A 144,179-nucleotide genomic window follows, 5' to 3' on the forward strand; every position below is an offset into this window, starting at 1 on the left:
CACCTTCCAGCAGGGCAATGACCCGATGCATACTGCTAAAGCAACACTTGAGTGGTTTAAGGGGAAACATTTAAATGTCTTGGAATGGCCTAGTCAAAGCCGAGACCTCAATCCAACTGAGAATCTGTGGTATGACTTAAAGGAGCTGGAGCAGCTTGAAGGAGCTGGAGCAGTTTTGCCTTGAAGAATGGGCAAAAATCGAAGTGGCTAGACGTGCCAAGCTTATAAAGACATATCCCAAGAGCCTTGCAGCTTTAATTGCTGCAAAAGGTGGCTCTACAAAGTATTGACTTTGGGGGGTGGGGGGGATAGTTATGCACGCTCAAGTTCTGTTTTTTTGGTATTATTTCTTGTTTGTTTCATAATTTTAAAAAAGCATCTTCAAAGTGGTAGGTATGTTGTGTAAATCAAATGATACAAAACCCCCAAAAACCTATTTTAATTTCAAGGTTGTAAGGCAGCAAAATAGGAAAAATACCAAGGGGGGTGAATACTTTTGCAAGGCACTGTATATAATAGGCGATGTCTGAGGAAGGCCCAAAAACTGGTTTAAGAATCCAGTTACCCAGGTCATAAGACTGTTTTCTCTGCTACCGCACGGCAAGTGGTACTGGAGTGCCAAGTCTAGGTCCAAAAGGCTCCTTAACAAGTTTTACCCAAGCCATAAGACTGCTGAACAATTAATAAAATATCCACCCGGACTATTTACATCATACCGGCTGTATTTCTTATGTTACAGTGCCTTCAGAAAGTATTTATACCCTTTGACTTGTTCCATATTTTGTTGTGTTACAGTCTGAATTCAAAATGGATTAAATAGATTTTTTTTCTCATCCATCTACAAACTTAATGACAAAGTGAAAACAAGTTTTTAGAAATGTTTGCAATTGTATTGAAAATGAAATACAGAAATATCTAATTTATTCACACCCCTAAGTCAATGTTAGAATCACCTTTGGCAGTGATTACAGCTGTGAGTCTCTTAAATTAACACCTGGATTGTGCAATATTTGCACATTATTCTTTTAAAAATTCTTCAAGCTCTGTCAAGTTGGTTGTTGATCATTGCTGGACAGATATTTTCAAGTCTTACCATAGATCTTCAAGTCGATTTAAGTCAAAACTGTGACTAGGCCACTCAGGAACATTCAATATTGTCTTGGTAAGCAACTCTAGTGTATATTTGGCCTTGTGTTTTTGATTATTGTCCTGCTGAAAGGTGAACTTTTCTTCCAGTGTCTTTTGGAAAGCAGACTGAACTAGGTATTCTGACAGGATTTTGCCTGTGCTCAGCTCTATTCAGTATCTTTTATATCCCCAAAAAACTCCCTAGTTATTACCGATGACAAGCCTACCCATAACATGATGCAGCCACCAACATGCTTGAAAATATGAAGTTGTACTCAGTAATGCGTTGTCCTGGATTTGCTTCAAGCATAATACTTTGTATTCAAGGCATAATGTTCAATTTTTGCAGTTTTACTTTAGTGGCTTATTGCAAACAGGGTGCATGTTTCAGAATATTTTTATTCTGTACAGGCTTCTTTCTTTTTACTCTGTCATTTAAATGTTATACATTTTAGTAATTTAGCAGACATGCTTATCTAGAGATACTTATAGGAGCAATTAGGGTTAAGCGCCTTGCTCAAGGGCACAACAACATATTTTCACCTACCTTGCTTGAGGATTCAAACCAGCAACCTTTGGTGCAATGCTGGTGCAACGCTGGTGCAACGCTTTTAACCACTAGGCTACCTACCACCCTCCATTTGGGTTTGTATTGTGGAGTAACTACAATGTTGTTGATCCATCCTCAGCCATTAAACTCTGCAACTGTTTTAAAGTCACCATTGGCCTCCTTCCTCTCCGGCAACTGAGTTAGGAAGGACGCTTGTATCTTTGTAGTGACTGGGTGTATTGATAAACCATCCAAAGTGTAATTAATAACTTCACCAAAGGGATATATACCAATAGGTGCCCCTTCTTTGCGAGGCATTGGAAAACCTCCCTAGTCTGTGTGGTTGAATCTGTGTTTTAAATTCACTGCTCGACTGAGGAACATTACAGATAATTGTATGTGTGGGGTACAGAGATGCGGAAGTCATTAAAAAATTATGTTAAATGCTATTACTGCACACAGAGTGAGTCCATGCAACTTATTATGTCACTTGTTAAGCAAAATGTTCCTCCTGAAGTTATTTAGGCTTGCCATAACAGAATTTGAATACTTATTGACTCAAGACATTTCAGCTTTTCATTTGTAATTTCAAAATTTTTCTATAAACATAATACCTCTTTGACATTATTGGCTATTTTGTGTAGACCTGTGACAACATCTCAGTTGAATCCATTTGAAATTATTTCTGAAGGCACTGCATAAACCTTAAACTTAAGACTATATCAACAATGGACTAATGAAACAAATACCTAAAGATAGTTTTTGGGTGGAGTTTTCCTTTAAGTCGTATGTACTCTGTGCCTGTAGGCGCCTGAACCCACTAATCTAGTAAGAGCATGGATTAGTTTGTTTTAACTTTCTGGCTTAGTTAGAACAAACCCCTTCGGCAAACCAGTTTTTCTAGCTTGGTAACATTTTTGCTTGAAATAATGTCTGTCCACCTGTGATGTATTAATGATCAGAGGCATTATATACAGTGTCTTGTGAAAGTATTGGGATATGTCTCTATAAGATCTCTATAAGCAGATCTAGCCACTGGGATTCTTTCCCATTCTTCAAGGCAAAACTGCTCCAGCTCCTTCAAGTTGGATGGGTTCTGCTGGTGTACAGCAATCTTTAAGTCATACCACAGATTCTCAATTGGATTTGAGGTCTGGGCTTTGACTAGGCCATTCCAAGACATTTTTTAACCAGTCGAGTGTTGCTTTAGCAGTATGCATCGGGTCATTGTCCTGCTGGATGGTGAACCTCCGTCCCAATCTCAAATCTCTGGAAGAGTGAAACAGATTCCCCTCAAGAATTGTCCTGTATTTAGCGCCATCCATCATTCCTTCAATTCTGATCAGTTTCCCAGTCCCTGCCGATGAAAAACATCCCCACATCATGATTCTGCCACCACCATGCTTCACTGTGGGGATGGTATTCTCGGGGTGATAAGTGTTGGATTTGCGTCAGATATAGTGTTTTCCTTGATGGCCAAAAAGCTACATTTTAGTCTCATCTGACCAGAGTACCTTCTTCCATATGTTTGGGGAGTCTCCCACATGCCTTTTGGCGAACACCAAACATGTTTGCTTATTTTTTTCTTTCAGCAATGTTTTTTTTATGGCCGCTCTTCCGTAAAGCCCAACTCTGTGGAGCTTAAAGTGGTCCTATGGACAGATACTCCAATCTCAGCTGTGGAGCTTTGCAGCTTCTTCAGGGTTATCTTTAGTCTCTTTGTTGCCTCTGATTAATGCCCTCCTTGCCTGGTCCGTGAGTTTTGGTGGGCGGCCATCTCTTGACAGGTTTGTTTAATAATGGATTTAATGGTGCTCCATGGGATGTTCAAAGTTTCTGATATTTTTTTATAACCCAACACCGATCTGTACTTCTCCACAACTTTGTCCCTGACCTGTTTGGAGAGCTCCTTGGTCTTCATGGTGCCGCTTGCTTGGCTGTGCCCCTTGCTTAGTGGTGTTGCAGACTCTGGGGCCGTTCGGATCAGGTGTATATATACTGAGATCATGTGCCACTTAAATAAAGTCCACCTGTGTAAAATCTAACTAATTATGTGACTTCTGGAGGTAATTGGTTGCACCAGCTCATATTTAGGGGCTTCATAGCAAAGGGGGTGAATACATATGCACGCAATACTTTTCAGTTTTTATTTAAAAAAAATTGAAACAAGTTAATTTGTTTATTATACTTAACCAATTTGGCCTGCAACAAAATAGGAAAAACACTAAGGGGGATGAATACTTTTGCAAGGCACTGTAGTTCCAATAGCTGCTAAGAAGCTGAATTACTTGATACACTTTACAAAATAGATTGCTAATGAAAAAGCACCATGCTACACAGAGAATTGACAGACAACACACTCCTGTACATATGTATTTAGGCTGTGATGCTAAAATGTTACATTTTTCTCTATACTCCAACATTGGATTTGAGATCAAATGTTTCATAAGAGGTGACAATACAGAATGTCACCTTTTTATTTGTGTATTTTCATGCATATCTGCTTTCCATTTAGAAATGGAAGCACTTTATAGATCTAGTCCACCCATTTGAAGATGTCATAAGTATGTGGACAAATTTCACTTATAGTGTAGTAGTACAAAGTGTATTTGGTCCCATAATCCTAACACACAATGACAACATCAAGCTTGTGACTCTACAAACTCGTTGGATGCATGTGCAGTTTGTTTGGGGTAATGTTTTTCCCAATAGGAACTGAATGGTGAATGAGTATCAAAGTGAGTATATAAGGTGTTTCTGAACGCTTCTAAATCAAACCTGATAATTCCATGATTATTCATGATTCATTCAGGATTTTTCTTAATGAGGAATGAGAAAGTTAGAGGCTACATCAAAGCATGCTAATATCTCATCACCAATAATGGGGACAGATTTGCATTTTTTTGGGGGGGGGGCGGGGTATGACTTTTTCCTTCTGTAACTTTCTTACTCATCCTTCACGATTATCCACAATCATGATAGCATCCACATTCATGTAGAAGTGTTCACAAACATCTCTTCTTACTTACAATAAAAGTAACTCCAAAATGACAATACGTTATTCACCATTCACAAGTCACAAGCTTGATATAGTCATTGTGTTCTGTGTGCAAGGAATATGTAACCAAATACCAAACTTGACTACTTTAATACACTATGGGTTCTATATTCGGCTGGCATTGAGGCGCAAGTGTCAAACACACGTTAGTTTGCAATTTCGTCATAAAAATTTTAAAAAACAAATAGAATGCGCCCTGGCATTTTCCAGCTCTTAACGCCAAGGTTAAGCAATTTACCTGCCAAACATCAACTCGTTTGCCCTGAGATGGGAAGTGTGGCCATTTTTTAGGTGTGTCCTTGAAGCAGCAATCAGCAGTTGAAACAATAACAAAGCTCACTCCCCACCCATTTCGGTAAAAAGATGAGGAATGGGGCTTGAGAAATGTAACCACTCTCAAATACATAGACAGAGCTACGGATTCATGGTATCAAAGTTATGGTTTTAACCATGCTCTGCTGCTATATGGTGTTTGTTAACATTTACTTTGTTTACAAACAATGGAGTAAAATAAATATATTTTGGGTAGTGATGGAGTATGACAGTTGAACTAAACTCATGAAGCATTTATGAGTTAAATTCTTCCATAATGAATGGGTTCATATGATTAATTTATAAATCCAAAAATGGATGTAGCATCTGCAGATTGAGCTCTTTTTTTTACATTTGCAAAAGTGACAATTTCATGCAGTGCTAATGGGATGTTTCAAGACCCACAAAAAGCAGTAACGCAGTTGATATAATGGCATGGATTCTGATAGCAGAAGCGCAGCCTATTCAGCCATGACATACAGTGCCCATGGGAAGAGAAAAGTGCCTTTTGTGCCAATGAATCCCCCCCCATTTAGTTTAATTTGAATAAAAACCAAGCATAGCCTACCCACCCCTTAATCAATGCTGGTTTAGCAGCATTGGATATGTATCTATTTTTATCCTGGGCATTCAGCCAAGTAGCCTATGAATAAAGGGGGTTTAAATGGTCTACTGAGAGTGCTTTGAAATATTTTGGAGTTGTTTGCCCTCATGCATTTTCATTATTTACAATTCACACACCTGGATATTTCATTTCGCTTGTTCCAAGTCGGCTGTCCATCCCCATTTTCATAGAGCGCTCCTCGTCCGATTACCAAAGACACGCTCCCTTCCAAACTATTCAGTCTTCCTATAATGCCGTATCAACTGCAGATTGTTTTGAGAATCTGCCTCGCACATAGGCAACGACACAATTAACAGGAGCCTAGTATGTTGTATAGACGTGCAAATGTTGCACGTGAAGGCCTACGCGTGCACACAGTGCCACGAGAGGAGTGATTTATAATATTATGCTTCTTATTTAGAAAGATTCACCTCCCATGGGTTTGTAGTGAGGAACGTACATGGCTCGAATGCAATGTAAATCCATCTGCTATTCCTGGAGAAGTGCAAAAATGATATGCAAGACTGTTCCATGATGTTTATAAACCATTACATTTGCGAGCGGTATAGCGGTCAGTGGACATTCCCCCTTTCTCTTTATATTGGATCTTTGTCCAGCTCCTATGAAAAGTTTGGATGTGCGTAAAAGCCCTCCATAGTCTTAATTTGCCTTGTCTGTGTTATGCCCATGGGGAGCAATTATGGTGCCTAACTGTATTTAAAACAAGTTGTTGTTTAGTTCAGTCAAATTTGATTAGAATCATACACTGTCTTGAAGACCTTATCAATAGCCTAAACTTGCTTATTGACTACGTTTGGTATGTCCATATCCAGACTAATTTACAGTAGGACTAGCCCCTATATCAGTGTAAATCCTATATTTAAAAATGTACTTCCATATTTAAGTAATGCAAATAGAACAATGTGGACTGCAAACATGTTCAACATACCGGTATTTAGCAAATATGGGGCAGGTTATTTAAATGAACTAGGCTATAATGGACTAACATTTGAATTGGAGTTGAAGACAATGCAATACATAAAAGACTGTAAATACACAACTTGAAGCAACCACATATTTAGTCAAGGGGAACGTTCTGATTGGCCAGTGAGGTGCCAAGCCTCTACACACCCACAGCTTGTTTATTCATCAAAACCTAGCCCTTTCGTGCCACCACCAGCTACTGCGCCCATAATTCCGGTTGTGAAAATAGCAAAAATATTTCTGACACACCCCTGAACCTATGTTGCTACCGCCAGTGCTTAGATTTACTATTGCGTTAGGTTTGTTCAACTAGAGCCATATGGCTGAAATTTGTCCAAATAGTTATGATGATCTATTCCCTTCAAATGGGGGGACTAGATCTATAAAGTGCTTTAAGATATCTATGAAAATACCCTCGGAATCTATTCAGACCTCTTGACTTTTTCCACATTTTGTTACAGCCTTATTCTAAAATTTATGAAATTGTCCCCCCCTCAATCTACACACAATAATACCCCATAATGACAAAGCAAAAACACTTCTTTTTTTGCTAATTTATTTAAAAAAGGACAAACAAATATAAAATTTACATACGTATTCAGACCCTTTACTCAGTACTTTGTTGGACACCTTTGGCAGTGATTACAGTTTACACCGAACCCAAACCGGCTGCGCGAGTGCGCCATCGTGCATATATTTATTTTGTCCCCCCACACCAAATGCGATCACTACAAGCAAGATAAAATATCAAAACAAACTCTGAACCAATTACATTAATTTGGGGACAGGTCGAAAAGCATTAAACATTTATGGCAATTTAGCTAGCTAGCTTGCACTTGCTAGCTAATTTGTCCTATTTAGCTAGCTTGCTGTTGCTAGCTAATTTGTTCTGGGATATAAACAGTGAGTTGTTATTTTACCTGAAATGCACAAGGTCCTCTACTCTGAAAATTAGTCCACACATAAAACAGTCAACCGAATCGTTTCTAGTCATCTCGCCTCCTGCTAGGCTTTTTCTTCTCTTGACTTTATATTGCAATTGGCATTTTTCAAAAATTAGGTGCATTACCGCCACTGACCTCGTTCGTCATTCAGTCACCTACGCGGGTATAACCAATGAGGAGATGGCACGTGGGTACCTGCTTCTATAAACCAATGAGGAGATGGGAGAGGCAGGACTTGCAGCCACGATCTGCGTCACAAATAGAACTGACTTCTATTTTAGCCCTTGGCAACACAGACGCTCGTTGGTGTGCGCGAGCAGAGTGGGTGCAATACTTGAATAATATAGATTTCAAAATGTATTTTTCAACGCTCGTGCACGCGACCGGTGTAGTCAGCCTATTAGTCTTCTTGGGTATGATGCTACAAGCTTGGCACACCAGTATTTGGGGAGTTTCTACCATGCAGATCCTCTCAAGCTCTGTCAGGTTGGATGGGGTGCGTCATTGCACAGATATTTTCAGGTCTCTCAGAGATGTTTGATCGAGTTTCTCATAGTCTGAGAGTCCTTTAGGTATCTTTTGGCAAACTCCAAGCGGGCTGTCATGTGCCTTTTAGTGAGGACTAGCTTCTGTCTGGCCACTCTACCATAAAAGCCTGATTGATGGAGTGCTGCTGTCACATTGGTATAAAGGGTCGGGAGACAGGTGCAGGAATGTGTAATAGTTTTTCAAATGTCTTTACCCACAGCGTGCCGTGTAGAGGCACGGGGACGAAGACCAAACAAACACGTATACAACACACAGGGTTGAAACCCAAACAAAAGAGTGAGGAGTATCTCTAATAAATAACACAAGCACACAATGATTATCACACGGGACGAGACCTGTAATCATCTACGCAATCCACAATGGCACGAAAGTCAAAACAACATAACACAGGTACTCACATGAACCAACAGACATTGTAACAATAATGGACAGCACCATGGTGAACAAAGGGCACAAATATACAAATACTAATCAGTGGGAATAGGGGACAGGTGTGCGTGATGAAAGTTCCAGAGGGACCCGTGACAGCTGCAGAGATGGTTGTCCTTCCACAGTTGAATTAACCACAGGTGGACTCAAATCAAGTTGTAGAAACATCTCAAGGATGATCAAATGGAAACAGGATGCACCTGAGCTCAATTTCAAGTCTCAGGGCAAAGGATCTGAATATCTGAATACTTATTTTCAATATATTTGTCTAAAAAAAAACATTTTCGCTTTGTGATTTTGGGGTATTGTGTGTAGATTGATGAGGGAAAAAAAATAATGTAATTAATTTCAGAATAAGGCTGTAATGTAACAAAATGTGGAAAAAGGTAAGGGTTCTGAATACTTTCTGAATGCACTGTACATATAAACTCAGGTTGTCTTCGGTTCTGTTCAGAACGGGAATAAATAAACGCAGCAAAAAAAGAAACATCCTCTCACTGTCAACTGCGTTTATTTTCAGCAAACTTAACATGTGTAAATATTTCTACGAACATAACAAGATTGAATAACTGAGACATAAACTGAAGAAGTTCCACAGACATGTGACGAACAGAAATGGAGTAATGTGTCCCTGAACAAAGGGGGGGTCAAAAGAAAAAGTAACAGTCAGTATCTGGTGTGGCCACCAGCTGCATTAAGTACTGCAGTGCATCTCCACCTCATGGACTGCACCAGATTTGCCAGTTCTTGCTGTGAGATGTTACCCCACTCTTCCACCGAGGCACCTGCAAGTTCCCAGACATTTCTGGGGGGAATGGCCCTAGCCCTAGCCCTCACCCTTCGATCCAACAGGTCCCAGATGTGCACAATGGGATTGTGATCCGGGCTCTTCGCTGGCCATGGCAGAACACTGACATTCCTGTCTTGCAGGAAATCACACACAGAACGAGCAGTATGGCTGATGGCATTGTCATGCTGGAGGGTCATGTCAGGATGAACCTGCAAGAAGGGTACCACATGAGGGAGGAGGATGTCTTCCCTGTTATGCACAGCTTTGAGATTGCCTGCAATGACAACAAGCTCAGTCCGATGATGCTGTGACACACCGCCCCAGACCACTCTCCACCTCCAAATCGATCCTGTTCCAGAGTACAGGCCTCGGTGTAACGCTCATTCCTTCGACAATAAACACAAATCCGACCATCAGCCCTGGTGAAACAAAACAGCAACTCGTCAGTGAAGAGCACTTTTTGCCAGTCTTGTCTGGTCCAGCGAAGGTGGGTTTGTGCCCATAGGCAACGTTGTTGCCGGTGATGTCTGGTGAAGACCTGCCTTACAACAGGCCTACAGGCCCTCAGTCCAGCCTCTCTCAGCCTATTGTGGACAGTCTGAGCACTGATGGAGGTCATTGTGCGTTCCTGGTGTAACTCGGGCATTTGTTGTTGCCATCTTGTACCTGTCCCTCAGGTGTGATATTCGGATGTACCGATCATGTGCAGGTGTTGTTACACATGGTCTGCCACTGCAAAGATGATCAGCTGTCCGTCCTGTCTCCCTGTAGTGCTGTCTTAGGCATCTCACAGTACGGACATTGCAATTTATTGCCCTGGCCACATCTGCAGTCATCATGCCTCCTTGCAGCATGCCTAATGCACGGTCACGCAGATGTGCAGGGACCCTGGGCATCTTTCTTTTGGTGTTTTTCAGAGGTAGTAGAAAGGCCTCTTAGGTGTCCTAAGTTTTCATAAATGTGACCTTAATTGCCTACCGTCTGTAAGCTGTTAGTGTCTTAATGACCGTTCCACAGGTGCATGTTCATTAATTGTTTATGGTTCATTGAACAAGCATGGGGAACAGTGTTTAAACCCTTTACAATGAAGATCTGTGAAGTTATTTGGATTTTTAAGAATTGTCTTTGAAAGACAGGGTCTTGAAAAGGGGCTGTTTTTCTTTTTTTGCTGAGTTTACATAACACACACACACTTTCTCTCTCTGATTTCCTCTTATTGTTTCCCCCATAACGTCTCTAACCTCTCCTGTCCCCTGCTGGCCGAACGGTCCAGGTGGCCGTAGAGGAATGTGCGTTCCTGTTCCCAGTGCTGTACTGCAGTATTTCCCAACATCGAGTACCCCCAACAGCACACACTTCTGTTGTAGCCTCGGATAAGCACACCTGATTCAACTTGTCAACTAATCATCAAGCCCTCAATAAGTTGAATGAGGTGTGTTAGTCCAGGGCTACAACAAAAATGTGTACCGTTGGGGGTACTCGAGGTTGGGAAACACTGCAGTACAGGATCAAAGCATAATCTCCTCTCCGCCGGTGTTGTCCGGGTGAGACAGAGGAATGTTCAAATCCCACACAGCTGAGTTAACAGGACACTTCTTTCAAACGACTGGCTAATGACCACAAACAAGTGTCTCAATAACAGATGAACGTGGTACCTTCAGGTGTTTGGAAATTGCATGAACCAGACTTGTGGAGGTTTCTACTGAAGGTACCACGTTCATCTGTACAAACAATAGCATGCAAGTATAAACACCATGGGACCACGCAGCCGCCATACCGCTCAGGAAGGAGACGCGTTCTGTCTCCTAGAGATGAACGTACTTTGGTACGAAAAGTGCAAATCAATCCCAGAACAACAGCAAAGGACCTTGTGAAGATGCTGGAGGAAACAGGTACAAAAGTATCTATATCCACAGTAAAAACGAGTCCTATATCGATATGACCTGAAAGGCCGCTCAGCAAGGAAAAGGCCTCTGCTCCAACACTGCCATAAAAAAAGCCAGACTATGGTTTGCACCTGCATGTGGGGACAAAGATCGTACTTTTTGGAGAACTGTCCTCTGGTCTGATAAAACAAAAATAGAACTGTTTGGCCATAATGACCATCATTATGTTTGGAAGAAAAGGGGGAGGTTTGCAAGCCGAAGAACACTATCCCAACCATGAAGCACAGGGGTGGCAGCATTATGTTCTGGGGGAGCTTTGCTGCAGGAGGGACTGGTGCACTTCACAAAATAGATGGCATCATGAGTAAGAAAATTATGTGGATATATTGAAGCAACATCTAAAGACATCAGTCCTGAAGTTAAAGCTTGGTCGCAAATGGGTCTTCCACATGGACAATGACCCCAAGCATACTTCCAAAGTTGTGGCAAAATGGCTTAAGGACAACAAAGTCAAAGTATTGGAGTGGCCATCACAAAGCCCTGAAATTAATCCTATAGAAAATGTATGGGCAGAACTGAAAAAGCGTGTGCCGAGCAAGGAGGCCTACAAACCTGACTCAGTTACACCAGCTCTGTCAGGAGGAATGGGCCAAAATTCACCCAACTTATTGTTGGAAGCTTGTGGAAGGCTACACGAAACGTTTGACCCAAGTTAAACAATTTAAAGGCAATGCTACCAAATACTAATTGAGTGTATGTACACTTCTGACCCACTGGGAATGTGATGAAAGAAATAAAAGCTGAAATAAATCATTCTCTCTACTATTATTCTGACATTTCACATTCTTAAAATAAAGTGGTGATCCTAACTGACCTAAGACAAGGCATTTTTACTATGATTAAATGTCAGGAATTGTGAAAAACTGAGGTGAAATGTATTTTTCTAAGGTGTATGTAAACTTCCGACTTCAACTGTATGTGAGAATGCTGTTCATTGACTATAGCTCAGCATTCAACACCATAGTGCCCACGAAGCTCATCACTAAGCTAAGAACCCTGGGACTAAACACCTCCCTCTGCAACTGGATCCTGGACTTCCTGACGGGCTGCCCCCAGGTGGTAAGTAAGGCAACAACACTTCTGCCACGCTGATCCTCAACATTGGGGCCTCTCAGGGGTGTGTACTTAGTCACCTCCTGTACTCCCTGTTCACCTACGACTGCATGGCCAATCACGATTCCAACACCATCATTAAGTTTTATGACGACTGATCACCGACAGCGAGACAGCCTTCAGCCTATGAGACAGCCTATAGGGAGGAGGTCAGCGACCTGGCAGTGTGGTGCCAGGACAACAACCTCTCCCTCAATGTGAGCAAGACAAAGGAGCTGATTGTGGACTATAGGAAAAGGCGGTCCGAACAGGCCCCCATTAACATTGACGGAGCTGTAGTGGAGCGTGTCGAGAGTTTCAGGTTCCTTGGTGTCCACATCACCACCAAACGATCATGGTCCAAACACACCAAGACAGTCGTTAACAGGGCACGACAGCACCTTTTTCCCCCTCAGGAGACTGAAAAGATTTGGCATGCGTCTCCAGATCCTCAAAAAGTTCTACAGCTGCACCATCAAGAACATCCTGACCGGTTACATCACCACCTGGTATGGCAACTGTTCAGCATCTGACCGTAAGGCACTACAGAGGGTAGTGCGTATGGCCCAGCACATCCTTGAGGCCAAGCTTCCTGCCATCTAGGACCTCTATACTAGGCAGTGTCATAGGAAAGCCCCAAAAATGGTCAGAGACTCCAGTCACCTACATCATAGACTGTTCTCTCTGCTACAGCACGGCAAGCAGTACCGGAGCGCCAAGTCTAGGATCAAAAGGATCCTTAACAGCTTATACAAGCCATAAGAATGCTGAACAATTCATCAAATGGCCCCCGGACTATTTACCTTGACATCACCCCCCCTCCATTTGTTTTGTACACTGTTGCTACTCGCTGTTTATTATATATGCATAGTCATTTCACCCCTACCTACATTTGCAAATTACCTCGAATAAACCTGTACTCCCGCACATTGACTCGGTACCAGTACATACCGCTTTATTGTTATTTTATTGTGTTACTTTTTATTATTTTTTTACTTTAGTTAATTTGGTAAATATTTTCTTTACTCTTTCTTGAACTGCAGTGTTGTTTAAGGGCTTGTAGGTAAGCATTTCACGATAAGGTCTGTACTTGTTGTATTTGGTGCATATGACAAATAACATTCAATTTTATTTTATTTTATTTAGACCGGTGGAAATCTGTCCTTTGGTCTGATGAGTCCAAATTTGAGATTTTTAGTTCCAACCGCCATGTCTTTGGGAGACGCAGAGTAGGTGAACGAATGATCTCCGCATGTGTGGCTCCCACCGTGAAGCATGGTGGAGGAGGTGTCGGGGTGTTTTGCTGTTGACACTGTCAGTGATTTATTTAGAATTTAAGGCACACTTAACCAGCATGGCTACCACTCCATCCCATCAGGTTTGCGCTTAGTAGGACATTATTTGTTTTTCAACAGGACAATGACCCAACACACCTCCAGGCTGTGTAAGAGCTATTTGATCAAGACAGAGAGTGATGGAGTGCTGCATCAGATAACCTGACCTCCACAATCACCTGACCTCAACCCAATTGAGATAGCTTGGGATGAGTTGCACCACAGAGTGAAGGAAAAGCAGCCAACAAGTGCTCAGCATACAGTATGTGGGAACTCCATCAAGTTGTTGGAAAAGCATTAATCTTTTAAAGCTGTCATCAAGGCAAAGAAAGGGTGACTACTTTGAAGAATCTCAAGTATTGTCACACCCTGATCTGTTTTACCTGTCTTGTGCTTGTCTCCACCCCCCTCCAGGTGTCGCCCATTTTCCCCAATGTCCCCTGTGCATTTATACCTGTGTTTCCTGTTTGTCTGTATCCAGTTCATCTTGTCTCATCAAGCCTACCAGCATGGTTTTCCCGTACTTCTGTTTATCTCTTGTCCCTGTTTTTCTAGTTTTTCCGGTTTTGACCACTTTGCCTGCCCTGACCCTGCCTACCGTTCTGTACCTGTCTGACACTGCCCTGGATTACCGACCTCTGCCTGCCCTTGACCTGTCGTCTGCCTTCCCCCTGTTTTGTTAATGAACATCTGTGATTCGAACTGACTGCATCTGGGTCTTATCCTGAGGTCTGATAAATATAAAATATTTTTTAATTTGTTTAATATTTTTTTGGTTACTACATGATTCCATATGTGTTATTTCATAGTTTTGAATGTCTTCACTATTGTTCTACAACTGTCAGGCGGTGGGTAACTGGTGCAGTGAATCAGGCGCAGGAGAGCAGAAATGAGTGTACAAGGTATTTAATTCCACGACAGCACCAGTATACAGACAATACTCAAGGTGCGGCGAAATACCGGTCACTCGAAAATAACGGGCGTAAATACATAACCCGGCAAACATAACCAGCCGACAAGTACCGACATGAACAATCAATAAACACGCACACTAACATGTGGGAAACAGAGGGTAAATAATGAACTTGTAATTGGGGAATTGAAACCAGGTGTGTAGAAAACAACGACAAAAACAAATGGAAAATGAAAAGTGGATCAGCGATGGCTGGAAGACCGGTGACGTCAACCGCCGAACGCCGCCCGAACAAGGAGAGGGACCGACTTCGGCGGAAGTCGTGACAACAACGTAGAAAAATCAAAACCCTTGATTGAGTAGGTGTGTCCAAACTTCTGACTGGTACTGTACATTTGCAAACATTTCTAAAAACCTTCTCTTTGTCATTATCGGGTATTGTGTATAGAGTGAGTAAAAATATATATTTAATACATTTTAGAATAAGGCTGTATCGTAACAAAATGTGGAAAAAGGGAAGGGGTATGAATACATTCCAAATGCCAATGGCATGCCAATTGATGTTGTACTGAATGCAAATTGATATCGCTCTGACAGTGGGTTCCAAGTATTTGGAGAGCAATACAAATAGTTGCAGTGATGAATGCTGATGTTAACTGATTGTCTATAGGGTCACTCAAACTGCCATTTATATTTGACCAATAATACTTCCTGGAGAAAGCTGCAGATGCTACTCTATATAGTGAGACTTGGCTACTTTCAGGTTATGGCGTTCGAGAGGGACTGGCTGACCTGCCAGTCAGCAGGGGTGGCCAACTGGTTCTGTGCTGTGAGCTGCTGGCCGTCAACCGCTCTCAGGATCTCATCAAAGTTCCATGCCATTGTGGGAAGGTAGAGCAGGGACAGCTTCAACCTTTTGTCTGGGCCAATGGAAAAATCCCTTGACAAGCGAACATGTCACATTTTGGTGGGAAGGAATTAGGCAGGTAGGGGGTGGTTTTACTCTCATGGCAAACAGTTAGAGAGAGAAAGTGTGTTTGACCGAAACTGGGAGTGTAGCAAATATGAGCTTGTGTGCTGTGTTCATTCGTGGTGATATCACCTTCACTGATACATATAAGAAGATTACGTCATCGTATCCAGCAAGGGGCTGAGGTAGTGTTGTTTTTGCCAGACGGGGAGGTGGGGCCTGGGTGGGAGGGGTAGTTAACTCATATTAACCAGTGAAGATGGGCCGCTTGCATCAGCGTGAATAAGTAACGTTTATGGGAAATGGAGCACAAGAAAGAGCAGGATGATCTCATGGTGGGCCAATGAGTCATACCGGAAACTGAGAAACAGTTGGAGAGAGAGAAAGGCTGTCTGAGAGAGAGTGTGTGTGTGTGTGCCTGTAGGTGTGCATTCATGCATGAGCGTGTTTTGACACTCACACAGTGGCAGTAAGGGGACTGCCGTCCTTGTCCTTCTCGTCATGGTCCAGCATGGCCAGGCCCACTGCCAGCTTCCTGTGACTGTCTGCTATGATGGGGAAGAGGAACGCACAGCCAGACTCCTTCCTCATTGTTGTAGGCTAGGATGTCTTACAGTATCACAGCACAGCCCCTCCATTACTAAACACACTGGTCATTTGTATAGGCACTCAAAACTATGGCGGTATCCCAAGCGGCACCCTATTCTATGGGCCCTGGTCAAAAGTAGTGCACTATAAAGGGAATATAGCGGGCCATTTGGGAAGCAGCCGAAACCAGGATACCCCAGCTACAGAGAGAAGGGTGGGGGGTGATGGATAGAGGGACAGAAATAGCGAGAGAGAGAGAGAGTAGGGGCCTAGCAGAGGAATGACAGCCTCTGTCCCCCTGGCTCCTGTGTTTCATTTTTTGACCACTATTGCTTTTAGATCAGGGTAAGAAACAGTTAATTCAATGTTTAATACACTTTAATAAAACGTATGTTAAGGAGCCTAAAGTTCCGTTCAAATGTTTGATTTCATCATGTAGATAAGAACCAGGCGGAAAGTAAAAGTGGCATGCAGCTGGCGTCAAGTATGGCCACACAGAGATCTTGCACCCATTGACATTTCAGAGTCAGCGTTTTCATTGAGTGGGCTCAGACAACAAATAATTTGAACAGTATGTAAAGCAGTTTTTTTCTCTGACGTCTCGACCTCGTTAGCCTGACACAAACCAACTGACCTACACTGAGTATACAAAACATTAAGAACTCTTTCCATGACATAGACGGACCAGGTGAATCCAGGTGAAAGCGATGATCCCTTATTGATGTCACTTGTTAAATCCACTTCAATCAGTGTGGATGAAGGAAGGACATGGGTTAAAGAAGGATTTATAAGCCTGGAGACAATTGAGACATGGATTGTGTATGTGTGCCATTCAGAGGGTGAAGGGGCAAGACAAAAGATTTCAGCGCCTTTGAACGGGGTATGGCAGTAGGTGCCAGATGCACCAGTTTGTGTCAAGAACTGCAACGCTGCTGAGTTTTTCATGCAGCTTCCCGTGTGTATCAAGAATGGTCCACCATCCAAAGGACATCCGGCCAATTTCATACATCCGTGGGAAGCATTGCAATCACTGTAATACTGTTGTATTCGGCACATGTGACAAATACATTTTGATTTGTAATTTGAGTTTATCACAGCGAGCCGTTAAGTGGGCGTCTAAGTGCCCATCCTGCCTTAGTGGCTCCAGTTGTTCCACTAAGGCTTTTATAGGTGACACTGGGGCCCCACAAGGGTGCGTTCTGAGCCCTCTCCTGTACTCCCTGTTCACCCACGACTGCGTGGCCACGCACGCCTCCAACTCAATCATCAAGTTTGCGGACGACACAACAGTGGTAGGCTTGATTACCAACAACGACGAGACGGCCTACAGGGAGGAGGTGAGGGCCCTCGGAGTGTGGTGTCAGGAAAATAACCTCACACTCAACGTCAACAAAACTAAGGAGATGATTGTGGACTTCAGGAAACAGCAGAGGGAACACCCCCCATCCACATCGATGGAACAGTAGTGGAGAGGGTAGCAAGTTTTAAGTTCCTCGGCATACACATCACAGACAAACTGAATTGGTCCACTCACACAGACAGCATCGTGAGGAAGGCGCAGCAGCGCCTCTTCAACCTCAGGAGGCTGAAGAAATTTGTCTTGTCACCAAAAGCACTCACAAACTTCTACAGATGCACAATCGAGAGCATCCTGGCGGGCTGTATCACCGCCTGGTATGGCAACTGCACCGCCCTCAACCGTAAGGCTCTCCAGAGGGTAGTGAGGTCTGCACAACGCATCACCGGGGGCAAACTACCTGCCCTCCAGGACACCTACACCACCCGATGCTACAGGAAGGCCATAAAGATCATCAAGGACATCAACCACCCGAGCCACTGCCTGTTCACCCCGCTGTCATCCAGAAGGCGAGGTCAGTACAGGTGCATCAAAGCTGGGACCGAGAGACTGAAAAACAGCTTCTATCTCAAGGCCATCAGACTGTTAAACAGCCACCACTAACATTGAGTGGCTACTGCCAACACACTGTCAATGACACTGACTCTACTCCAGCCACTTTAATAATGGGAATTGATGGGAAACGATGTAAATATATCACTAGCCACTTTAAACAATGCTACCTTATATAATGTTACTTACCCTACATTATTCATCTCATATGCATACGTAGATACTGTACTCTATATCATCGACTGCATCCTTATGTAATACATGTATCACTAGCCACTTTAACTATGCCACTTGGTTTACATACTCATCTCATATGTATATACTGTACTCGATATCATCTACTGTATCTTGCCTATGCTGCTCTGTACCATCACTCATTCATATATCCTTATGTACATATTCTTTATCCCCTTACACTGTGTATAAGACAGTAGTTTTTTTTTTTTGGAATTGTTAGTTAGATTACTTGTTCGTTATTACTGCATTGTCGGAACTAGAAGCACAAGCATTTCGCTACACTCGCATTAACATCTGCTAACCATGTGTATGTGACAAATAAAATTTGATTTGATTTGATTTGATTTAGGTCTTTGAGCTTCCGATATGATGAATTATTCTATGCATTTTGTTTTGATACTGGCCTAGGCATAATACTCGATTCGACTGAACAGATGGTGTTCAATCCTACATTTACCACTTGTGCTAAATTAGGATATTATACTGAATTGAATCAAATGGACTCGGAGGTAAACTTCAACATGTCTTTACCCCATGACTGTCGGTCAAGAACCCAGCATTCTTTACTGACGTCATATCAGTACACATCATCCCCCCCTTATCATCCCCCTTGTCATCCCCCTTTACTTGGATATAAACTTCAATGTCAACCTGACATACACAACAACACTTGTACAGCAACCTGTGTGTTAACAATAAACAACTTTTCTTTATCAGCTTACTTTTTATCTACCATTTGCAAAAATAAACATTATTCCTTCAAAAAAAAAAATCTGCTACAAAACATTCTGCACCTTATCTTTTTCACAGAATAACTCAAACATTCAGAGTATTTTTTATTAGACCATTGTACTTGCCACATTTCAGATAACGCTTGTTTTCTTTAACTCTAACAGTGGGGGAATTCTTTAACGACAAAGTCTGTTAGCTTCTGAGGCAGTTTGATACCAGGCGGGGTCAAAGGAAGGCCTTAAACATTTTCTAAGACTCCAGCCATCCAAGTCATAGACTGTTTTCTCTGCTACCGCACGGCAGGTGGTACCGGAGCACCACGTCTGGCACCAGAAGGCTCCTGAACAGCTTCTACCCCCAAGCCATAAGACTGCTGAACAGTTCATCAAATGGCTACCCGGACTATCTACCTTGACCCCCTTTTTTTACTGACACTATTGCACTGGCTCTATGCACACTCACTGGACTCTACCCATACGCTCACACACATAGACACACTTTCACACTCTTCAAACATGCTGCTGCTACACTGTTTATTATCTATCCTGATTGCCTAGTCACTTCTACCCCCACCTACAAGTACATATTACCTAAATTACCTCAACTACCTTGTACCCCTGCACATTGACTTGGTACCTGTACTTCCGGTATATAGCCTCGTTATTGTTATTTATTTTTTATTTCACCTTTATTTAACTAGGCAAGTCAGTTAAGAACAAATTCTTATTTATAATGACCTCCTACCCCGGCCAAACCCTAACCCGGACGACGCTGGGCCGATTGTGTGCCACCCTATGGGACTCCCGATCACGGCCAGTTGTGATACAGCCTGGAAACGATCCAGAGTCTGTAGTGACGCCTCTAGTACAGAGATGCAGTGCCTTAGACAGATGCGCCACTCGGGAGCCCCAGTATTTTATTTTGTTACTATTTCACTTTTGATTCTTTTTTATTTATTCTTAAAAAAAATTTTTTTTTTACTCTGCATTTTTAAAGTCTACGCTGGTTGAGCACGTGTGACAAATAACATTGACTTACCGTTGTCCTATTTTAGGATAGCCTGGTTTACTCCACGACTGTCGGTGCATCGAGAACCCAGCATTCTTACTGACGTGGTGATGTCATATTAGTACACGACAGATGGTTCCTCTCGAGTCCTGCATAATGTCCCTCAGGGGTCCATCTGCACACTTTGCACTATGTAAATGAGTAGCCTATGCGCAATTACGTGCAGCATATACATTGTGAGCACGTTGAACTAACCACAACAAAGGTTGTTAAAGCTGCATTAAGTTAATGGACAGTGCTGGGCAGAGCTGTGTTGTTTGCCAAAGTCCCATCAATTCACGAAAGTGTCTGATATTGCATTCGTTTGTGGGAAAAGTGTATTTTTATTGTCTTAGTGAAAGCACAGCTGGCCTAGAGAATGGTTGTATTGTGTTTTAAAATTAGCTAGAATTTAATAGAAAAATGCAATTGTTAACACAATTTGGAAAACATGTCTCTGTATATCTTTTTGAGGGGTATGGAATGCATTTACAGTATTTCATTCTATTCTACCAATTGCCAAGTGGCACACAGTAACAGTTGATGAAAAGGCCAAGCCTAATAGTTGTAATATGCACTGTTGCATTTATGCACTGACTCTACGGATGGGAATATTTATATTTCATTATATTTACTCGTCAAAGCTCCCAGAGCTATTATAGTTTGAATTTTTTTTTTTTGATGGGTGGATCAGAATTTATGATATTGTTTTGTGTGTCACATGTTCTACTGGGAAGGACACTGTTTTGTCATGACAGTCAATAAAGACGTTGCCAACCTATCACCTTCACACTAAAAAATAATAAAAATTAAGGGAAGTATCAAACCGCATAGTTTTCTTTATCTTATCGTTGGACAGGAAGTGTAATCCTGTGGGTGAGCCTGTGAGAATGAAATACAATTGTCTGTCCTTGGTTGGATCGTCAGCACAAGAACTGTTCGTCGGGAGCTTCGTGAAGTGGGTTTCCATGGCCGAGCAGCCACACACAGTTTAAGATCACCATGCGCAATGCCAAGCGTCAGTTGGAGTTGTCTAAAGCTCTCCGCCATTGGACTCTGGAGCAGTGGAAACACGCTCTCTGGAGGGATGAATCACGCTTCACCATCTGGCAATTGAGATGAATCTGGGTTTGGCAGATGCCAGGAGAATGCTACCTGCACGAATGCATAGTGCCAACTGTAAAGTTTGGTGGAGGAGGAATAATGGTCTGGGGCTGTTTTTCATGGTTTGGACTAGGACCCCCTAGGGAAATCTTAACGCTACAGAATACAGTGGCATTCTGGACGATTCTGTGCTTCCAACTTTGTGGCAACAGTTTGAGGAAGGCCCTTTTCTGTTTCAGCATGACAATGCCCCCGTGCACAAAGCGATGTCCGTACATAAATGGTTTGTCGAGATCAGTGTAGAAGAACTTGACTGGCCTGCACAGAGCCCTGACGTCAAACCCATCGAACACCTTTGGGATGAATTGGAACGCCGACTGCGAGCCAGACCTAATCGCCTAACATCAGTGCCCAACCTCACTAATGATCTTGTGGCTGAATGGAAGCAAGACCACACAGCAATGTTCCAACATCTAGTCGAAAGCCTTCCCAGAAGAGTGGAAGCATCAAAGGGTGGACTCCATATTCATATTAATGCCCATGATATTGGAATGAGATGTTTGACGAGCACGTGTCTACATACTTTTGGCCATGTGGTGTAACTGTTAACCTGGAATCCACACGGAATATGTCTCAGTGCAGATTCAAGGTTACATAGCTGTAATGTTGTACAAATCCTTGATCTGATACTAGACACGTCAACTAATGGCCAGCAGATGGCACCACATGACAGGTTCAAAACAAACCTGCAACGTCTATTGTCTGAAATGCTCTGCCCTTCACGTACTGTGGCTTATTCTGTAGTTAAATGTATATCTCAAGGCTTTGAAATGAATGAAATTGTTTCGGCAAACGGAAATACAGGAAATGGAAATACACAAGGGACAACAAAAAAAACATGTCACTTTTTCTTTGGATGTTTACAACATGCAGTTATATCCTCACATGTTTGTATCGTGTGGTCATGAATGATATTCTGAGCAAATTGTCCCACTGTAATTTATAGAACAAAACAAATGCAGACTGGTAATCTTTTTAGGGATCTCTATCGTTTACATTTTATTTTGAGATAAAATGACAAAGTAATGGTGAAGAGAGAAAATACAACTTTACTAGAAAATTTACATGGACAATACAGTCAAAAAAATGTATTAAAATAAGTAAAAGACATAATATATAATACAGGAAGAGCAATATCTTAGATTGTTTACATGGAGTAGCACAAAGAGTTCCAACGTAGTGAGGTATTTCATTGTAAGATTCATGTTATTTACATTAGTACATTCTACTAGACAGAGTAACGCACACAAACAAAGGCCTCACTATGAACTTATTAGAAAGCTGTTAGTAATGATATTGGTTGATCATATTTTAGTAACAGCACTCCACACCAATCCATCATCTTTACCCAGCCTCCTCTTATTGACTGTTTCCGCTAGGTTTCGCCAACCTGACATTGTAGGTGATCATGTGGAAGTTGACCCAGGCATAGAGCTTCCTCTGGGCGTGGTTGAAGTCCACCATGCTGTTGTAGCGGTAGTGGTTCTTGAAGGGCACCGCCAGGCCTCGGCCCTGGCCGGTGGCCGTGTCGAACACGTGGTTGACGGTGGTGTCTGGGGCCGTGTAGCTGGCCACTGTGTAGACCCAACCGCTGATCACGAAGATGTTAGCCACTGTGTTCTTCCTGATGTTGGTCTCCCAACTCCTCTTCACCTCCAGGCTCTCAGGGTCCAGCTGGGACGCCACGATGGCTCCCTTGGCCTTGCTGGGGCTGTAGATGGCCCACGGGCACTGCTCGTTTACCGCCAGGTCGATGTCTGTGTAGACGCCCCAAGAGTAGGGGTGCTGGCCGTGAAAGCCGGCGTAGGGGAGCTCCAGACGTCCTGCCAGGCTCTCGAAAGCCAGGTCGTAGCGGTGCATGTTGCGGCGGTGTCTGCGCTGGTAGTAGAGGGAGTCGCGGTACAGGGTTGCCCCAGTGCTCTCCACGGGCACCGGCAGCACCAGCACCTTCATGGAGAAGCCCTTGGCGAACTGCTCCATGTCCTCGTGTGCAAACAGCTGGCGGACGTCCTTGCCCACCGTGTCGATGCGCCACACTGTCTTATTGCTGTATTGAGGGGGGGGGGGGCTCAGGGTCCTGCAGCCACACCCCATACTTCCCTGTGACGCTATCAACCTTCCGGTGCAGGACAGGCTCTCCCACAGACACCAGCTCACCACAGCCTGGAGAAACAGACAGAGGGTATTTACATTCATTTCAAACTTTGTCTCCACAAGAGAACTATGCCAAATACATTGGAAATTGTGCTTTGTGAAATACACAGTAAATTTCACAAAGCTATCTTTATCTCTGAAAGGAGTTTTGGATTGTGAGAGGTGATATGCATCTATATAGTTTGGTGTGTAGTGACTCTAAGAAGCCACCAGGAGGATATAGATAGATAGAGGGAGTCTGGGAGGTACAGCTGCAGAGTGGTAATAACAGGACATATCTGTGTGGTTCTGCCCAGCTTCTTGAATGAGACGTGATGCTGGGATCTCGGTCACCTCGGCCTTATCTCCTGAAAGGGGGCATAGTCAGGGTCTGACAGAGGGGGAGAGGGAGGGAGATGAAACACAGTTTAATTTAGTGTTTGATCTGGTTGCTGAAGTCATAAACTCAAATCATAAACATACAGTATTGATAAACCCAAAACACATTCAAAGGTGACACGCTGACAACATGAACGCCTCTTATTAGATGCCTCAGTCATTTGACCTGCAGCACGGGCACGGTCCACAAAAAGATCACAGACACTTAAACTGACATGCAACATGCATGAGTGACAGGGCTGTAAAAGGATCTCTTGTGTCGTTAATACCACTCTGCTAATGCAACGAAGCACGCCTAACAGAAACTGGCCTCGTCAGGGTTGTCCACGGTGAAGGTGTACTGGCAGCGCCCGGTGTGGTCGTTTGAGCGTCGCAGAGAGACTCTGTCCCGGCCATGGGTAGACAGCACCAGGCAGGACAGACACAAGGCTACCACATTCTGGGGGAGCCACATTCTGGGGGACAGTCTCTTTATTTCTCACTTTGCTTAGTGATGATCTTTCTTTTGTTGAAAAATGACGTTTACATGACCAAGGCCCTTCTCCCCCAATTGCTCAGTTTGGCCGGGGGGGCAGCTCTAGGAAGAGTCTTGGTGGTTCCAAATTTCTTCCATTTAAGAATGACGAAGGCCACTGTTTTCTTGGGGATCCTTTTCTTTGTACTCTTCCCCAGATCTGTGACTCAACACAATGCTGTCTCTGAGCTCTACGGACAATTCCTTCGACATAATGGCTTGGTTTTTGCTCTGACATGCACTGTCAGCTGTGGGACCTTCTATAGACAGGTGTGTGCCTTTCCAAATCATGTCCAATCAATTGAATTTAACAGAGATGGACTCCAATCAAGTTGTAGAAACATCTAAATCAATCAATTAATCAAATGTATTTATAAACCCCTTCTTACATCAGCTGATGTCACAAAGTGCTATACAGAAACTCAGCCTAAAACCCCAAACAGCAAGCAATGCAGGTGTAGAAGCACGGTGGCTAGGAATAACTCCCTAGAAAGGTCAGAACCTAGGAAGAAACCTAGAGAGGAACCAGACTATGAGGGGTGGCCAGTCCTCTTCTGGCTGTGCCGGGTGGAGATTATAACAGAACATGGCCAAGATGTTCAAATGTTCATAAATGACCAGCAGGGTCAAATAATAATAGTCACAGTGGTTGTCTAGGGTGCAACAGATCAGCACCTCAGGAGTAAATGTCAATTGGATTTTCATAGCTGATCATTCAGAGTTTCTCTAGCACTCCTGCTGTCTCTAGAGAGTTGAAAACAGCAGGTCTGGGACAGGTAGCCTGTCCGGTGAACAGGTCAAGGTTCCATAGCCACAGGCAGAACAGTTGAAACTGGAGCAGCAGCATGGCCAGGTGGACTGGGGACAGCAATGAGTCATCAGGCCAGGTAGTCCTGAGGCATGGTCCTAGGGCTCAGGTTCTCAGAGAGAGAGAATTAGAGAGAGCATACTTAAATTCACACAGGACACCGGATAAGACAGGATAAATACTCCAGATATAACAGACTGACCCTAGCCCCCCGACACAAACTACTGCAGCATAAATCCTGGAGTCTGAGACAGGAGGGCTCAAGGATGATAAATGGAAACAGGATCTACCTGAGCTCAATTTCGTGTCTCTTAATAAAGGGTCTGGACACTTATGTAAATAAGGTATTTCAGATATTTATTTGTAATAAATGTACAAAAAAATATTTTAAACTTGTTTTCACTTCGTCATTATGGGGTATTGTATGTAGAATGATGAGGGCAATGTTTTATTTAAACCATTTTAGAATAAGGTTGTAACGTAATACAATGTGGGAAAAGTCAAGGGGTCTGAATACTTTCCGAATGCACTGTACGAAGTATTTGCAAAATAGCTAAAAAAGTAGCAAGTAGTTGCTAATGAGCTAAAATGCTGAAGTTGTACGTAATGAGATTCAAAACACGCAACCTTCGAGTTCCGACCCAACCACCCTCCTTTAGTTTTTGCCTTAAATAACCTTCTGTTTTATGTAACCGCCAAACATAACATAGGCTATCATACTAATTTGAGTGTTCCATATTTCCGTTTACTATGTTACGACTCTTCTATGAGACCAGGCTAGACACACACACACACACACACACAATCTGCATGGCAGATTTTCTAGGAGAATTATGGACAGCAAGATCAGATGGAGTGAAGGAAATAATAGCAAGGAGGATAACGATAGAAACACAAACTGAAATCTTCTCTTGGACCACTTTTAGACCAGTGCCTTCAGAAGGTATTCACACCCCTTGCCTTTTTCCACATTTTGTAAAGTTACAGCCTGAATTTGAAATTGATTCAATTAAGATGTTTTGTCACTGATCTACACACAATAGCCCATAACGTCGACGTGAAATTATGTTTTAGAAATGTTTACATATGAATAAAAAATGTAAAGCTGAAATGTCTTGAGCCAATAAGTATTCAACCCTTCTGTTATGACAAGTAAGTACAGGAGTAAAAATGTGCTTAACAAGTCATAATACATTGCATGGACTCAACTTGTATGCAATAATAGTGTTTAACATGATTTTTAAATGACTACCCATCTCTGTACCCACACATACAATTATCTGTAAGGTCACTAAGTCGAGCAGTGCATTTCAAACACAGACTCAATGTCACACCCTGACCTTAATGTTCTTTGTTTCCTGTGTCTGTGTTTGTGCCACACGGGACTGTTTCATTGCCAGTTCACGTTGTTATTTTGTATTTGTGTTCATGTTCAGTTTCCCCTATTAAAACATGGACACCTACCACGCTGCATATTGGTCCGATCCTTGATTCAGCTCTTCAGAGGAAGAGGAGGAAATCTGCCGTGACACTCAACCACATAGACCAGGGAGGTTTTCCTATGATTTGCATATAAGGGCACCTACAGGTAGATGGGCAAAAAAAAGAAGCAGACATAGAATCTCCCATCGAGCATGGTGAGGTTATGAATTACACTTTGGCTGGTGTATCAATACACCCAGTCACTACAAAGATACAGGCGCCCTTCCTAATTCAGTTGTCGTAGAGGAAGGAAACCGCTCAAGGAATTTCACCATGAAGCAAATGGTGATTTTAGAATAGTTACAGAGTTTAATGGCTGTGATTGGACATAACAGTATGGATCGACAACATTGTAGTTACTCCACAATACTAACATGAATGACAGAGTGAAAAGAAGGAAGCCTGTACTGAAAAAAAATATTCCAAAACATGCTTCCTGTTTCTAATAAGGCACTAAAATAATATGGCAAAAAAATGTGGCAAAGAAATACACTGGAGTTGCTTACCAAGACCACATTGAATGTTCCTGAGTGACCTAGTTACAGTTTTGACTTAAATCGGCTTGAAAATCTATGACAATACTTAAAAATGGCTGTCTAACAATGATCAACAACCAACTTGACAGAGCTTGACAATTTTGTTGTTGAATAATGGGCAAATAGACTCACAGCAGTAATTTTGTGTCGGTTGTTGACCCCAAAAAAGACAATTAAATCACTGTGAATCATAACACATAATGTTTTGGAAAAAGTCAAGGGGTGTCAAGCCCTGACCTTAGAGAGCCTTTTTATTTCTCTATTTGGTTAAGTTGTTGTGTGATTTGGGTGGACATTCTAGTTTTTCTATTTCTTTGTTGGCCAGGTATGGTTCCCGATCAGAGGCAGCTGTCTATCATTGTCTCTGTTTGGGGATCATACTTAGGCAGCCCTTTTTCCCACCTTAGATTGTGGGATCTTGTTTTTTGTGTAGCTGCCTGTGAGCAGCGCATAACGTCACATTTAGTTTTAGTCTGTTTTGTTTGGTGAGTTTCATATTTGATTAAACATGTGGAATTCTACGCACGCTGCGCCTTGGTCCAATCATTGAAACGATCGTGACAAGGGGTGTGAAAACCTTCTGAAGGTGCTGTACATAATTCCCCCCAAAGAGAGGGAGGAAAAAGACAGCAAACGATCCAGACGATTGATCCAGGAGAAACTTTGAGAAGTATTGGTGAAGTGGGACAATTAAGTTGACGTTTCATCACACAGGACAAACAAAATAAATAAAGAGAGAAATAGTTTAAGTGCTGATCCAGGGCAGTAAAGGGACTGTGGAAATAACTTCTGGTATTTGGAATATCTGAGTGTTGCCATCCTGTCAACAGACAAACAGACAAGATTAGTTACTGCATTAAAAAAAAGTACAGTGACAGCCTAACCACCTCAATTACCCAGATAATCAACTTATCATTGCAAGAAAGTTCATTCCCGAAAGCATGGAAGACTGCCATCGTGACTCCTGTATATAAATCTGGAGACCAGCAGGAAGTGAGCAACTACAGGCCTGTCAGTATACTCCCCGTCATCTCTAAGGTTGCCGAACAAGCTCACAGCACACCTCTGAACACAGGGTCTGTCCCTCTTCACCCCATGTAGTTTGGGTTTAGGGAGAACCACTCAAAAGAGACAGCATGTTGCTATCTCCTAGAGATGATCAAGGCCAAGCTGGATAAAGGAGGTATGGTAGAGAGTGCCTCAGGGGGTCCAGCTTTGGGGCCCCTGTTAATCAGCCTATACTGTACATCAATAACCATGACCTTCCTTCTGTGTTCCAGGGAGTGGAGATCCAGGTGTATGCTGACGACACAGTGGAACGGGTGTTAAGCAAGTGGCTGCCAAGTTAACATCAGTTATGGGTAATGTTTCACAATGGCTCGATGACTCCTGCACCGCCCTAAACGTGGGGAAAACAGTGGCCATGTATTTCTCCATCAGTCAAAAGCAGGTCTTCCCCGACATCATCATACATGGCCAACAGATCAAAACGGTCTCAAAATTCAAATACCTCGACATAATCCTCGATCCAACCCTCGACTTCAAGAAAATGCATTCCAGAGTGTTCTTGCCTCTACTCCAAGCAAAATAGCAAGGAAACAAGACTCTAAACCAGTGGGGACCGTAACATCCCCAGACGGTCCACGTCCTTTGCACAATCGGCCGTCTCATTCAAAGCAGCTAAGAATAGGAATGGCCTCCCCTCTTCTCTGAAAACGTGTACCAGCTTCAAAACCTTCTCGACTGAGACGACAAACATTTAGAAATTCCAATCAGTCATGTGCTCATTGATTTTAACCTTAAAAGGCCCTACTGACTTTTAATGCAACAGAAGACACATTAGTACATACACAGGTGTAATTTCAATACGTGCAACAACTGGGCTATGTACAATATACACGGAGTATACAAAACATAAGGAAAACTTTCCTAATATTGCATTGCACCCCCTTTTTGCCCTCAGAAAAGCCTCAATTTGTCTGGGCATTGACTCTATAAGGTGTCGAAAGCTTTCCACAGTGTCAATTTGGCTGGATGTCCTTCCGTGTGATGAATCATTCTTAATGCACACGGGAAACGGTTGAGTGCGAAAAACCCAGCAGCATGTTCAACTTAATATAAACGTGTTTTCCCATCTCAAGAGGTTAAATAAAAAAATGTCTATAGTAAGTGCCAAATAAAGTAACAGGGTTGACCATAACAGGGTTGACGATTTCTTCGTAAATCAGCAATAAATTCCCTTGTGACGGGCGGAATAGAGGCTTGTTGTGTGCATCAGGGAGTGGCAAATGAATACAAGCTTGACAAAAAAATGAAATTGTTAAAACATGTCTAGCCTGTCTATCTATGGGTAACAGGGTTGTCGAGTTATGCTCGACATGCTCAGTTTTCCACCACAAAACACCAGAAAGTGTCCAAAAAGAGCAGAACCAGCACACCTGCTTTTCCTCAATGATTAGACTATTAGATGTTCAATGTGTCTTTTGAAAATAAATATTTAAAAGAAACAATTTCACCATATTAAAACAAGAGTTCAGTTCACAATCACTAATCACATGAAAAAAATCATGATCTAGATGTTGGGACATGAGTTTTGGCACTTTAGCAAGCCTTTTTTCATATTCAAAATCCGATTGGAATTCTATATGTGGTCTATATTAAAGGGCGCTTCATTTAATATAACACGTTTTAAAAATTCAATACTGGTGCACAATTTCTACTTAAAATGTCAAACGGCACTGCATCGCAGTGCTAGCTGTGCCACCAGAGACTCTGGGTTCGAGCCCAGGCTCTGTCGCAGCCGGCCACGACCGGGAGGTCCATGGGGCGACGTCCGGGTTAGGGAGTGTTTGGCCGGTAGGGATATCCTTGTCTCATCGCGCACTAGAGACTCCTGTGGCAGGCCGGGTGTACAGTGTTTCCTCCGACACATTGGTGCGGCTGGCTTGCGCACTGTGTTAAGAAGCAGTGCGGCTTGGTTGTGTCACGAACCTCGCTGAAGAGGGTGCCTCTTCCTGTTCGTGCGGGGCTCGGCGGTCGTTGTCACCGGCCTATTAGCTGCCATCGATTCCTTTTTCCGTTTGTGTTGGTTATTGGTTAATTGGGTACACCTGTTTTGTATTAGGGTTTGTTTGTAGGGTATTTAAGGGCACTAGGCCCGCTGGGTATTTGTGCGGGCTTGTTAATTGTTACTCTATGTTTGATGGTGTGATTTGTTTTCATATCTTTATTCTCCGGTCTATTTTGTCCTGTTGTTTTGGACTGGCAACTTATATACGCCCTGTGTGTTGGCGTGATCGTTTTGGTTGCACCGGTGAAATAAATTTGATAAACGACAGAACCCTGCTCTCTGCGCCTGATTCCACCCACCACTCATAGTTATTCGTAACATAAGCCCGCACCGAAGAAATGGAGTCAGCAGGAGCAGCGACCACCCCTCTCCCCACTATGGAGGAGCGCGTCCATCACCACACAGCTGTCCTCCATCGGATTGGTACGGCGATGGATCAGATGATGGAGAGGATGGAACGATGGGAGAGGAGTGGTCTACCAACGTCTATCTCAGCTCTCCGACTGTCGACACCACCTACACCACCTACTCCACCTACGTCGTCCTCTGGGTCCGGCGCACTGCGTCTCTCCCCCCCGAGGGAGTACGATGGAGCAGCGGCTGGGTGCCAGGGATTTTTGCTCCAGCTAGAGCTCTACCTGGCTACCGTGCGTCCGGCTCCCTCGGGTGAGGAGAGTGTGAGCCTCCTCGTCTCCTGTTTAACGGGCAAGGCCCTGGACTGGGCTAACGCGGTCTGGAACAGTCCAGACTCGGCTCGGGACAACTACCTGGAGTTCACCCGCCATTTCCGAGCTGTGTTCGATCATCCACCAGAGGGTAAAGCGGCGGGTGAGCGACTGTTCCACCTCAGACAGGAGATGAGGAGCGCGCAGGACTTCGCGTTGGAGTTTAGGACCCTAGCTGCTGGTGCTGGGTGGAATGACGGGACCCTGATGGACCATTACCGGTGTAGTCTCCGGGAGGACGTCCTCCGGGAGCTAGCTTGCAGAGACACAACTCTCTCCCTGGATGAACTAATAGACATGTCTATTCGATTGGACAACCTGCTAGCTGCCCGCGGGCGTTCAGAAGGGGTCCTGTTAATTCCACCTTCCAGCTCTCCCACTCCCACTCCGATGGAGTTGGGAGGAGCTGCATCTAGGGGGATCAGAGGGGGCTCCTCCTGCTCCTATTGTGGACGGAGAGGACACACTTCGGACCGGTGTTGGAGGAGTCCCTCTGGGAGTCGAGATGGTCGGCGGAACACTCCTCGGCCACCCCAGGTGAGTAAGCACCAAACTCACTCAGAGCTCCCTGTTGGTCACATGTTTTTTTTTTTTTTTTTTCCTGTGTGTTTCCCCTCTCTTCAGCATAAGGCGCTAGTCGATTCAGGCGCAGCTGGGAGTTTTATGGATCGTGGACTCGCCCGTAAATTGGGTATTCCGTTAGTGCAGATAGACCCACCTGTCCCAATGCACTCCTTACATAGCCGACCGTTAGGGTCAGGGCTGGTCAGGGAGGCCACGATTCCGCTGGACATGGTAACGCAGGGGAATCATAGGGAGAGGATCAGTTTCTACCTTATTGATTCACCTGAGTTCCCGGTGGTGTTGGGGGTTCCATGGCTGGCTTTTAGTAAGAAGAAAGCGACCAAATTACCACCTCATCGACGGTGGGAATGCGTGATAAACCTCCAGGAGAACGCTGCACTTCCCCGGAGTCATGTGTACCCACTGTCACAGGAGGAGACGTTGGCTATGGAGACATATGTCACGGAAGCTCTGAGACAGGGGTACATTCCGCCCTCCATGTCACCCGTCTCCTCGAGTTTCTTTTTTGTGAGGAAAAAGGAGGGAGGTCTGTGTCCGTGCATTGATTATCGAGGTCTCAATTCGATCACAGTGGGTTTTAGTTATCCGCTACCTCTCATCGCTACGGCGGTGGAATCATTCCACGGAGCGTGTTTCTTCACAAAACTGGACCTCAGGAGCGCGTATAATCTGGTGCGTATTCGGGGAGGAGACGAGTGGAAAACAACGTTTAGTACCACATCAGGCCACTATGAGTACCTCGTCATGCCATATGGGTTGACGAATGCTCCAGCCGTCTTCCAATCCTTTGTAGATGAGATTCTTAGGGACTTGCACGGGCAGGGTGTGGTAGTCTATATTGATGACATCTTGATTTATTCTACCACACGCGCCGTGCATGTTTCCTTGGTGCGCAAGGTTCTTGGGCGACTGCTGGAGCATGACCTATATGTCAAGGCTGAGAAATGTGTGTTCTCCAAACCAGCCGTTTCCTTCCTGGGTTATCGCATTTCCAGCTCGGGGATGATGATGGAGTGTGACCGCGTTACCGCCGTGCGTAATTGGCCGACTCCGACCACGGAAAAGGAGGTGCAGCGGTTTTTAGGGTTTGCCAATTACTACCGGAGGTTTATCCGGGGTTTTGGCCAAGTAGCGGCGCCCATTACCTCACTGCTGAAAGGGGGGCCGGTGCGTTTGCAGTGGTCAGCAGAGGCTGATGGGGCCTTCAACCAGTTGAAGGTACTGTTCACTGGAGCTCCCGTGTTGGCGCATCCGGACCCTTCGTTAGCATTCATAGTGGAGGTGGATGCGTCCGAGGCTGGGTTTGGAGCCGTGCCGTCTCAGCGCTCGGGCACGCCACCGAAGCTCCGTCCCTGCGCTTTCTTTTCTAAGAAGCTGGGTCCGGCGGAGCGGAACTATGATGTGGGGGATCGGGAGTTACTAGCTATGGTAAAGGCCCTGAAGGTGTGGAGACACTGGCTAGAGGGGGCTAAACACCCTTTTCTCATCTGGACTGACCACCGTAATCTGGAGTATATTCGAGAAGCGAGGAGACTGAATCCGCGTCAGGCTAGGTGGGCCATGTTCTTTACACGTTTTAATTTTACGATCTCTTACAGACCAGGTTCCCTCAACACTAAGGCCGACGCGCTGCCCCGTCTCTATGACACCGAGGACCGGTCCATCGAACCCACTCCCATCCTTCCAGCCTCTCGGCTGGTGGCCCCAGTGGAATGGGAGGTGGACGCGGACATCGAGCGGGCGTTGAGGGTTGAACCTGCGCCTATACAGTGTCCGAATGGTCAAAGTTACGTACCGCTTGGTGTCCGTGATAAATTGATTCGGTGGGCTCACACACTACCGTCTGCGGGTCATCCGGGGATTGATAGGACAGTGCGGGGTCTTAGGGGGAAATACTGGTGGCCCACTTTAGCTAGGGATGTGAGGCTCTATGTCTCCTCCTGTTCGGTATGTGCCCAGAGTAAGGCTCCTAGGCACCTTCCTAGAGGGAAGTTACAGCCCCTCCCGGTTCCACAACGGCCATGGTCCTATCTCTTGGTAGATTTCCTTACTGATCTTCCCCCATCTCAGGGGAACACTACCGTTCTGGTCGTTGTGGATCGGTTCTCTAAGTCCTGCCGTGTCCTCCCATTGCCTGGTCTTCCTACGGCCCTACAGACTGCAGAGGCTCTATTTACCCACGTCTTCCGGCACTATGGGGTTCCAGAGGATATAGTCTCCGATCGGGGTCCCCAGTTCACGTCCCGGGTTTGGAAGGCGTTTATGGAGCGTCTGGGGATCTCGGTCAGCCTTACCTCTGGTTATCACCCCGAGAGTAATGGGCAGGTGGAGAGAGTAAACCAGGAAGTGGGTAGGTTTCTGAGGTCGTATTGCCAGGACTGGCCAGGAGAATGGGCGAGGTACGTCCCGTGGGCAGAATTGGCCCAGAACTCTCTTCGGCATTCGTCCACGAATATGTCGCCATTCGAATGCGTACTGGGTTACCAGCCGGTCCTGGCTCCGTGGCATCAGAGTCAGACCGAGGCTCCTGCGGTGGAGGAGTGGGTACAGCGCTCTAGAGAGACCTGGCGGTCAGTCCAGGATTCTCTCAGGCAGGCCAGTGAACGGCAGAAGAGAGACGCTGACCGCCACCGCAGTGAGACCCGGTGTTCGCACCAGGTGACAGGGTCTGGCTCTCGACCCGAAACCTGCCCCTCCGCCTGCCCTGCCGGAAGCTGGGGCCGCAGTATGTGGGGCCATTTAAAGTCCTGAGGAGGATAAACGAGGTTTGTTATAGATTGCAACTTCCCTCTTATTATCGCATTAACCCCTCGTTTCATGTGTCTCTCCTCAGGCCGGTGGTAGCTGGTCCCCTACAAGACAGTGAGGTACCGGAGGTCCCTCCACCCCCTCTGGACATCGAGGGGTCCCCGGTGTACACAGTACGAGCTATTCTGGACTCGAGACGCCGGGTGAGGGGCCTGCAGTACCTCGTGGACTGGGAGGGGTACGGTCCGGAGGAGAGGTGCTGGGTACCGGGGAGGGACATTTTAGATCCTTCAAGGTTGGTACAGTCGTACTGGGGTGGATACCGGGGGTGTTTTGTTGAGTCCTAATTGAGCCTTCAGGTGGTAGGATTCGATGGTGGGATGTTTTTAAAGAGCGTCTGCCTTCTGTCTGTTATGACTGTCTGCCAGGTGTGATGATGGCTGATCACACACTATCGCCCTCCTACTGCTACTCTTACTGGAAGTGTTGTTCAGTCACTGACTGTCACTCAGTGCTGACTGCCAGGTGTTTCTGAACATAAGCCTTTCTCTCTCTTTCTCTCTCTGATCCAATGAAAACAGTCTGATGTTGATTCAGATATGTTATTTTCGTATCTGACATTTGCTACTGTAAAGGACTACACTACCATGCTGTAATATAATATGCATATATATCCCCATTTGTCATCTCTCTCCCTCACGCTCTTTCCCTGTCCATCTGTATGTCTGTCTGTCCGTCTGTCTCCGATCACGTAATGTAAATATATAGGGTCAAATCATGGAATTCCAGCTCATAATTCCAGTAATTCCCTCTTCACAAAGAAGCCTTCAGGCACATTGTTCCAGAAGTATAGGTCCTCGGAATACCAATGACCATAATACTGTATATTTAAAAGTCCCAATAAATGCTTTGACTCTTGTTGTGCAACCAAGCACATTCCACTAGCCACACAACCACTGTGTGTGTGTGTGTGTTTTATGTCCGTGCGTGTGTACAGTGCGCGCATGGGGAAGGCGTTATGTAAGGGACAACTGTTCTCCTCATCGATGACAGCTTAACAACAGTGAACTCTGGTGAAGCTAGTCTAAGAATTAGAGAGTCTGCCATCAAAACAGTGAGGGAAGGAGAGAGGGGAGGGAGGGTAGGAGGGAGGGGAGGGGAGGAGGGAGCGAAGAGATGGGGAGAGGGAAGGGAGGGGAGAGGGTGGGAAGGGAGGGGAGAGGGTGGGAAGGGAGGGGAAGAGGGTGGGAAGGGAGGGGTAGAGGGTGGGAAGGGAGGGGAGAGGGTGGGAAGGGAGGGGAGAGGGTGGGAGGGAAGGGAGGGAAGGGAGGGGAGAGGGGAGAGGGAAGGGAGAGGGTGGGAGGGAAGAGAGGGTGGGAGGGAAGGGAGGGTGGGAGGGAAGGGAGGGTGGGTGGGAGGGAAGGGAGGGGAGAGGGGGAGAGGGAGGGAGGGGAGAGGGTGGAAGGGAGGGGAGAGGGTGGGAGGGAAGGGAGGGGAGAGGGAGGGAAGGGAGGGTGGGAGGGAGGGGAGAGGGTGGGAGGGAAGGGAGGGAGAGGGGAGAGGGAAGGGAGGGGAGAGGGTGGGAGGGAAGGGAGGGAGGGAAGAGAGGGTGGAAGGGAGGGGAGAGGGTGGAAGGGAGGGGAGAGGGTGGGAGGGAAGGGAGGGGAGAGGGTGGGAGGGAAGGGAGGGGAGAGGGTAGGAGGGGAGAGGAGAGGGTAGGAGGGAGGGGAGAGGAGAGGAGAGGAGAGGGTAGGAGGGAGGGAGGGGAGAGGGTAGGAGGGGAGGGGAGAGGAGGGAGGGAGGAGAGAGGGTAGGAGGGGAGAGGAGGGAGGGAGGAGAAGAGGGTAGGGTGGAGGGGAGGGAGGGAGGGGAGAGGTGAGAGGGGAAGGAGGGGAGGGGAGAGGAGGGAGGGAGGAGAGAGGGTAGGAGGAAGGAGAGAGGGTAGGAGGAAGGAGAGAGGGTAGGAGGAAGGAGGGTAGGAGGAAGGAGAGAGGGGAGAGGAGGGAGGGAGGAGAAGAGGGTAGGGTGGAGGGGAGGGAGAGAGGGGAGAGGAGAGAGGGGAAGGAGGGGAGGGGAGAGGAGGGAGGGAGGAGAGAGGGTAGGAGGAAGGAGAGAGGGTAGGAGGAAGGAGGGTAGGAGGAAGGAGAGAGGGGAGGTAGGGGGAGGGAGGGAGGAGAGAGGAAGGGGAGAGGGGGAGGGGGAGGGGGAAGGAGGGGAGGTGAGAGACAGGAGGGAGGGAGGGGAGAGGAGGGAGAGAGGAGGAGAGGAGAGGGGGAGGAGAGAGGGGATGGAAGAGAGAGAGGGAGGAGAGAGGGGAGGGGAGAGGGGATGGAAGAGAGAGGGAGGAGAGGATGAAGAAGGAGGTAAGGGAATTATAACTCTCCTTCCTCTAAGTAGTCTGGAGAGACCTGACCAGATGGAAGGAGACGTAACGAAGACGAAGACAATCCATAACTGTACATAATATTGATCTGTATATTAGTCCCCGCAGATCTAGTAAACTGCAGAGGTAAGCACCATTTTCACCTGATTTGGAGCAAAAAAAGTAGCAGTAGGGTAGGGTTAAATTCTATTTAATTTCAGGGGATCAATTAAAATAAAGTTACTGAATTTAAAACCTCCCATTGTTTTCTTGTGGACACATGAAGTGATTTTTGACACCAACAACACTGAGCACCAGCAGCAGTAGCACCTATACCATTTAGGGCAGGGGTACTCAAATGCTATTTGAGAAGGTCCGGTCAGTCACATTTCCTAGTTGGCAAAGTACCGGATGGTAATTTCACGGCCAAGTAACAAGTCCCCACCTTGCAACCCATGCTATCCCAAACTGTTCACACCTCTTGATGGCAGAGAGAGAAAAGATGTTGTTTTAAAGCAAATTTCCTGAAATTCAACACATTTTCCATGTCTTTTGTGTGTTCATATGATACCAGCAGTCGAATCTCGACCAAATTCCCGCCAAAATAACTAAAACTGGGATCCGCGGTCTCTATTGACCCCATTCTGGATCATGCGGGGTAAATCAGCATTAATATTGCGATAGATTGTGGTTTATATCAATGCAATAGTCTGCATCATTTCCAATCCCCCATATACATATATTTTTTTTGGGGGGGTGGGGGTACTATATATATACAGTATATATAGTACCAGTCAAAAGTTTGGACACACCTACTCATCCAAGGATTTTTCTTTAGTTGTACTATTTTCTACATTGTAGAATAATTGTGAAGACATCAAAACTATGAAATAACACGTATGAAATCATGTAGTAACCCAAAATCTTTTAAACAAATCAAAATAGATTTTAGATTCTTCAAACTAGCCACCCTTGCATGCTGACCACACCGCTCGTGTCACATGCGCGAGTGTTGCAAAATAAATGTACAAATACATGTTATTCAATCATTGCACCCACACTGCTCATGCGCGCCAATGAGCGTCTGCTTTGCCAAGCTCTAAAATAGAAGTCAGTTATATTGGTGACGCTGAACACAGTGCAAGTCCTGCCTCTCCCATCTCCTCATTGATTTATAGAAGCATATTACCCACGATGACCGAACTGAGGTCGGTCGTCGTGGTAATACTATGAAAGTTAGATGCCAATCGCCATATAAAGTCCAAAGAAGAAAAAGCCTGGAAGGAGGAGAGATGACTAGAAACGATTCGGTTGACCATTTTATGTGTGGATTAATTGTCAGAGTAGAGGACCTTGTGTATTTCAGGTAAAATAACAACTCAACATATATATCCCAGGACAAATTAGCTAGCAACAGCAAGCTAGCTAAATAGGACAAACTAGCTAGCAACTGAAAGCTAGCTAGCTAAATTGCCATAAATGTTTAATGCTTTTCGACCTGTCCCCAAATTAATATAATTGGTTTAGAGTTTGTTTTGATATTTCAACCAGCGTGTTGTGATCGCGTTTGGTGTGGGGGGACAAAATCAATTTGCGCACGATGGCGTTTACGGAGGCACGCGCGCCCCCGGTTTGGGTATGGTGTTAGCCTTGATGACAGCTTTGCACACTCTTGCCATTCTCTCAACCAGCTTCACCTGGAATGCTTTTCCAACCTTCTTGAAGGAGTTCCCACACATGCTGAGCACTTGTTTGCTGCTTTTCCTTCACTCTGTCGTCCAACTCATCCATACCATCTCAATTGGGTTGAGGTCAGGTGATTATGGAGGCCAGGTCATCTGATGCAGCACTCCATCACACTCCTTCTTGGTGAAATAGCCCTTACACATTCTGGAGATGTGTTGGGTCATTGTCCTGTTAAAAAAAGAAGAAGATTGTCCCACTAATCGCAAACCAGATGGGATGGCATATCGCTGCAGAATGCTGTGGTAGCCATGCTGATTAAGTGTTTCTTGAATTCTAAATAAGTCACTGACAGTATCACCAGCAAAGCACCCCCACACAATCACATCTCCTCCTCCAGGCTTCCAGGTGGGAACCAATCCTCCATTCACCTACTCTGCATCTCACAAAGACACAGCGGTTGGAACCAAAGATCTCAAATTTGGGCTCATCAGACCAAAAGATTTTCACTGGTCTAATGTCCATTACTCGTGTTTCTTGGCCCAAACAAGTCTCTTCTTCTTATTGGTGTCCTTTAGTAGTGCTTTCTTTGCAGCAATTCGACCATGAAGGCCTGATTCCCACAGTCTCCTCTGAACAGTTGATGGTGAGATGTGTCTGTTACTTGAACTCTGTGATACATTTATTTGGGCTGTAATCTGATGTGAAGGTAACTCTAATGAATTTATCCTCTGCAGCAGAGGTAACTCTGGGTCTTCCTTTCCTGTGGCAGTCCTCATGAGAGCCAGTTTCATCATAGTTCTTGATGGGTTATTTTGACTGCACTTGAATAAATGTTCAAAGTTATTGAAATTTTCCACATTACCTGACCTTCATGTCTTAAATTTAATGATGGACTGTCGTTTCTCTTTGTTTATTTGAGCTGTTCTTGCCATAATATGGACTTGGTCTTTTACCAATTAGGGCTATCTTGTGTATACCACCCATACCTTGTCACAACACAACTGATTGGCTCAAGTGCAATAAGAAGGAAAGAAATTCCAAAAATGTACTTTTAACAAGGCACACCTGTTAATTGAAATGCATTCCAGGTTACTACCTTGACTGGTACTGTATATCTACATAGCTACCTCAATTACCTGGTACCCCTGCACATCGACTCGGTACTGGTCCTCCATGTATATAGCCATGTTATTTTTACTCATTGTTATTCATTGTTCACTGTGTATTTATTCCTTGTGTTACTATATATATATGTATTTTTTATTTATTTATCTTTAACTCTGCATTGTTGGAAAAGGATTCGTAAGTAAGAATTCCACTGTTAGTCTACACCTGTTGTTTACAAAGCATGTGACAACTACAATTTGAAAGACAATTGGTAGGCCTAATGCCAAATCACATTTAGCAACAGATTCTAATGCTGATGTTTAATGAGCATGTCAAATGTAGGGATTAGCTATTGTTATAACGAATGGAAGAAACAAAATGGCTTTTATCTAACACAGATGTTGGCCTGGTGAGGTTAAAATAGGCAGGCTGTGCCTTGTCCTCTCTGCATGACTTCCTTCTCCAGACATCCCTATGGCCTACAGTAGCCTAGCACTAGCCTACAAACTGACTGGTGACCACTATACTGGCCACCTGCTATGGAACAGAATACTTTGCCATCTAACAAAATACATTATCTATGCATACACGATAGAAGAGGCCGTGATGGAAAGGGGGGGCTGAGTTGAACATGAATGTCAGTGTCCTTCAGCCTCAAATATTGGAAATGTAATTTTTTGTCTCACTGCAGGGGATTGATGAAGGGCATCCAACCAATCATGCTCAGTGAGTTGTTTCGCAGCCGTGAGTCACGACGGAAAAACTGGCACGATGTAAACAGGGGGCGGGTTTGTTTTGCCTAAACTGTGTGCGCTCTGCCTATAGGCCTACCGCGCCGCGTTTGTGTGCCGCGACCACAACTCCATTTCTGTCATTGGGCACCTCATTATGTCAATCTTATCACCAGGCGCGGCGAGCATCGCAATTATCGCGGTTGCGTAAAATACATATGATTAATCCGTTATAGAGGCGAATTTGTGTTCGCTCGTAATGAGGCTTTGAAGTCCATCCGTGCATAACAACGCTACCAAAACATAATTATATACCACAGGATATTCACATTAAACCGATGCTCAGTTACAGCAGGTGGCGTTGCTTGTAGGCTATAATTGCGTATGGATACGGTTTTTGGATTGGATCTGCCTGTTCTTCAAACGCCAAGGAATCATTGAGAAAGGGTAAATGACAAATGGCTATAGATAAAGAATAGAATGAATGCTGTGATGTATTTATTGTAAACGTGTTGCCTGTAAGCAAAACGCATCATGTTCGATGCAACGCGAATCATTTGGTGTGGGTAGGTCATTCCAAACCTATGGGATTAGACTGTCTACAATTCCATGCACGGTTTTATATTCTGTGTTTTGAGAGTAGGGTTTTATCAAGGACTTCATTACCCAAATGCCCTTGAAGAAAATGGTGTGTGTGCACGGTGTTGGTGGCGAGCAACTGCGCAATCCTACTCTGACTGCTCTCTTTCCCTCTCTCTCTCTCTCTCGCAGTCGAATCAACCCTTGCTTTGCTTGGGGCAATGTGCGTCTGGATGACAACTACATCAACAAGCACGGTAGCACTGGACTAAAGATATAACTACCCAATTCCTTCTCTCTCAGTTTGAGCCTCTCGCGCCCGCTAGCACCATGGGTAACCGGGGAATGGAGGACTTGATCCCGTTGGTCAACAAGCTTCAGGACGCTTTCAGCGGCATCGGTCAGAGCTGCAATCTTGACCTGCCACAGATCGCGGTAGTCGGCGGACAGAGCGCTGGCAAGAGCTCCGTGTTGGAGAACTTCGTTGGCAGGTAAAGGAGCAGCATCCAAGCACAAATTCATCACTATAGGGCAATAAATAATACTATCTCGTGTTAAGCATGGGGTCGGGGATGTCGGGTCCATCCCCGTCACGTTTCGTTTTTCGAAACGTCTGTGGCGTCCCGGTCTTCTTTGAGGCAGGAGCCCGTCTCCATCTTATTTTTTTTTAACGCGCATTACTATTTAATAGCCGGCTTTATGAAAAAGGGAGCCGGATACCCACTCGAGACTCCAGCCCAATCAGCCAGCCCCATTTAGCCTGTTTCAGTCCCTGAAATCTCAGCGTTTGCTTTGAACTATTTGCTTAAAGTCATTGAAATGTAAAATGTCCCCCAGTAAAATAGGAAAGGAAATGACTTGTAACGGCCTGGATATATACATTAACACCAGGCAACACTCTTATTACATTAATATGATCAAATCCGTTCTGCTGTCAATCACAAAGAAGAGCTTCCATTCGATTTTCTGCGCTGTGGGATTAAGTGGTACATTATGGCAATGTGGTTGGTACATAAAACAGATATCATTAGATATGGACAGGAGGGTATGGGTTCAGAAAGATTGCATATACCTTCAAATATTTTACAGCCATGTGAATGGTGAAGACTGGCAATTGAGGTTCGGTATAGAAGGTTTCCTACTAATCTCCAGGGTCATATTAATTAGTGCACAATGTAGCAAAACATTTTGCAATGGTAAGAAAAAGGAGTTTCTTATTGAACAAGGTTCACAGTCCCTCTCTATTTCAGTCTGTTTTCTTCCGTTTTGTGTCTAGAGAATATGACCCAGGTCTAGATAGAAGCAGGGTTGTTGGCAGCAGCATCAGTCAAGGCCCAGCCAGCCACCCCTGAGACCTGGGATCCAGCTGAGTAATGGTCCTGCTGTCCAGGGTTGGCTCCCCCACCCACACTGCTTGCCGAATGGACAGCCGGTGTCTGACTCATATTTCCTGCTAGCCCATAGATAATATGTCAATATGTGTTCATTCACTTAGACAACTAGATGACAAGGACCTTAAACATGCATGTAGACACACACACACTTTAAATACTTTATTTGAATCCACCAATCAAATGGACAAAAAAAAGGATCCAAACAGTTCAAAGGTCCCTGTATGCATGGCAGTCCAGGGTACAGGAAGCACCTCTTTCTCCAAACAGGTAGGCTGCCGAGGACAGCTGAAACAGAGCAGTACCTAGCCAGTTGCTTTGCCCTCGTTTTTGTCAGGCCAGCAATCTGGAGGCCACACACTGCAAGCCTGTGTGCGTGACTGAGACTGCTGAATATCAGCGCCACCAGCTAGCACCTCCACCCGATGCTGCCCAAGGTCAACACACACACACACACACACACTTGCCAGGCCATCATTGTTAATAAGAGTTTGTTCTTAACTGACCTGCCTGCTAAAATAGACACACACATGCACTCTCTCGCCTGGTATCAGACTGGTATGTACTAAAGTCATCGTTCATTAACGGAGTGCTCTGCTACTTGCCACTGTGCAGCTGTTCATGTTGACTTCTTGTACTTTAGGTCAGAATTGATTACTTTTTTTTTTTAGGACTATTTAATTTGATCAGCAGCATTAAGGGGATCGAGTTGTACTCGGGGCTCTGAGGGTAAACTGGACTAAATGTTGTAAGAGCCTGATGACATTTTCAGATCAACTTTTTTTTTGCATTCCTAATATCTTCTGTTAGTAAGAAGAGATTCCATTTGGTTGTGTGCTGTGATTTAATTCTACATTGTGTGGTTGTGTGTGTTCAGTATGTGTGAGTCGTCGTACACTATAGCAGTCAGTGGCTGCTGTAGGCCTCAGACTCCTACAGTGCAACACCATCACTGTCACCGTCAACATAGTCTCACATAGCCAGACACCATCTTATTGTCTCATTCGCTCCTGGAAGGCAAGGCTAAATTCAACCCCACCTCCTCTCTGTGTATCTGTCCTGATTGGCTATCTGTCTGCAGGGACTTCCTGCCCCGAGGCTCTGGGATCGTCACCCGCAGGCCCCTTGTCCTGCAGCTCATCAGCGCCAATGCAGGTAACACACAAACACACACACACCCGCACACACATTTGGAATCTAATCTTTGCCTTTTTCTTCACAGAATGGGCAGAGTTCTTGCACTGCAAAGGGAAGAAGTTCACAGATTTTGACGAGGTTCGCCAGGAGATTGAGGCAGAGACTGACCGCATTACCGGGGCCAATAAGGGCATCTCTCCCGTCCCCATCAACCTGCGCGTCTACTCCCCACATGGTAGACATGCACAACCCCTTAACTACTCTCTCTCTCATCTCTCATCTCTCATCTCTGTCCCTCTACCTCCCGCACTGCTGAACAATTGTGTATTGTTCATTGTGGGCTGTTGTCTTCACCCTCCTGTGTGTTAGGTAATATTCACCATGACATGTGTCCTCTCTCTCCTCTCCCTCTGCCTGCAGTGCTGAACCTGACCCTGATCGACCTGCCAGGCATCACCAAGGTGCCGGTGGGGGACCAGCCAGTGGACATTGAGCAGCAGATCAGAGACATGATCATGCAGTTCATCTGCAGGGAGAGCTGTCTCATCCTGGCTGTCACCCCGGCCAACTCTGACCTGGCAAACTCCGACGCCCTCAAACTGGCCAAAGACGTCGACCCCCAGGGTAAGACGTTGATCATTATTGCTCTGTCATATGATGGGGTTACCTATCCAGGCGTTGAGATCTCGCAAGGCGTCTGCAATCAAGTCCGCCTGGAACGTAGCCTTTGTGTTGTGACTGGCCTGCCACTGCCTTTTGCCCCTTTGACCTCCAGGCCAGCGGACCATAGGAGTGATCACCAAGCTGGACCTGATGGATGAGGGAACAGATGCCAGGGAGGTCCTGGAGAACAAGCTGCTGCCCCTGAGGAGAGGTGGGACATCTGTCTATTACTCACTCTTTCTACCAAATATCTCTCTCTTTTGTCTTTATCCATCTTTATGTCCAACCAATCTACTTTGGTTGTCTTTGGTACCAGCTTTTCTGTTCTATCCTCCGCGAGTACATTTTATTTTGGTTCCATCCCAGTCATGTTTTTTCCCTCATCCCTCCGACCATTTGTCTGTGTTTTATATTGGAGTGGTTTCACCTTGTCCATCTGTGTGTGTGTTGCCAGGTTACGTTGGAGTGGTTTCACCCTGTCCATCTGTGTGTGTGTTGCCAGGTTACGTTGGAGTGGTTTCACCCTGTCCATCTGTGTGTGTGTTGCCAGGTTACGTTGGAGTGGTTTCACCCTGTCCATCTGTGTGTGTGTTGCCAGGTTACGTTGGAGTGGTTTCACCCTGTCCATCTGTGTGTGTGTTGCCAGGTTACGTTGGAGTGGTTTCACATCTGTGGTTACATTGGAGTGGTTTCACCCTGTCCATCTGTGTGTGTGTGTTGCCAGGTTACATTGGAGTGGTTTCACCCTGTCCATCTGTGTGTGTGTTGCCAGGTTACATTGGAGTGGTTTCACCCTGTCCATCTGTGTGTGTGTGTGTTGCCAGGTTACATTGGAGTGGTTTCACCCTGTCCATCTGTGTGTGTTGCCAGGTTACATTGGAGTGGTGAACCGCAGTCAGAAGGACATTGATGGGAAGAAGGACATCAAGATGGCTATGGCTGCTGAGAGGAAGTTCTTCCTGACTCACCCGGCCTACAGACACATGGCCGAAAAGATGGGCACCCCGTGCCTGCAGAAAGTCCTCAACCAGGTAGGCTAACGGACTGACTGTAGACTGACCAGTTAACCTGTAGGAGAGACTCAGTTACTGTTATTACATCCGTGTTATGCGTCCCAAAGCCAGCATAATAGGCTTGCTTAGCAACGTTACATTTAGGGTACATTTTGTGTTGTGTTGCCATAGCAACTGACCAACCACATCCGTGACACGCTGCCAGCGTTCCGTAGCAAGCTGCAGACCCAGCTGCTGTCTCTGGACAAGGAGGCCGAGGAGTACCGAGGATACCGCCCTGATGACCCGGGACGGAAGACCAAGCAACTGCTGCAGTGAGTCCTTCAGAAAGAAATACGTCTCACAATCAGGGTTGGGGTCAAATTCTTCTCAATTCAGCAAATCAACTGAAATTGCAATTTTGATTTTGTGTGTGTAGGATGGTGCAGCAGTTCTCAGTGGACTTTGAGAAGCGTATCGAGGGCTCTGGGGACCAAGTGGATACTGTAGAGCTCTCTGGTGGAGCCAAGATCAACCGCATCTTCCACGAGCGATTCCCCTTCGAGCTGGTGAAGGTTAGCTAGCTGACTGATGCACGTCTTGTTTCATTTTGGTGCTTGGCTTAGAAAACACTCTCATTCTCAATCGCTGTCCCTTTCTCGTTCTCGCTGCCAGATGGAGTGTGATGACAAGGAGATGCGGCGGGAGATCAGCTACGCCATCAAGAACATCCATGGTATCAGGTGGGTGTTTTCCTGTTTACCTCTCTCCTACCACCTTCAACGATCCTCTTCTTCCTCCTACACACACACACACACACACACACACACACACATCTCCTTTCCTGACTGTTCTCTACTCCTCTTTCTCTCTCCTCTCTCTCTCTCTACCTCTACCTCTACACAGGACTGGCCTGTTCACTCCAGACATGGCATTTGAGGCCATCGTGAAGAAGCAGATAGTGAAGATCAAGGAGCCGTGTATCAAGTGTGTGGACATGGTCATTCAGGAGCTGATCAACACCGTGCGCCAGTGTACCAACAAGGTAACCTTTTTAGTCAATCAATCCTCATTCTGGTATCCTTTTTAGAATTCTAAAACGTGGTGGGTTTTAAAATGATATTATTTCCTATGATGTGCCGTGATAGGATGCGATGTGTGTTTTCAGTTGGATTGCTTCCCCAGACTGCGTGAGGAAACCGAGAGAATTGTGACCTCACACATCCGAGACAGAGAGAGCAGGGCAAAGGACCAGGTAACAACCTACACACACACACACACACATTATGCTCTTCTAAAATGAATTTCCATTCAAAATCTAACCCTAAACATGACCCTGACCCTAATTATAACCCTAAGCTTAAAATGGCTTTTTGTCCTCATGGGGATGTGGTAAATGTCCCCACGAGGGAGAATTTTCATTGTTTTATTATCCTTGTGGGGACATTTTGGGTATTTTAGGTCCCCACAAGGATAGAAGAACCAACACCACCCACACCCACACACACAGTAAAAATGCACACATGGTTATGTCAACAGTGGACTTATTGACCCAGGGGCTAGTAACTACACTGTAAATGAAGCTTCCATGTATTATTGACCAAATCTTTCTGTTTCCAATTGCAGGTGTTGCTGCTAATCGATGTCCAGCTCTCGTACATCAACACTAACCACGAGGACTTCATAGGCTTTGCTAAGTAAATGACTGACCAGGCCTGCCTTTATTGGCCTGCTAATGTTATTACAAAGTGGAGATGGGGGGAAGGCATAGATGCTGAATACCTGCAGATAATACCGTACGGACCTCTCCGTCGTTTGTCTGTTTCCCTCTATGCTTACTTTCCTATCGCTGTCTGTTTCTGTCTCTCTGCTTCCTCTGCTTCGTAGTGCACAGCAGAGCAGCAAGCAGAGTAACAAGCAGAGCAGCGCTGCGAGCCAGGTCAGCCAGGTGAGACATAGAGGAGGATCTGAAATGCCACACACACGCATGCACGTGCTCCAGAACAAAAGGCCAAAGGTCGCCCACACTCCCAACAGTGGGCTGCAGGCCATATAGGAGGAGATGGGGCCATAGGGACAGTGACTCGTATGCTTCCTGGTTCCTTTGTGTCATTAATTTTGCACACCGTATGTATACTCCTGTACATTCTACGTACGTTATTGCCTTTGTTGTATTGTTTTTTTACATTCCATGTTGATTTTGGGGGACCTTTTGATTGCCTTTGTCTTTTTCAGTTGGATGGTGACACTTTATTATGTTGGGTGTGTGTGTGTGTGTGTGTGTGTGTGTGTACAAAACAAATGGATGTTTTTTAAAGTTTTATTTACCTTTATCACTATGTTTAAACCCCTTCTATGTCATCAAGGTGCCCCCATGCATTTCATCCCAAACCCTTAGTGAGAGTCTGAGCAGCCTTGTTTTGGGTGTCTGGCCTGGTTGGTGAGTATCACTCGTTGGGGTTGGGGTTAGGGTTGGGCTTTGCCTGCTGTCTGTATTTACTCTACTGGCCACTGTGTGGCTCCCTCTTGTGGCCACCCTGAGTTGAATGATTTTAAAGCTTTTTCTACGCCTCAAGCTTTAACCCTTTACACTCCTGGGAATTAGCCTATATGGATAGGGATAAATCAAAATGATTCTTACAAAATACATTTGACAAGCATACGCATGGTAGCGAATGAAAGGGAACAGTTTGGAGATTCTGGGGAAATGATTTGAACAAAGTTGAGGGCACAACCGTTCAGAAGACTGATTCCAAACAATTACACTCTTGATTTTATGTGCATTTTACATTTACAGTACTTTTGCAGCATTTGTTGATAACGAAACGTAAAAATACTCTGGATGAATTCAGTAACTGGGGAAAAATTACGAGGGTTTGAGTGAAAGAACTAACGGGTGTCTCCAAGGTGGACACAGTTCCTAAGTCATTTCAATACACTTTTATGACTCACGGAAGCGTCTTTAACTAGAATGTTTTTTTTGCAGCTCTCCTAGCTGTGCCGTTCAGGAAGCACACTTGTTTTGCTTTGAACACAGCCCTGCATCCCTGCCATCACACAATGACTGGAGTTGTTTGCGCAATCCAAAAAAAAGCCCATTATACATAGCAATCTAGGTCAGGTCTGCATCATTTGAAGGCTTGTTCCATTGCCAACATGACTAGCTAAGTTATAAAATCTGATATTACAGTGTTAGGCATTCACAGGGCAATTCAGAGAAACGGATTGTAATTTTGGTGTGCGTAGGAAGGGTGCATTCAGGTCCGTGTTCCGCGCTGAATTTCTTTTCTTTTCTTCCACAATAGACAGACATTCTGTTCCGAACAACCCAGGGCATGACGCCATGTCACGTTGTATCTGTACATCAGACCTAGTGGTCATAAATGTTGACACTGTGTATGACTTTGTTTTATGATATGAAAATGTGACGTGCACATTTGGACTCGAGGGTGTTTGGCGTGCTCGTACGGCGTCTCATCTTTCAAAACACTCGGCCGTCTTCATTTACATCATTTCCTCACTCAGACAACAAAGAGTTTGCTAAAGTTTCCCGAATAGTAGGAGGGATCCGGGGGCAACTTCTTGTGGTGCTGGATATCAGAACGGATTTCGGTCAAAATCCATACAGCGCCGTGAGGCCTGAGCTTCACCGTCATGTACAGCATGTTACTGTACACCCACTGCATTCCAATTTATGCGCTTGTCAGTGCACAAACCTGCCATTTTCAACCCGTATAGAGGTACAAGTGTAAAGGGCTACTTATAGTGGCATAGAAACAATCCCTGTTAAAATTAAATAACTAGGGAACATTACTTTGTTTTTATTCCAGAAAAGCTGTTAGGCAGATACCAACAATGTCAAGTTACTTTCTAAAAAATAAAAAAAAAACACAGAGTCAACATCAGTGAGTTGGATGTGTCCTTAGGAGTGGGAGTTGGCAGGTTCCGTTTTGTGTTGGATCAAAACCCATACAGCGCTGAGCTTTGAGCTCTGGCATCGTTTATAGCATGTTACTGTGTTCCAATTTATGCGCTTATCAAGTGCCCAAATCTGCTATTTTTCAACCCATGTACGGGTACAAGTGTGAAGTGCCAACTTGAACCCACTCAACTGCTATGGCTGTTAGTTAGCTACTTTACACGGGTTCTGGGTCAGTCAAATACATGTCGAATACTTTCAAATGCTCGGATCTGCATTGATTTAGTTTGCCTGCTATACAATGGGACCAGTAGAATAGTCCCAAAAGCATAAGCTCCAAGCTAAATGAAGCACCCCTTAGAAAGTATTTACCATGATGTATTTGAGCCCGGTGTGGTAGGTTCCATTCATGAGATTGTATCCCGACGTGGTGCCTTAGGTGTTTTAACGGCCCACTTCCTTCCTGTTTCAGGCCTCCTCTCCTCCCGCCTCAGGCCTGATTGTAAGAGCAACCGTTTACGTTACGACACTCCCTCATCCCTTTGACCACAGGGGGGGTTACCTGTCAGTCAGCCTCCCACTATAAATGGTGTTGAAAAAAATCTTTGATTTGTACCAGGACTGAACAAAAATAAGACTTCAGAAATGTTCTTTTTGGGTAACCCCCCCCCCTTAGTGGTTCTAGGCCATCCGAGACACCTAACTTAATAATCACTCAATTCTTTGACTGCCACTGGCTTGTTGTGTGTGCAGGCTAGTTAACACACCTAACACAAACACTGATGTAGCTCTAATGCAATAGTGCTATAATGCTAATATTGTTTGTTTGGGGAATGTTATGAAGCACTAATAACACAAAGGACACTTCTTTAACGCTGTGACACAGACCTCTGTTTGTAACTTTCAACATAGCCTCCAGGCACTATCACTGAACATAAATTATGGTTTGGTTTATTTGCAGGTTGATGTTTATTGTCATGAATCTTGCCCTGGAGGCAGAACTGAGCACTTTCCGCTAGTTTGGCCAGCTGGCTATATATCGTAAAAATTCATTAAAACAAATCTGTGCTTTTTTTTTTGGGGGGTTAGGCATTTGGGTTAGCAGTGTGGTTAGGTTTAAAATCCGATTTGTGGCTGTGCCAGCTAGTGACCACTACAGAGCTGCCTCCAGGGCAGGATTCATGACAATAAATGCCAACCTGTGGTTTATTCACAAAGATACACACTTTCAATATCAATTAACTTGGAGTTCTCACACAACACACTTTCTCATTGCATTTTATTATTCATATGTCACTTTTGTGCACATCGGTTCGTGTACATGCAGTAGACTAGCTGCCCAGGTTTGACTGACTATGATTGAAGTAGGATTAGGTACAGTAGATGATGCATCCTTGTGGACATGACAACTCTTCAGTACCTTTTTAATTATTATTATTATTTTTTTAAACTCTCCTACTTCCTGGCAATTACACCACCCACCACAACTATGACCCCATCTTTCATCCCCTGACCTCTAACCTCTGCCCCCTGCTCTCTCTACAGGTAATCCGTAAGGGCTGGCTGACCATCAACAACATCAGCATAATTAAAGGCGGGGCTAAGGAATACTGGTTTGTCCTGACCGCTGAGAGTCTGTCCTGGTTCAAGGATGATGAGGTGAGTGAGTTAGTTGACCTTCTTCAGGGTGAGTTAGTATAGTCAGTCTGATGTAGTTTTGGCTAGACTTCAGGTGATGGTGGATTGGAACACCTATTCCCCTGATATACAGCCCTCCTTTCTGTTGAAGGGTGGGCAGGTCAACAAATGGTAAAATATACATATGCGCTTTGAATCTCTGGCCAATTCCCAAGTGATAAGTATTTTGTTTGTTATCTTTGTAGAGGACATAATATAAACCATACCTTCTGACTACCTACTAAATCACAACTCAACAGTGGTTCCACATTGGCTCTTCAGTGACGTTGCTCTTCCCCTTGCGATGCAGGGTGCTCGTTGATTGGCTGGATGTTGTCATTCATAGCTTGACGGGCTGGTGTCTGTCTGCCTGTCTGTGCCTGCTGTACAGGTTCCAGGATGTTCTGCACAGCAAGTGTAGACAGGCAGACACACAGCAACTCCCGGAGTCAGCCAATCCATGCACTGGTCAGCAGATGACATCACACGGGTAACAAGCAGAACACATGGTTTAAATCGTCTCTATATACAGTACGTGGTCGATACACAGCTAAATTCACTGGACAGAAATCGCTCTCTCTTTGTCTCGCTCTCTTTGTCTGTCTTTTTTTTTTTTTTTGTTTCTCCCCTCTTCTTTCTGTCTCTCCACCTCTCCTCGCTGCGCTGGGAGTTAAGGCATTTGGTTTTCTTTTGCACAATTGGAACCATCCCAAAGAGAACCACTGCTCACACACACACATGCGACTACACACATCGGCTTTATGACACCTCATTCGACGAGTAATAATTCAAAACGGTAACTCGATGGATCGTAGACATTATGATGTCGCATTGACTATTAAAGTAGTTGTTTTACGAATCTCTGACCTTTCAACCAGTGTTAGGGGTAATCTGTTACAAAAGTAACACGTTGTGTAATCGGATTACTTTCATGAGTAACGGCTGGGTAACGTTATTACAGTTACTTTGTCAAGACTTTCAGCATCGTCTCCACCAGACGCGTGTCTCCATGATCCAATCCCGACTTGTTTCCTCGTTTTAGTTCTTGAGCGAGCGGAGGAAGGCCGTTTTGGAGAAATGTCATAACAGCTGCTGTCCATAGAAATGAAGAGTACGCACCTCTGATCTTTGCCATTGATCGCTTCTGTGATAGCAAAGCCCATAGAGGGCTTTCACATCTAGTGGTAAATGTGCCCTCTGTACATCTCTATGGGTCCCTTTACGTGCGGTCTATAACCAGAACTGGCGACTCGAGAGAGATTTTGAGTGAAAAGATAAGAAATCTGTGCAGATGTTTGGCTTACATTTTATATATGGCTAATTAAGCAGGACTTGTAGACTAGCACAGGAAAGCAGCGCCACAGATGAAAGGAGAAACTAGAGATAAACCTGAGTTAGTAAATAGCTATTTTTGGTAGTGCGCTCGCCATGCTCCCTCCCTCTGACAGTCAGTCAAACGGGGAGATTTTTAGATTTGTTTCTTGGAAGTATATGATAAAGTAATGCTTTACTTTCCACACAAAGTAATATTGTAAAGTAACACATTACTTTTGTAATATTTAATGTACAACTAATCGCACCACTGCATTCAACCAAGCATTTTTCCAAATTTCCTTGGGCGTCTTACTGTATATTTATTTATTCTCTCTCTCTCTCTCTCTGAACCCCCCCCCCTCCCCCCCTTCTCTTTCTCGGTGCAGTTGGTAGTTTCTCTGAAACTGCACACATTCTTGGCAGGAAAATCACACATTTGTAATCCAAACATCAGCCTCCAATGTTTCAGGGAGAAATAACCTATTAAATGGCAGTATTCCTCCCTCTCTGTTTCTGAACCCAATAGCCCCTCGTTATCTAAACCATCTATCACCAATACAATTCCACAGCCACCCTAATATTACAGTAATCGTGTTCCCAACACCATTGCTAAACCTACAGTAGCATCCCTACCCAATCAAATATTATTCCCTATACAGTACACAACTCCCAATACAGTAATTTACTGTAACATAACCTTACATACATAATAACCCTTATACATCCTTTTAACAGCATCATCCACTAGCCCCACTAAACTACCAAACCACTAGGCCTCTCTAGTTGGTTTATTATATCAGTGAAATAATATTTTTGCTGCTTATTCACACTGGACAGTAATGAAGACCAGCTGCCACACAATAGTTTGAGCACAGAGTTAAATGATACTATTATCATATTCCATCTCTTGACTTTGACTGTATCTTTAGGCAACATTGTTACTGTTACCTCCCAACCTAACGCCAATGAAATACTGGAAGGATGTGTTTTGCATTTGAAACAGGACTTGATGGATGGATTGACCACTTTGCATGACTGTTTGAGCCTATGGTCCTCCCTCTCCCCATCTACTGCATCAGAATCGGGGCTGGATTCTTTGTGTAAAGATCCAGGAGCCGACACACTTCTATTGCTGTTTATACCGTACATTTAGTAAACCGACTGTTTCAAGGACATTAGAACACATTGGTCTGAGACCTGACTGACTTTTTAACTTTTATATAGGTATTTTTTTCTTCTTCTCTCTTTGAAACCAATGATGTACATTTATTCCACGAAGGTAAAGTAAGTCTTAAATGCAGTCAGAACATTCAAAAAGTACAAAATAGGAACCGATACCCGACACAGAGTAGAAGACAAAGCAAAGAGATGAGCAAACGGCAGTGGAAGATGGTCGGTGGTGGAGTGTAGATGATCAAACCCACTATGAAACCTCCTTTTGAAAGCCAGTGTTTCCCCAAATGGATGAGAAGTGCTTCCCTGCCCAGTCTAACCAATGTGCAGACTACTGTACACCAGTATGACAATGAACAGGTAGTCTGAACACTGGGAGGACGGAGCCGGACAGTCTGTCTTAGGCCCCAAAAGACATTGACTCTCTGCCATTCCGTAGGCCGTAACGTTTGCTGATCTTTGTCTTCCTTCCTTCCTTCCTTCCTTCCTCCATTTTGGCATCAAGAAGTAGGGATCCCCCCCCCCCTCTCAAACCCCAAAACCTATTTTCATTTCACCCGTCTGTGTCGCCTCTTCTCCCCCTCTCTGTCGTTTGTCTGTTGTGTTTCTGGGTGTCGTTCCCGTCACTGTCCGTTTGGGTCATGCCGGCCTTGCAGAGTATCCAGGCTTGACGTGGCACATTCACTCAGACGACCGACCGGGACAGACTGGCTGAGCACTCAGGGAGGGGATATTGCAAAAAAAAGAGAGAGGGAAGGAAAAAGAGGGAGAGATGGAGGAAGAGGGAGGGACACATGTGACCATATATGGGTTGGAGTGACCCCTTGGGGAATACAACCGAGAGAAGTCTGCAATGGTTCTTTTCTCGTTTCATACCTAGTGAGACCCTACAATCCTAGTGAGACCCTACCATCGCTCTGCAGGGGGTCACATATGGACACCTCTGTTGAACCACTTTTCGGGAATCCTTCACTTTGATTCTTCTTCAGGTCTCCCTCTCTTTCTTAACTCCGCTCTGGAAGTTCTTCCCTCCTTCTCTTGCACTCCGTGTCTCTGTGCTGTTAAGCAGTACCAGATGTCGAGTCTTAACGCCAGGCTGTCATTTAATCTCTCGCTCTCTTTCTCCCTCACTCCCTGGAAAATCAGGCAGGAAGTGGGCCTCTGGAAAGTAGATATATTGAAGAAATAAGAGGGGGAGGGATAATGGAGAGAGAGGGTGAAGAAATGAGATGGCGAGGTTTGATGGAGTGTGTGTGATGGAGAGTTTTACAGTGAATTTGACTCTCTATCAACTCTTTGTACTCACGATTAAAACCATGTCATGCTCAGTGTTATCCTGACCAGCAGACCTCTGCTTGATCCGACGTCCATGCATTCAAATGCACACCACAGTGCATTCCCCGGAGTCCCCTGTGTTTCTCCACATCTGTATTTCTCCTCTCTATCGTAGCCAGAACGTTTCCTCCAGCCCCAGCTCTCCCTCCCTTTTCAAACGTACCGTGGAGAACGACCCACACGCTAATGACTTCCACATGTCGTCTCCCCCTCCCTGCCCCGCTCTGCCTCCCACTCTCATTCTTCCTCCCACTCCACTCCATCTCCACCTCTGTGCCCCCCCACCCTCTCCCCTGTGCTCCCCCAACTTCACCTCCTTCTCCCTACTCATCTTTCCACATTCCCCTTCTCTCCCTTTCTCCCTGGATCATCGCCCGACTAAGCCAACCTGTTGATTTTAAAAATCAAGCTGAAAAATAAACATAATATGACACACAGAGATCAGATAGTAATCAGAAACGAAGTAAACATTTCCCTAACATGGTTCTTTGCAGTTGCTTGTTTATATTGTAAAAAACTGCTGATGGTACCTCCCTTTCTGTTTGTATCTCAGGAGAAGGAAAAGAAATACATGCTCCCTCTGGACAACTTGAAGGTGCGCGACGTGGAGAAGGGGTTCATGTCCAGCAAGCATGCCTTTGCCATCTTCAACACAGAACAAAGGTCAGGAAACCAGACAGACACATCTTAACATTACTTGTAATATTATGGCACCACTTCTACTTAAAATATTCCTACTTTAGTACCACTAGTTTTAATAATAACGATACATACTGTAGAGGGAGACAGAAACCAGAGTCTGTTGGGCTCGTTTTCTTCCTTTTTATTTGAGTTGATGAGCCTGCCACGTGGCCCTAAAATGACCCGGAAGCGTAACGAACTTCCTCTTCCCCTCCCGTGTGTTGTGGTCTGACAGGAATGTGTACAAGGACAATCGTTTCCTGGAGCTGGCCTGTGACACTCAGGACGAGGTGGACAGTTGGAGGGCTTCTCTCTTGCGCGCTGGAGTCTACCCCGAAAGGTCTTCTAATGTGAGTGACCACTGCACTGGCCACCAGGGTTGGGGGTCAATTCCATTTCAGTTCAGGAAAGTAAACCCGAAATGGCTGAATTGAAATGAAATTGACCCCCCAACCCTGGTGCCCACCACTGTGACCACTTACCGTGGTGTCACTGCATATTAGCCCCTGCAACTTGTCCACCTCATCTGCCCTGTTTATCCTGTTCCCTATTAACCCATGACTACCCTTCACTCCCTTCCCATGTTGCACTTCTGTTATGTCGTCCATCCTATCACTTCCCAAGTGAGCCATCATATCACTTTATTTTCCCTCCATCCTCTCTTTCTCAGTGAAGTTTGAGGTAACTGTGAAGAGAGTGTAGCGGGCCACAATAGATGTAGGCGACACCTTGTTGATATGCTATTTGATATTTGTATTTATTTAAGGGTCCCCCATACTGTTCCCCATTAAACAGTACATCATATAACGTTATTTCACCACTACATAATTACAATATAAAATGTACAACACAACCTTCATAATACCACCGTACAACAACCATGCGTGTCTCTATAGTCTCTGCTTTTCCATAAGGTGTATTTTTACCTGTTTTTTAATATATATATATATATATATATATATATATATATTATCTGATTCTACTGCTTTCATCAGTAATCTGATGTGGAATAGAGTTCCATGTAGTCATGGCTGTATGTAGTACTGTGCGCCTCCCATAGTCTGTTCTGGAGTTGAGGATTGTGAAGAGACCTTTGGTGACATGTCTTGTGGGGTATGCATGGGTGTCCGAGCTGTGTTCTAGTAGTTTAAACAGACACCTCGGTGCATTCAACTTGTCAACACTTCTTAGAAAAACAATTAGTGATGATGTCAATCTCTCTTCCACTTTGAACCACGAGAGACTGGCATGCATCTATGCTACTGTTATAGTGACTCATTTTTGCTAAAAGTTTTTATTTTTTAATTTTTTTAAAAGCCTTTCTTAAGGTTGTTGCTGATGATGTACAGAGCTTTGTGATTCCCATGTGTAATGAAAAGCGCTTTACAAATACAATTTATTATTTTGTCATTTGATGTGCACATGAGTTTTCTACATCTAAAGATGCAAGCCACAAGATCTGTGTCACTAAATACAGGTGTGTTGACTTAAAGCTCTCTTCCTCCAGGTGGAAAGTGAGGGAGGCGGCGCATCGTCCTCGTCCCAGGACAACTTCTCCATGGACCCTCAGCTGGAGCGGAAAGTGGAAACCATCCGGAACCTGGTCGACTCCTACATGGCCATCGTCAACAAGTGCATCCGTGACCTCATGCCCAAGACCATCATGCACCTCATGATTAGTAATGTAAGGGACCTCTGCTCCACGCTGGCGGAATGGTATCGGGCATGGGTTCAAATAGTAGTTGGTGGTTTTTTACAAATACTTTCAGCTTTCGCTTGAGCCTGGCTGGTGTGCAACTTTTCACGTGATTCCATTGGTTCCGTTGTGCCAGGCAAGCTAACTCAAACAGGTTCCTGTATAACACTGTGTGACAACCATGGTAAAAAAAGAGCTTTTATCAAATAATTTGAATGATTGATTGATCCATCAACTCTCTCCCCCGCCACCAGGTGAAGGACTTCATCAACGCGGAGCTGCTGGCCCAGCTGTACTCGGCCGAGGACCAGGGTGCCCTGATGGATGAGTCCCAGGAGCAGGTCCAGAGGAGGGACGAGGTCCTCAGGACCCACCAGTCCCTGAAGGAGGCCCTGGCCATCATAGGAGACATCTCCACCACCACCATCTCCACCCCCATGCCCCCGCCCGTGAACGACTGGCGCGGTGGAGGCGGAAACAGGTAGGCATCCTGGTAGTCCATGGATAATGACTTCCCTAGATATCTAAGTGTAATGTAATGGAGTCAACTATTGGTCGACAGGTGAAGATGTTGGGTTGGCGAGCAGGAGAACCGTGTTTGAAGACTGTCATTTTCATTCATTTTTCATTCATTTTTATTTTACTTGGAGACTGTTGCAGTCTTATCTATGTGATGTCAAGAATATGTCATGCATGAAAGGGTACTGATGGCCCCTCCCCCCCCAGGTCTCCTCCAACCAGCCCCACTGGTTCCAGGAGGATGTCATCAGGCCAACGCCCTAGTCCCGGAGGAGGGCGAGGGGCTCCACACCCTCCTAACCGCCCAGGACCCCTGGGGCCCTTCAACAACAGTGCTGACAGCCCCCAGATCCCCAGCCGCCCCAACCGGGCCCCTCCCAACATCCCCAGGTGAGGCCAGGGTATCCTACTTTACGCCTATATGCTCCTGTGTAGCTCAGTTGGTGTGAGCGTGCTAAGATCGTGGGTTCAATTCCCACAGGGATCACACATGAAAAATGTGTGTACTCACTAAGTTGCTTTGACCTTTTGCTAAAAAGGTCTGATGTACACTGCTCAAAAATAAAGGGAACACTTAAACAACACAATGTAACTCTAAGTCAATCACAATTCTGTGAAATCAAACTGTCCACTTAGGAAGCAACACTGATTGACAATAAATTTCACATGCTGTTGTGCAAATGGAATAGACAACAGGTAGAAATTATAGGCAATTAGCAAGACACCCCCAATAAAGGAGTGATTCTGCAGGTGGTGACCACAGACCACTTCTCAGTTCCTATGCTTCCTGGCTGATGTTTTGGTCACTTTTGAATACTGGCGGTGCTTTCACTCTAGTGGTAGCATGAGACGGAGTCTACAACCCACACAAGGGGCTCAGGTAGTGCAGCTCATCCAGGATGGCACATCATTGCGAGCTGTGGCAAGAAGGTTTGCTGTGTCTGTCAGCGTAGTGTCCAGAGCATGGAGGCACTAACAGGAGACAGGCCAGTACATCAGGAGATGTGGAGGAGGCCATAGAAGGGCAACAACCCAGCAGCAGGACCGCTACCTCCGCCTTTGTGCAAGGAAGAGCAGGAGGAGCACTGCCAGAGCCCTGCAAAATGACCTCCAGCAGGCCACAAATGTGCACGTGTCTGCTCAAACGGTCAGAAACAGACTCCATGAGGGTGGTATGAGGGCCCGACGTCTACAGGTGGGGGTTGTACTTACAGCCCAACACCGTGCAGGATGTTTGGCATTTTCCAGAGAACACCAAGATTGGCAAATTCGCCACTGGCGCCCTGTGCTCTTCAGATGACAGCAGGTTCACACTGAGCACATGTGACAGACGTGACAGAGTCTGGAGACGCCGTGGAGAACATTCTGCTGCCTGCAACATCGTCCTGCATGACCGGTTTGGCGGTGGGTCAGTCATGGTGTGGGGTGGCATTTCGTTGGGGGGCCGCACAGCCTTCCATGTGCTCGCCAGAGGTAGCCTGACTGCCATTAGGTACCGAGATGAGATCCTCAGACCCCTTGTGATACCATATGCTGGTGCGGTTGACCCTGGGTTCCTCCTAATGCAAGACAATGCTAGACCTCATGTGGCTGGAGTGTGTCAGCAGTTCATGCAAGAGGAAGGCATTGATGCTATGGACTGGCCCGCCTGTTCCCCAGACCTGAATCCAATTGAGCACATCTGGGACATCATGTCTTGCTCCATCCACCAACGCCACGTTGCACCACAGACTGTCCAGGAGTTGGCGGATGCTTTAGTCCAGGTCTGGGAGGAGATCCCTCAGGAGACCATCCGCCACCTCATCATGAGCATGCCCAGGCGTTGTAGGGAGGTCATACAGGCACGTGGAGGCCACACACACTACTGAGCCTCATTTTGACTTGTTTTAAGGACATTACATCAAAGTTGGATCAGCCTGTAGTGTGGTTTTCCACTTTAATTTTGAGTGTGACTCCAAATCCAGACCTCCAAGGGTTGATAAATTTGATTCCCATTGATCATTTTTGTGTGATTTTGTTGTCAGCACATTCAACTATGTAAAGAAAAAAGTATTTAATACGAATATTTCATTCATTCAGATCTCGGATGTGTTATTTTAGTGTTCCCTTTTATTTTTTTGAGCAGTGTATATGGACATGGAGACACTGAACAATTTGGTACCCATAACCAGGGGTAACCCTGAGTTTTTCCTGACCGTATAGCTAACCTGACTCAGTTCCCAACATCATGTGTAGACGTTCCATTATCTTAAGCAGAATATTTGAAGGGTTATTAGTTCAAGTAAAACACATTCCAGTGGTTTGTGGTTAATGAAACAAGGAAGAGTCCACAAGCTCAAGTGTTTCTCTTCGTGCTGAGTGATTAACGAAAATGCTAAATTTTCCTGGTTATTAAACAACGAATTGACCGATATCAGTTAAATTACTTGAATTCCATTTTTTTATTTAATTTTTTATTTATATGAGTTCAACCTGACGTTTTTCTAGAGAGAAATCAAATCTTCCATGAGAAATTAAGTCAACAACTATGTGGGACGCCAGGCTGATTTTGGAAGTTAGGCAAATATTCAATTTAGTTCAGCGCAGAAACATGGTAATTAGTTACAATGACCCTAATCCATTGCACCTGTTCTTTCTGCATGAGAGAGGAGTGATGCAACATAACGACGAGAGGGATAGAGACAGCTTGTGAGGTAGCTCTACCCGATGGATAGTTTTAGTAGTTGGTAATAAGCAGCCTTGAAAGTATGCCTTATCTACATTGACGAACTAGTAAAATTATTTTGTCTGCCAGCTAGCTACTACTAGCCTTGCTAAATAGAATGACTCGTTCAATGGGGAGCACAGAGATAACGTTAGATGGTTGTCTGGTTGGCTGGCTGCTTCTGCCTGAGCAGAGCTGAGATGATGACTTTAAGAAATGACAAATAAAATCCTAAAATAAAAAAAACGGAAGTAATATACACAACTGAATGTATTTTTTAAAGTTAAAAGTAATGCGATTGCCTGTTTTTAACCCATCTTAAACTATCTGCTTCTCTTCCCTCACTCTTCCTCTTCCTTCACTCTTCCTCCCTCCTCTCACTCTTCCTCCCTCCTCTCACTCTTCCCGCTCTCCCTTTCTGTCATCCTTTGGCCTCTAAACACTACTGCCCTCCCACCCTCCCTTCCTCTCCACCAGTAGGCGACCCCCTCCTTCTCCAACAAGAAATATCCCCCCATCATAAGCCATGAGCTTGCCATCTCTAATGGGACTAGTGTTCATCTCCTAGCTCATCCTCCAGTGCTCATCCTTCCCCTATCCTCCCCAAGCCCCTCTATCTCTCTCCTTGGTCTTTACCCCCACCCCAGTGCAGACATTGAACCCTTTGCCCTCTGACCTCAGGCCAGGTGACGATCAATGTCCATGTATTTATGTACAGTATGGTGCTTGTCTTGTGGTGTGTATATATCTCTATGTGCGCTTGTGCTCGCCTGTGGTCCAGGTTTTCTTAGCAGATTCAGTTCCGACTGGGTTCCAGACCCTAGAACTTCCATCTCCCTTAACTAGAACACAACCTGCGTAGAACCCCTCCACCCCATCTGCTGCTTCTCTACATATCTATGATCAGCAGTGGCACTGCCCTACCCATTCCAAATGCGGCATGGCACATAGGCTGCTTTTGCTGCACGTGCTTGTGTGTATGTGGGAGGTGGAAAAATTGGCATATATATATATATATTTCTGTATGTTTTTGCCTAGGTGTTCTTCTCTAAGAGACGAAAGGGTGTGTGTGAGAGAGTGTAAGTGTGCCTGTGTCAACCCCTTGTGCATGTATTGTCTGTCTGCACGTTTGTTGCTGTTTTTAAGTTTGATTTGTTTTCATGGCCCAAGCTGTTAATAAATCAAGACCCTTGAGAGTAATTTGATGTTGGATCGTTGTGTGATTTTTGTTCCTGTGTTGTAGTAGCAGCCGCAGCAGCCGATACACATATAACAAGGCTGAGGACAAGTACCAACAGTGTATTGTTTCACACACAACCGCCGCAATAAATGCACTTAACCCTGTCAATGGAGTCTGGTATGCCTGTACCTGCTGTATCGGTGGGCATCTTCCTCGCGCCTTCTTTTTTTTTTTTTTTAAGCTCAAACTCAGAGGCTGGCTGGAAAGATGGAGGGAGGCTATTCCCAACACAAAGACAGACAGACACAAGTTCACCGATATTACTTCGCCTACCACAATTATGGGGATACACATATCCCTGTATGACTGAGAACATGGTGACATGTTCCATTTAGCCTTTTCTTCGGGTTGGGTTGAAGCCCTCCCATGTTCCTGACAGATCACAGGTCACTTCAGAACTCTCTCTCTATGTGTAAAACCTTTTCTCCTCTCACTCACCACCTCTCCATTTCCTCTCCTTCCCCAGTCCTGAGTCCAGTCAGCCGCTGTGCCAGAGCTTAAGGTGGATTTGTCTAAAGTGTTCTCTGTCAGTATGTTATTGTGTATGTGGGCCTGTCCTCTTTTGAAACTGTTTTCTGCTGCGTGTGTGTGTGTGTGTGTGTGTGTGTATATACACATACAAACATAGGTATGATTGAGAACGGTTGACTATAATGACCTTGTTACAATCTAGCACTCTCCGTGTCTCTAGTAGCATCTCACTCTACTTCTTTATCTGGAAATTAGACCACTTCAATGGCATGATTTTACAAGTCTGTCTTGCTAATGGTAGAGGAAATAATACAATATCAAGCAGAATATCAACGAACGGTATGAAGATATCTTGCCTGTAGGAGGGTATAGATAGACCTAAGGAGTAATTGGGGAATTGAGTTGCAACAACGGTGGTTATTTTATTTGTGTGTCTCTCTAAAATAAACTCTCTCCCCTCTCACTTTCCATTTGTTCATAGTGTTTCTCTTCAAAATACATTTCTAACCCCTTGCATGCCAACCCCTTAGCTCCTCTATAACTATAAACAGTAGCTGAACATACAAGTTGTTAAATTCTTTCAAAGGACCTTGACTGCACTGCACATCGTACTAAGACGGCGGGTTTGTTTTAATTGAATCAACGGATTTATATTGTGGTGTGGTTCTTGTATTAGGCGATCACCTTACCTATAATCCATGATGATACACTCAGGAACAGAATACATATTCCTCCAGAGATGGCGCTGGATAGCCATAACTAACTGCAGGCCTACAATTGAAGTTTAATTCCAGAAAGCTATACATCTATTTTCAGCAATGTTGGTAAATGACCTTTTTATTGTTTTAAAGAACTTCTATTGGTACGTTTTGTCACCATCTAATCATGGCACGAGGTGGTCAATGACATATGTATGAAAAATGATCACTTGATGGTTTTATTTCGGAGAGACGTTTTGTTGCAAAATGCTATACTGTATATCTGCCTCAGTCCGAGTATACTAAGTTTTACAGTCAAATGTTAACTACATTTTTTTAAATAAAGTGTACAAATGATACATTTGTGACATCAATATTTTAAAAAGTTTTTAAATGAATCAATACAGTAATATGAGATCTATGTAAAAATGTACATTTGATAGTTTAGTCATTTAAGAGATGCTCTTATCTAGAGCGACTTAGTTACTATAAGTGTATTCATCTTAAGATAGCTAGATGAGAACCACATAACAGTGAAATATACAGGATACAAACATTCCATTCCAGCTAAAGGATGAATATATAGTATTTAGCAACATAACCTGTTTGAATACACATCTAAAATCTATTGATAAAAAATCTAAACAGTAATATTTTAAACACACACATAAAGGTACACAAACAATTTCTGATGAAAAGGATTTTGGAACAAAACTATTCAATTTATTATGGGGCCAATTAACACCTCACCAACTGAGTTACATTCAAAGATTTATATATACACTAGAACACTCACAGGGGGCACTGTTTTCAAGCCTCTGCACCTCCATCTTGGCACTCCCTCACCGTTATAAAAAAATATATTTTGGAAGCTATAGAAATGCATTTAATGTAAACATTTTGTTTTTGCTTTTTATTCTATTACAGATACATTAATGCATACTTCTAAACTATACAGTATGTTAGCTAAATATATATTGTTACTGTCCCCACTACAACAAAAATATTGAAATGCTGTGGAATTCCATTAATTCCTATGGAGGACTGCTCCTTCCGTGCATTGCCAATATGGCTGACTGGTGGCTTCAAAGCCTCAAACAGGCCAACACATAGCGTGAATAGCAATCCAGGGTTTATATACATCAGTGGTTGCATTGCATCACTTTTGCTTGTTTGCTTTCTTGAGTAATGCAGGTGTTTCAGCCTAGCTCTGTGCTTTCTGTGGTGGTGGGGCAGCCACCGGAAAATACGAAACGTAGGGTTTGGTAATGTTCTCTAGTTGCGCCTTGATTAGCTCAGTGTTCTGTCACTCATGGGGACACTGTCACCGCATAATTTCGTCAAATCACGTTATATCTACCATAGCTTTGATTGGACTGATCATGTCAACGTCATCATACTTTCAAAGTATTAGCTAGCAAGCTAGACAAGGAGTCTTCATCATGCATCAAGTCGGCAATCTACTGGCAAATCCTTTGCAATCCTTGTCATATGAAGAGAAATTATAGATCAAACTTATCGGTACTCATCGGCCATTGGACATAAACCATTACACAACAAGTTGGAAATCTCAAATTCAGCAATGAGTGCTAAGGCGCCACTGTAGCCCCGGGTTCGATCACAGGCTGTCTCACAGCTGGCTGTGACCGGGAGACCCATGAGGTGGTGCACAATTGGCCCAGGATCATCCACGTTAGGGGAGGGTTTGGCCGGCCGGGATGTCCTTGTCTCATTGCACTCTAGCATGTATCCTTGTGGCGGGCCGGGCAATTGCAAGCTGACCTTGCGGCCGTCAGTTCGACAATGTTTCCTCCGACACACTGGTGCGGCTGGCTTCCGGGTTAAGCGAGCAGTGTGTCAAGAAGCAGTGTGGTTTGGCTCTCGACCTTCGCCGAGTCCGTAGGGGAGTTGCAGTGATGAGACATGATCGTAACTACCAATTGGATATCACGAAAATGGGGTTAACGGCATGGGCCAGAAATTATTGAATACATTGGCCATGCTGTCATCCAGCATGACTTCTGCCATGTTCAAAACAACTGGAAACTCGGAACTGGGAAATCTCCGACTTCATTGAGTTCAAAAGAACTGGGAACTCAGATAAAACTAGCTCCAACTGGGGAAATATTTTGAACGGTCATCCAACTCGGAATTCCAAGTCGCCACCTTCCTGTTCAAGTGAGCACAGCTCAACAAGGTGAGTCCAAAAATGTCTTGTATAAATGATGGAAAATGCCAGGGAGATATGTAAACTGTAGCTAAGAAAGTAATACTAAGTGTATGTTGTGTGGTGATCTTTTAGTAGCCCATCTGCCTCACCCTAATAATTTGGTCACTTTCCCCTTCATAATTTAGCCTGCTGTTCTGACATGGTGGTGCACATGTATCCTATAGCCTTTTTTAGAGCAATGTAATCATTGAATATTGTAAGAGCTTTCATTGTCTGCTTATATCCCCTTTATCCTACGGGTCTGACTTGGTGTGCAGAGAGAATACTGTAAGAACAGCCCATATTCTGAATTATGTTGCTGTACATTTCAAAAGTGCTGAACAAATAGTTATATTGACTACGTCCGTCCTAGTTCGCTCATTAATGTCTTAATCCAAATTATGGATGGCCTCTTATGCGCTCGTCGTCCCCTTATGTCATAGTTTGTACATCTCAATTGTCAGTGGAAACCACATTTGTTAAAGCAAGTCAGCCATATCAGCTGTTTTTTTATGGCAGTAAATTAGGCTGAATTAACTGTTTCGTTGCCAGAAGGCTCTGCTGATAACCAGGTGTAGCAGGGGTAAGGATTCACTCCATGGTGCTGAAAAGAAAGGTCTGCTGTTGGGACAGCTTTCTGTAGGCCCTAACAGGTTGTGGGCACAGTTTGTCACCGTTATAGTGCAATTAGTGTATTGTTTAGTATTGTGGCTTTGCTGGCATTCATCTAAGATTATATTATTTTTGTTATCCCCACCAAGATTTACATGCTAAAATCGCCACTGATCATGAAGTACAGTTCTACACAGAGTAGACTATGGTCTTACGTCATTGTAATTACATTATTATATTAATATGCACACAAGAATTGGGTTATTGTCTTAAGTGGGATATTTTCTAACAGACAATGAGAAGAGAAAAGAAAGCAACTCAGACATTTTTGGGGGGTTCAGTTGAAAGCTCCAACTCATCAATGAGTCATTTGCCAATTTACTGTAAAAGTCCATTAACATATCCAGTAATCAACAACAAAATATTTTTTTATTGAATTTAATATTTTATACTTATTTATGTGATAGTTGGGAATTTGAGAGCTACCTCACTTTTTGAAAACTTTTAAACTTTAGCACAGAGTTTCTAAACCCAGAAGCGCAACATCGCGAGACTTCCGGGAACGCTTTTGAAGCAGACCAGTCCGGGGTTTGGGGTTAGAGATGTCAATGAGAGAAGTGAAACATTAAAATCAAATCAAATTGTATTAGTCACACACATATGTAGCAGATGTTATTGCGGCTATAGTGAAATGCTGGTGTTCCTAGCGCTAACAGTGCAGTAATATCTAACAATACACACAATCTAAAAGTTAAATAATGGAATTTAAGAAATATATAAATATTAGGACAAGCAATGTCGGAGTGGCATTGACTAAAATACAGTAGAATAGAATACAGTATATACATATGAAATGAGTAAAGCAGTATGTAAACATTATTAAAGTGGCCAGTGATTCTATGTATATAGGGCAGCAGCCTCTAAAGGATATCCTTGATTATCTTTTTGGCCTTCCTGTGTCATCGGGTGCTGTAGGTGTTCTGGAGTGCAGGCAGCGTGCCCCCGGTGATGCATTGGGCAGACTGCACCACCCTCTGGAGAGCCTTGCGGTTGCGGGCTAGATGCAGAGATGCCATGTCTGTCTGTGCCATCTTACTAAAATTTCTTAGTTGTTAATTTTCTCAATCTAAAGGCACGACCTGGATTCGAGCCAATATCTTAAGTAGTGGAACGTGTTATTATTACAACCTCGTGAAAGTGACAAACTGACACGTTTTTCATTTTCGTCAAAAACAACTTTATATTGAAAGCTGCTTTTGAGGTGAAGGCTTGCACATGCGCAGTTCGGCGCGAGATGACCGTTGGACGTGTGTCTGCTCATGAGTTTAGCTAGCCAACGTCGCCATGACATCGACTAAAAGCTATATCGGACATTTCTATTGGAGAAGCAGTTTCTGCTTATCTTCATACTGTACTGTCTTTGATCTGACTGCGTTTTCATTGGACAGAGCCGGGGACCGGATGACAGCTGAGGCAGGTTGGCGGGTGCGGGTACACACCACCACTGGATTTGACAGCCAACAGTATAGTACACTTTTGGAAAACTAGCTAGCTAGCAGTTTTAGATGTCGGATCAGTAGCTGGTCAATTCAGAAGTTAGATAGCTAACGTTACTACGTTGACTTGAAACATACAACTGTTGAATAACGACAGTATTGATACGTTTGTAGGTAAACGGCGAGAATGTTGGTCCCTGCGGGATGATGATGAAAAAGAGACTGTGGCGAGTTGTGACAGTGTGCCTACTTGTGTTTTTACCGTGTTGGTAAGTTAAGCCTTACAGTACTTTCACACCAAGAAAGATATTTTGCATCACTTAGTAACGTTATTCAAAAGTCGTTCGAGGAGATGCTAAAATAATGAACTACAAAATCATAACGTTAACTAGCTTGCTGCTAGCTAGTTTTTTAGTGGTAGCTAGCCACTCGCTGGTAAGTTAACGTAGCTCTATACTATACAGTAGCTAGCTACTGTAGCTAGTTTAGTCGACTCGTCTGAGATGTCAAATGCAGTTTGCCAGTTACTATACCTAACTAGCTCAATTCAACGGTTCATTTTTCCGTGTTATTGTTTTGTTTTCAGTGTCATTAGCTAGTTAGCTATCCAATTCAGGGTGTCAACGATCCATCAAATGCCGCCCTCAACCCTGCCTCACCATCCATCAACATTGCAACAAACATGGAACCATTTAGTTAAATCAACAACACCCCTATATAATACTGAATAGGACAGCTTTAAAAAAAAAAAAATAGATCAAGTCAAAAAACTGGCACTGCATTGTATGCCATTGCTTAGCTGGGTTGTTGCACGGCCAGTATTGAGCCTGAGGGCATGTGTTCTGTTCTGTGAAAGACAGGATTTGACTCTTCAGCTCTTGAGGGGATTACAGCCCACTTAACGTTAGTCAGTCAGCTAGCAGGCTCGCTGCGATTAGGTCTTGACCCCTGGCTGTGAATCCGTTGACACGGTCCATCCAGAGGTGCTTATGGAGAAGAACGCACCAAGTTTACTTTAACTACACATCAATGCTACATTCATACTCAGTCGGATATTTAAATAGCCTGAAGACCTTTCGAGGAAAGGTCAAAGAACCTAGCCTGGTGTCTCACACGAAATGCTGCTCTGTCGTTCACTACGTACGTTACATGGTCAACAAGCCGGTTCCGACAGACATTTTAGTTTACAAATCGATTTGTGGAGAACATAGATTGAAATGGCTTGCATTGAGTGAGATACTCATGTGTCCGTGAGAATCAGGGCTGTCTCTTTTGCCTGTGTGAAGCAGGATGTGAAATGTGACACCACTTGAAGCTGATATGTCCCTCCTGCCATTTCATTCGGTCTTCTGACTGTCCAACTCCTGGCTTAACCTTACCTCACAGCCACTAACAACACATATGCCTGGAATTCTTACATTGTAGCTCAGCAGGGGAGAGTGGTTTCGCCTCTGTAGTACATTTAGACAGGGCTTGACATTAACGCTTGCCTGGGGCAAGTAAAAAATCACAATATGAAACCAGTTAGGCTACTCCGATCAGAATTGGATCAGTGTCCTCCCAATCTCTGCAGAGAGCGTCAGGGTATAATTATTGGAGGCCTGCATTGACGGGCACAAGCGGTCTTTCAATCATGCAGTTGCGAAATGCGTTTTTGAGATCAATGCATCATTTTTGGTCAGCAAGGAAAATCCTGGAAAAGTCATGGGTTACGCATCGCCTGTGTGTGCCTGTGGGCCTTGCCAGAGGGAAGAGAGGTAAGTAAAATAATGATAGCCTGCCAAACTACACTATCTTGCTAGTTAACTATTTAGCTTTTAGCTTGTATTAATGTCATTATTGTGTCCAATGTCCTAAAAACCTTCCACCGGCACTTGTGTATAACCACAGTTGATACGGGTGCACAGTTGATACGGGTGCACAGTTGATACGGGTGCACAGTTGATACGGGTGCACAGTTGATACGGGTGCTGCATACTCTGGTTATAAAACCGTCTCTCAAGCACTCAAAATTGGCTAGGATTCTCCGCTATTCAATACTGGCCATGTAATTCTGACAAAGTAAAAAATAAAAAAAATCTTTGAATAGCCTAATTGACAAGTAACTCCTATGCTGTCAAGATCTCCCCGGAACACTGCATATTTTAACCTTACAAATAGATAAACATCATAGTTAGCTACCTCTCCCACCGTAGCCATTTGATCCCTGGTTCACTGAATGAGGGAATTATTTTATAAAGACATAAAACATATTTGATTGTAATGTTGCAGGGTGACCAACTGTCCTCCAGGAGAGCTACTGGGTGTGCAGGCTTTTGCTACCATTCATGTTCGAACACATCACATTGTAAAATATCAGCGGCTCAACAGGACCTTGATACGCTGACTCTGGTGCGTTTTGAGCAAGGTTAGATCCGGGTTGGATCAAAAGCCTGCCACACCCAGTCGCTCTCCAGCTGGAGGGTTGACGGACCACGTGTTTTATACAGTGGCCTGTCAGTGCGGTATTTTACGTTATGGAGGGTTAAGTGCCTTTCTCGAGGCCTCAACGGCAGGATATACTGTGTGATACATGGGATCAGAGACCAGCAGTCTTCCGTTGTCAATACCAGTGACGATAATGAGTGTTGTTTTGTGAAGGGGGTTCCGTGCATCATGAAACACAATTTTCAGTCACCTTTTTGGCTCGTGGTGGTAGACCTTTTTCTAGTTTTGGGATAAGTGACTTGAGCTCAGTCCTACTTGTCTAAAGGATGTGGCCACAACATATCATTTCAAGCCCTGTTCAGAGATCAATTTATAGCCAATGATCTAAAAATAATGAATTAATTGATTTTAAACAACAACAACAAAAAGCACTTTCTGTTTGTCATAGACATGAAAGGCAAGTTCCGAACGAGTTCCGAGAGCCAAGCTAGAGCTGTGTGAGATGTTCACAGTGATGGGCGCGGACGTTTTGATCAAGAGACCTGTAGAAAGTGTGCACATTTTCTGTAACACTGAACATACAAATATGTCAATATTATAGTTATAGTCATTTTATAATTTGATTTATACTATATTTAGAAAGCATAAGTCACTTCAAGCCTCATTCATACAGTTTTGTTGAATAAGAAATACAACATCTAAAATATTTCATATTTTTATCATATTTCTACTGTTTACTTGGCAGGAATCTTGGCCCCAGCGATGTACTGGGCTGTACGCACTACCCTCTGTAGCGCCTTGCGGTCGCAGTCCGAGCAGTTGCCATACCAGGCGGTGACTCAACCAGTCAGGATGCTCTCGATGGTGCAGGATTTTGAGGATCTGAGGACCCATGCCAAATCTTTTCATTCTCCTGAGGGGGAATAGGCATTGTCATGCCCTCTTCACGACTGTTTTGGTGTGTTTGGACCATGATAGTTTGTTGGTGATGTGGACACCAACGAACTTGAAGCTCTCAACCTACTCCACTACAGCCCCTTCGACGAGAATGGGAGCGTGCTCGGCCCTCCTTTTTCCTGTAGTCCACAATCATCTCGTTTTGTCTTGATCACGTCGAGGGAGAGGTTATTGTCATGGCACCACACTGCCAGGTCTCTGACCTCCTTATAGGCTGTCTCATCTTTGTCGGTGATCAGGCCTACCACCGTTGTGTGGTCGGCAAACTTAATGTTGGTGTTGGAGTCGTGCTTGGCCACATTCCCAGCTTAGTTTAGTGATGAGCTTTGAGGGCATTATGGTGTTGAACGCTGAGCTGTAGTCAAGGAACAGCATTCTCACGTAGGCATTCCTTTTGTCCAGGTGGGAAATGGCAGTGTGGCGTGCAATAGAGATTGCGTCATCTGTGGATCTGTTTGGGTGGTATGCAAATTGGAGTGGGTCTAGGGTTTCTGGGATGATGGTGTTGATGTGCGCCATGACCAGCCTTTCAAAGCAGTTAATGATTACAGACATGAGTGCTACGGGTCGGTAGTTATTTAGGCAGGTTACCTTGGTGTTCTTGGGCACAGGGACTATGGTGGTCTGCTTGAAACACGTAGGTATTACAGACTCGGCCAGGGAGAGGTTGAAAAATGTCAGTTAAGACACTTGCCAGTTGGTCAGCGGATGCTCGGATTTACATGTCCTTCCACGATCCATTCTGTTGTTAAAATGGTCACGCACTCTGATACATTATTCATTGTCTAGTGCCTTAAAATCAGCATGGCTTCTCAGGGGTTATATTAAGACTGTTGGCTATGAATTAAAAGGTAAACAAACACTGTACAGCTTACAGTATTTGTGTCTTACCAGACTCCAGTGGCCAAGCAGAGGTAGGTAACTTACCCTATTCACCTCACTACTAGACAATAGACTTGCTGTTGACAAGGCCAAGTTTGTGTTGAAGTATTTTGACACTGGAGCTTAAGACAATGACTTGTGTCCCCAGTAGAAATGTGACATTGTTGTTAGTGGAACTATTTAAAGCCTTGTTATGACTGACCGGTGATCTCTGTTGTCCCATGCCAGGATGAACAGGACAGCTGTGACATTGACTTGTCCGTTTCCCTGTCACACCGTCAGACTGTCAACAAGACAGCATGCAGTTGTCATTTTCTCTGTGCAGCCACATGGTTTTAGGTTTTGACTTTGACCTCCAGCCTGGCCAGCCCCCCACAGTGATAAGATAAAATGTGTCTCTCTCGCAGTGTCAGCCACCTGGTCGCTCCCAATATCACCTCTCTCAGCTCTGACTGCTGGGCAGCAGCCCCCTCTGATTGATTCTTTTGAAATCAAGTTGTTTTCCTTCTGATTAAGGCTTGTCCTTGTTGGTATAGTAAACATAGTGACTCTAGGTTACAGGATATTGCGACATCTTAACAGGATTCGGCGTCAATTTAATCTAAATGAAGCCGTTTCAGGGAGTAAACTGAAATTCCAATTCCACTTTTCCCATTACTCTCGTCTCTCCTAACTCGAACTCAACTCCCCTTGCCCATAACAATAACACTGATGTCTTCTCCTGTGTTTCTCCAGGCACCCCACTCAGTATGTTGGCTGCACAGAGCAGCCCCCAGAGGCTCGGAGCATGCCTGCACCTGCTCAGGACAGCAGTGGAGAGGAAGACCCAGGCGACAAGTCCCATCACAGGGTACATAACCTGCCCCACCTGTTGGACCATGATGTTTTCATTCTCTTTTGACATACCTAATATAACCAACTTTCCTGTTGACACAGGTTTCTTTTAATGTTGGATAAAACAGCAACTAATGTTTCCTTCCTGTCCCATCTGTCAGGGTGTTGTTCAGGTAGAGGAGGGCTGGGGGTCCCAGTATGTCCAGTACCTATCTGAAGAGGAGGCGCTGCCAGAGGGAGAAGAGGTGGATACACAGCAGCAGGGCCTAGAGGAGGAGGAGGAGGCGGCAGCGGAGACTCCAGGCACAGAGGTGGACGACAAGGAGCATGTCAAGGTATTTGTTTGGTTTATTTAGATCCCCCACTTAGCTGTTACAACCTACTGCTCCTGGGGTCCACAAGGTACTGCAATGATGAATCCTAACGACTAGGCCTGAAAAACTACTCCACCCTGGCTTGCTTACTAGATGTGAAAGCAGACGTCTCTCTCTCTCTCTTTAGTGTAAGTGCAGATTGAGACTTGGATGCTGTCCGTCAGACCTATTGATCAGACATTTTGATTGTTCCTGAAATCTTTTTAGCGTAAAAGGTTATACATCACGTACGGCTCAGGCAGGTGGGTGGTTGTCGTGGGCCATCAATACTAAGTTTGGTGTTTTAGTGCGGTGATGATGTTTCCCAGACGTTGGACCTGGAGGATTCTGTAGCAGAGAAGGAGCAAGAGACGGCACGGCCAGAGGCACGGCCAGAGGCACGGCCAGAGGCACGGCCAGAGGCTGAGCAGCCACCTCCAGAGGCTGTTGTCACCCAAGAGCAGAAGCCAACCCCCGCCTCTGACCTCTCCCCTCCACCATCTGCCCCTGCCCTCAACCCCATCCCAGAAGACCCCTCCAGCACCCCTAGCTCATCCTCTAGTGTACCAGAGGAAATTGTGTCTGATGTCCCTTTGTCAGAATCCAGCGACGCTGATCTGGCCATAGCCGACTGTGAAGCTGGAGAAACTAACCCCTTTGACAGCATCCTCACCAGGTCAGTGTAACGGAGGTGCTCCCGGGGTGAGTAGCCTTACCTCAGGACTGAACCCAGAGAGCTAATGGCTAGGCTTAAATCAGCAGGTTAAGACAGTCAAGTGGTGCTCAGGTTCGTACCCATTTTTTGAATGTAGGCTCTCTTTCTATTGTCCCCCTATGTAGTCTTCCCGTTGTCCTGGAGAACACATCCAATGCCCTGGGAAAGGGCACCAAGACTGACATAGACCCCCCTCCGGCCCAGGCAGGTCAGGCCTTAGTGGGGCTGGCTCAGGGGGCCAACGCCTCCCACATGCTCAAAGAACAGGTAGAGAAACACCAACATTTGTTGCACGGCAATAACGTTTTCTGATGCTGATAGTCCCAAAAGTAACAACCTCCAAGCTTAATAATCCCGACCTCAAAGGAAAGTATTTGTGACACACAGACAGTATGTATTTGACCCAGCTCTAATGCTTGTCTGTTGACTGCTCCTCTTAGGGCTTGATCTCACACATCGCCACAGAGACAGTTCCCAGCGTGGCAACCAAGGACCCGGAGGACAACCCCACCTTTGACGAGTGGAAGAAGAAAATGATGGAGGTGGAGACAGAGAAGAGTAAGATAGATGGTGTTCCTGGCCCTTCTCAGTCACTCAATCAATTACTGGTTTTGATTAAAAAGTCTTATCTCTCTTCATAGCTCAGGCCACTCATACCTCCACCAACGGCGGCTCCCACGCTGTAAAGAAGGTGCAAAAGAACTTCAACAACTATGCATCGGTGGAGTGTGGGGCAAAGATCCTGGGTTCTAACCCAGAGGCTAAGGTATCTATTTCAAACTGTCACCCTCCAAACCTATCTAAAATAGAGATGTTTAGCTTTGCCGATTTTGATGGAAGGATCTTTGTTTCTCAGAGCACTTCGGCCATATTAATGGAGAGCATGGATCATTACATGTTAAATCCCTGCAGCAACAAGATCTGGTGAGTGTGTGTGTGTGTGTGTGTGTGTTTCTAGATCCCTGTAAGAGTTCATGTGTTTCTGTCGCTCAAAAATGTCTTCTGTCCTTATCCTTATACTTCCTGTAAAACCTCCCTATTGCTTTTCCCCTTTATAACCACAGGTAGAACAACATCCACTACTCCACTCACCACCTACTGTATCCTCATCCCTCAACATCCTCTTTCTTTCTCTCATTCTTTCTCTTTTCTCTTTCTTTTTCTTTCTTTTTCTTTCTTTTTCTTTTTTCCCCTTTCTTTTTATCTTTCTTTCTTTTTTTCTTTCTTTCTTTTTTTCTTTTTCTTTCTTCTTCAGGTTCATCATCGAGCTGTGTGATCCCATCCAGGTGAAGCAGTTGGACATCGCTAACTTTGAGCTCTTCTCTTCCACACCCAAAGACTTCCTGGTCTCCATCAGTGACAGGTTTGACCTGGGTCATGTTCATTAAAGCTGGTGTCCTTAAATTGGTGAAACTGCCACGTCCGTTTTGGGATATTACAACAACAAAGAAGTTACTGCAAATAACGAACTGTTTTTTTACCCCCCTCCCCCTTGGACATCATTGCACGCGCGATAGAACAGCAGAATATGTTCTGCCATTATTATTTTTACCACGCTACTGGAGGCTCCTCGCCTCCGTTTCTCAGTTTCAACAACAAAACAATTACATTTTTATACCGTTTAGAAACTGAAACAAAAATAAATGCTGTTTTTTTTTTCTCTCCAGATATTCTCTCCCTGTATTAGTCAGTTTTCTTCTTTTTGGTGCCTAATGAACACAACCTCAATGGGAATGTCTCGTTCTGATATCTTTTAATCTGTCATTTGATACTGAACATCATAAATGCTACAAACAGAAACAGTCACTACTACTGCACTAAAGATAGATCAGTAGGTTGAATTATGTTGGATGATGCTCCGTCAGGTACCCAACCAACAAGTGGGTGAAGCGGGGAACTTTTCATGCTCGGGACGAGCGCACTGTTCAGAGTTTCCCTCTGGATGAGCATCTGTATACCAAATATGTCAAGGTGTGTATGGCGTCCTCGTGCTCCTTCTCTACTCCCACTCTACTCTTTCAGTTTTTTGGTGGGAAAGAGGTACTCTGAATGGGACTTCTTGTTTAAATTGAAAGAAAAGATCATCAATACTAGAGTATCCCCCACTTTACTCAAATCCTGCAGGCCTGTGTATGTATGCCGGTCCTCTCATTCTAGAGTAATAGTTTACAATTATACAACGGGTGGGTCTAATCCTGAATGCTGATTGGTTAAAACCGCATTCCAGCCCGGTGTCTATTCCACAAGTTCCCACCGGCCAAATCTATGACGCTGCATTTTTAATCTGTCCCATCTGACTGCGCAATCCACTGTCATCAGCCCAGCCAGGCAATTTATAAACTTGATCTCCACTATAAAAAGCATCTAGAAATGATCTCACATTTCTTTTAGACTAACAGTTCATTTTCAACAGCAGAGATTTGTATAAACCTCGCTGTTTTTCTCGTATTTAATCTGATGCTTCTGTACCTCTTCTCCGAGGACTGGAGCAGGAACCAGCATTCATACACTCGGTCCTGTTTTAAATGCATGTGTGCATGTTTCTTCTTGTAATTATTTGTTTCTCTTCTCTTGTTTCTCCTGCTTCAGATGTTCACCAAGTACATAAAGGTTAGCCCATTTCTCACTTAGAGGTGATCGGTCTGTGGAGGAGCATGTAGATAGTGGAGGGAATGGAAGGGCTTTGGTGTTAGTCACAATGCTAACAATAGAAGAAGCTTCCTAACTGATCAGCCCTAGCTTACTGCAGGCCAGGTAGCACAGAATCTATACAATCTGGACCAAGCCAATCAAAATATATTTGTAATTATTATCATTCATCTAGTCATGTCACTCATGAGAATTCCATATCATTTTTACTGTAGAGAAGCGCATCCTTTAGGGCAAGGATGTTTGATCACAGCTTCAAAGTGCGAAAGCTTGTCGTCTGTCACCCAGAAAAGCATCAACGTTAACAACTTACCTCTGGAATTTGACTATTTGTCCCACGATTTCAATGAGAATTTGACCACCGGCCAAATCCCACCATGCGTCGATGCCTGTTTCCTGGATATAAATGATGCCTTTGTTTCATCGCAGGTGGAGCTGGTCTCTCACCATGGATCTGAACACTTCTGCCCTCTCAGTCTCGTAAGGTAGGCAATGAATAGAAAACACTGAATTAATGGAACATTTTAAAAGGTAATTGGGAAAATCTCAGATAATATAAAAATAACATATAGCTAGCTGTAAAAAGCATAGATTTACTGAATCCACAGGTATTGTACAGTAATGTTTGCCAATGGATACCATCAAGCTGAAGATAGTGTGTGTGTGTGGGGGGGGGTTAAGTAATAGAGTAGGAGTGGTAAAAATGTGCCCCTAGTCGCCCCTCCTAAACCAGTTGGTAAGGCTGAGCCGAGGGGACTTTTGCATCTGGGACTGCTCGTCTAGTGCTGTTGAACTTAGCTCTCTCCAACACCATAGAAATAAGCTGCCTTTTGTCAGGGGCACTGGGGGGCAGCTCTGGCCGTCAGAGATTGCAGAACATTATCTCTTCAAAAAAGTACAGCCAACCAATCACTGACATAGTTTTTCTCCTATAGAGTCATGAATGGTTGTAAAAAATATATAAACTCAGAAAAAAAAGAAACGTCCCTTTTTCAGGACCCTGTCTTTCAAAGATAATTAGTAAAAATCCAAATAACTTCACAGATCTTCATTGTAAAGGATTTTAAACACTGTTTCCCATGCTTGTTCAATGAACCATAAACAATTAATGAACATGCACCTGCTTACAGACGGTAGGCAATTAAGGTCACACTTATGAAAACCTAGGACACTAAAGAGGCCTTTCTACTGACTCTGAAAAACACCAAAAGAAAGATGCCCAGGGTCCCTGCTCATCTGCGTGAACGTGCCTTAGGCATGCTGCAAAGAGGCATGAGGACTGCAGATGTTGCCAGTGCAATAAATTGCAATGTCCGTACTGTGAGACGCCTAAGACAGCGCTACAGGGAGACAGGACGGACAGCTGATTGTCCTTGCAGTGGCAGACCATGTGTAACAACACCTGCACAGGATCGGTACATCCGAACATCACACCTGCGGGACAGGTACAGGATGGCAACAACTGCCCGAGTTACACCAGGAACGCACAATCCCTCCATCAGTGCTCAGACTGTCCGCAATAGGCTGACAGAGGCTGGAGTGAGGGCTTGTAGGCCTGTTGTAAGGCAGGTCCTCACCAGACATCACTGACAACAACGTTGCCTATTGGCACAAACCCACCATTGCTGGACCGGACAGGTCTGGCAAAAAGTGCTCTTCACTGACAAGTCGCGGTTTTGTCTCACCAGGGGTGATGGCCGGATTCGCGTTTATCGTCAAAGGAATGAGCGTTACACTGAGGCCTGTACTCTGGAGCGGGATCGATTTGGAGGTGGACATGACCCTCCAGCATGACAATGCCACCAGCCATACTGCTCGTTCTGTGTGTGATTTCCTGCAAGACTAGAAAACAAATGTCAGTGTTCTGCCATGGCCAGCGAAGAGCCCAGATCTCAATCCCATTGAGCACATCTGGGACCTGTTGGATCGGAGGGTGAGGGCTAGGGCCATTCCCCCCAGAAATGACTGGGAACTTGTAGGTGCCTTGGTGTGGAAGAGTAGGGTAACATCTCACAGCAAGAACTGGCAAATCTGATGCAGTCCATGAGGAGGAGATGCACTGCAGTACTTAATGCAGCTGGTGGCCACACCAGATACTGACTGTTACTTTTGATTTTGACACCCCTCCCCCTTTGTTCAGGGACACATTATTCCATTTCTGTTAGTCACATGTGGAACTTGTTTAGTTCATGTCTCAGTTGTTGAATCTTCTGGTCATACAAACATTTACACACGTTAAGTTTGCTGAAAATTAACACAGTTGGCAGTGAGAGGACATTTCTTTTTTTGCTGAGTTTAAATAAAACATTTTTTAAAAGGAAACTGGAAAATAATGTACCAAATCCAATCACTAGGGAGCATAGGGGGTCATTATTGTAAGGGACCAAAGACTCAACCACGCATACACCCTTGATAATGACTACATTGACATTTTATTCAGAATGACTTAGTGCATTCATCTTAAAGTAGCTAGGTGAGACAAGCACATATCACAGTCATGGTAAGTACTGTGGGATTTGTAGTATTTCCAAGTCCCAGTTGGATGGTAGCTACCCTGCAAGACTGGAAAATCTTTTTGGTTTGAAACCTTTTCCTTTAGGATTCTTATAATAACCTTCACTATTATTCAACCTACTTGGTGTGTTATTACTGGGCTACTGGCGTCTCTCTGTCTTCCCTCTAGTGGCTCCTCGTGAGTGTAACAGCTCTTCACCAATATGGCCACCAGTCAATGTAGGCCATTCTTTGGCAATCCTCAATCTCATTCAAAAACACAACTATGTGAGATGGCTTAGAGCGGTTTCTCTCTGCTCTGTTGAAGGGTGTTTGGAACGAGTATGGTGGAGGAGTACGAGGAGATCGCTGACCCCCTGGACAGACCGGAAGACCAGGATGGCGACCAGGATGACCACCTCGGTGAGAGGAGAGCCTCCTCTTCTACAGTAGCTTGCATACCTGTCAATCACAATCACTGTAACAGTGAATGCTAGATAAGATATGACACATTGACCAATGGTCATTTATATGTTACATGTACACAATAACAGTTTCACTTTCATGAGGAGAACCTGGTGTAATATAATGTGAACGTCTGAAGTCCTGAAGCGACTCTACTGCAGGGTTTATTCGTACATGTTACCGCTCACCTTTTGAACTGTTTGGATGACTGATGTTGGTAAGTGTAGTGTTATCGCTCTGCTGTGTGACCCTCAGATTATCCTCCTGGATATGTCCCTGTAGAGGACGAGGCGTCTAATGACCTCATAGGATCAGCCAAGGGTGAGTTTACCGACACCGTACAGCCAGCTAAATATCCTGTTACACCAGTCGCACAAATGTGGTATCAAACTGCACATCAATATTGAAAGAATGTGATGTGTCATACTTGAGCCGCTCTCCTTTGGCGAAGCCAATGTGGAGATGGATTCAGTGACTGGGATAAGTATTCACTAATGGGCTGTCCTGTTGTTCCAGATGTCATTCTGAACATGGTGAACAACATTAAAGTCAACGTGCTGGGAGGAGGACCAGGGGAAGGGAACTTCTCAGGCCAGGCAGTGAACATGACTGCCAGTGAATCTTCATCTGACCCCGACACCACCTCCTCCGTCAGCCCTGTGTAAGTACCAGCCAACCAGTCACTTCTTCACATAGTCTTTTACTGTATCTACATGTACAATTATCTCACACATCTTGTAATTTTAAAACTTTTATTTTATTTTTTAAGCAATGACATTTACCAGGATAAATTAGAGGCAACTCTGTCATTAGTAAGACTCCTTCGAGTCTTGCATCTTTCTGCCTAGCATGTACTGTGCTTGGATGTGCATGATAATGTTGTTTTGCCGCTGTAGTAGCTTATGTCCCCGTCTCTCTGTCCCAGGCCTGACACTGTAGGCATGGAACAGTCTGAGGTACCAGAACACCCTGCCACTACCACAGAGGATCACACACCAGAGCCCCCTACTCCAGAACCCCCTATCACAGAGGAACCCAAACTAAAGAATCTAACTGTGGAGGAGCCGGTTGTGACTCCTATAGAGGAGGGGGAGGTCCAGTCCATAGTTACCATGCTGAATGAGGAAGAGGAGGAGAAGGAAGAGGAAGGGAGGGACAGAGAGGTGCACCATTGCCCTGGCCTCCGACAGCAAGAAAGCCTTGACTACTGTGGCCCGTCTTCCTCCTATCCTTGCTCCTGCTCAGCCTCCTTCCAGGAGTACCTCCTCCACCAGTGTTCCGTTCAAAGGACCTGCACCAGCCAGGAGAGGGAGCCAGAGGCACCCCCAGTCTCAGGAACCAGCATCACCCCGTCACAGCATCTCACCATCTCCCCCACGGCCACTCAGACCCCACAGCAGCCCCACACTCTGGGGGAACAGCCTCAGGAGAGAGAAGCCAGCTCTGCCCTCGGGGAGAGGGCAGCAAGTCCTACTCAAGCCCCACCACACCTTCCATGGGTTGAGACGGAGGCAGTGGGAGAGAGAGAGCCCAGCACTGAGCTGCCCCACCTGGAGCCCAGCCAGACCTCCACCCTGCCTAGGCCCAGCTCCACCGACATCGCCAGCTCTGCCACTAGGCCCACCCCTACCATGGAGCCTTCACACCAGGCCTCCTCGAAAGACCTGCCCGGGCAGAAGCAGCCCGCCACTGGGGCAGAGAAGAACCGGGAGGTGCAGCAGGAGGAGAACAGACGGCCTTTTCCCACTGTCACCACCCCCACCTCCTCCAGCCCCAGTGGCCCACTAGAGCAGAGTTGGAGAGCCACTGTAGAGAGGCCCTGTCCGGACGTCCAGCCTGCCAAACAAGATATCCCGGTCATCCACACCCCACATGTGCCCGATCCCCTCCCCACTATCTCCACCCCCACAGAGCAGCAGCAGCAGCCTCCCGCCCCCACAGCTGAACCAGAGAGTGCTGCTGGCAGTGGCAACACTACTCCTGGGGAGTCCCGCTCTGTCCCCGTCGTGGTTATGACAGAACCCCCCCTGCGTGGCCAGGCTGTCGCAACGGAAACCAAGGGGGAAGCAGAGCTTGTGGAGGACATCCTCTTCACCTCGTCGCCCAATGGCAACGGGCAGCAGCTGCTTCCCCCACCCTCCCCCTCAGACTTCTACGCAGAGCTCCACAAACCCACGGAACAGGCGAACGGGAACCCGATGCACGGTTCCACCAGCCAGAAGGAATCTGTGTTCATGAGGCTCAACAACCGCATCAAGGCCCTGGAGATGAACATGTCGCTGAGCGGACGCTACCTGGAGCAGCTCAGTCAGAGGTATGGGCCCTCTTAGGTTGATGGCTCGTACTAAGCATTGTGCATCATCCAGTCACTCTTCGTTAAAATGTCCAATGTCAAACAGTGAATTGCTGTTGAAATGACCAGTGCTTTCAATTCCATTTGAACACAGTCAGTCCGTTGAAGGTTTAGATGGTGATGTTTTGTCATTGTATTGAAGGTACCGAAGGCAGATGGAAGAGATGCAGAGGGCTTTCAACAAAACCATCATCAAACTGCAGAACACATCCAGGATCGCAGAGGAGCAGGTGGGTAGTGGAGGGCCACCTTCAATGTGTTTGTATAGAGGGTTACATACTACGCAGCCCATCATAAGATGAAATCTTGCACCGTTTTGGCCTTTTGAAGAATGAGAATGTCATGTGAAAGGCTCTGGTTGGATGTTAATCAATCAAAAATCAAGCTGTGATTGGCAATGTATGGGAATGTGGCTTGTGAGAGTGTTTGTGATTGGCCCAACTCATTAGTTTCCTGGATCCCTATAGGACCAGAGACAGACGGAGTCCATCCAGTCGTTGCAGGGCCAGCTGGAAGACATCACACAGCTGGTTCTCAACCTGTCTGTCGGAGTCAGTCAGCTGCAGAGCCAGGTAGATACTGTATACCTAACCTAGCCTATTGAATACAGCAGGGTTGGGGTCCATTTCAAGTCAGTCAATTTGGTAAGTAAACAAGTCCTATTCTTCATTAGTTTTGAACAAGGAAGTTTGGCCTCCTGAATTGACATGGAATGGATCCCAAACCTGGAACGCAGCAGTATTCAAATGAATTCTATATTTCTTTAAAGTCTTTACCAACCCACACCACATGGCTGCACTGTGTTAGTTTTGCTCTGCCTATGTTGTAGGTGTCTGAAAGGCAGAGTTACCTCCTGCTGTGTCTGGTGTTGTGTTTGTTCCTGGGGTTGCTGCTGTGTGTCCAGCACAGTCGCATGTCTGCCATTGATCCTCCCTCCACAGACCCAGGGCCTCCTATACCCAAGAGCTACAGCTACTGCTGCCCAGAGAGGTATCTACACGGGGGGAGACACACCATTGTTTGTGCTTATGTACTGCTTACGAATGTGTTATGAAGTCCTAATAAAGGTACTCTTGAACTGGAGTTGTCCCATCCAAGGGACACCACACATTCGCCCGCACATTGTGTCATCAGGATACTGTGTTTAAGTCTTGTCCTAATCGAACTAACACATCTGTTCCTCTCAGGCGTTTCTGGGAATATGAAGACATGAGCTTGAAGAGAGGAATGTCATATCCTCTCCTGCACTCGGGCTCCTTCCAGGTACCCACCACTGAAGGCAAGTTTACCTATGACTATGTTGTGTGTAGTGTTCTCCCTTGTGATTTCTTTGTTGCTGGTGAATATAAATATAGCTTGACTTTGTCATTTTATATTTATGATAGTTTTTGTTTTGCTGATTGATTAATATTGTTTCAATAGTAAAAAAAAAAAAAAAAGGTTATTTACTTGGTTTCCTCCTTGTGCTCGCAGGTCCAGAGTCACCGCACACTGTTGAACCATTGAGTTTTCTACCAGCTAATAAAAAGGTATGGATGGAATAGTGTCCCTATCTCAAGGAACGTCTCTCTCTCATACTCTCAGAGTATAACTGTCTTACGAACATGATGTCTCATCGCCAACCTCGACAAGTCAAATCTCCCGCTCCTCAACTTTTCCACCCTCTGTCCCCAACCCTTCTCCCTCTGCAGAAGAAACAGAGTAAGATGAAGACCGTGGAAACCTTGAAATGCACTGCACTCTGCGCTCCTCTGCTTGCTCACGGAGCACCCGTATGTAACGGTGGCACCACAGACCCTACACCCCGCATGGGGCGTCTCAGCCACCACGCCTTCATGGACCCCCCTTCCGGGGGCAGTTCAGAGAGCTCCTCCCAGTCGGACGAGCCCTCCTTATGCGGCCTTGCCGCCACCTCCTGCACTCGCCTCTGTGACGGCCTGCCCCCGCCCAGGAGCAGGGCAGAGAAGCGGGCGTTCAAGCGGCATCGCTCCAAGACTGGGTGCGTGGTGGTGGAGGATCTCCTGCAGGCCCCGCAGAGAGATGCAACACCCATAACCCCCACCCTGCAGGACCTCATGGGGGGAGGGAAGGAGCTGTCTGCAGGGATGTTGGGAGTGACGGCGCTCTGAGGTCCTGTCGGACCTAGACTAAACTCTCCTCTTGTCTGCTCCTCCTGAAAACAGACTCTGGAACTGTCACCCCCTGAAAGGAGGGAAGTTGTCATCCTTTTATACACAGGAAGCTTTAGGTCAGGAATAAGACGATCCCTATTCGTCCACCTCCCAACCAGTATGTTATGTTCTGTCCATGTTCTCTGTTGAACCTTTGTCAGGCTCTGATGTTTCTTTCTTGCTTTGACCAATGGAAAAAAATATATATTTTCCATCTGTCCTTCAAAATGTTGTTTTTCGTTGTTGTAAATACTGTCAACCCTACAGCTGTGCTATGTAACAATCAAACCTGCAAATAATAGCCAATGTCAATGATGGGCTAAAGGAATATTTAAAAAAAAAATATATAGTTTTGAAGATGCTTTTACTGAGGAGTGGCCGGGCTAGACACATCGTTCATAGAAACAGTAGTGTCTTCCTGTACTGTATCCAGATCGATTCTCATTCTCTGAAGTTGAAACCTTTTTACAACTGTTATGCTTTTACCAGCCCAGCTGCTGCTTTTACAGTACACAGGGATGCAAGACCGCCTACACTGAACAAAAATGTCAACGCAGCATGCCACAAAGATTTCTGAGTTACAATTCATGTGAGTAAATCAATCAATTTAAATCAATTCATTAGGCTCTAATGGATTTCACATGACTGGATATACAGATATGCATCTATTGGTCACAGATGCAGTACCAGTCAAAAGTTTGGACACCTACCTTTTCAAGTTTTTTTAAATATTTCTACTGTTTTCTATATTGTAGAATAGTGAAGACATCAAAACTATGAAATAACACATATGGAAGCATGTAGTAATCAAAATATATTTTATATTGGAGATTCTTCAAAATGGTCACCCTTTGCCTTGATGACAGCTTTGCACACTCTTGGCATTTTCTCAACCAGCTTCATGACGTAGTCACCTGGAATGCATTTCAATTAACAGGTGTGCTGTTAATTTGTGTAATTTCTTTCCTTAATACGTTTGAGCCAATCAGTTGTGTTGTGACATGGTAGGGGTGGTATATAGAAGATAGCCCTATTTGGTAAAAGACCAAGTCCATATTACAGCAGGAACCGCTCAAATAAGCAGAGAGACACAACAGTCCATTACTTTAAGACATGAAGGTCAGTCAATACGGAAAATGTCAAGAAATGTGATTTATTTAGAATTCAAGGCACACTTAACCAGCATGGCTACCACAGCATTCTGCATTAATACGCCATCCTATCTGGTTTGCGCTTAGTGGGACTATCATATGTTTTTCAACAGGACAATGACCCAAAACATACCTCCAGGCTGTGAAGGGCTATTTGATCAAGAAGAAGAGTGATGGAGCGCTGCATCAGATGACCTGGTCTCCACAATCACCCAGTTGAGATGGTTTGGGATGAGTTGAACTGCAGAATGAAGGAAAAGCAGCCAATGAGTGCTCAACATATGTGGGAACTTCTTCAAGACTGTTGGAAAAGCATTCCAGGTGACTACCTCATGAATCTGGCTGAGAGAATGCCAAGACTGCAACGCTGTCATCAAGGCAAAGGGTGGCTACTTTGAAGAATCTGAAATGTTAGATACTTTGATTTGTTTAACACTTTTTTGTTACTACACAATTCCATATGTGTTATTTCATAGTTTTGATGTCTTCACTATTATTCTACAACGTAGAAAACAGTCAAATTATGAAAAACCCATGAATGAGTAGGTGTGTCCAAACTTTTCACTGGTACTGTATATACAGTGCATTCTGAAAGTATTCAGACCCCTTGACTTTTTCAACATTTGTTTAGTTACAGCCTTATTCTAAAAATGGATTCAATTCATTAGTTCCTCATCAATCTACGCACAATACCCCATAATGACAAAGCGAAAACAGGTTTTCAGAAAATAGAAATACCTAATTTACCTAAGTGTTCAACCCCTTTGCTATGAGACTTGAAATTGAGCTCAGCTGCATCCTGTTTCCATTGATCATCCTTGAGATGTTTCAACAACTTGATTGGAGTCCACTTGTGGTATATTCAATTGTTTGAAAAGGCACACACCTGTTTATATAAGGTCCCACAGTTGACTGTGCATGTCAGAGCAAAAACCAAGCCATGAGGTCGATGGAGTTGTCCGTAGAGCCCCGAGACAGGATTGTGTCGAGGCACAGATCTGGGGAAGGGTACCAAAAACTGTCTGCCGCATTGAAGGTCCCCAAAAACACAGTGGCCTCCATCATTCTTAAATGAAGTTTGGAACCACCAAGACTTGAGAGCTGGCTGCGCAATCAGGGGGAGAATGGCCTTGGTCAGGGAGCTAACCAAGAGCCCAATGGTCACTCTGACAGAGTTCCATAGTTCCTCTGTGGGGATGGGAGAACCTTCCAGAAGGACAATAATCTCTGCAGCACTCCACCAATCAGGCCTTATGGTAGAGTTGCCAGACAGAAGCCCCTCTTCAGTAAAAGGCACATGACAGCCCGCTTGGAGTTTGCCAAAAGCCACCTAAAGGACTCTGACCATGAGAAACAAGATTCTCTGGTCTAATGAAACCAATATTGAACTCTTTGATCTGAATGCCAAGCGTCATCTCTGGAGGAAACCTGGCACCATCCCTACGGTGAAGCATGGTGGTAGCAGCATTGTGCTGTGGGGATGTTATTCAGCGGCAGGGACTGGGAGACTTGTCAGAATAGAGGGAATGATGAAGGGAGCAAGGTACAGAGAGATCCTTGATGGAAACCTGCTCCAGAGCGCTCAGGACCTCAGACGGGGGTGAAGGTTCACCTTTCAACAGGACAATGACCCTAAGCACACAGCCAAGACAATGCAGGAGTCTCTGAATGTCCTTGAGCCCGGACTTGAACCCTATCGAAACCTGAAAATAGCTTTGCAGCGACGCTCCCCATCCAACTTGATAGAGCTTGCGAGGATCTGCAGAGAAGAATGGGAGAAACTCCCCCAATACAGGTGTGCCAAGCGTCATACCCACGAAGACTGAAGGCTGTAATCGCTGCCAAAGGTGCTTCAACAAAGTGCTAGAGTAAACTGTCTGAATACTTATGTAAATGTAATATTTCATTTTTTTATTTTTATGTTTATGTGCACACAAAATACAACCTTTTTTTGCTTTGTCTTTATGGGGTATTGTGTATAGATTGAGGGATTTTTAAAAAATGTAACAAAATGGGGGGTCTGAAGGGGTCTGAATCTGTTTGTTGAGAATGCTCTAATGCAGTTAACATTTTACATTCTCATTCCTTCTTTTAATTGGGATTTATTCAACCCGTATGCAAATGCAGTTGCATTATTTTTACGCCATTCCATAGAATCCTGGGGTCATCAACTACACTTCTATTGATCATCATTAATTAATTTAGTTTAATTTCAAATTGATCCCAGAATGTAGGATTTTTTTTTTGTGGCTCTTTTTAGGGGAATCTGAAATGTGCAGATGGTAGTAGTAAGCGTGGTGATCAGATGAGCTCATATGTTTCTATTTTCATAATTGTAGAAGATACAGGTGTAGATAGGCATAAAACATTATTTTGAGAATGTAATTTATATTATTTGAGTAGAAAGTGTACTCTCTTGCTTTTGGAGTATGTCTTCACCAGGCATCAATGAGGTTGTAATCAGACATTATATGTTGGAGAGCCTTTGGTTGCGTGCGGATTGTAGGTTGTCTTATTAGATGCGTCCTGCATGTCCGAAATGGTTTTCATGTCTGTCCCAACAACCAGTTAGAATCCAGTTAATTCTAACAATATGATGTTCAGTGAATCAAAAAAACAAACATAGGATCATATGTATTTGGATCATACATATGAATAAAGGCAATTTTATTTCCATTATGGCTACAGTTAAGGAAAGTGATTCTGCCTTTTTATTATTCGCTTTTACCCAAGATGGTGATTTTGAGTTTCTTATGTGTCCTATGTGTCCTTTCAAATTCCAAGAGAGAATAGCTAGCGTGGCTGTTGTTTTTCAAAAAGGAATGTTACGTTATATAATTGTTATCTTTAGTGTTGATAAGCCCATGGATTTGTAACAAAAAGCAGGACCCACACGGAAACTCATCCATGGGTTGTTTCCCACCCAGAAAGCCTTGCCTTTTATTTATTTAATCATTTTTAGAAAACGGCTGTAACGTAACAACATTTGGAAAAAGTCAAGACCTTTTAGGTTTTTAACTATCGTATAATAAAATAGTTTTCTTATTTTAATACAGAAATGCTCTGTTTGCTGTCATGATAATGACAAATTAATGAAGTTCTATTTCGAAAAAATGTATTTATTTCCTTGAATATTCATAAAAAGTCTATCTTCAAGCTCTGCTGATATAGTCCCCAATCGGTATTAGATAGAAGGAATAGGAAAACAACTAGTGGTTACCCCATTGAAAAAGTTTTTGCTGTGACACAAACACAATTTTCCTGTTGTCTCCTTGTTTTAGCCAATTACAAAACTACATTTAATTAAGAAAAGTACAACTTGTGTAAAGATTACTTTTCAACATTGCCTGCTCCAGAGCGTTCTCACTACTTTAAAAACGTAATATTGTAAGGCTTCCCTTATGCCCATTTTCATGACGGTGCTAGCAGCCAGGTGAGTGGGTGCTAACTAGTTACCGACCAGAACATTACGCTAGGCAAGACCAATAACACAAACAAATTGACTATTCAAAACAAGTTTAAATGTCTTACCAGTGATCATGTTTTCCACACACACACAGCTACGTGTAGCCTACTTGGACACCGGGTCCCCACATTTCCCACTCTCCCACGCCAAATAGCCTGAAGCCACAGGGCTCTTCAGAAGGCTCTGTTTCCCTACGTGGGAGCATTGTGATCCATAGGTCTGTATTTACATGTACATTGAACAACAAAGCAGCTATACGGTGTGTTTTGTTGTATCTGTATAACTAAAAAAATTAACGCCGAAGTTGGCTCTGACAATGGCGTGACTGGGAAAGAATGTTTGTTCTCCCCAATTTGTGGTCGAGGGAAATTCCTTATCGCCTTGGACTATGGGAATTCCAATACTAGAATGGACATGAACCTTCTTATGATGGGATAAAAGGTCAGTCATTTTGGTCAGGGAGTTGTCAACCATGGTTTGCCACTTCTGTGATCAAATATTGTGTAAAACAATGAATTTGAATAATTTATCTGCACTGTATGTTTGTTAGCTAGCTTGCCAGCCAGTTTTAGAGGAATGATTCCATACATTTTTCTAATTAACTGCCAATATGTAAACATTCCATTCAAACAATGCAGTCAACCCACTGGCTGAAATCAGTTGATGATAGGACCGAGACAAGTTGTAAAAGCAACAAGAACTGATATTGTATCATACAATAGCACTCACAGCTTACCAAGAAAACACATATTTATGGTAATTTATGGTCTGTTTACATATATTTTAAAGGCTATTTTAGCATCCAAACCTCAAGATGTCTTACAAGATCACCTTCACTAGTTCTTAACGTAGCTTCTAATAAGAATGTGTTTAACAGACATGCTTCTCTGTCATATAGAGAGAAGTCCGTACAGCTGCCAGTCAGAATGTTGCTCCCTCCTAAACATATCCCAGTATTAATCAATCAAATATATTTATAAATCCCTTTTGTACATCATCCAAGACAAGGCTACTTACTTGACTTTTTACATCAGCAGTTATCAAAGACCCAGATACAGGCAGGTGCCATCCAACCCAAACCTGCAAACCATCATCATCATCATTCAGTGCTGGATAGTGGAGATGGCATTTGGGCCCAGCAGAGGGCACTGTAGCCTTGGATTCAATTTGAGGTGACTGGCTGTAGTATACAGATCTAGATCTTAATTTGAGACAGTTTGCTACCGCATGAAAATAATCCTGCAGGAACAGGAAATGTGAATTATTAAGTGGATTATGATTCATTTCAATTTTTGTAGGGATTGAAACATTTTCCGGAAGGGAGTATCGAGTCTGAAATGTTTTGCATTGCAGGAAAGTTATCCTGCAACAGGGTGATCAAATTATGATCCTACAGCTGTGCCTCCATTTCTGTGGGAATTGAACCCCAGTAATCTAGTTGTGTGACATCTACCCTCTTACAAATCACTTGTTGGGGCTGCCATTCATTGATTGTCAGTTCCCTTATCATGTATGTATGATCACAATGCATCTGAAATACGTTTCCATGATGCTCAAAGGGCTCACCAGAACCATTTTGTGTATAGCCTACTGTACCTGTAGTGAAAAATAATGGGGGGAGAAACCCTGCTCTATTGTCATTGTAGGCTATAGCTTTTGATGTGCAGCCTTGACCAACATGGATTTATTACATACAGCTGCTGCTGCTGTTTTTATGTGAAAAACTGGATTAATCCCCCCCCCCCTGTTCTCTTTCTCTCTGTGGACAGACCCAGCGAGAGTTGTGGTTGATGTCAGAAATTAGGTTAAAACCTCTTTATTCCTCTGACCCTTTCACAGATAAGCGTCTCTGATGGTCTTTTTTTCCCTTCACTCTGTTCTGTGGTGCACAGAATTCTGAGGTTTCTCTCTCCCTCTCTCTCTCATCCCGAGGATTATCTGTAAAATGCACAGCCGTAAGGCTACAATCCTCTTTACTTTGGGGCTCTGTTTTCATCTGAGGTCCTCCACTGGCTACTCTCAGTATTTGATAACATTTTTCTTGAATAACTTCTCCTTAAGAAAACCTTACTGTGGCTAGTTGTCTGTTATGACTGAGAGTGTTTTCTAGTATTGACAGCAGGGGAGGGCTGCCTTCAACATCATTCTCCCAACACTTGTAATCATTCTCGTCTTGACAGCGTTCTTAGATTTTTTTTTTGTGTCAGTGTGGGAGGATGAGGATGTGAGTGTGTGTTGGCTGCTGTTGGGGTTTTCAAATACCAATGTCAGGTCTCATTAGTTGAGAATGCTGATCCATCCTTTAAAGGAGGTTAATTGCTCATCTCAAGCCTAGAGGTGCTAACCCTCTCCATCTCTGTCTCTCTCCTCCTCCCTATTTGTCCCATCCCACTCTCCATCTCTTTTCCTATCACTCTCTCTTTCCCTCCCTTTCTCCATCTCTCTCCGCCACCTCTCTTTTCCTTTCTCCTTATCTTTCCGTCTGTCTCGCTTTCCATCTCTTGCTCTCCATTTCTCCCCCTCTTACTACCTCTCTCCTACCTCCTTCCTCTCCCACCCTCTCCATCTCTCTCTACCCCACCTCTCTCTCTTCCTCCCTTTCTTCCCACCCCCCTTTCCCCCTCCTTCTCTCTGGGTCCGGGAGTATATGAGCTCATCTGTGAGTGCAGAAAATAGAGAAGAGAATCCCCCTCAGTGAGGCCTCCTGTGATTGGAGGAGGAGAATCCTCTGAGTGTTGGGCTTTCTTTGATTTGTGAGGGATATTCTTTGATGTTACGCGGATACCCTTTGAGACCACCGAATAAAATGAGGATTTGCAAATTATGTTCCAGATGCCCCCCCAACCGTATTTTCATTATTAATACGCTTATTTTTTGCCCCCTCCAATTTTAGAGTTCACTGCACATTTGATGTGGTTCTGCAGTAAGAAAAAGCATCACAATAAACTGTCGTAGTGCGATTTATACCTCAGTTATATCTTCCTCATGCCTCAGCAGCAATAGCCTTCTGGTGGAGGGTGTTTAGTGGTCCGCTTAGCCACAGACTGATAAGACGTTGGCAGCCACTTGAAATCAATTGAGCCATGCCTTTACCCCTCCTTATAAGTCCCCAGTGATGCATCCCCAGCCACAGCCCAGCCCCTTTCCAACCCCATTAATGTATGATTAGGCCAGGCGTGTAGAATGGACCAGCCATTGAAATAGCAGAGGCTGACATGTCACATTTGATAAGACCTGGAGATCTGGTATATATTTGAACAACTGCCTACTCTTCTCCAGGGAGCCTCTCTGCTCAATGTTTCATGGGTTTATTTTCGTTCCGTGGCCCTTCTGTCGCCTGAGATTTGCTGCTCTCTCTGACAGCGCAGGCAGGAAGTGTGTGTTTGTGTGATCGTGGCTCGTTGAGGTGTGATGGTGTACACTCACACACATGTACACACACATACTGTATGCACACACACACTCGCATCATTTCAACATACAATATTGACGTAGACAATATGGACTCCCACTACATACACACACCCAATGCAAGGTGGAATTGTTGCCCGCGTGCACTGGGCACACATGGTTGAGACATGTTGACGAATCCCAGCACACACACTCCAGCCTGCGGCATGGAGTCATCCTAAGCACACATGGACACGCACATCCTTAGAGGCGTTTCACATTTAGCCAGCTGATAGCTGGAGTCATATCCGTGTTTCTAGATGACATTGTGACTGATGACCAGTGATAACCGACGATCAACGAGCCCTCCGACAAAAACCAGGTTACTACCTGAGCTGGCCAATAAGAACTCGTCTTTTCGCGTTTCGTATACAAGACGTTAGGCTACGGTGTGCCCTACTGAACGCAATCCTGATGTATATCCACAATGAACTGAGACTGAACACGCGTGTAAAGAAGTCAGTTATTTTACAGTGCCTTAACAAATGTGTTGCTACAGAGACCTGTACAAGGCGCAGTGTAAGTGACACTGTCTGCACCGCACTCTATCTAGTGGGAAAGTTGCCCCCTTATTCTGTTTGTCACTATGGTTACCACCCCTGGGTACCTTCAGAAGAAGATGTGATGATGGTGGGGTGGTTTGCCCTCGTGCCCCTCTCCTCTGTGTGTGTGTGTGTGTGCGTATGTCAGCCCCAGAACCCTCATCACGCTTCCCCTGACCTCTGTCACCTACCCCGGGGACTCGCCAGCCAGCCAGGTGAGAAAAGCACGCAACTGGAATAAAAAGGACTATGGTCTATTTGTGTCCATGTGTACGGTCCCTGGAGCAAGGTTGTGTGGTTATAATGAATTTTCAACAAAGACCCTTCACACCGATGAGCAGATCTGTCTGTATATTTTAGAAGCAGCACTGCAGCAGTGTCCTGTTGGGTTGTTGATCAATGCCCTGACAGGACAGAGAATTCAGGGGAGACATCAGGTGTGCACTTGAGATTGTCATGCTTTCTGAGACTGGACTGTGTCTATGGACTCCTATGGGGACACCTGGATGCTATATGACAAGGTTATTAATGACACACCAAATTGAAGGACACATTCCTAGGTTGTCTTCATCGCTGGTCGTGACACCCAATATGTCATCTCACAGCGCCCAGAGAAGTGTTCAATAGCTCGGCAGCCGCACGAATATGATACTGAAGATGGTATCTGCTTCTGCGACTGCAATAAAGACAACAGGGAACACGACGAAAGACGCAAAGACTTCAAAGAGCGCAGCTTTTCCCTGTAGCTCTTCAATGTCTCTGCCATTGACCTCCTGCTGCTCTTTTATATTCTCCCCTCAACCGTGAAACACAACAACAATTTATTCACGGGAATGAATCGGCACACGGTCCATTAGCGAACTCTGACGGAGAGCGAGCGTCACGTTCAGGAGCGTGCAACTTGGGAGTCTAAAAATACCTTCATTGATATGTAACTGGAGTGAATCAAAGAGTACTCCATGCCCCAGCGAGCATCTCATCCTTTTCTAATTAAGGTTTCCTCCTTTTTTTGGTGCATGGAGGTTTTAAAGGGAGGTACTTTCTCCTCCTCCTCCTCCTCATGTCTGAGACGGTTGTTGTCTCACTCAGGCCCTCTGCTCATGCATAGTGACAAGGAAGAAAAAAAAGATTCCCCCCCTTGGGGCCTTCTGGATATTGTTGTTACTTTGCCCAGGGGCTGGGAGGGTCTGGAGGATGGACAGTGATGGGGCGTCCAGGGGCTGGGAGAATCTGGAGGATGGACAGTGATGGGGCGTCCAGGGGCTGGGAGGATCTGGAGGATGGACAGTGATGGGGCGTGGGGCTGGGAGGATCTGGAGGATGGACAGTGATGGGGCTGGGAGGATCTGGAGGATGGACAGTGATGGGGCTGGGAGGATCTGGAGGATGGACAGTGATGGGGCGTCCAGGGGCTGGGAGGATCTGGAGGATGGACAGTGATGGGGCTGGGAGGATCTGGAGGATGGACAGTGATGGGGCTGGGAGGATCTGGAGGATGGACAGTGATGGGGCTGGGAGGATCTGGAGGATGGACAGTGATGGGGCGTCCAGGGGCTGGGAGGATCTGGAGGATGGACAGTGATGGGGCGGGAGGATCCAGGGGCTGGGAGGATCTGGAGGATGGACAGTGATGGGGCGTCCAGGGGCTGGGAAGATCTGGAAGATGGACAGTGATGGGGGATGGACGTGAGGGGCTGGGAGGATCTGGAGGATGGACAGTGATGGGGCTGGGAGGATCTGGAGGATGGACAGTGATGGGGCTGGGAGGATCTGGAGGATGGACAGTGATGGGGCGTCCAGGGGCTGGGAGGATCTGGAGGATGGACAGTGATGGGGCTGGGAGGATCTGGAGGATGGACAGTGATGGGGCGTCCAGGGGCTGGGAGGATCTGGAGGATGGACAGTGATGGGGCGTCCAGGGGCTGGGAGGATCTGGAAGATGGACAGTGATGGGGCGTCCAGGGGCTGGGAGGATCTGGAGGATGGACAGTGATGGGGCGTCCAGGGGGGTTCCGGAGGATTTAAAGTAGGGGACGTCCAGGGGGTGGGGGTTCTGGAGGATGGACAGTGGTGGGGATTCGTGTTTTTCATTTCACAGAGGCCATAAGTGGTTTCAAACATGGTTTCTTACTATGGGAAATGTGGCGTTTGAACACCTGCAGAATAGTGTGTGGTTCTCCACAGATATGTGTATTTCTTTTGCAAGCTATGTATATCCTTGCATCTTTTTCCCCTTGTATTGATTTAACCTTTATTTATTCAGGTTGGTCAATTAAGAACATACAGTATTCTCAATTTGCTACCTTTAGAACCTCGTAAAACCAAGATGGCCAAAATAGCCAGAACATAGCTCTAACCTTTATACCCGTTCACAGCATTCTGCCACACATCGGGTAATAAAAATAGACATCTGTTCGACGCTCTCTAGGTGTGTTAACGTGACTGTTCACTCGAATGGGCTTTTGAGAAGTTTCTAGGACTAGACAGTCTGGTACAAGCAGACACTCTTGTTTCACCCTCGACCCTGCCCCCACTCAAGAGCTTGTACAGTAAAGCAAGCCAAATGAGGGACATGATACAAATGCCGACAATAACCTTCTTCTGCGTCAAGCTCTGTAATATATTATGAATGGTTGCCAATGTAAGCTCAGACAGACAGTAGCCCAGAGAGCGCCGTCGGCAAATCACATCAAAGTTACTCTATTCTACACATAGCCACACCTGGTTTCAAATACTATTCAAAATCATTTCTCTGTGGTTGACTGCGCTTGCCTGGCTTAATGTACCAATAGAGCAGTCCCAAAACTGCTAGCTCCACCCATATGGCACGCCAGGCAGGCTAGAGAAACGTATATTAGAACCAGGGATGGACTTAGTTATTTGGAGGCCCCTGTCTGAGGCCTGTCTGTGGGTTTTATAGTAAAAATGTATTACATTTTAATATGCCATGAATACAACCAATCATGACGTTTTCATCAGATTGTCAAACAAATCACTTCAAAAAGTAGGCTACTTCTCTGCATGTTCATCCAAAATTATTCCAGCAAGCATCCAAACAGTGCAATGTGCACCCGCCAACTTTCCTTCAATTCGCAAGTGGCTGAAACGATCTCACCAGAGAAAGCATCAGAGCGAGTGAAACAGCAACCCTCTGTCTTACTATATGGAGCACGTGTCTGATGCTGTCTGGCCCAAAACTTGTACGACATGCCATTCTCTTTTCTCAGACAAATCAAAAAATCAAATCAAATTTTATTTGTCACATACACATGGTTAGCAGATGTTAATGCGAGTGTAGAGAAATGCTTGTGCTTCTAGTTCCGACAATGCAGTAATAACCAACGAGTAATCTAACCTAACAAATTCACAACAGCTACCTTATACACAAGTGTAAAGGGAGGAAGAATATGTACATAAAGATATATGAATGAGTGATGGTACAGAACGGCATAGGCAAGATGCAGTAGATGGTATTGAGTACAGTATATACATATGAGATGAGTAATGTAGGGTATGTAAACATATTAAGTGGCATTGTTTTAAAGTGGCTAGTGATACATTTTTTACATGTATGGCAGCAGCCACTCAATGTTAGTGGTGGCTGTTTAACAGTCTGATGGCCTTGAGATAGAAGCTGTTTTTCAGTCTCTCAGTCCCTGCTTTTTTGCAACTGTACTGACCTCGCCTTCTGGATGATAGCGGGGTGAACAGGCAGTGGCTCGGGTGATTGTTGTCCTTGATGATCTATATGGCCTTCCTGTGACATCGGGTGGTGTAGGTGTCCTGGAGGGCAGGTAGTTTGCTCTGGAGAGCCTTACGGTTGTGGGCGGAGCAGTTGCCGTACCAGGCGGTGATATAGCCCGATAGGATGCTCTCGATTGTGCATCTGTATAAGTTTGTTAGTGCTTTTGGTAACGAGCCACACGCTGTCTGTGTGGGTGGACCAATTCAGTTTGTCCGTGATGTGTACGCCGAGGAACTTAACTTTCTACCCTCTCCACTACTGTCCTGTCGATGTGGATAGGGGGGGTGCTCCCTCTGCTGTTTCCTGAATCCACGATCATCTCCTTTGTTTTGTTGACCTTGAGTGTGAGGTTATTTTCCTGACACCACACTCCGAGGGCCCTCACCTCCTCCCTGTCGGCCGTCTCGTCGTTGTTGGTAATCAAGCCTACCACTGTAGTGTCGTCTGCGAACTTGATGACAGCATCAGAGACATGGGCTACACGTACATCGCTTCTGCCTCAACGACGATGGCAGTATTGTCAGCAGCACCTGTCTTTTTACTAAAGAAATGTGTAATGTGTCCGCCTAGAGTCTAAAGGCTACTAAGCTAGCCTCGTCAAGAACCAGGCTTCTCTAATACAGGTAAACCTGTGGAAGTTCATGGCAGAAAAATGGCTAAATAGGAGTGGAGACCCGGTGTAAATCAGACGCCTCACTACATGTCAAACCAATCAAATGCCTTGCTTGGGCAGAGCTCCAATAGTGGTCACTAGATTAGTGTCATAGGTGCAACAGTACATGATTGTTTTATACAGTCTATGGTGAGGATGGCTGGGGAATTAGCTGATTAATGTTTCAAAAGTAGCATTCGGAACAACTCTGCAAAATGAGTCCTTCCCGGTCTGAAAACAGTGTTAACATAACACGTAGCACCAACAGGCATGTCGGGAGAGGGTTCTTGAAATGTAGCATCCAATCGAAATCTCAGCCGGTCCACTCAAACGGTTTTGCAATACAGAATTCTCCAGACCTCCCAAGGGAGGCGTGACAGCTAAGTGATTTGGAGATATGGCAACGCGAGACTACTACTAAGCTAACATATGGAATTGTTTTAATATGGTCACATGAAGTATCATTTAGATATTTGATTTAGAATTTTAGGACCCCTGTAGAGAGAAAATATATTTGATGAATTTGGCCTTACTGCTATTAGCCCAACGCGTTGAAGATTCATACATGGAAAAACAAATAGTCAAAATGTTAATAAATAAGAAGTATGTTTTGTGGTGTCTGTCCTATATTTGAGAAATATAAGAAAGCTCCAAATAAAAAATAAAAATTATTACTTGGAATTACCAGTATATCTTTAACATTGAAATGCCCTATTCACTTCTATTCATTTTTTTGGGCCCGGTACTGGGTTACCTTCAGACGTGTCGCAAAAGGGATGCCACCATCGTGTTCTCAGGAGTCTCATCTTTCCATAGATGGGTCATGTTCATTTGTAGGCCAAACCATTCGGACACTACAGACTTTTGCAAGAGAAGACAGATTTTTGAGATGTCTCCTGGTCTGACAAACACCACGGTAGCTCTGCCACCCTCCGCCACAGATGTGGAAAGCCTACATCGGAGGATGCGGACGATTGAGACACAGCCCATGCACAATAGAGATAACATATTGCTAGTGTAAGCAGACAGATATTGATGGAGATTTCTTTATTCATTTTTTTATGCCTCTAGCAAAGCATGGGTGGGGGCTCAAGCGGGGAAATTATTGAAAGATTTTTTAAATATATGTTTCAATATATATTTTTATGCCCAGCTCATGAGGCCCCTTGATGAGGTGAGGCCTGAGGCCATTGCCTCTTGTGCCTAATGGTAAGCCTGCCAGTGATTAGAACCCAGGTCTGCATGAATCCACCACACGCTACGAGGCACGAGGCAATCTTTAAGTTTGCTTTTCTGACTGACATCCTCCACATGAGCAGTAATTCGTCCAGAGCTGCGCTTCCTCGTTCGTGTACACTTGAGAGCCCTGACATCAATTAAGCCGTTCAACTTTCAATTCCAGGGGTATTTTAGCCATTCTGCTCCCAGATTAGTAGTTCAGTGTATTTTTGTGTTAGTTCACTGGGTTGAAATACATTTCTCCACTAATTTAGTAATTGCTTGTGAAAGTGCTTTCTATCTGTGTGTTGGATAAGCCTGCGTAGCAGCAGCAGACAGTCACTACTATATACTCCAGGCACGATAGATTTCTAGGTGTTTTATCCTTTTTTACTCTGCTGCAGCACACGGCTTTTGACATTTCTGGCACCGACAATTGTCCTCACATGCAGGCTGCTCCACACATGGCCAAAAAATATACTGAACAAAAGGCTTTCACTTGTTTTCATTTTTCTTGTTATTGCTGAGCCATTAGTGCTTTTTGAGGTTGGTTCAGTTTCTGGTTGGACTATTAAAAGATGATCACGGTTTGAAACGTTAAATGCATTATGTGGGTTGAATGCTGTAACAACACTTTTAAATATACAATTCCCATGATGGTAGTGACTGCCCAGTTACTTGCTTATCAGTTATTAACCATAATGTGTTTACTTTACTTTACTTTAATAAAATATTAGTTGTGTATATTACATTTGTTCTATTTGGTGACTTTATTATTTCATTCCACGTCCTCATCTCCATAGAGGTGCTGCCTATGCTGTCTGACAAAATCACTACAGACAAGTAGGCGCACAATAGATTATGGTCATTGTAGTTAATTACCACGTTTTCTACACTAAACTAGGTAGAATATTGGCCTGTTGGAAACTACAACTGCCCTACTACATCACATAGTTCGGGCTTAATCGGGTTTATCTCTAGAGAACTGTGCAATATGCAGTATTGAGCTCACTGAAAATTCAAATTGTTGAACTGACTTCTGTCAATGAATAGATTTTTTTTTTTTAACAGAAGAAAAACATACTATTCGGTTAATCGCTGATCCATTTTTTTCATACTAAATCAAGACCCTGTAAAATATGTCCAACACCGAGGGTGTCTACAACCTGTAACACTGTGGCCTACTCCGAGGGTGTCTACAACCTGTAAAACTGTGGCCTACACCAGAGAGCATACGGTACATGGTGTGACACACAATCTAAAATTACTAGATTTACAAATGATTTTAACCACATTTGAGATTTATTGAAAGACTGCTCTTCATCTGAGCAGCATTATATCCTATACATATGTAGGATCTTAATTGATCACATTTTTTTTGTTAATGAGAATTTTCCTGCAGACCAGGAAATGCAAACAGGTAATGTATTATAGGTTTTAAAAAGCTTCTAAAGTTTGTCATTTCCATTTGAAATGTCAGACGTGATTTGCCCTAATGAAAAATGTATCAACACCTACAAAAAATGTCCATTAATAATAATTCCTGTTGCCGCAGGATTACTTTCGTGCTTTAGCAAACTGGCTCAAATTAAGATCCTACATCTGTAACTGTGGATGAGTGTTATGCTAAAGCTTCTGGCTGCTCTCTCCATTAGAGTTAAGCTGCTTCTACTAGTCTGATATATAGGAGCTACTCCTCTCTACCAGCGCTATAAGTGTGCGTGCGCCTGTGCGTGTGTAGCTGGCTAGTGCTTATTGCAGTGGGTGGCGTCTGCAGCGGAAGGGGAGGGGTGATGTTTACAGTACGGGCACTACAAGGAAGTGGGCATGATGTGATGGTATGAGGACGTAGCATGGTGATGAGTAACTCTCTGTCCCATAATCCCCCCCCCCCCTTCTCTCACTCTCTCTGTGTCTGGAGGCTGGAGGAGAGTGACTGTGTGTCTCTATCCTGTGGCCTCCCCTATCTTCCACTCTCCCGTCCCTTGCTCAGACAGAGGCCCTTAAACCCCCTATGTGTATGGGTGTGACAGACTGCCTCGGAGATGCTGTCTCACATGGGACGACTGGACGCCGTCCCCTGGATAGACGTGACCGCCGTAGCCTGGTTCACAGGGTCCTCTTCTCGCAGGCTCAGACCGTCAACATGGTGTTATGACAATGTCACTGGCTGATGTTACAATCGTTTGTCAGTTGGTTGTAATGTGTCACATTTATTGTGCTGGCGTGCGACCGCTGGATGCGGTATCCTCGCCGTGCCCTTTTCTAACGCCCGCTGCCTCAGCGCGACAGGACAGCAGTCTACTGGCGGTTGGGCATCATTTGGACACGTTACAAACAACATCCTCTCACTCATCCGCATGTTGTTCTACGGTAACATTTCTACTTCTCTTCCTCTGGCTGTCTGTCTCCGTTATCTCCAGAGGGTCTCTGTAATCGTCTGGAGTCCTGCGGTTGATTATCCTCCTCCTGCTGTGGTGTATCACTGCTCCTCGGTGGGCATCTTGCCAAGTCAAGGTGGCATTTCTGCAACATGACACCAGGTGTTGTTTCTGTTTATGCAGAGGAGTTGTGCTTCCTGCGCTGTTCCATCCCTAGACAGCAACACACACTAGTTAATCCCGTCGGGGTCTATTGTAGAGCTGGAATAAAGACACGCGTTTTGGAAGGGAGTTATTTCTCTAAGGGCAGGGCAGGCTGATGTGTTTATTGTGTGCTTACAAAGAGATTGAGCCCCGAGAGCTGGAGCACGTACATACAGACACACACATACATACACACACTCACACAAAGCTAATGTAAGCTAATCACACCCTGCTATAAAGCAGTCCAAACAACATGCACTACCAATTTACTTCCAAATGACTTCCTTTTACCACTGATTCTCTTTCTTTGAAAGGTTTTTATTGCAGATTATGTGGTCCTCTTTGGTTGTTTTAAATTGGGGAAGCACTTTTTTTACCATATACAAGTGTTTTCCCCATTTAGCGTAAGAACATCATTGCTTGCGGTTAGTCAGCTACTTAGAGTTCATGCCACAGGCTAAATGGGAGAACTCTCTCATCAGAAGAAAGAAGGATGTGAAGAATGCCTCCTAGATTTGCCGGTCTTTTCTCATAAAGGTCCGTGTGTTGGTTCCGAGGGACTTAGCGCTACAGTAGCAGGCTGTTAATTAGCTGGGCTGGGTGGAAGTGGGTGGTTGGAGGGTTCATGTTCAGTGGTGGTTTACTGAGGCACCACCGACCGTTTGTGTTCATGCCTGGTCTGTCTGGCATCTTGTCTGTATCTCTAATCGTCCTTGACTGGATGTGGTGGAGGAGGCCACAACACTAGCTGATATAATGAATAGCCTTACCCAAGGGGGACAATTAGATGTGTCTGATCTGATGGGGGGGGGCATTTTGCTCCAGCGAGAGACAGTTCTGTCATGCTTAACACACAGGCCTCGGAGTTAGGCAAGGCGCCCAGAGAGAGGTAGCTTCGGACACGAGCCCCATGTCTCTCGTAAGGCTTCTGTTCTATGTCAAATTCTCTTCTAGTTCTACGCTACGCCATTAAAAGAGAGCTTGGACCTGGGGTTTTAGTGTTTGGGAATTGCTGTCTGAACCGCTTTTCTGTGAGAATCACCACGGTTGCTATAGCCATTGCTCTTCACTACGACGAACTGGAAGATTGCCTCAAGGAGTTGGAGCGAATCAAATACCGTGCGGAGCAGTGGAGTGCCACAGTCTTTGTTCTGGGCAGGGAGACCCCAGACGTTTCCAATCAAAAGAGAATATTGAATATAAAGGATTGAAAAATGTGTCTCGTGTCTCTTCCCTCAAGCAAAATGCTCTTTGATATGGAACACCAAATACAGGACTCTCTCCCCATGGCCTCTTTTTTTATTATTATTATTTATTTTTTTACATCTGGGTGACTTAGACTTTGCCCAGGAGCCTAGGGCCCTAATTACTGTACTCTACTTTAGACTCCACATACAGTTCATGAGAAGCCCCTTTCTTTGTTCTTGTCATTTTCATAACGTACACTCCACTGTAACAAGAAAGGGTGCCACAGCAGCTATGTCGAACCGGAGAGGGTTCAAGGGCTCTCTTCATGTACGGCGCTCAAAAAAGATTCTAGCTGTTCGTGCTGTATGTCCTCCTATACAAAAGAGATGTGCAGCGCTGTGGCTCCCATTCTTCAGCCTACATTATTGTCTGTGGCGGTTGTTATCATTGTTCATGATAGCAGCGGTAGTGGCGATTTTGATAATACTCTTACACCTTCAGATAGACAATAGACCTTTTGGGGTTTCTAGGTTTCTGCAGGGCGAGGACAACTGTGTTTTCTGTTATTACTAGTGGTAGTAGTGATAGTACTGATAATGCAGTACACAGCATGGTCCTTCATATACCACAAATCATAACTAGACTGTTAGAGCTCTTTGCAGGAGGCAGATGAGGTGAACAGTTTAACAGATACGAGTGTTAAAATAGGAGGGGAGGGGGAGAGGGGGGTCTTAGTTTTGGCCCAGAAGCTAAATCGGACAGTTGACGTTGTGACAACTGAGTTACTGTTGGGGGTAGAGAGCATATGGCAGGATGGGAATATGGTATGCAAACTGAGTCTGTAATTAGTCCAATGGTCCAAATGTACTTCCGGCGCCGACAGAGATGGCCGCCTCGCTTCGCGTTCCTAGGAAACTATGCAGTTTTTTGTTTTTTTACGTGTTATTTCTTACACTAGTACCCCAGGTCATCTTAGGTTTCTTTACATACAGCCGAGAAGAACTACTGAATATAAGATCAGCGTCAACTCACCATCAGTACGACCAAGAATATGTTTTTCGCGATGCGGATCCTGTGTTCTGCCTTTACAACCAGTGTAACCGAGTGGATCACATGCAGCGACCAAAAAAAAAAACGACTCAGAAAAAGAGGGAAACGAAGCGGTCTTCTGGTCAGACTCCGGAGACGGGCACATCGTGCACCACTCCCTAGCATTCTTCTTGCCAATGTCCAGTCTCTTGACAACAAGGTTGATGAAATCCGAGCAAGGGTAGCATTCCAGAGGGACATCAGAGACTGTAACGTTCTTTGCTTCACGGAAACATGGCTAACTGGAGAGACGCAATCCGAAGCGGTGCAGCCAACGGGTTTCTCCACGCATCGCGCCGACAGAAACAAACATCTTTCTGGTAAGAAGAGGGGCGGGGGCGTATGCCTTATGACTAACGTGACATGGTGTGATGAAAGAAACATACAGGAACTCAAATCCTTCTGTTCACCTGATTTAGAATTCCTCACAATCAAATGTAGACTGCATTATCTACCAAGAAAATTCTCTTCGATTATAATCACAGCCGTATATATCCCCCCCAAGCAGACACATCGATGGCTCTGAACAAACTTTATTTAACTCTCTGCAAACTGTAAACGATTTATCCGGAGGCTGCATTCATTGTAGCTGGGGATTTTAACAAGGCTAATCTGAAAACAAGACTCCCTAAATTTTATCAGCATATCGATTGCGCAACCAGGGGTGGAAAGACCCTGGATCATTGTTACTCTAACTTCCGCGACGCATATAAGGCCCTGCCCCGCCCCCTTTCGGAAAAGCTGACCACGACTCCATTTTGTTGATCCCTGCCTACAGACAGAAACTAAAACAAGAAGCTCCCACGCTGAGGTCTGTCCAACGCTGGTCCGACCAAGCTGACTCCACACTCCAAGACTGCTTCCATCACGTGGACTGGGAGATGTTTCGTATTGCGTCAGACAACAACATTGACGAATATGCTGATACGGTGTGCGAGTTCATTAGAACGTGCGTTGAAGATGTCGTTCCCATAGCAACGATTAAAACATTCCCTAACCAGAAACCGTGGATTGATGGCAGCATTCGTGTGAAACTGAAGGCACGAACCACTGCTTTTAATCAGGGCAAGGTGTCTGGTAACATGACTGAATACAAACAGTGCAGCTATTCCCTCCGCAAGGCTATCAAACAAGCTAAGCGCCAGTACAGAGACAAAGTAGAATCTCAATTCAACGGCTCAGACACAAGAGGTATGTGGCAGGGTCTACAGTCAATCACGGACTACAGGAAGAAACCCAGCCCAGTCACGGACCAGGATGTCTTGCTCCCAGGCAGACTAAATAACTTTTTTGCCCGCTTTGAGGACAATACAGTGCCACTGACACGGCCTGCAACGGAAACATGCGGTCTCTCCTCCACTGCAGCCGAAGTGAGTAAGACATTTAAACGTGTTAACCCTCGCAAGGCTGCAGGCCCAGACGGCATCCCCAGCCGCGCCCTCAGAGCATGCGCAGACCAGCTGGCCGGTGTGTTTACGGACATATTCAATCAATCCCTATACCAGTCTGCTGTTCCCACATGCTTCAAGAGGGCCACCATTGTTCCTGTTCCCAAGAAAGCTAAGGTAACTGAGCTAAACGACTACCGCCCCATAGCACTCACATCCGTCATCATGAAGTGCTTTGAGAGACTAGTCAAGGACCATATCACCTCCACCCTACCTGACACCCTTGACCCACTCCAATTTGCTTACCGCCCAAATAGGTCCACAGACGATGCAATCTCAACCACACTGCACACTGCCCTAACCCATCTGGACAAGAGGAATACCTATGTGAGAATGCTGTTCATCGACTACAGCTCGGCATTCAACACCATAGTACCCTCCAAGCTCGTCATCAAGCTCGAGACCCTGGGTCTCGACCCCGCCCTGTGCAACTGGGTACTGGACTTCCTGACGGGCCGCCCCAGGTGGTGAGGGTAGGCAACAACATCTCCTCCCCGCTGATCCTCAACACTGGGGCCCCACAAGGGTGCGTTCTGAGCCCTCTCCTGTACTCCCTGTTCACCCACGACTGCGTGGCCATGCACGCCTCCAACTCAATCATCAAGTTTGCGGACGACACAACAGTGGTAGGCTTGATTACCAACAACGACGAGACGGCCTACAGGGAGGAGGTGAGGGCCCTCGGAGTGTGGTGTCAGGAAAATAACCTCACACTCAACGTCAACAAAACTAAGGAGATGATTGTGGACTTCAGGAAACAGCAGAGGGAACACCCCCATCCACATCGATGGAACAGTAGTGGAGAGGGTAGCAAGTTTTAAGTTCCTCGGCATACACATCACAGACAAACTGAATTGGTCCACTCACACAGACAGCATCGTGAGGAAGGCGCAGCAGCGCCTCTTCAACCTCAGGAGGCTGAAGAAATTCGGCTTGTCACCAAAAGCACTCACAAACTTCTACAGATGCACAATCGAGAGCATCCTGGCGGGCTGTATCACCGCCTGGTATGGCAACTGCACCGCCTCAACCGTAAGGCTCTCCAGAGGGTAGTGAGGTCTGCACAACGCATCACCGGGGCAAACTACCTGCCCTCCAGGACACCTACACCACCCGATGCTACAGGAAGGCCATAAAGATCATCAAGGTCATCAACCACCCGAGCCACTGCCTGTTCACCCCGCTGCCATCCAGAAGGCGAGGTCAGTACAGGTGCATCAAAGCTGGGACCGAGAGACTGAAAAACAGCTTCTATCTCAAGGCCATCAGACTGTTAAACAGCCACCACTAACATTGAGTGGCTACTGCCAACACACTGTCAATGACACTGACTCTACTCCAGCCACTTTAATCATGGGAATTGATGGGAAATGTTGTAAATATATCACTAGCCACTTTAAACAATGCTACCTTATATAATGTTACTTACCCTACATTGTTCATCTCATGCATACGTTGATACTGTACTCTATATCATCGACTGCATCCTTATGTAATACATGTATCACTAGCCACTTTAACTATGCCACTTGGTTTACATACTCATCTCATATGTATATACTGTACTCGATATCATCTACTGTATCTTGCCTATGCTGCTCTGTACCATCACTCATTCATATCCTTATGTACATATTCTTTATCCCCTTACACTGTGTATGACAGTAGTTTTTTTTTGGAATTGTTAGTTAGATTACTTGCTCGTTATTACTGCATTGTCGGAACTAGAAGCACAAGCATTTCGCTACACTCGCATTAACATCTGCTAACCATGTGTATGTGACAAATAAAATTTGATTTGATTTGATTTGAGGTTATTGCAGTGAAGGGGGGAAAAGGAGGCGTGTGCGCGTCGATTTAGAAGGAGGGGTGTGCGCAAAAAAAATTCTGCATTGCTTCATTATGTAAGCAAATCCATAGGCTGCAGCTAGTGTGACAAGATCTACAGCTCCCTGCTCTCCTCTCCTCCAATCCTGTCTGCCTGTGTGCCCTAAACAGATGCTAATCAACGATTGTTCTCCTCTGAAGTTCCTCGGCTAATTGTTTCTCTGGAGGACCCGACCTTGCATCTTTTCTCTACTGTGGCAAATGGCCATAATAATGCACTAATGTCTTACTGTTGTGTTGGTGTGCTTTCAGTGACGCACAAGAGAGAGGAGAATGCACTGGAGTAGTAACACATTTTTGTTGTGGTTTCAGTTCGCCTGAGCCACTATGGATGTCAGAGCGGCTACATCATGCTCTCACAAACATGACATGACAGCTATCAAGACTGCGAGATGACTGGGCAAATGTTTTCTGTTTCTCTCTCTCTTTCTGTTTCTCGCTGTAGTCTCTGTTGCCCTGTGTTCCTTTCATGTCGACCATGTAATAAAAAAGTCAGAGGGGGCAGGCCTGCTGTTTCCAGGAGGAGCTTGTCTGGGCGGAAACAGAGGAGGAGAGAGACAGAGGGGGAAGAGAGAGGGGGAAGAGAGAGGGGGGAGGGAAGAGAGAGGGGGAAGAGAGAGGGGGTGGAAAGGGAGGGAAGAGAGAGGGGGGAAGGGGGGAAGAGAGAGGGGGAAAGGGAGGGAAGAGAGAGGGGGGAAAGGGAGGGAAGAGAGAGGGGGGAAAGGGAGGAAGAGAGAGGGGGGAAAGGGAGGGAGGAAGAGAGAGAGGGGGAAGGGAGGGAAGAGAGAGGGGAGAGGGGGGAAAGGGAGGGAAGAGAAAGGGGGAAGAGAGAGGGGGAAGAGAGAGGAGGGAAGAGAGAGAGGGGGAGAGAGGGGAAAGAGAGAGGGGGGAAAGGGAGGGAAGAGAGGGGGAAAAGGGAGGGAAGAGAGGGGGGGAAAGGGGGGAAGAGAGGGGGGAAAGGGAGGGAAGAGAGAGGGGGAAAAGGGGGAAGAGGAGGGAAGGGGGGGGAAGATAGGGGGAAGAGGAGGAGGGAAGAGAGGGGGAAGAGTGGGAAAAGAGGGAAGAGAGAGAGGGGAAAGAGAGGGGGAAAAGAGGAGGGAAGAGAGGGGGAAAAGAGGAGGGAAGAGAGGGGGAAAAGAGGGAGGGAAGAGAGGGGGGAAAAGAGGAGGGAAGAGAGGGGGAAAAGAGGGAAGAGGGGAAAAGAGGGAAGAGAGAGGGGGAAAAGAGGGAAGAGAGGGGGAAAAGAGGAGGGAAGAGAGATGGGGAAAAGAGAGGGGGAAAAGAGGAGGGAAGAGAGAGGGGGAAAAGAGGAGGGAAGAGAGGGGGAAAGGGGGGAAGAGAGGGGGAAAGGGGGAAGATAGGGGGAAGAGAGAGGAGGGAAGAGAGGGGGAAGAGGGGGAAAAGAGGGAAGAGGAGAGGGGGAAAGAGAGGGGGAAAAGAGGAGGGAAGAGAGGGGGAAAAGAGGAGGGAAGAGAGGGGGAAAAGAGGAGGGAAGAGAGGGGGGAAAAGAGGAGGGAAGAGAGGGGGAAAAGAGGGAAGAGGAAAAGAGGGAAGAGAGAGAGGGGGAAAGAGGGAAGAGAGGGGGAAAAGAGGAGGGAAGAGAGATGGGGAAAAGAGAGGGGGAAAAGAGGAGGGAAGAGAGAGGGGGAAAGAGGAGGGAAGAGAGAGGGGGAAAAGAGGAGGGAAGAGAGAGGGGGGAAAAGAGGAGGGAAGAGAGAGGGGGAAAAGAGGAGGGAAGAGAGAGGGAGGGAAGAGAGGGGGGGAAGGGGGAAGAGAGAGGGGGGGAAGGGGGGAAGAGAGAGGGGGGAAAGGGAGGGAAGAGGAAAAGGGGGGAAGAGAGGGGGGAAAGGGGGAAGAGAAGAGAGAGGAGGGAAGAGAGGGGGAAAAGAGGGGGAAGAGAGGAGAGAGAGGGAAGAGAGGGGGAAAAGAGGGGGAAAAGAGGGAAGAGGGGAAAAGAGGGAAGAGAGAGAGGGGGAAAGAGAGGGGGAAAAGAGGAGGGAAGAGAGGGGGGAAAAGAGGGGGAAGAGAGAGGAGGGAAGAGAGAGGGGGAAAAGGGGGAAGAGAGAGGGGGGAAAGGGAGGGAAGAGAGAGGGGGAAAAAGAGGGGGGAAAAGGGGGAAGAGAGAGGGGGAAGAGAGGGGGAGAGGGGGAAGAGAGGGGGGGAAAAGAGGGGAAGAGAGAGGGGGAAGAGAGAGGGGAAAGAGAGGGGGAAGAGAGGGGGAAAGAGGGGGAAGAGGGGGAAAAGAGGGAAGAGGAAGGGGAAAAGAGGGGGGAAAAGAGGAGGGAAGAGAGAGGGGGAAAAGAGGAGGGAAGAGAGGGGGAAAAGAGGAGGGAAGAGAGGGGGAAAAGAGGAGGGAAGAGAGGGGGAAAAGAGGAGGGAAGAGAGGGGGAAAAGAGGAGGGAAGAAAAGAGGGGGAAGAGAGAGGGGGAAAAGAGGAGGGAAGAGAGGGGGAAAAGAGGGAAGAGGGGAAAAGAGGAGGGAAGGAAAAGAGAGAGGGAAGGAAAAGAGAGGGAAGAGAGAGGGGGAAAAGAGGGGGAAGAGAGAGGGGGAAAAGAGGGGAAGAGAGAGGGGGAAAAGAGGAGGGAAGAGAGAGGGGGAAAAGAGGAAGAGATGGGGAAAGAGAGGGGGAAAAGAGGAGGGAAGAGAGAGGGGAAAAGAGGAGGGAAGAGAGAGGGGAAAAGAGAGGGGGAAAAGAGGAGGGAAGAGAGAGGGGGAAAAGAGGAGGGGAAGAGAGAGGGGGAAAAGAGGAAGAGAGAGGGGGAAAAGAGAGGAAGAGAAGGGGGAAAAGAGGAGGGAAGAGAGAGGGGGGAAGAGAGAAGGGGGGAAGAGAGGGGGAGGGGAAAGGGGGGAAGAGGAGGGGGGAAAGAAGAGAGAGGGGGAAGAGAGGGGGGGAGAAGAGAGGGAAAGAGAGGGGGAAAAGAGGGGGAAAAGAGGGAAGAGGGGAAAAGGGGGAAGAGAGAGGAGGGAAGAGAGGGGGAAAAGAGGGGGAAAAGAGGGAAGAGGGGAAAAGAGGGAAGAGAGAGAGGGGGAAAGAGAGGGGGAAAAGAGGAGGGAAGAGAGGGGGGAAAAGAGGAGGGAAGAGAGGGGGAAAAGAGGAGGGAAGAGAGGGGGAAAAGAGGAGGGAAGAGAGGGGGAAAAGAGGAGGGAAGAGAGGGGGAAAAGAGGAGGGAAGAGAGGGGGAAAAGAGGAGGGAAGAGAGAGGGGGAAAAGAGAGGGGGAAAGGGGGGAAGAGAGGGGGAAAGGGGGGAAGAGAGGGGGGAAGAGAGAGGAGGGAAGAGAGGGGGAAAAGAGGGGGAAAAGAGGGAAGAGAGGGAAAAGGGGGAAGAGAGAGGAGGGAAGAGAGGGGAAAAGAGGGGGAAAAGAGGAAGAGGGGAAAAGAGGGAAGAGAGAGAGGGGGAAAAGAGGAGGGAAGAGAGAGGGGGAAAAGAGGAGGGAAGAGAGGGGGAAAAGAGGAGGGAAGAGAGGGGGAAAGAGGAGGGAAGAGAGGGGGAAAAGAGGAGGGAAGAGAGGGGGAAAAGAGGAGGGAAGAGAGGGGGAAAAGAGGAGGGAAGAGAGAGGGGGAAAAGAGGAGGGAAGAGAGGGGGAAAAGAGGGAAGAGGGAAAAGAGGGAAGAGAGAGAGGGGGAAAGAGGGAAGAGAGGGGGAAAAGAGGAGGGAAGAGAGATGGGGAAAAGAGAGGGGGAAAAGAGGAGGGAAGAGAGAGGGGGAAAAGAGGAGGGAAGAGAGAGGGAGGGAAGAGAGAGGGGGAAAGGGGGGAAGAGAGGGGGGGAAAGGGGGAAGAGAGGGGGAAGAGAGAGGAGGGAAGAGAGGGGGAAAAGAGGGGGAAAAGAGGGAAGAGGGGAAAAGGGGGAAGAGAGAGGAGGGAAGAGAGGGGGAAAAGAGGGGGAAAAGAGGGAAGAGGGAAAAGAGGGAAGAGAGAGAGGGGGAAAGAGAGGGGGAAAAGAGGAGGGAAGAGAGAGGGGGAAAAGAGGAGGGAAGAGAGGGGGAAAAGAGGAGGGAAGAGAGGGGGAAAAGAGGAGGGAAGAGAGGGGGAAAAGAGGAGGGAAGAGGGGGAAAAGAGGAGGGAAGAGAGGGGGAAAAGAGGAGGGAAGAGAGAGGGGGAAAAGAGGAGGGAAGAGAGGGGGAAAAGAGGGAAGAGGGAAAAGAGGGAAGAGAGAGGGGGAAAGAGGGAAGAGAGGGGGAAAGAGGAGGGAAGAGAGATGGGGAAAAGAGAGGGGGAAAAGAGGAGGGAAGAGAGAGGGGGAAAAGAGGAGGGAAGAGAGAGGGGGAAAAGAGGAGGGGGAAAGGGGGGAAAGAGGAGGGGGAAAGGGGGAAGAGAGGGTGGGGGAAGAGAGAGGAGGGAAGAGAGGGGGAAAAGAGGGGGAAAAGAGGGGGAAAAGAGGGGGAAAAGAGGGAAGAGGGGAAAAGAGGGAAGAGAGAGAGGGGGAAAGAGAGGGGGAAAAGAGGAGGGAAGAGAGAGGGGGAAAAGAGGAGGGAAGAGAGGGGGAAAAGAGGAGGGAAGAGAGGGGGAAAAGAGGAGGGAAGAGAGAGGGGGAAAAGAGGAGGGAAGAGAGGGGGAAAAGAGGGAAGAGGGAAAAGAGGGAAGAGAGAGGGGGAAAGAGGGAAGAGAGGGGGAAAAGAGGAGGGAAGAGAGATGGGGAAAAGAGAGGGGGAAAAGAGGAGGGAAGAGAGAAAGAGGGAAGAGAGAGGGGGAAAAGAGGGAAGAGAGAGGGGGAAAAGAGGGAAGAGAGACGGAGAGGGGAAAAGAGGAGGAAAATAGACAGGGCGCAAAAGAGGAAAGAAATGATGAGTGAGAGAGGAAAAGCGATGTCACACACAGCCTAGCCAGCCCAGCGAGATTAATGTGGTTTGGCTAAATCTCCCCTTTAGCCACTTATTGTTATTCACAAACTCTCAAATCCTCCTCCATCGCTGCATCCTCCAAACTGAACCCTGTGAATAAAGTCTGTAGGTTTCAGGAAATAAGGCACTTTCAGTTGAAATTGAACAAGAAGCAAAAATCTAGAGAGACCGTTCATGCATGCTAAAACTTCTACTTCTCAGTTTGAATTAAAGTAGCTTTTTTTTTGGCGTGTTTTGGATATGTTTAGCCTGGAATCCAAAGGGAATAATATCCCTATTCACCTTGGATTCCAGGCTGTGATTTGAGGGCAAATCACTGAAAACCCGTTAACCGTTTGAGTGGCTAAGGACAGACCAACGCCCATCCAACCCAAGATCATCAACTGCTCTTGCTCCCCCACTTGTCTCTTATCTATCGTCTTAGTTCTCACTGCCCAACCCACCCGATTGGCTAGCTGCATACTGTATAGCACGTGTGCAATTAACGGTGACCAGATGGTCCAAGTTCACATTCAATCAATGGCTGTGATGAAGTGATGGGAAGGGATGCCCAGTTCTCCCCCAGGAGTCTGACTACAGCATGGCATCAGCATGGCAGCGTGGTCACTGATCCGTGGCCACATCCAACATGTTTGATCAAGTGACTCTGTGGAGGAGGGAATGTATTCACTTTGAAATTGAAATGCATGTTGGAGAGTATAATTATCGTATAGTACCGACGATGTTTTTGTGTAAGACAGGTGCCCACGTCATCAGGAAAGAAATCAATCTAATTCTCATACATCATTGATGACAATATGTGTCTGTTAATGTAGATGGTGAAGCAGTTTGTATATTTGTATTGGTGGTGGTGGTGCATCGAGGCAAAAACTAAATAATAGAGGTGCCTTCTGAAAGTATTCACACCCCTCCCCTTGTCTTTTATGTGTTACAACCTAAATTTAAAATGCATTAAATTATGATTTCTTTTTTTGGTCATTGGCCTTCTCACAATACCCGATCATGTCAAAGTGGAGTTATGTTTTTAGAGATTTTTGAAATGTTTTGAGTCAATAAGTATTCAACCCCTTTATGGCAAGCCTAAATAACTTCAGGAGATGTGCTTAACAAGTCACATACGTTGCATGGACTCACTCTGTGTGCAATAAGAGTGTTTAACATGTTTTTTGATTGCCTACCTCATCTCTGTACCCCACACATACAATTATCTGTAAGTTCCCTCTGTCGAGCAGTGAATTTCAAACACAGATTCAACCACAAAGACCAGGGAGGTCCTCCAATGCATAGCAAAGAAGGGCAGCTATCGGTAGATTTGTATTTTTTTTTAAGTAGACATTGAATATCCCTTTTGAGCAAGTTATTAATTACACTTTGGATGGTCTATCAATACACTCAGTCACTACAAAGATACAGGCGTCCTTCCTAACTCAGTTGCCAGAGAGGAAGGAAACCACTTAGGGATTTCACCATGAGGCCAATGGTGACTTTAAAATAGTTACATAGTTTAATTGAGGTGATCGGAGAAAACTGAGGATGGATCAACAACATTGTAGTTACTCCACAATATTAACCTAAATGACAGAGAGAAAAGGAAGCCTGTACAGAATACAAATATGACAAAACATGCATCCTGTTTCTAATAAGGCACTGAAGTAAAACTGCTAAAAATGTGGCAAAGAAATACATTTATCTCCTGAATACAACAAGTTATGTTTGGGGCAAATCCAACACAACACATCACTGAGTACCACTCTTCATATTTTCAAGCATGGTGGTGGCTGCATCATGTTATGGGTATGCTTGTCATCGGCAAGATTTGGGGAGGTTTGTTTTAGGACTAAAATAAACAGATTAGAGCTAAGCACAGGCAAAATCCCAAAGGAAAACCTGATTCAGTCTGCTTTCCACCAGACACTGGGAGACAAATTCAGCTTTCAACAAGACAATAATCTAAACAAGAAGGCCAAATATACATTGGAGTTGCTTACCAAGATGATATTGAATGTTCCTGAGTGGCCAAGTTACAGTTTTGATTTAAATTGGCAAGACTTGAAAATGGCTTTCTACCAATGATCAACAACTTGATAGAGCTTGAAGAATTTTCAAAAGAATAATGTGCAAATATTGTACAATCCAGGTGTGCGAAGCTCTTAGACTTACCCTGAACGACTCACGGCTGTAATTGCTGCCAAAGGTCATTTGAACATGTATTGACTCAGGGGTGTGAATACTTATAAAAAAAAAACATTTCAACAACATTTACTTTGTCATTACGGGGTATTATGTGTAGATGTTGTAAAAATATTTAATCTATTTTAAATTCAGACTGTAACACAAGAAAATGTGGAATAAGTCAAGTGGTATGAATACTTTCTGAAGACACTGTGGGCTTATAGTTTATTCCAGAGTAGCTAGCCTAGGATAACGAAATGTATGAAGGTGGGTTAATCGTGATTTAAAAATTTTAAAAACCTTGCCTGAGAGCCGAAAACCTACGCTTTAGCTCTAAGGTCTAACAGTCAGGAGATTTGTGTTCAAAGCGAGTAGGTCATAGAAAACATGTGGCTTTCAACCTCATACAAATTATTACGAACCTCCTCCTCACACACGCTGCTTCAGCCCTCCTGCCATGATTTGAGTTGAAGGTTGTTAGGAAATGACTAAAGGAATGACCTTGCTCCGAGTGGAAAAGAGAAATCTAATTAGACATTTCCGAGCTTGAGTCAGATGCAACCAGTTACGTAACCCAGCAAAAAGCTTGCTGAATGTGAATCCAGGCTAGAAGAACTGTGGACGCTCTGGACGCTCTCTCCATCTCGCTTTCTTGCTGTGACTCTTTCTCTCTCTCTCTCTCCCGGATTCGCTCTCTCTCTTAGTCCTGTTGTTTTCCCAACACGCACGCACACACACACACACGGTTTCTTGAGACGTGTATAGGCCTGTGTGCGTGCGTGTTCAGAAATGCTTGTGACTAGGAAACGGTTCACACTTTAAGAAACTCTCATTTGTAAGTGAAAACTTTCTCAAACACTTGTAAGGGTTATTGATTATTAAAAGTGTCCTTTTGTGGACTAGACTATCGACTTCTTAGGACACAGTGTGGAAGGTTATTTCTAAGGCAAGGCCATTTCTGTATAGACAATTTTTTGTTTGGATTATTTTGGGATTATTGCTTATTTGGGGATTGTGGGAAATTCCATGGAAACAGCATTATGTTTTGACTCATGTTTTTTCACTTTAAAATGTATGCCAAACAAAAACCATTGATTTCAAAGTTGAACAAGCCATTACAACTCTATACACGAGGACTACTTTGAATAATTTACACAAACAATTCCACAAAAACACATTTACTGCAAGAACTGACAAACTTTGGTGGAAGAATTACGGTAAAATCTCTCCGTTTTTAATGGGACCACGTTTTCACAAAACTCTGTTAAATATCTGCTCCGAATTAAGATTCAAGGATGTCTACAGTAACAGTGGGGTGTCAGCTATGACATGACACCTTGGGTTTCAAACTCAATATTTTTGTTATTGAACTAAAATAGGTGAAGTGGATTTACATCCGGTAATGGAATTGTGGTAACGGAATTACATCATGGGTCATAGAAATGCGTAATTATGGATATTAATATGATTATTTTCATGGTGATGTATCCTGAATATGTACACAAAGGTATAAATATGGAATATCCTTATTTTGCAAATTTGGGTATTATTCCATACACTGGCTATTATTATAATGAGCTCCGCCCCCAAACAAGACCACAGTTGGTTGGTCCGGGCCAGACCAAATCTGAAAGAATCATAGACGTCTATGTTCCACAAGTTTGGACATCACAGTACAGCACAGCAAAGTGGAGTACAGTACAGTACAGTACTGTACAGTAAAGTAGATATGTTCAATACAATACATTACAGTACATTATACTGTACTCTAGTGTACTGTACTGAACTCTACAAGTCTACTCTACTGTACTGTGCTGTCCAAACATGTGAAACAGATTACTTTGATTGGATCCGGCCAGCTGCTTTTCAACCATCCATGAATGTCTGGTGTTGGTTGGGAGGCTACTCACCTGAGTAGCCTCGTTTCACTGCCAAAAATAAAAGTAAACCAAATCAAATTTTATTTGTCACATACACATGGTTAGCAGATGTTAATGCGAGTGTAGCGAAATGCTTGTGCTTCTAGTTCCGACAATGCAGTAATAACGAACAAGTAATCTAACAATTCCAAAAAAACTACTGTCTTATACACAGTGTAAGGAGATAAAGAATATGTACATAAGGATATATGAATGAGTGATGGTACAGAGCAGCATAGGCAAGATACAGTAGATGATATCGAGTACAGTATATACATATGAGATGAGTATGTAAACCAAGTGGCATAGTTAAAGTGGCTAGTGATACATGTATTACATAAGGATGCAGTCGATGATATAGATTACAGTATATACGTATGCATATGAGATGAATAATGTAGGGTAAGTAACATTATATAAGGTAGCATTGTTTAAAGTGGCTAGTGATATATTTACATCATTTCCCATCAATTCCCATTATTAAAGTGGCTGGAGTTGAGTGTTCAGCAAAATAACAACACAATGTCAAATACAGGTAGCCTAGTCAAATAATTAACATCCAATCACATTAACCGTTACTCTAGCCAAACGTAGCTGATGCTCATTCCATTTGATTGAAAATTGAAAAATGGTTAAAAAAAGTAAGCAGGGACACATACCAGCTCTACTGGTAGTACTGCTACTACCAGCAGTACTACACCTTCACCTGTCGATGACACAAGTTGTTCTGCTTCCACGAGCACATCCCATGCTAGCATCAGTAATTCTACATTTGTTGTTAGCCCAGCTAGCATGGTCACTGACAGTTGTGAATCTGATGCAGCCGAAGAGCTACTGCCCCCTTACCTGGGAAAGCACCGAACAACAGACAGGGACGTTGGATCATAGAAGAGGCTCAAATATGATGAGAACTACATTGATTTGGGGTTATCTTATATTGGGAGTAGTGCCTTTCTTCAGCCACAGTGTGTTATAAGTGCAAAATATCTATCTCACAACTCAATGAAACCTTTACTCTTGCGCAGACATTTAGAAACAAAACATGCCAATTTGAAAAATAAGCCACAGGAGTTTTTTGAGTGAGAATTAAGACAACTTCCGAGTAGTAAGGCATGTATAAAAGCAACAGATACCATTAATAAGAAGGGGCTAGAAGCGTCTTATATGGTGAGCTACCAAGTGGCTAGGACAGGCAAGCCCCATACTATTGTGGAGGACTTCATTCTTCCTGCTGCCGTAGATATGGCTGGGACAATGCTCGGGGAAAAGGCCAAAAAGACTTCATCAAACAACACTGTTTCACAACGCATCAGTGACATGGCAGGAGATGTTTTGAAACAATTACTGCTTTACATTACTGGATGAGTCAACAGAGGTGGCGGGCCTGGCACAGCTCCAGGTATATGTCTGTTACATTTATGGGGGGTCAATTAAGGAAGACATCCTCTTCTGCAAACCATTGGAAACCAGGACAACAGGAGAAGATATTTTTAAAGTCCTGGACAGCTTTGTGACATCAAATGGACTTTGGTGGTCAAGATGTGTTGGTGTCTGTACTGATGGCGCAAAAGCCATGACAGGGAGACATAGTGGAGTGGTAACGCGCGCACAAGCAGTTGCTTCCGACGCCACTTGGGTACACTGCAGCATCCACCGAGAGGATCTTGCTGCCAAGGGAATGCCTGACAGCTTGAAAGATGTTTTGGACACGATGTGAAAATGGTTGACTTTGTTAAAGCAAGGCCCCTGAACTCTCGTGTATTTTCTGCACTACGCAATGATATGGCCAACGACCATGTAACGCTTGTGCAACATACAGAATTGCGCTGATTATCAAGGGGCAAAGTATTGACACTTTTTTAAATTGAGAGACGAGCTTAAAGTTTTCTTTGCTGACCATCATTTTCACTTGTCTGACCGCTTGCACGATGACGAGTTTCTCACATGACTGGCCTATCTGGGTGAGTTTTTTTCTCGCCTGAATGATCTGAATCTAGGATTACAGGGACTCTCAGCAACTATATTCAATGTGCGGGACAAAATTGAGGCTATGATTAAGAAGTTGGTGTAATGGCAGATTTCCTCCTCTTCGTCTGAAGAGGAGTAAGGATCGGACCAAGATGCGGCGTGGTAAGTGTTCATGACGATTTTAATAAGAAAAGCACTGAACACTATGAAATACAAAAACAATAAACAAATATGTGAAATAACCAAACCGAAACAGCACCGTTTGGCGACAAGCACTCACACGGAAACAAACACCCACAAACCAACAGTGAAACCCAGGCTACCTAAGTATGATTCTCAATCAGAGACAACTAATGACACCTGCCTCTGATTGAGAACCATACTAGGCCGAAACAGAAACTAAACATAGACTGCCCACCCCAACTCACGCCCTGACCATACTAAATAAAGACAAAACAAAGGAAATAAAGGTCAGAACGTGACAGTTGGAGCGCTTCTCGGTCTGCATTAACAAGGACAACACACAGGTCTTTCCATCATTGTATGATTTTGTTGTGTGCAAATGAACTCAAGCTTACGGACAATGTCAAATGTGATATAGCGAAGCACCTGAGTGAGTTGGGTGCGTAATTACGCAGGTACTTTCCCGAAACGGACGACACAAACAACTGGATTCCTTATCCCTTTCATGCCCTTCCTGCACTCCACTTACAGATATCTGAACAATAGAGCCTCATTGAAATTGCAACAAGCAGTTCTGTGAAAAATGAATTTAATCAGAAGCCACTGCCACATTTCTGGATTGGGCTGCGCTTAGAGTATCCTGCCTTGGCAAATCATGTTGTTAAGACACTGATTCCCTTTGCAATCACGTACCTATGTGAGAGTGGATTCTCGGCCCTCACTAGCATGAAAACTAAATACAGACACGGACTGTGTGTGGCAAATGATTTAAGACTGAGACTCTCTCCAATACAACCCAACATTGCAGAGTTATGTGCATCCTTTCAAGCACACCATTCTCATTAACCTGTGGTGAGTTATTCACAATTTTCAATGAACAAATAAGGTTTTGTATGTAAGATGGTTAAATAAAGACAAAATTATTGATTATTATATTATTATTTGTGCACTGGTCCTATAAGAGCTCTTTGTCACTTCTCTTTGAGCCTCATTCTTGTGTTTAATAAATGTATCGTGTAGTGTGTGTGTGACAGGCTTACAATGATGGCAAAAAACAACATTTGAGAGTGCGCTGAACCTGGTGCTAGAGGGGGTACGCAGCTGGAGGTTGAATGTTTGAAGCGGTACGGGACTATAAAAAGTTTGGGAACCACTGCTAGAGCACACAAAAAACTATACATACCTCGGCCTAAACATCCGCGCCACAGGTAACTTCAACAAAGCTGTGAACGATCTGAGAGACAAGGCAAGAAAGGTTTTCTATGCCCTCAGAACGAACATAAAATTCAACATAGCAATTAGGATCTGGCTAAAATACTTTAATCAGTTATAGAACCCATTGCCATGTACGGTTGTGAGATCAGGGGTTCGCTCACCAACCAAGAATTCTGGAAAAAATGGGACAAACACCAAATTGAGACTCTGTATGCAGAATTCTGCAAAAAATATTCTCAGTGTACAGCGTAAAACACCGAATAATGCATGCAGAACAGAATTAGGCCTATACCCGCTAATTTTAAAAATCCATAAAAGAGACATTAAATTCTACAACCACCTAAAAGGAAGCAATTCCCAAATCTTCCATAGCAAAGCCATCACCTACAGATAAATAAATCTGGACAAGAGCCCCCTAAGCAAGCTGGTCCTGGGGCTCTGTTCACAAACACAAACAGACCCCACAGAGCCCCAGGACAGCAACACAATTAGACCCAACCAAATCATGAGAAAACAAACATAGAATTACTTGACACAAAGAATTTACCAAAAAACAGAGTAAACTAGAATGCTAGTTGGCCCTAAACAGAGAGTATACAGTGGTTGAATACCTGACCACCGTGACTGATCCAAAATGAAGGACATCTTTGACTATGTACAGACTCAGTGAACATAGCCTTGCTATTGAGAAAGGCCACCAAAGGCAGACCTGGCTCTCAAGAGAAGACAGTCTATGTGCACACTGCCCACAAAATGAGATGGAAACTGAGCTGCACTTCCTAACCTCCTGCCCATTGTATGACCATATTAGAGACACATATTTCCCTCAGATTACATAGACCCACAAAGAATTTGAAAACAAATCCAATTTTGATAAACTCCCATGTCTATTGGGGGAAATACCACAGTGTGCCATCACAGCAGTAAGATTTGTGACCTGTTGCCACTAGAAAAGGGCAACCAGTGAAGAACCATACACCATTGTAAACAACACCTATATATATATATATATATTTTTTTTTTCCCTTTCGTACTTTAACTATTTGCCCATCATTACAACACTGTATATATACATAACATGACATTTTAAATGTCTTTATTCTTTTGGAACTTAATTTGTTGTTTATTTCACTTGCTTCGGCAATGTGAACATACGTTTCCCATGCAAATAAAGCCCTTAAATTGGAGAGAGAACTGGCCTTCTTTAGACTAGTTGAGTATCTGGAGCATCAGTATTTGTGGGTTCAATTACAGGCTCAAAATGGCCAGAACTTTCTTCTGAAACTCGTCAGTCTATTCTTGTTCTGAGAAATGAACGCTATTCCATGTGAGAAATTGCCAAAAAGCTGAAGATCTCATACAATGCTGTGTACTACTCCCTCCACAGAACAGCGCAAACTGGCCCTAACCAGAATAGAAAAAGGAGTGGGAGGCTCCGGTGCACAACTGAAAAAGAGGACAAGTACATTAGAGTGTCTAGTTTGAGAAACAGACACCTCACAAGTACGCAACTGGCAGCGTCATTAAAAAGTACCTGCAAAACACAGTGAAGACGCGACTCTAGGATGCTGGCCTTCTAGGTAGAGTTGCAAAGAAAAAGCCATATCTCAGACTGGCCAATAAAAAGAAAAGATTAAGATGGGCGAAAGAACACAGACACTGGACAGAGGAACAATGCCTAGAAGGCCAGCATCCCGGAGTCGCCTCTTCACTGTTGACGTTTGTAACGGTTTTCTAGGTGTGAAGGAGAGTCGGACCAAAATGCGGCGTGTAGATTGCGATCCATGTTTAATCAATAAACGTAAAACACGAATCAATACAAAACCTACAAAAAAACCAAACAAACGTGGAAACGTAACGAAAACCGAAACAGCCCTATCTGGTGAAACCACAGAGACAGGAACAAGGACACTAAGGACAATCACCCACGACAAACTCAAAGAAAATGGCTGCCTAAATATGGTTCCCAATCAGAGACAACGATAAACACCTGCCTCTGATTGAGAACCACTCCAGACAGCCATAGACTTTGCTAGATCACCCCACTAGCTACAATCCCAATATATACACACCACATACAAAAACCCATGCCACACCCTGGCCTGACCCAATACATGAAGATAAACACAAAATACTTCGACCAGGGCGTGACAGAACCCCCCCCCCCCTAAGGTGCGGACTCCCGAACGCACCTCAAAACAATAGGGAGGGTCCGGGTGGGCGGCTGTCCATGGTGGCGGCTCCGGCGCGGGACGTGGACCCCACTGAGTCAATGTCTTAGTCCCCTCTCCTCGCGTCCCTGGATAGTCCACCCTCGCCGCCGACCATGGCCTAGTAGTCCTCACCCAGAACCCCACTGGACTGAGGGGAAGCTCGGGAGTGAGAGGAAGCTCGGGAGTGAGAGGAAGCTCGGGAGTGAGAGGAAGCTCGGGAGTGAGAGGAAGCTCAGGCAGGTAGATAGATCTACCAGATCCTGGCTGGCTGGTGGTTTCAGCAGATCCTGGCCGACTGGCAGATCCCGGCCGACTGGCAGATCCTGGCCGACTGGCAGATCCCGGCCGACTGGCAGATCTGGAAGAGTCTGGTTGACTGGCAGATCTGGAAGAGTCTGGTTGACTGGCAGATCTGGAAGAGTCTGGTTGACTGGCAGATCTGGAAGAGTCTGGTTGACTGGCAGATCTGGAAGAGTCTGGTTGACTGGCAGATCTTGAAGAGTCTGGTTGACTGGCAGATCTGGAAGAGTCTGGTTGACTGGCAGATCTGGAAGAGTCTGGTTGACTGGCAGATCTGGAAGAGTCTGGTTGACTGGCAGATCTGGAAGAGTCTGGTTGACTGGCGGATCTGGAAGAGTCTGGTTGACTGGCGGATCTGGAAGAGTCTGGTTGAATGGCGGATCTGGAAGAGTCTGGTTGAATGGTGGATCCTGGCAGACTGAAAGATCTGGCTGCTCCATGCTGACTGGCGGCTCCACGCTGACTGGCGGCTCTAGCTGCTCCATGTAGGCTGACAGCTCTGGCGGCTTCTTACGGACTAGCAGTTCTGGCGGCTCCGTGCAGACTGGCAGCTCCTTGCAGACTGACAGCTCCTTGCAGACTGACAGCTCCTTGCAGACTGACAGCTCTGGCTGCTCCATGCAGACTGACATCTCTGGCTGCTCCATGCAGACTGACATCTCTGGCTGCTCCATGCAGACTGACATCTCTGGCTGCTCCATGCAGACTGACACCTCTGGCTGATCCATGCAGACTGACAGCTCTGGCTGCTCCATGCAGACTGACAGCTGGCTGCTCCATGCAGACTGACAGCTCTGGCTGCTCCATGCAGACTGACAGCTCTGGCTGCTCCATGCAGACTGACAGCTCTGGCTGCTCCATGCAGACAGCTCTGGCTGCTTCATGCAGCTGGCAGCTCTGGCTGCTCCATGCAGACTGACAGCTCTGGCTGCTCCATGCAGACTGACAGCTCTGGCTGCTCCATGCAGACTGACAGCTCTGGCTGCTCCATGCAGACTGACAGCTCTGGCTGCTCCATGCAGACTGACAGCTCTGGCTGCTCCATGCAGACTGACAGCTCTGGCTGCTCCATGCAGACTGACAGCTCTGGCTGCTTCATGCAGGCTGGCAGCTCTGGCTGCTTCATGCAGGCTGGCAGCTCTGGCTGCTTCATGCAGGCTGGCAGCTCTGGCTGCGCTGAACAGACAGGAGACTCCAGCAGCGCTGTAGAGGAAGAAGGCTCTAGCTGCGCTGAACAGGCGGGAGACTCCGGCAGCGCAGGAGAGGAGAAAGGCTCTGGCAGCGCTGGAGAGGCGAGGCGCACTGTAGGCCTGATGCGTGGTGCTGGCACTGGTGGTACTAGACCGAGAACACGCACAGGAAGCCTGGTGCGGGGAGCTGCTACCGGAGGGCTGGGGTGTGGAGGTGGTACTGGATAGACCGGACTGTGCAGGCGCACTGGAGCTCTTGAGCACCGAGCCTGCCCAACCTTACCTGGTTGAATGCTCTCGGTCGCCCTGCCAGTGCGGCGAGGTGGAATAGCCCGCACTGGGCTATGCAGGCGAACCGGAGACACCGAGCGCAAGGCTGGTGCCATGTAAGCCGGCCCAAGGAGACGCACTGGGGACCAGATGCGTAGAGCCGGCTTCATGGCATTTGGCTCGACGCTCAATCTAGCCCGGCCGATACGCGGAGTTGGAATATACCGCATCGGGCTATGCACCCGCACTGGGGACACCGTGCGCACCACTGCATAACACGGTGCCTGCCCGGTCTCTCTAGCCCCCCGGTAAGCACAGGAAGTTGGCGTAGGTCTCCTACCTAGCGTCGCCATGCTCCCTGTGAGCCCCCCAATAAATTTTTGGGGCTGACTCTCGGGCTCCCATCCGCTTCGCCGTGCTGCTTCCTCATACCTGCGCCTCTCAGCTTTTGCCGCCTCCAGTTCTTCCTTGGGGCGGCGATATTCTCCAGGCTGAGCCCAGGGTCCTTTACCGTCCAGTTCGTCCTCCCATGTCCATTTCTCCAGGTAGCGCAGCCTCTCCTACTGCAGCTGCTGCTGCTCCTGCTGCTGCTGCCTCTGTTGCCTCTCCTGTGGCTCCTGCCTGTTGACACGCTGCTTGGTCCATTTGTGGTGGGTGATTCTGTAACGGTTTTCTAGGTGTGAAGGAGAGTCGGACCAAAATGCGGCGTGTAGATTGCGATCCATGTTTAATCAATAAACGTAAAACACGAATCAATACAAAACCTACAAAAAAAAAAAACAACAAACGTGGAAACGTAACGAAAACTAAAACAGCCCTATCTGGTGAAACCACAGAGACAGGAACAAGGACACTAAGGACAATCACCCACGACAAACTCAAAGAATATGGCTGCCTAAATATGGTTCCCAATCAGAGACAATGATAAACACCTGCCTCTGATTGAGAACCACTCCAGACAGCCATAGACTTTGCTAGATCACCCCACTAGCTACAATCCCAATATATGCACACCACATACAAAAACCCATGCCACACCCTGGCCTGACCCAATACATGAAGATAAACACAAACTACTTCGACCAGGGCGTGACAGAGTTGAGACTGGTGTTTTGCGGGAACTATTTTATTAAGCTTACTGTTGAGGACTTGTGAGGCAATGTTTCTCAAACTAGACACTCTAAAAATCAGCCGTTTCCAGCTACAATAGTCATTTACAACATTGACAATGTGTACACTGTATTTCTAATCAATTCAATGTTATTTTAATGGACAACAAAAAAAATGCTTTTCTTTCAAAAACAACAACTTTTGAACGGTGGTGTATGTGGGTTTTTGGTAATGGCTTCATGATATACCACACCTGTCAGGTGGATGGATTATATTGGCAAAGGAGAAATGCTCAATAACAGGGATATAAACAAATGTGTGCACACAATTTGAGAGAAATACACTTTCTGTGCAAATGGAACATTTCTGGGATGTTTTATGTGTGGCATATCAATAAGCTGATTAAACAGCATGATCATTATGCAGGTGCACATTGTGCTGGGGACAATAAAAGGCCACTCTAAAATGTGTAGTTTTGTCACACAACACAATGCTACAGATGTCTCAAGTTTTGAAGGAGTATGCAATTGGCATGCTGACTGCAGGAATGTCCACCAGAGAATGAAATGTTAATTTCTCTACCATAAGCCACCTACAACGTTGTTTTAGAGAATTTGGCAGTACGTCCAACTTGCCTCACAACCGCAGTCCACTTGTGTGTGGGCGAGAGGTTTGCTGATGTCAACGTTGTGAAAGAGTGAACAATGGTGGCGGTGAGGTTATGGTGTGGGTAGGCATAAGCTATGCACATCAAACACAATTGCATTTGATCGATGGCAATTTGAATGCACAGAAATACCTTGACGCGATCCTGAGGCCCTTTGTGAGACCCACTTTTTTTTAAGGTATCGCTGACCAACAGATTCATATCTGTTTTCCCAGTCATGTGAAATCCATAGATTAGGGCCTAATGAATTTATTTCAATTGACTGATTTCCTCATATGAATTGTAACTCAGTCAGATCTTTGAGATGGTTGCATGTTGCGTTTATATTTTTGTTCAGTATAAGTGTTGATATTAGTCGGCAGGTGTCTTTACTTCAACAATTTTGTGTTTTGATGTATTTCTGACACCTTTTAAGACTTTTCTGGTAGATGTTGTCTAAGACCCCTTTTCCATCTGTTTGACCAGAAATCAAAGTTTTAGCTTAATCCACATTTTGAGGACAAATAATGTTTGAAAAATGTATATATGCCTTCATTTATTACTTTTTCTAGTCTCTTGACTTTCATTTGACACCCAATTTGATATGCTCCTATGAACTTCACCTGTTGGTGCTCATTGGTCCTTTTTACATGGATATGTCCCTGTGTGTGAGTTTACCTACAGTCACAGGGGAGGAGGCTGAGTGAGAGTAGCATTATGAGCCTAATCAGTATTCCAGTGGGCACCTCTCCACTCCCTGTGTGCATCTCTCTCTCTCTCTCGCTCTCTCTGCAGTCAGAGCAGCTGCCGATGGCGATGGGCAGATAATGATAGCCCCGATAACCAGTCACTGAGCTCATATAGAGGTAGAGATGCTCCCACGGGCACGTTTTCATTACGGAGTTCTTAGTTTTAAATGGGACGGACGGTTGTTGAAGGATGTTCTGTTCAAGATTCTGGGAAGGGAGATTGTATGATGTGATGTTATTGGACTAAGGGACAGAGACTACTGTTTGGAGTGTTGGTGGTGTGGGAGGGATTGGTGTCCTTTGGCTCTCAGCTAACAAATTGTGTGTGTGTGTGTATGAGTGTGTGAGAATGTGTGTGTGCATGTGTATGTGTGTGTATATACGCTTCTCCAGCCACTGCATTTCCATATCCAGTCCAGTTAAATCCTATAACCCTTTTCCTAGTACTCTTATCTCTTAGCTGTGTCTGTTTCAACACAGACGGGACAGGACGGCAGCGACAGCACTAATGTTCCACGGCGGCCAAGTCCAAAATTCTGCACATGATGATGTAGTGGCTGCTGATCCTGGCATCCTGCATGATACCGCTGTGATTATATCCTGTAATCTTTAATAACATCCCACAGAGCAGAATTCAGAGTAATACGCTGCAGCTGCTCTAGCTGTAGCTCGTTGTCTAGCTTACTGTGAGTAGTGGGTGGTGTGTGTGTGTTTGCGCGTGTCTGTGTGTGTTTCCGTGTGTGTGCATGTGTGTAATGAGTACTGAGCAGCGAGCTGGCCCTGCTGGCCCTCATGTCCTGTATTCTGGCCTGCTGTGGTACTAGGGCACCAATCCTGTGACCTCATGGGATCACTTCCTCCACTATGGGATATGGGCACTCAATCAAATCAAATCAAATGTTATTGGTCACATACACAGACTTAGCAGATGTTCTGGCGGGTGTAGTCATACAATACACACATCTAAAAGTAAAAGAAGGGAATTAAGAAATACATAAATATTAGATTGACTAAAATACACTACAATATAATACAGTGTATACATATGAGATGAGTAAAGCAGTATGTAAATTATTATTATTTAAATATTATTAAAATGACTAGTGTTCCATTACTAAAGTGGCCAGTGATTCCATGTCTATAGATATATATAGGGCAGCAGCCTCTAAGGTTTAGGGTTGCGTAACGGGTTGGTAGCCGGCTAGTGATGGCTATTTGAGATAGAAGATGTTTTCCAGTCTCTAGGTCCCAGCTTTGATGCACCTGTACTGACCTAGCCTTCTGGATGATAACGGGTTGAACAGGCCGTGGCTTGGGTGGTAATGTCCTTCATGATCTTTTTGGCCTTCCTGTGACATGGGGTGCTGTAGGTGTCCTGGAGGGCAGGTAGTTTGGCCCTGGTGATGCACTCGGAAGACCGCACGACCCTCTGGAGAGCCCTGCGGTTGCGGACAATGCAATTGCAGTACCAGGCGGTGATACAGCACAACAGGATGCTCTCAATTGTGAGGGTTTTAGGGGCCAAGCCAAATTTCTTCAGCCTCCTGAGGTTGAAGAGGCACTGTTGCACATTCTTCACCACACTGTCTGTGTTCGTGGACCATTTCAGATCGTCAGTGAAAGAAGGTGGAAAGCTTCAAGATCGTCAGTGAAAGAAGGTGGAAAGCTTCAAGTTCCTCTGCGTACACATGTACGCAGAGGAACTTGAAGCTTTCCACCTTCTCCACTGTGTACCTGTCGATGTGGATAGGGGCGTGCTCCGTCTGCTGTTTCCTGAAGTCCACGATCAGCTCCTTTTTTTATTGATGTTGAGTGAAAGGTTATTTTCCTGGCACCACTCTCGCAGGGCCCTCACCTCCTTCCTGTATACTGTCTCGTCATTGTTGGTAATCAGGCCTACTACTGTTGTGTTGTCTGCAAACTTGATGATTGAGTTGGAGGCATGCGTGGCTATGCAGTCATGGGTGAACAGGTAGTACAGGATGTGGCTGAGCACGCACCCTTGTGGGGCCCCTGTGTTGAGGATCAGCGAAGTGGAGGTGGTGTTTCCTACTTTCACCACCTGGGGGCAGCCTGTCAGGAAGTCCAGGACCCAGTTGCACAGGGCGGGGTTCAGACTCAGTGCCCTGAGCTTAATGATGAGCTTGGAGGGTACTATGGTGTTGAATGTTGAGCTATAGTCAATAAACAGCATTCTTTCATAGGTATTCCTCTTGTCAAGATGGGATAGGGGAGTGTGCAGTGTGATTGCATTGTCTGTGGATCTATTGGGGGTGGTAAGCAAATTGAAGTGGGTCTAGGGTGTCAGGTAAGGCAGAGGTGATGTGATCCTTAACTAGCCTCTCAAAGCACTTCATGATGACAGAAGTGAGTGCTACGGGGTAATAGACATTGAGTTCAGTTACCTGTGCTTTCTTGGGTACAGGAACAATGGTGGACATCCTCAAGCAAGTGGGGACAGCAGACTGGGATAGGGAGAGATTGAATATCCATAAATACACCAGCCAGCTGGTGTGCGCGTGCTCTGAGGATGTGGCAAGGGATGCCGTCTGGGCTGGCAGCCTTGTGAGGGTTAACACACTTAAATGTCTTACTCACGTCGGCCACGGAGAAGGAGAGCCCACAGTCCTTGGTAGGGAGCCGCGTTGGTTGGCACTGTGTTATTCTCAAAGTGGGCATAGAAGGTGTTTAGCTTCTTTGGAATAAAGACGTCATGTCCGCAACGTGGCTGGTTTTCCTTTTGTAGTCTGTGATTGTCTGTAGACTCTGCCACATACGTGTCATGGCTGAGCCGTTGAATTGTGACTTTTGCCTGTTTGATTGCCTTAGAGGGAATAACTACACTGTTTGTATTTGGCCATATTCCCAGTCACCTTACCATGGTTAAATGTGGTGGTTTGTGCTTTCAGTTTTGCGCCAATGCTGCCATCTATCCACAGTTTCTGGTTTGGGTAGGTTTTAATAGTCAGTGGGTACAATATCTCCTATACACTTCCTGATGAACCCAGCCACCGTATCTATGTATTCGTCTATGTTATTCTCAGAGGCTACCCGGAACATATCCCAGTCCGCGTGATCAAAACAATCTTGAAGCATGGATTCCGATTGGTCAGACCCGCATTGAATATCAGATTTGCTGAAGGGAGGGTGGGGGGGGTAGCAGTGGTCCAATGTTTTTCCAGAGCGAGTACTACAGTCAATGTGTTAGAAAACACTACCGAAATTTTACCTCAAATTTGCTTTGTTTAAATCCCCAGCTACAATAAATGCAGCCTCATGATATGTGGTTTCCAGTTTGAATAAAGTCCAGTGTAGTTCTTTGAGGGCCGTCGTGGTATCGGCTTGAGGGGAAATATACACAGCTGTGACTATAACCGAAGATAGTTCTCTTGGGAGGTACTACGGTCGACATTTGATGTTTAGGTATTCTAGGTCGGGTGAACAAAAGGGGTTGAGTTTCTGTATGTTATCACAATGACACCATGAGGAGTTAATCATAAAGCATACACCCCCGCCTTTCTTCTCCCCGGAAAGTTCTTTATTCCTGTCTGCGCAATGTCCTGAGAGCCCAGCTGGCTGTATGGACGGGGACAGTATATCCCGAGAGAGTCATGTTTCCGTGAAACAGAGTATGTTATGATGTCTCTCTGGAAGGAGATCCTCGCCCTGAGTTCATCTACTTTATTATCCGGAGATTGAACATTAGCGAGTAATATACTCGGAAGTGGTGGATGGTGTGCACGACTCCTGAGTCAGACTAGAAGTCCACTCCGAATACCTCTTCTCCGCTGGCAGTGTTTTGGAGCAGCATCTGGAATAAGTTCAATTGCCCTGGGGGGTACGAACAAACTATCCATTTCCGGAAAGCCGTATTCCTGGTCGTATTGCTGGTGAGTTACCGCCACTCTGATATCCAAAAGTTATTTCCAGCTGTATGTAATAACACACAAACAATTCTGGGCTAATAATGTAAGAAATAACAATGTCATAAGTAACAATTAAAAACAAAATACTACAAAGTTGCTTAGGAGCTAGAAGTAGAGCTGCCATATCTGTCTGCGCCATATTCTACAGATCCTTGACCCCTCCAGCCCTCTCTAGCGCTCTGGAACCTGCAGGTCTAAAAGAAAGCATAGCTTTTGTGGGTTGCGTGTTTGCTTGGCTGGGAGACTATATGGAGTCTGAGTGTGTGAGGTGTGTGTTTATGTGGCTGAACTTGTGTGTTCAGTGGCTATAATGTGCAGGGTTGGTTCATGTCATTTCAGAAGATTGTTCTGAAATTATTTCTGTAGTTAGAAAGAGATAAGATAATACAGTGTAATTTGATCTCTGAGAAATAAAGCTAATTGACTGCACCCAAATTGGCCATTTTAAATAGGATCCATATAATATTCAGTATTTAAAGTACCTAACATTGGATATGGAGCAAACCTTTCTCTATGAGTAAGACATGAGGAATCCTGGTTAAAAAAAAAACAATGAGTATATAGTATCAGTTCTCTATGTTTGACAAGTAGAATTGAGCTGCGGCTCGGAGTATTGTTTATTTATCCTGTGTAATGTATTCTCATTGAAATTGTTTGGTTAATGTTCCATCCTGCATCCTAATATTACCTGTTTCTGACTACTATGATGGTGTTGTTCCTGCTATTAGGTGATTTTTTTTTAAACAATCCCCCTCCACATTGTTAAAGGGATAGTTTACCCAAATTACAAAAGTACATTGGTTTCCTTACCCTGTGTTGCAGTCTATGGACCAGGTATGACAGCAACCCATGCTTTTGGTTTGTTTACCTGGCCATTGTAACACATGCTAACTTTTTCTATACTATATATTTGTATCTGGGGTCGGGATTGGCGTGGGTCTGGGTGATTCGTGGGTGGCGTTTGACAGTTTCTTTGGATTCCTCACGTCTAACTCACTGTTAGAAAAACGTTTGGTCCAAATCAGATGTTAAGTGTTATATTCATAGAATACGATATGAACCCAATAAATCAAAATTGTACATTTGGGTGCAATCAATTAGCTTCAATTATATTTCAACAAAGTGTTGCGGGAATCTTATCTGTTTCTAACAACAGAAACCATTTCAGAACAATCTGAGATGGAAAGTGTTGGAATCCTCTTCCTTGTGCTTTTGGAGGTGGAACAACCCTGCATGTTTGACTGTTCTGGCCTATTTGAATGGGAACTGACCAATGGCTTAAAAAACAAGTGTTTCTCCATGATGGATCATTGCAGTTGGAGATCATGATTGTATGTATGACTAACAGGTCTGCGTGCATGCCCGAATGTGAGTGTGAGTATGCCACACCGACTGTTTTGACCATGGCTATGATGGCTCAGGCTTCTGCGACTAAGCCTTTACTGATGGCTCTTCGTGCGTTCAAGCTGCGGTCGTGTGTGAAGAACCGTGGTCATACCTGCTCCATGTCCACTGTGGTTTCAGAGGGATATTTATGCTGTCATTGCTCCCTATTTTCCTCTACCTCTCTCTCTCTCCTCTTCCCCCCCTCTCTGTCATCCCTCTCTCCCCGGTCAAAGAGATTGATGTGTCCCCCGACGGTGTCTGAAGAGGGGAGGGAAAAGAACGTTACACTCCCAGGGAGAGGGGAGGAAAAAGAAAGTAACACTCCCACGGTTAGAGACGACCGCTCCATCAGTATTCAATTCATCACACACACATGCGCACGCACACACACGTACTCATACACACACATACCCCTGAGCTCTGCTGTAGACCAAACCTGTTCTTTTCTTCATTGAGTTCTATATGAGTGTATATAAAATAGCACAGTCATACAGAGGGCCAATGAAACAGATTTAAAGTCAATGTGAGTTAATGTTGGTATAAGGAATAATATAATCGTTATTGTCACCATATTGCTTTATTTATCTTAAATATCACGAGGCTCCTTGTTTATTTTGTTTCCCCTGTTTATTTCTTTAGTTAATCAAGTATCAAACGATTTACAGTTAAATGCTCTGGCATCCAAAGGGAAATACTGTGGTACAGTATTGTGCAACATGCTATTCGTTTCATGGTGAGTGGGTCTACATAATGATGTGGAGAAACATGCAATCTCATTTCTACTTTCATCTTCTGGTCATTCTGCTGAAATGGAATAATTACTATCCTCTATAGTCTATCATAATAACTATCCAATATAGTCTATCATAATAACTATACACTATAGTCTATCATAATAACTATCCTCTATAGTCTATCATAATAACTATCCTCTATAGTCTATAATAATAACTATCCTCTATAGTCTATCATAATAACTATCCAATATAGTCTATCATAATAACTATACTCTATAGTCTATCATAATAACTATCCTCTAAGGTCTTTCATAATAACTATCTTCTATAGTCTATCATAATAACTATCTTCTATAGTCTATCATAATAACTATCCTCTATAGTCTATCAAAATAACTATCCTCTATAGTCTATCATAATAACTATCCTCTAGTCTATCATAATAACTATCTTCTATAGTCTATCATAATAACTATCCTCTATAGTCTATCATAATAACTATCTTCTATAGTCTATCATAATAACTATCCTCTATAGTCTATCATAATAACTAATAACTATCCTCTATAGTCTATCATAATAACTATCTTCTATAGTCTATCATAATAACTATCCTCTAAGGTCTTTCATAATAACTATCCTCTATAGTCTATCATAATAACTATCTTCTATAGTCTATCATAATAACTATCCTCTATAGTCTATCATAATAACTATCTTCTATAGTCTATCATAATAACTATCCTCTAAGGTCTTTCATAATAACTATCTTCTATAGTCTATCATAATAACTATCTTCTATAGTCTATCATAATAACTATCCTCTATAGTCTATCAAAATAACTATCCTCTATAGTCTATCATAATAACTATCCTCTATAGTCTATCATAATAACTATCTTCTATAGTCTATCATAATAACTATCCTCTATAGTCTATCATAATAACTATCCTCTATAGTCTATCATAATAACTATCTTCTATAGTCTATCATAATAACTATCTTCTATAGTCTATCATAATAACTATCCTCTATAGTCTATCATAATAACTATCCTCTATAGTCTATAATAATAACTATCCTCTATATTCTATCATAATAACTATCCTCTATAGTCTATCATAATAACTATCCTCTATAGTCTATCATAATAACTATCCTCTATAGTCTATCATAATAACTATCCTCTATAGTCTATCATAATAACTATCTTCTATAGTCTATCATAATAACTATCCTCTATAGTCTATCATAATAACTATCCTCTATAGTCTATCATAATAACTATCTTCTATAGTCTATCATAATAACTATCCTCTAAGGTCTTTCATAATAACTATCCTCTATAGTCTATCATAATAACTATCCTCTATAGTCTATCATAATAACTATCCTCTATAGTCTATCATAATAACTATCTTCTATAGTCTATCATAATAACTATCCTCTATAGTCTATCATAATAACTATCCTCTATAGTCTATCATAATAACTATCTTCTATAGTCTATCATAATAACTATCCTATTATTTATTTCTTCTTTTTCTCTGTCTCTGTCTCTCTCTCACCTCTCCCCCATCTCTCTCTCCCTCCCCCTCTCTCCCTCCTGCTTCTCCCACTCTCTCCTCTCCCCTCTCTCTCCCCCTCACTCTCTCTCCATTTTGTCCTATTCAAATCTGAACTCTTCTAAGAATACATTTGAACAGATGCAAATGAGAACAAGTGAACAAATGAATGTTTAATCAATGCTTTTATGATGAAAAAATGCAAATGAGGATGAGCGAATGAATTAATGTTTAATGAAAAGCTTGTTTAATGAAAAGGACTTATTTAATAGCCAGGGAGCTGACTTAGCGATGTGCTACAGACTGTCCCCACCACCATGCATGAAAGGAGCACCATTATATTTTGGCAAGGAGTTGATACAATACATTTAGACGAACAAATGCTACTAATCAGTTGGACATGATTGACAGAGAGAGTGAGGAATGGTGTGTGTGTGTGTGTGTGTGTGTGTGTGTGTGTGTGTGTGTGTGTGTGTGTGTGTGTGTGTGTGTGTGTGTGTGTGTGTGTGTGTGTGTGTGTGTGTGTGTGTGTGCGCGTGCGTGTGTGGTATTTCAGTTCCTACTCTATGTGTTTAGGATACCATTGTGTAAACAGAGAATCCAATTATACTTAAATGAGATGGGCTGTTCTCAGTGACCGGAGCACAGATCTTCTCTCTCGCTGGGTTTGATATGAGGGCCAGGCTGAGGCCACACATGGAGGGAGATATTACAGCACCAGGCTCATTAGCCGTTGTTGTCATATTCACAGATCTCACAAGGCAGAGCGAGAGAGGGAGTAAGGCAGATAGAGGGAAGAGAGGAAATAATGGATATTTAATCTGGGCCGATCCAGTCCTCTGGATGGAAGTGTGCGTGCGTGCGTGCGTGCGTGCGTGCAGGTTTAAGTTTGCTCTTCTCCTGGAAGTACCTTTAATCTCAATGTTAATTAAGCCTGATCTGGCGCTGAAGATGAATCCATAAAAAATCCTAGCTGACTACCATCACCGTCATCCTCTCTTCCTGACCCAATCACCTGAGGAAATATGAAGTGTAATTGGTTAGTAAATGGGAACTGACCAAAGCCTACATAAGGCAAATTAATCTCACACCACCATGCTGCAGGAGGAAAGTCATTGCAAAGTTTATGGTGTTGACATAGTTCACACAATCTTGGTGGCATCCTCACCATATGGGATAATCATGCCTGCCTTATACGAGGTGTTGGCTACAATCCGTAAGAGTCCTATGAAATGCATCAGTAGTAGTGCCATTTTGTTTCAAGAAGCACTGTGCAATATTGTATTTGACTAGTTATGTCTAAATGCTGTTTGTAAGTGCTGTATTTTAAAGCTAATTGTCCTCGGGGGATAATAAAGATGCTCTACTCTGCTGGAAATAATAGGACTGTGTTTGTCACCATTTACACTTTACCGTGTAATATATTATACCTGTATTTCACCCTTACTTGCCTACGTAGCTGGCCCTATTTGGCCCAATTATTTCCTCAATCCTATTTCTCACAACAAAACTGTCCGGATAGCATTTTGCTCCATCTCATTCCAGATGGCAGAAACCAAATAGATGAGAGAAAGCCACGCTGCTTTGTTATACACAAATAAATAAACAGATCAGGTCCTTATTCATTCCGATGAGCTTCGTTCAAGTATTAGCTAGCTGCTGAGAGGCCATTCTATCTCCTGTTTGACCTTCCCACACCCCCTTGCACACCACTGCACCCCCCCCCCCTCCTTCCCTCTCCATCCCCTCCGCTACAGTTGTGTAAGGGGGAAATGGTGCTTAACAAAAATATTGTCAAACTGCCTGGAAAGCAGAGGGGAGGAAGCTGGGCGCCAAATAGCCTCCATCTGAATTGCTAATTTAAGTTGAGAGAGAAAGAGAGAGGTCCTTAATAAGGCAGCAGAGGCTGTGTAGCTGTGTCAACCCTTTGGCTGTGTCAACCCTTTGGGTGTGTGGCTGTGTTAACCCTTTGGCTGTGTCAACCCTTTGGGTGTGTGGCTGTGTTAACCCTTTGGCTGTGTTAACCCTTTGGGTGTGTGGCTGTGTTAACCCTTTGGCTGTGTTAACCCTTTGGCTGTGTTAACCCTTTGGCTGTGTGGCTGTGTTAACCCTTTGGCTGTGTTAACCCTTTGGCTGTGTGGCTGTGTTAACCCTTTGGCTGTGTGGCTGTGTTAACCCTTTGGGTGTGTAGCTGTGTTAACCCTTTGGGTGTGTAGCTGTGTTAACCCTTTGGGTGTGTGGCTGTGTTAACCCTTTGGCTGTGTGGCTGTGTTAACCCTTTGGCTGTGTGGCTGTGTTAACCCTTTGGCTGTGTGGCTGCAGAGTGGGATCAAAGCTTTTTCAAAACAGCCTTAAGCTTCTAGGGAAGGATCCCCCCTCTCCCCCCATCCCTCTGGTTCTGTTTCTCTGCCTCCCTCTCTCAAATCCCCTTTTCTCCCAGCTCTGGTTTTTGGATGAGAACCCCCGTAGCCTGAAAGAAGATGCAAATGTCTGAATGTGTGTGTGACAGAGAGACAGAGAGAGACAGAGAGAGAGAGAGAGAGAGAGAGAGGACACGAGGAAGAGAGAAAAGAGGGAGCGAGAGAAAAGAGAGGAAAGCTTTGTTTGAAATGTCTAAATTGGGCAGGATTTGTGCAAATCCACCGGTCTTTTTTAACTGAGTAGGGAAACATGCTTTTGTCCCCACTAATAGGCTGTCCAGATAGCGTGAAAAGGTCTGCATTGTGATTGAGTGTGTGCCCGTTTGTGCGTCTCTGTGTATCTGTTGGTGTGTGCATGCATGCATGCGTGTCTTGTGTTTGTGAACGTGAGTATTTGTTGTGTATCTGTGCACTGTGCATGCTTGCGTGTGTCTCTCTGTATGGGTGTGTGTACATGCATCTGTGTGTGTTCATTTCAGCCATGTCCAGATCCTCCTCTAGTCTCTCTATGTAGGAAGATGTGACTGGCCCACGCATCAGGAGACAGGTTCACTGGGGAAGAGCATCAGCAGTCAAACGGCATACTGTACACCTTTACAGACAAGTCAGTCTACAAATGATGGGTGGAGAGATGCCCAGTGCCCTGCATGTGACACTACTCACATCATGTGATACATAGGGTGGTTGCCTCTTACTCCATGGCTGTGTCCCAAATTGCACCCTATGCGCTTACTATGGCCAGAGCCCCATCAGGTGCTGGTGAAGCGACAGAGCTCTTAAAGAAAAGTAGTGTGCTTGGGAATAGGCTGCCATTTTGGACACAGACAGACATGTAGAGTCACTCGGGGCCCACTGGATCCCATTGGGACACATTATGTCGCAAGCAAAAAGGAATGTGTTCAATGTAGGTCATTGGATGTGATGTGTGCACAGGTTCTCTTCACACTGTAGCCTGATTCCATTTGGTGCGTGCCGCAGCCAACTCTATTTTCTATCGTTCATCATGGCAACATGTGTTTGGCGTGACAAGGAATGAGGTCCTTTCCATTTCCATGAGCATGTCAAGTTGAGTGGCAAATGAAAGCAAGGCGTCTCTATTGTTGTGACACGAAGGCATATATATACATTTGGTATAAGCAAAGGCTTTGCTTTCTTGTGAAATAGACGGAAAAGGGGTCTTAGAAATCATATACCAGAAAATGTCCCCTGCCCCATAGTCTGAAAAAATGATGCAAATTTGGGAGTGTGTGTGACAGAGAGGGGTCAAGAGTAACCAAATTGGTGAGAGAGAGAGAGAGAGAGAGAGAGAGAGAGAGAGAGAGAGAGAGAGAGAGAGAGAGAGAGAGAGAGAGAGAGAGAGAGAGAGAGAGAGAGAGAGAGAGAGAGAGAGAGAGAGAGAGAGAGAGAGAGAGAGAGAGAGAGAGAGAGAGAGAGAGAGAGAGAGAGAGAGAGAGAGAGAGAGAGAGAGAGGAACCAAATTGGTAAGAGAGAGAGAGAGAGGAAAAGAGGAACCAAATTGGTGAGAGAGAGGACAAGAGGAACCAAATCGGTAACAGCATTTCAGAAAATTGGTAACTAAATTTCTGTAATTGAATTTGCTACAATGGGAATTCATAGTATTCACAAACCACCGTTGGGTGACCTGCTACTGTCCTCTCTTCCACTGGCATACTGTTATGTTCAGCTCATAACTGTTTTCTTTCTCTTTCTGTTGTCTGGAGGTCAAAGCAAGAGGGTTAAAACAGTCTGGACAACCTCTCTCTCTCACTCTTGCTCTCTCTTCTCTTCAGTTAATGTCACCTCCCCCCTAACCTACTGAGCTCTACTGTACTCTACTGTAACCTACTGAGCTCTACTGTACTCTACTGCAACATACTGAGCTCTACTGTAAGCTACTGAGTGCTACTGTACTCTACTGTAACCTACTGAGCTCTACTGTACTATACTGTAACCTACTGAGCTCTACTGTACTCTACTATAACCTACTGAGCTCTACTGTAACCTACTGAGCTCTACTGTACTCTAGTGTAACCTACTGAGCTCTACTGTAACCTACTGAGCGCTACAGTACTCTACTGTAACCTACTGAGCTCCCCTGAGCTCTACTGTAACCTACTGAGCTCTACTGTAACCTACTGAGCTCTATTGAGCTCTACTGTAACCTACTGAGCTCTACTGTAACCTACTGAGCTCTACTGTAACCTACTGAGCTCTACTGAGCTCTACTGTAACCTACTGAGCTCTACTGTACTCTACTGCAACATACTGAGCTCTACTGTAACCTACTGAACGCTACTGTACTCTACTGTAACCTACTGAGCTCTACTGTACTCTACTGTAACCTACTGAGCTCTACTGTACTCTACTATAACCTACTGAGCTCTACTGTACTCTACTTTAACCTATGGTACTCTACTGTAACCTATTGAGCTCTACTGTACTCTAGTGTAACCTACTGAGCTCTACTGTAACCTAATGAGCTCTACTGTACTCTACTTTAACCTACGGTACTCTACTGTAACCTACTGAGCTCTACTGTACTCTACTGTAACCTACTGAGCTCTACTGGGCTGTGCTTTGATGTCCAAACTTGTGAAACATAGATGTCTATGATTGGTTCAGAGTTGGTCTGGTCAGGAACAACCAAATTGGGTCTTGTTTTGGTGGCAAAGCTCATTAAAATAATAGCCAGTGTGTAGAATAATACCCATTTATGAAAAGGAGGATATTGCATATTTCTACCTTTGTGTACCTATTTAGGATACATCACCATGAAGAGAGTGACACTCATATCTATAATAATATATTTCTGTGTAGTACAGATTAGGGACACATGATGAAATTCCATTACTGCAATTCTGTTACCGGGTGTAAATCTACTTCACTTCACTGTAGTTCAATAACCAACATGTTTTTAAACTCAAGGTGTCATGTCATAGCTGACACCCTATTGTTTCTGCCGACATCTATGAATATTAATTCGGAACAGATATTTAACAGAGTTTTTGAAAACGTGGTCACATAAAAACCTGAGAGAGAGAAGGAAAGAGAGAGAGAAGGAAAGAGAGGGAGAGGAAGAGGGAGAGGAAGAGAAAGAAGGACACTGTGCTGTTGATACTACAGAGACTACAGCTCTTACATGTATTACTCTCATTACATTGAATTGCTTTGAAGGCTACAGTACTACTTTAACTTCCACCCATTAAAAATGTTCAACAACATGGTTCATTTTTGAACAGCTTATACAGTAAAATACTGTAAAATGATATGCGGCGGCCCAGCGTTCTCCAGGTTTGGCCCGGGGTAGGCCGTCATTGTAAATAAGAATTTGTTCTTAACTGACTTGCCTAGTTAAATAAAGGGTTAAACATAAAACTGGACATTGTCTACTCTGGGCCCTGTGCTGCTCCACCCTGTTCCTGTACCTGCCTGTTAACAACCCCATGCAGTGCGTTTGTCATCTTAACTCTGACCAACACTCTAATCTGCCATTAAGACAAGGAGAAGAGAGGCTTACTGGTGTTTCTGTTACAAATCCACTCCCAGCCACCCCACAAGAGCCTCGACTCCACTTCCCGCAGGATTAACGTGGTAGCGCTGGGCTACCATCACCACCGGTAGAAAGACCTGATGGGGGGAGGGAAAGACTGACTGACAGAAATACAATGCGAGGCAAGAGAAGGACCGATCATTTGAGGGGGGGAAAAAGGGAGATGGAACGAGAGCGAGACAGAGGGAGGACAAAAGAGCCAGGGAAAATAGCGAGTGGGCAAGACATGTAACGCACATTGAGTCTCTTATTTCCAGAGGGCCGTCCTCTTTGTGCTCTGTGTAAATATCACTTATTGACATTTTCACTTTGCCTCTTAACCCCTTAGGCTTGATTCAAACAGACCCTGTCAATCAAACCGGAGCTGACTGTCCTCTATTGTCAGTAGCAGTGTAGTAGCCTGTAGGCTGTGAGATGGTGATACACTGTCGTGATATACTGTAGGCCCTGGAGTGTGCAGGGAAACGTAGCATCTTTCCTCATTTCTACCAGCGTGTCCCCTGTGCAACTAGAGAGAAACGCGTACAAAGCTCCACACACAGAAACGCGTACAAAGCTCAGCCTCCATTTGGAAAATCTGACCATATCTCTATCCTCCTGATTGCTGCTTACAAACAAAAACTCAAACAGGAAGTACCAGTGACACGCTCAATCCGGAAGTGGTCCGATGAGGCCGATGCTAAACCACAGGACTGTTTCGCTAGCACAGACTGGAATATGTTCCAGGATTCATCCGATGGCTTTGAGGAGTTTACCACATCAGTCACCGGCTTCATTAATAAATGCATCTACGACGACGTCAGTGACCGTATGTACATATCCCAACCAGAAGCCATGGATTACAGGTAACATCCGCACTTAGCAAAAGGCAAGAGCTGACGCTTTCACGGAGCGGGACACTAATCCAGATGCTTATAAGAAATCCCACTATGACCTCCGATGAGCCATCGTACAGGCAAAGCGTCAATACAGGAATAAGATTGAATCCTACTCCGCCGGCTCTAACGCTTATCGGATGTGGCACTTTGCAAACTTACACGGATTACAAAGGGAAAGCCAGCCTTGACCTTCGAGGCAAGCAACACTGGACCATGAGAGCACCAGCTGTTCTGGACGACTGTTTGATCACGCTCTCCGTAGACGACATAACGGTGGTAGGCCTGATCACCGACAATGATGAGACAACCTATATGGAGGATGTCAGAGACCTGGCAGTGTGGTGCCAGGACAATAACCTCTCCCGCAACGTCAGAAAGACAAACAGCTGGTCATGGACTACAGGAAAAAGGAGGGGCAAGCATGCTCCTGTTCACATCGCCGGGCCTGTAGTGGAGCAGGTCGAGGGGCGTCAAGTTCCTTGGTGTCCACATCACTAAGGATCTATTATGGTCCACACACACCAACACAGTCGTGATAATTGCACGACAATGCCTCTTCCCCCTCAAGAGGCTGAAAAGATTTGGCATGGCTCGTTCAGATCCTCAAAATGTTCTACAGCTGCACCCGTGACAGAATCTTGACTGGCTGCATCACCGCTAGGTATAGAAACTGCTTGGCATCCGACCGCAAGGAACTACAGAGGGTAGTGCGTACTATCTAATACATTACTGCGGCCGAGCTCCCTGCCATCCAGGACCTCTTTACCAGATGGTGTCAGAGGAAAGCCCTACAAATGGTCAAAGACTCCAGCCACCCAAGTCATAGGCATAGACTTCCCGGATTATATGCATTGACCCTTTTTTGACTCATCACATACGCTGCTGTTACTATTTCTTATCTATCCTGTTGCCTAGTCACTCTACTCAATGACTTCGTACCCCTGCACATTGACTCGGTACTGGTACCCTGTGTTTAGCCAAGTTATCGTTACTCATTTTGTATTTATTAGGACTTTTATCATTACGTGTTATTACTTTTCTATTATTTCTCTATTTTCTTTGTCTCTGTGTTGTTGAGAAGGGCCCGTAAGTAAGTGTTTCACTGTTAGTCTACACCTGTTGTTTACCAAGCATGTGATGAATAAAATTTTATTTCATTTGGTCTCACACTAATGTCACTGTGACCCAGGCATGAGTGACTAACATACTGTAGATCCCTCTAAGGGCTGTCACTGTCCATCTGTGGTGGGGAAGGGAACACTGGAGCCAGAGAGTGTGTGTGTTCGTGTGTGTGTGTGTGTTTGTGTGTGTTCCCATCTGTGTGCGTGTGTGTTCGTGTGTGTTCTCATCTGTGTGTTTGTGTGTGTTCTCATCTGTGTGTGTGTGTGTGTGTTTGTATGTGTGTCCGTGTGTGTGTGTTTGTTAGGGGTCTGTAATGGAGCAGCCCTGACAGGCAGATGGCTGGCCTCAGTGCCCAGTTCGCCCCCACATCCCACCCCAAACCCTGGTCTGTGTGTGGACCAGCCCAGAGGGCTACATGACCACCTGGGCAGTGGTGGCTTCCTCCCATACATACAGAGACACACCACTGATACTGTGTGCCTCAATGATGAGTCAAAGAGGGCCCTAAAACACTTAGCTAAGTAGGAAACCAACCGCCTACACACAACACTGGCTAGGCAGGAAGGCAGGCAATACACTACCTAAGTGAAAGGGCCTTTTCTTCTCCACACCGACCAACGCTACTCAACTCCTCCAATTTCCACTGATCAGTTGCCATGGTGATGGTAAGTTAAGCGACCACCTGTGGGTGTTCGGTTGGGTTTTCCGTTGTTGTAAAGAGTACAGGAAGCACCCACTTCAGACATTGACATATTGACTTGAATTAAAACATTTCAGAACACATAGCTATCATTTACTTTGGCAGGCTCAGTCTTATAGGTCCTGCCCTTTTCATGCTACTGGTCTGAGCTAAACCAAGCCCTACTGGCCTGGTTACACCACTACCACCACACTTGCTGAAACTGTTCTGGAAAGGACAATGTGAAAAGAAAATATCAGAGCCAGCACAGTGTGGTTCAGGTCAGCATAGTAGTGTGAATCAGGCATTTTCATTATTCTAATTTTTTTAACCAGGAGAGTCAACTTAGTGCAGTTCCCAGGTAGTCCCAGGAGGCATTGGTGACAGCAACGACCCCCAGCCTCAGGGAGATTCTGGCCAGTCCAGATTGGAAAGGCCCATGCACTCCCACTTAGAGGGGCTGAAGCAGGGATTCAGGCCTGGGTCAGAGAAGCAAAGAATCACTCAGCGAGCTATAGGGGGAAGGAAGGAAGGACAAGTCTCTCCTGCTTCTGCTGGACGCCAATCTTCAGAGTTGCCGTCTCAGCTGGGTGAGGAGAGGATATTCTGTGTGTGTGTGTGTGTGTGTGTGTGTGTGTGTGTGTGTGTGTGTGTGTGTGTGTGTGTGTGTGTGTGTGTGTGTGTGTGTGTGTGTGTGTGTGTGTGTGTGTGTGTGTGTGTGTGTGTGTGTGTGTGTGTGTGTGTGTGTGTGTGTGTGTGTGTGTGTGAGATAGGCAAGGGAATTACATTTTCCACTGAACAATACTCAAACCCTGACCTACCCTCCACTCCCTAGTCAGTGGCAGTTGCTATGGTTACCACCACCACCGATAATAGTCACATCAGGCCGGATTCGGACATTTGAAAAGGTTCTGAGAAGGTTGATATATGCCTTCCTCGGCGCTCACACACACACAAAAAAAAAAACACATCAAAAGATCACCCAGCACTGAGCACCAACTCACGAGGCTCAGAGCCACTGCGCTGCAATGGTTCACAATGCTATATCAAACCTTGAGAATACTATGAATACTGATGATACCTGGCACGTCTTAACTATTCGGGTTTTAAGCCTTCTCCAAACTGTAGCCCTAATCTTAGCCACGTGGAATTAATGCTTAAACTGTTAACCTTTTGACTTGTTTCTGTTTTTACCTGATAACCACGCTGAATGAGTCCAGTAACCACTCTGAATTAATGTGTCAAAATAGATGTTCATCCTAATACGTTGAATTTGGAGATCTTGTTGGTAGATGGCCTGTTGTTGGAATCGGTGCTGCTGTGAAGATTGTAGGAGTAAGCCCAGATATCAAATTGACATGAACCCCCCTCCCAATGCCTATTTGAAAGTACTTATTTCTGACCTTGAACAAGGTTATGTCTGGTTATCAATTCTAATATACATGTGTCTGGTGAACGGTATGTCTGTCTGTGTGTAGTATTTGTGAGGAGACGTGTATGGGTTGTGTGGGAGTAGATGTGTGTGTTGATTCGCCGATAGTGGTTTTTCTCGTGCCAGCCTGCAGCCTGGTGAGCGAGAGCGTAAGCAAGAGAGCAGGCCTATCGGCTGCGCAGCTGCGTAAGGGCAGCTCTCATTGGTGGGGGTTAACGAGGTGGGGAGCACCTCTGCATCGGAGCAGGCCATGGATGAGTGAAGACACCGCACCTACCCTGAACTGTGGGAGAGAGAGGGGGGAAGTATGTGTGTGTGTGTGTGTGTGTGTGTGTGTGTGTGTGTGTGTGTGTGTGTGTGTGTGTGTGTGTGTGTGTGTGTGTGTGTGTGTGTGTGTGTGTGTGTGTGTGTGTGTGCGTTTACACAGTCAACCCAATTCGGATCTTTTTTCGCCAATTGCGTCTTTTGACCAATCAGATCAACTCTTTTGGCTATAATTGGGTTGCCCGTGTAAATGCAGTCTATGTGTGTGGTGTGTGTGTGGAAGGAAGGAAATGAATTATTCAGAATATTATGAGTGAATGTAATTTCTCTACAGGCCTATATTATGAATGCCAGCCTCACATTACTATATCTGCACAGTAAGTACGCGCACGTACAGTAAGTGAGTGTGTGCATCCATGTGCGCAGACAATATACACTTTCTTTATGGTTCTATGCAAATGGGATGCACCTCACATTGCCGGACGCCCTCACATACAGTATCTGTACTGTAGCATGTAGCCCATGTTTACATATCCCTATTTACACTCCATGACAATAGGTAATGTTACTATGTAGATCCTCCAGCAGAGGATTTGGCGGTTCAGGCCAATCGGCTTCATTGTCTCCCTCATCCCGAGACTATAGAATTAACAGATTAGTCAACCAGAGGGGGAGAGCTGGAATGTGCTGGTTGATTTGACAAAGGCAAGTGAGAGGGCAATTGTTTGAGGAAGTGTGCCTGGATTTACGTGTCTATTTTTGCACATAATGAGAGAGAACCTGTATGCACGTGGACTTGATTCATGTATTTTATACCTTGCTTGTGTGTATACGTGCGTGTGTCAGTGTGTATGTGTTTTAGCGAACCTGCATGTGTCCGTCTGTGTCCTTGAGAGAGAGAGACAGCAAGCCAGCGAGAGAACGAAAGAAAGCGAGTGAAAGAGAGAGAGAGAGAGAGCGAGAGGGTGAATGTATTCCTCTGTAGGCTACCTAGGACTCTGGGGCTGAGTCACAGCAGATGGGGGCCATTTTTCATGCTGCATCTCTACACACTTCTTTTTACGGCGTTATTTTTTATGACACTCCACCCTGAGGATGTCTAGGCCCTTAAGGAGGCTCCTGACTGTGGAAAAGTAACATAACAGGCTGCCATTACCAAGTGACATTTTAGTTCTTCTTCTACATCACTGTACATCTGGATAATTCTTCTCTTGTTGGTTATTGTGACAGTCCTTATAGCGCCACAACATGGGAATGGAGTGTCTGAATGGAATACTCAAATAGAATGGAAGTCTCTCCCTTTGTCATGCTTTTCTCTCTTGCTCCCTTGCACTCCTTCTCTACCTCTCTCATGTGCTCTCTCTCTCTTGCTCCCTCTCTCTATTTTTTTCTCTCTCTCTCATGTGCTCCCTCTCCTACAACATCTCTCTCCTCTGTCTCTCTCTCTTTCTCTCTATCCCCTTCCCTCTCTCCCTCCCTCCTACCTGCAATTCCTATTCTCTCCATTCGTCATCGGTCATAAATCTGTAGCTACTTTGGTCTGGCCAGCACAAATGAAACTCCGCTATTCATCATCAAAGCAGCTCTCAGTGCTACACCCTCATTCAGTTTGCATTGGGTGGAAAAAATATATTGGAATATTTACTGCCTAGTTTCATTGTTCATGAATTAGACTTTGGAGTGGTTATTTGAAATAGATGTAATGCGGTAATGCCCCCTGTAGAACAAACTAAAACTGGGCCAGTGCCTCAAAAATACAAGGTCAGAAAAGCTTCATTAGCATTTATCTGTATCGTAAGCCTCTACTCTATTGGAAAATAACTCGTCCAAAAACAATAGACTGGCAGTATTATCATGAAGTTTCAAGTTGTACCTGTACATGTTGTACCTGTACGAGATACACATGGTATACACCGTCCAACAAAATGCTTACTTGGCAGGCTCCTTCTAGGGGGGAGAAGATGGGAAGTGAAGACCAATGAGGCTCCAGATGTCAGGATAGCTGTGTGTGCGGGAGTGTTTATATGTGTCAGTGAGACATCGATAGAGGT

The 144,179-nt window shown here is 45.1% G+C and overlaps 3 protein-coding genes across 10 annotated transcripts; 2 read left to right on the forward strand and 1 right to left on the reverse strand.

Annotated features, from left to right (window-relative positions):
- Positions 1 to 22,327: 22,327 nt before the first annotated feature.
- On the reverse strand, positions 22,328 to 24,266 carry LOC112227352 (myocilin-like). The gene is given in 3 exon segments (XM_024392235.2): positions 22,328 to 23,332; positions 23,334 to 23,443; positions 24,113 to 24,266. Coding segments are annotated over 3 exon segments (957 nt in total). The 3' UTR covers positions 22,328 to 22,639.
- A 16,060-nt stretch (positions 24,267 to 40,326) lies between these two features.
- Positions 40,327 to 62,125, forward strand: LOC112226754 (dynamin-3-like). Of its 3 annotated transcripts, none has more exons than XM_042307817.1 (21): positions 40,327 to 40,613; positions 40,938 to 41,236; positions 43,218 to 43,291; positions 43,359 to 43,508; positions 43,694 to 43,897; positions 44,049 to 44,147; positions 44,807 to 44,967; positions 45,121 to 45,263; positions 45,368 to 45,503; positions 45,604 to 45,671; positions 45,835 to 45,973; positions 46,097 to 46,183; positions 46,555 to 46,625; positions 46,816 to 46,876; positions 50,393 to 50,506; positions 54,900 to 55,009; positions 55,263 to 55,377; positions 56,535 to 56,711; positions 56,978 to 57,204; positions 57,450 to 57,632; positions 60,424 to 62,125. In XM_042307817.1, the coding sequence occupies exons 2-21, from the start codon at positions 41,076 to 41,078 to the stop codon at positions 60,467 to 60,469; spliced, it is 2,526 nt and encodes an 841-aa protein (XP_042163751.1). In that variant the 5' UTR covers positions 40,327 to 40,613; positions 40,938 to 41,075; the 3' UTR covers positions 60,470 to 62,125. The 3 variants fall into 3 exon arrangements, with proteins under 3 accessions (XP_042163751.1, XP_042163753.1, XP_042163752.1); XM_042307819.1 differs by having other exon boundaries at positions 60,427 to 62,125; XM_042307818.1 differs by having other exon boundaries at positions 41,049 to 41,236.
- A 4,349-nt stretch (positions 62,126 to 66,474) lies between these two features.
- On the forward strand, positions 66,475 to 84,295 carry LOC112226755 (SUN domain-containing ossification factor). Of its 6 annotated transcripts, XR_006080180.1 has the most exons (24): positions 66,475 to 66,661; positions 66,847 to 66,941; positions 71,674 to 71,788; positions 71,934 to 72,107; positions 72,434 to 72,801; positions 72,966 to 73,107; positions 73,281 to 73,398; positions 73,482 to 73,606; positions 73,697 to 73,764; positions 74,096 to 74,203; positions 74,706 to 74,811; positions 75,430 to 75,450; positions 75,919 to 75,974; positions 78,311 to 78,405; positions 78,703 to 78,768; positions 78,964 to 79,108; positions 79,373 to 80,761; positions 80,943 to 81,030; positions 81,268 to 81,372; positions 81,630 to 81,790; positions 81,988 to 82,079; positions 82,274 to 82,329; positions 82,492 to 83,560; positions 84,236 to 84,295. XR_006080180.1 is itself a non-coding variant. In XM_042307911.1 (23 exons), the coding sequence occupies exons 1-23, from the start codon at positions 66,521 to 66,523 to the stop codon at positions 82,927 to 82,929; spliced, it is 4,272 nt and encodes a 1,423-aa protein (XP_042163845.1). In that variant the 5' UTR covers positions 66,475 to 66,520; the 3' UTR covers positions 82,930 to 83,676. The 6 variants fall into 6 exon arrangements, 5 of the variants coding, with proteins under 5 accessions (XP_042163845.1, XP_042163846.1, XP_042163847.1 ...); XM_042307911.1 differs by lacking the exon at positions 84,236 to 84,295 and having other exon boundaries at positions 82,492 to 83,676; XM_042307913.1 differs by lacking the exon at positions 84,236 to 84,295 and having other exon boundaries at positions 66,476 to 66,661; positions 72,455 to 72,801; positions 82,492 to 83,676.
- The last annotated feature ends 59,884 nt before the right edge of the window (positions 84,296 to 144,179 follow it).

The sequence above is a fragment of the Oncorhynchus tshawytscha genome, linkage group LG28 (assembly GCF_018296145.1).
Source record: "Oncorhynchus tshawytscha isolate Ot180627B linkage group LG28, Otsh_v2.0, whole genome shotgun sequence".
In the NCBI taxonomy this organism is placed as follows: domain Eukaryota; kingdom Metazoa; phylum Chordata; class Actinopteri; order Salmoniformes; family Salmonidae; genus Oncorhynchus; species Oncorhynchus tshawytscha.

Excerpts from the sequence above, each read along its gene's own strand:
- LOC112226754 (XM_042307817.1), top strand. The coding sequence starts at position 41,076 with ATGGGTAACCGGGGAATGGAGGACTTGATCCCGTTGGTCAACAAGCTT. Across the intron at positions 43,509-43,693 it reads GCGCGTCTACTCCCCACATG|TGCTGAACCTGACCCTGATC; the intron begins GTAGACATGCAC and ends CTCTGCCTGCAG. Across the intron at positions 43,898-44,048 it reads CAAAGACGTCGACCCCCAGG|GCCAGCGGACCATAGGAGTG; the intron begins GTAAGACGTTGA and ends TTTGACCTCCAG.
- LOC112226755 (XM_042307911.1), top strand. The coding sequence starts at position 66,521 with ATGACATCGACTAAAAGCTATATCGGACATTTCTATTGGAGAAGCAGT. Across the intron at positions 66,942-71,673 it reads CTTGTGTTTTTACCGTGTTG|GCACCCCACTCAGTATGTTG; the intron begins GTAAGTTAAGCC and ends GTGTTTCTCCAG. Across the intron at positions 75,975-78,310 it reads TGCCCTCTCAGTCTCGTAAG|GGTGTTTGGAACGAGTATGG; the intron begins GTAGGCAATGAA and ends GCTCTGTTGAAG.